The 123,407-nt window shown below is 34.5% G+C and overlaps 3 protein-coding genes across 5 annotated transcripts; 1 reads left to right on the top strand and 2 right to left on the bottom strand.

The window, feature by feature from the left end:
* Nucleotides 1-3,935: 3,935 nt before the first annotated feature.
* Syx5 (syntaxin 5) lies at nucleotides 3,936-6,822 on the bottom strand. Its single transcript, XM_089243322.1, has one exon. It carries the CDS (start codon nucleotides 6,615-6,617, stop codon nucleotides 5,556-5,558), a length of 1,062 nt encoding a protein of 353 aa, XP_089099448.1. The 5' UTR covers nucleotides 6,618-6,822; the 3' UTR covers nucleotides 3,936-5,555.
* Nucleotides 6,823-7,661: 839 nt separating this feature from the next.
* Gen (XPG-like endonuclease) lies at nucleotides 7,662-31,368 on the top strand. Of its 3 annotated transcripts, XM_089243321.1 has the most exons (14): nucleotides 7,669-7,861; nucleotides 8,073-8,236; nucleotides 9,622-9,796; nucleotides 11,733-11,822; nucleotides 11,967-12,041; nucleotides 13,374-13,579; nucleotides 14,073-14,176; nucleotides 18,227-18,414; nucleotides 18,693-18,779; nucleotides 18,889-19,028; nucleotides 19,145-19,206; nucleotides 20,043-20,171; nucleotides 27,198-27,298; nucleotides 31,111-31,368. In XM_089243321.1, the coding sequence occupies exons 2-14, from the start codon at nucleotides 8,073-8,075 to the stop codon at nucleotides 31,252-31,254; spliced, it is 1,665 nt and encodes a 554-aa protein (XP_089099447.1). In that variant the 5' UTR covers nucleotides 7,669-7,861; the 3' UTR covers nucleotides 31,255-31,368. The 3 variants fall into 3 exon arrangements, with proteins under 3 accessions (XP_089099444.1, XP_089099447.1, XP_089099445.1); XM_089243318.1 differs by lacking the exon at nucleotides 31,111-31,368 and having other exon boundaries at nucleotides 7,662-7,861; nucleotides 27,198-31,076; XM_089243319.1 differs by lacking the exon at nucleotides 31,111-31,368 and having other exon boundaries at nucleotides 7,764-7,844; nucleotides 27,198-28,493.
* A 3,540-nt stretch (nucleotides 31,369-34,908) lies between these two features.
* Nucleotides 34,909-64,868, bottom strand: udt (protein undicht). Its single transcript, XM_089243317.1, has 14 exons — nucleotides 64,785-64,868; nucleotides 60,516-60,702; nucleotides 59,203-59,264; nucleotides 55,544-55,636; nucleotides 53,908-54,120; nucleotides 53,575-53,678; nucleotides 51,928-52,033; nucleotides 51,521-51,737; nucleotides 50,843-50,907; nucleotides 47,996-48,085; nucleotides 47,347-47,586; nucleotides 39,587-39,693; nucleotides 38,312-38,453; nucleotides 34,909-37,963 (listed from the first exon to the last, which is right to left on the bottom strand). The coding sequence occupies exons 1-14, from the start codon at nucleotides 64,843-64,845 to the stop codon at nucleotides 37,806-37,808; spliced, it is 1,845 nt and encodes a 614-aa protein (XP_089099443.1). The 5' UTR covers nucleotides 64,846-64,868; the 3' UTR covers nucleotides 34,909-37,805.
* Nucleotides 64,869-123,407: the final 58,539 nt, after the last annotated feature.

Here is a 123,407-nt window from a genome sequence, read left to right as displayed (position 1 = left end):
ATATATTCAGACTATTTTTTGAAGCATACTGTTTGAAGTGTTGTAAAACTTACGATTTTTTTCACACCAAACAAAATACTGTCACCAGTGTCGTAACTAGGCAGGGCCCACTTGGAGGGGGGGGGGGGGCTAAATGGGCCAGAAGGGACTTAAAATGCAATTTATAATTGAATTTCATAATTAATTGCATTTGCAATAAAATGCATATTCAATTGGATAACCAAATTAATTAATTCATTCATTCATTAATTCACACACACACAATATAATATATATTTAGATCTTTGTTCAAACATCCAATACTTCATAACATGGATTTAATAAAAAGTAACATTAAAAAATTTACTAAGGATGTGGAAAAATGTATGAATCTTAATTTCCTGGAATATATTTTAGAACAGTGGTTCTCAACCAGGGGCCATATGGCCCGCACTTGTGGTACTGGGATATTTCTAGGGGTCACGGGAGAAAATGTGGTGAAATGAGGCCGTAACAGGTGGTTTAAAGAGCTGAGAAGAAAAATTTAGGTGCAAAGAAATAAAGCTAGTCAAGGCCACTCAAGTGATCTAGGAATGTGCCGTGGGTCAAACGAAATGTGCCACGGCTCAATTAAATTATTGATTGATTTGTAAATGTGTTGGCCACTTCAATAATCTGTAAATGTGCTGCTTTCTTCATTATACAAAGTTAAGTTTGAGGTCATGGGCCACCTTTAACCCGTGCTATCGCCATGTGTTGAGCATGTATATTTCAAGTGAAATATGGGAGTGACTACTTATGGAATCCAACAAAACAATCCATAAAACCAGGGTCATCTTAAGCCGTGGACCCATCCGGGCCCAACCCTCTACATTTTGCAGCAGGTTAACTAGATTTTTCATGGGTCCCTCTATATAAAATTTATATTGTGAAAAAACACAAAATGCTGAGAATCATATCTAGGTCGCCCAGGCTGCAGTTCTGTTAGCCCCACTCTTGTGAGGGGGGCCATGCCCATAAGTGATCCCCCAACTCATGAGATTTTATATAGTACAATAAATTTTGAAGATAAATGGTAAATACTGTATGTAGGCTGTTATCTCCAACTAAGTATGAAATACCAGAACATCACACCAGAACTGCCTAGGAGCTCATGATGTTGAGACTGCCCTGAATAGAACTCAGACTAGAGGGGAGCTCAATAAATTCTAGACCAATCTTATTCACAAAATGTTTGGTCAATATAAATTTACTGAAAAAATCAATTCAACATGTAGAAAGGATCTCGCTTCTAGATGAGGGTCGAAGACCAGAGGAGTAGCAAGAAAAAATATGGTCCCCAAAAAGGGTGCCACAGGTAAAAAAGGGTTAAGGAAACACTGTTCTAGATGATACTAGTAGTAGAAGAGAAAATATATTTTTACTGTGACATAAAGACTGATACGTAGAACTAAATGTCCTTAAATTAAAAAATAATTATTATACCACGATATTGCAAATATTATGTGAATGTTATTAATATAACATAACTATCAAAATAAAGGTGCACTAAACTTTTTAAGAACACTGGCGAAGAAACAAAAAATCATGTACACGGAGTGCTCTGAATCCAGCTGAACTAGGAATTTTAAAATGCCTTTAAACGAAATACACTGAAGTGGCAAAAGATGGGATGCCTCTTAATACTGCTGCACTTTGCCAGGTAAAAGGAGGTCCCACACGATATTAAGAGGATATCCTATAACTTTTGGTACTTCAGCACTGAAGTCATGGGATACCTCTTAATATCGTGTGGGACGTCCTTTTACCTGGCGAAGTGTAGCAATATTAAGAGGTATCCCATGACTTTTGGCACTTCAGTGTAATTATCAATATTGTATATGAATAGCCTATACACTCTCATTGAAGGCTGCAGATAGAATTTTGTTTCTAAGTTGGACCAAACTAGCATGTTGGGGACGGATTAAACTTAATGAATGATGAGCTTAATTATGTCACTCCATTTAAAGTTCATACCAAACTTTACCTCAACTAAGCTCTTAGATAGCATTACCAGCAGAAATGGAAAATAGGAAGGTTCCTTCACTTTGGTTAATTTTTTACATATGGTTCGGCACACAAGCAGTCTTTGGAGAAAAGAGGTAGCTAACAATCAACCACATAATCTCTCACTAGCAGCTATTGCTTTCTTCTGAAAGACCATGTGAGTGTCAAACATTTGTAAGGAATTTAAAACCTTGTTTATCATTTTTCTGGTAATGTATAAAAACTTATGTAACTCAACGCATTATAGTTTTCTAACATTTCACAGAAAAAAAAAAGACAGGTCTCTAAAATCTCTTCCTGGTTGCAGCTTTGTTAAATTTTCAGTTTCCTTCCTCAACATTCAATAAAATTTTAGAAAACACGTTGATAACAATGAAGCTGAGGAAAAATTATTGATGTAAGTTTTGCACACGAATGAGCTTACAAACCAGTGCCATCTTAACACATGGGCCCGGGGGGCCTCAAGAGAAGACGGTAGTCCTTACAAAAATAAGATATGATTGAAATTTTCAAGAGTAGCATTGCAGACAAGCAGGGCCTCAGAAAACTCACTTGGGGGGGGGGGGCATGATACTCTTAAGACATAGGTGCCAGACACTAGGGGCTGACGCTTTTGACTCCCCACAATCATTACTGAAAAAACAATGCAATGCACCTTCCCTCTCGTGTATATACTAGACAACCAGCAAATTTCAACCTCCCCTTCAATGTTTTCTTCATGTCAGTATCTCAGTTTTAAGATGGGCCCTGCTGACAACCTGTATAATATTTCTTAAAATTATTTTACTTCTCTGTGCCTTACATCAGGAGTCTTCAAACTATTTCGAGTCACAAGCACAGACTATGTCTATCATCTGAAAAAGAGCAAATCTAATGAAAATCAGATGATCATTAATTCATAAATATGAAAATGAGCACCTTTAAGTTCCAGAAAACACTATGGTGCTCGTGTCCAACAGGTGCAAAATGAATGTCACTTTTCCATGACAGTGGACATGCTGACACATATATATATATATATATCCAAAAAAACACTGCACTGTTTTGAAACACTCAACCAGTAATCACACATAGGAAAGGTTATAGGCACTAATAAAAATTTTTCAATTTATCAGGGAGATTTACCGGACGATATGTGGAATTTGTAAAGCCCTGGTATAATGTTTTTTCTCCTAAAGTAACCTGTAGTTTATATAAACAGGAAATTACAATCAGAGGCATCTCTTTTAATGCATCAGCCCACTCAAGTACATATAGGAACTCGTGATAACGAGATTAGGCACTACAATCTTCAAGAGTAAGTGTGTAAATAGGTAGGCAGGTATTTCAAGCTAGGTAAACACCCAGAACATCACTCTGCCTAGAGGGGCCTATAATACAACGGCTTTCCATTGTTAGCACAATCAAAACTTGTTTCCAAAAGAGGAAGTCAAATTTAATTTTACTGCATTATTTGTAAAAATAACTCCCTTCAAAGGGGAAAAGAAATCTTAAATATCCAAAGCCTTTTCATGGTTGGAGAAACAAACTGATGGAAAATTGGAATATCATAGTTGTTATAACTACTGTATTCCTGATAAAGAGAAATTAAAGAAAATCAGCTTTAAAAATGAGGTTTTTTTTTAACTTTCTTAACCCTTTGACTACTAATGGGACTATATGTGTGGGTCCCACTAAGATTTCAAAAAGTACTACTGGAACAAAAAAATTCTTTTGGAAGCTAATTGTAATACATCCCAGTCACAGAGTCAGAACAGTTACTCAGATGGCGCTGCAGAAAAAAAAAATTGGGAAAAATCCCAAATATTTGAGACCTATTTTGTGCATTTTCATAGTAAAATGAAATCGAAAAATAACAATTATGTATCCACAAGGTGAACGATATCCACAAATCAAAAAAAGTTACAAACTAACCATACCAATACTTTAATCTCATTGAAAATCAACGACTGTAACAAATACTATCATTCTGACGACACACAAGTGTCGTATTATAGTAAATAAACAGAACGAGTGCATAAAATCATTAAATTCAAATAAGAACTCGCTTACTATTTATGTTATACAGCCATAAACGCAAATACAGTCAGACCGCAGTATAATGCCAGCTTGCTGAGAGCACAATAAAAATGACTATACAAGCAGTGCAACTTATAACTCACCAATTATTCTGAATTTAAAAATCAGCGACATAAATAAGGTGACATTAAAAGTGATGGACATTATAACATGGTCAAACTGTACTTAACAGTATTTATGGTTGTGATATTTCATGAGGGTTTCACAGCATGTGCTGCATTTTAAAACATGAATTTGCTACAATATGAACATCATACCCAGGAGATCAGAAGTTATCAGAGCTTAAAGCATTCTAGACTGTACTATAGCCATGATAAATGATTTTCAGGAAAATAACAATATTAAAGGATATGAAAAGAATTTATACAGGATATTAAATATTTGACAAAACAAAGGTTTGATCTGGAATTTTCATGACCGGAGTAACACCCAAGAACGAATTCTGTAATTGAGATATAACCTTACTTTGATTCTTGAACTCCTGTAACTGAATACGTTTTCCATGATTTGCAATAAAAACGAGAAACAACCTTTTTCTTTTAACATATAAAAAGACATGGGCTATATCCTACTGGTTGTGCAGTTCAAGGGTAGAAACCCGGCATAACTAAATGGACAAGGATAAAATGAACATGATAACAACAACCAACCCATCAAAATAGGGAAGCATATTCATGGAATGCAGCCTCGATGACCGATAAAGACCAGGGTCTGACAAATTAAAAAAATAGGTGTCTGCCAAATTTTTTAGGTACCAATCATGTTTTTTTCTTCTCCCAGAACAAAAAAAACTTAAATAGTATTCTTTCAACTTCTCTGGGACTTGATACCTTCTTTCCATGTTGAAAGATATAGAGTAATGTAATCAGAAAGTGTTTTTCCTTCGACGCTAATTTGGCAATCGCATATAGAAAAACTTTGGGCACCAATAAAGTTTTTTCTTGTTGCAATGGCGACTGGGTGCATGGGATTTGTCAAGCCCTGATAAAGACATAGTTCTCCAACAACCAGATTGGATTTTTTAACACCCCCTTGGAAATTGGGGAAGAACAGGACAAAATTACATAGGTTTGTGTTGCCAAAGTTGTTTTCTCCTGTGTCCTCAGTTTTATTCTGCCTTGGCGATACAAGTCAACTTTTTAGGATGCAACTGATGTCCCAAAACAGGAAATATTTTATGTGTGGCTGTGCTAAAATAAATCTCACGATCCTCTTTTCACTTTCAATAGGATTTTCCGACGTGACACTACTTTTCCAAGTCTAGTTCTTGGAGGACTATATCAGTTCAATTTATATATTTTTAAAATTTGGAAAGTGCCATGTTCTACATTACAGTAAAACATTATAAAAATATTGTATTTTTCAAGTCCTCGTAGAAACACGATTTAATTTAACAACACTATTTTTTGAATATTCATAATATAATTAACTAATTTCCATTCAAAATAAGGTTATGCGATAAATACAACAAATACAATAAAGAATATAATCAAAACAGCAAATATTTTAACCATAAGCCAACGATTCGAAGTGACAGACTGGAAATATTTCAGTATTTCTGAATGAGCCGCTTCGACGTTGAGATGAGTATCTTCGACATTCGCGTCAATCCTTTGGACCATTTCTTCCTGTTCCTTCACCATCTCAGCTAGCTGTTGGAAAATCGACCCAAGTTCAACAATGGTTGATTCGATAGTCTGCATGGTATCGGCACGAGACTGTATATAGGAATCTTGCTCGTCTAGGAGCAACATCTGTTGTTGCTGATTTCTAGAAAGCCCCACTGCACCATCCATATTTATTGCTACTTCTCCCGATGACGACTGTTCGTCTGACAGCAACACACTTCCCGCATGACCGGAGAAAGCTGTCGCCGGTAGTGCTGGGGAGACAATCCCTTCACTGAACTGTTCCCGCCGATTCTTCTGGTGCTTCAAGTTCTCGGTCCTACACTCGAGCACTTGCTTGAAATCGTTAGACATAGACGCTAGTTTCGACTGTAGCAGTACCACCACCGAATTAGAATGGGACTGCATATGTTTGCCGTGTTTGTGGTTCCTACTTTTCACCACTTCTTGAAGTTCGGCTATCTGTTTGTTTAGGTTGCTGATGTCCTGCTTTATTATATAAGTCAGTTCTTGTATCTCTATGGGGCGATCATCGAAGAGGGACTTCTTTTTAGCCAATATGGTGAACTTCTCCAGCTTCGTAAAGGTACTGCTGATGGCCTTGCCGATCTGTTTGGCACTGAGCATGAAGGTCTTCCATTCCTGGGTGTCTTTGGCGTGTTTCTTCTTGCGATCCGCGGCGACGAACCCGTTCTCGAGCCTCACTTGCATGTTTTTGACGGTGGACATGAATTCTGTGGTGCGGTCCCGGCATGTCATCTCGGCGGCGGTGGCTTCGTTGATGAAGATTTGATTGACAGCTTGGTTTTTATCACCGGATTTCGAAACGATTTCAGCTTCTTTTTGCCTGGTGTTGTTGCTGGCGCGCCTTCGATGAGTTATCATTGGTATACACTAATTAATAATTAGATCTCGGAGAAACTAGCATAACGTGGGAAGCAGTTAAAAAATTTGAAAAGATGCGACACGATGCAAAGCTCAACCCCGTGGCAAAATTTGACGTGTATATCCCACTTTAATGATTAAGCGCAAGCAAACATGTATGTAGCAGATGGGAGGGAGAGAAGGTGAATCCCACAGCAGACAGACGTCATTGTTTTGTATTAATGACGTAAGCATTTCCTCAAGTCTACCGAATTCAGCACTTCAACCTGATTCGTTCAAGTATGACGGGAACAAAACGTCATGGACACTATAGCAAGGAAGAAATCGTTATATGGCCATATGATCCTTGTTTTCCCGTAATTTTTGCCGCTCATAACTTTCCATAAAAATTTCCAATTTTTTTTTTTTCGGCGTTTTCAACGAAGAGCTGCTTGAATTATTATTCTTTACTTTCTTTCAAATCGAGTGCAACTCCTATCGTCATTGGCAATTTACTACCGAGTGAGTACGCATCTAGTGTGAAATCTGACTTTTTTTAGTGCTGTCATCTATATTTTTAACTATCAATGAAATGCGATGTTCGAGTACTCTTTCTTTGAAAAATATCGTCTCTTTCTCTCTCTCAGGTTAAGACGACTAGTGGCATCCATTGTCGTCTTAACCTGAGAGAGACTAATTAATTATTATCTTATTAATTATTATTAATTATTATCTTAATTATAATTAAACCTATGTTTCCTTATAGCTCAGTGGTGGCATTTCAGGTGAAGTCCGTAGAACTGGCTACGATGACGTCAGGTCATTGAAACAGACAGTTACAGTTTAGGTAATAAATTATGCAGCTTAAAACTTTTTAACAAACAGCTCAAGCTTGTTAATATTTGAATTTATATTCAAAACATACACCATACGAGGGATAAATGAGTTAGATTATGTTTTACGAAATATTAATGCAACCCTCTGAAATCGGAAAGTCAAGTCGGCCATAACTTCACTTGATTGAATTCTGAAACAATAAGAAGATCAAAACTATACCATACAAACATACTTTGTTTACATTCACCACCTGGAGTTTCATCATTGTTTATCAAATCTGTAAACTGTTTTGAGAATTTAAAATTTCGTCACACACATTTTCGCACCAATTATTCTTCAAATTATTGTTAGCTAGTGCGATGCATCGATTGAAATTTAAAATAAAAGTGCAATCTTTTAAAAGATAATTCGGTAGATTAAATTAATAGGTATTCATGTCTTTAATCAAATAATACGAGTATAATTATTTTGAGATAAAAAGAAAATATAAGAATTCGATAATATTACTTGAATGATAAAAAAAAAAACCAATTGTTTCCGTCATAATTTTACAATTAGACTCAGTAAAGAAAGTATATTTCAAGGTGGTGTGTCCGTGAATGAGGTGTACATTTTTAATAAGCTCTTTAATTGTTACAGATGGGGGTGTCCGATCTTTGGCCAATCTTTGATGATAATGAGGTTTCCAAAAACGCAAACCTTGCTGATCTGCGAGGGAAGAAAGTCGCAGTGGACCTTAGCTGCTGGACAATGCAATCCAAAACCACTGGCGGGCTCAACATGAGCAGGAAACCCCATCTCAAGTAGGTGCATTTCATTAGATTGATAAACCGAATATTTACTATGGCATATATAAGTAATTTAACGCTAGAACAACAGATGTGGTCATTTTCACCACAAAGTTTCTTCAAGATGCAATTACAAATGGTTGACCTCGTATTGATAAAATTTGTGACTTTTCTCATCTTCATGAGACTTTTGACTGTCTGGAATATAAATGCTGCGTTTCTTAGCTAAGCTGAAAAATAGAGTTGAAAAAGTTAAGTTCTACCTAGAAAGACAATGTGTGGCATAATTTATAGCCGCATATCTGCCAACATGAAAGGGTCACCATGTCCTGAAAAAAATCAAGAGGCATTACTTTGGACATTTTTGCTTTGGGTAAAATTTTTTTTCCCGCCTATAAAAAGTTTTTCTGGCGTCTAGATTTTTTCTTTTACGTGAGTTGTTCAGCCCCGATTTAATCAAACTATACTTTCTCAGCCATATGATAGTGCGATCATTTTTATTTTTTATGTTGTTTTTCTGCGAATATATGATTTCTGATTTCTTTTTAAAGTTTGATGTCTTAATTTTTGTGCATAATATAATCCCAGAGAGAGAGAGTCTTATCCATATTGTTTGTGAAACATAAATTTTTTTTTCTCTGTTGGAGTGTTAATATTTTTACCTTTTCCTTCGTGCAGATCAGATTATGCACAACAAACTTCTTGTTGGCCAGGTCCGTCATTTGGGGAGTGGGTCAGGGGGGGGGGGAGCTTTAGGAAATACACTAGAAATGATATATATACATATTGAGCATATGTTCTTTGCCCCACCCCCAGAAAAAGTTAAAAAGACAGTCCAGCTGGAAAACTACCGCTGGATTAAGGTAATTTTCTACTACACAGATTACAGTTTTTTCAGCAATTTTTTTTCCCAAGCACATAAAAACAACAATTTTTTTTGTTAACATTGTTTGAAGGTTTTAACAGCTGTCTGATGTCAAGAAGAATTAAAGAAAGAAAATTCAACTACCCGTGCAAGAAATCAAACCCACATCCTCCATCTTACTGGATCAGGGCACTGGACCACAATGCTACAAAGGCAATGAACCTCAATCTTTCCTTGTTTAATATAGCTTGTTTATAGGTTGCAATCACCTAAAGAAAAACGTTCTGTATTTTGCAGTTTATTGACAAAAAACGACTGCTCACAGCTGTCAACAATGGGTTTTCATGATTTTATAATGAGTTAAAGGTCTTGCCAAAATGGGAAATATTAATGTTAGTCTAGCTGTTTTCCCAAGTTACAAAACTTCAGCTATGATTGAACTATGTGTAATGTAAAAAATATATTGGACTGTAACACATGTATTATGTTGTCTACATTTTGTTATCTACATTTTTCATCTTTAACTTTTATGTAGGATACTCTTCTATCGGACAAGAAAGCTCCTACTCAATGGTGTCTTACCCATATTCGTGATGGAAGGTAAGGCACCGGAATGTAAAGGAGCCACTATCAGGAAAAGATTGAAGATTGCAAAATCATCGGCTGGTGGAGATATTTCTCGGGCATCATATGACCGATTGCAAGTGGAGGTGATTTTCTGATAATTTTACAATTTTGAATACATAGTTAACAAGATAATTTCTTTTTCTCCAATAACTTGTATTCATAATATAATATCTCAATTTTGATATGACTGATATTTCAAAAATATCAATTATTTCATTTCTTACACCGCTTCTTTATGAAATGTCAAAAAGGCTTAATAATAATAATAATAATCTTGCAATTGAAATCCTCTCTTATACAGTAAAACCTGTCTAGATTAGACACCCATGGTTCAATTAAAATCTGTCCAAGTTTTGAGGTGTCAAAGATGTAAAAGTACAGTATTGTGGACATTCCGTGTTGTAAGATTTATGGTTCGTTTTATTCAAAACCGTTCAATGTAAGGAAGTGTCCAGGATCCAAAGGTATACAAACTGACAGGTTTTATTGTATACATATACATATAATGTCTCGTTTATTACAGACAAACGGATCAAACACGGGGAGTATTTTATTAAGCTAAGCGAAATACAAGGACAGAAGGAATATCATGACCGAACATAACAAATATGCAGATCAAAACTGCCCCGAAACAAAATAATTAAAAAGAATAAACTTAAGTAACCATAGCAACTAGTTGAAGACTGTACTATATATATATAGTACAGTCTTCAACCAGTGGTTTGCAGAACTGGTTCATGGCGATTTCCTATCTGTCAGTGAAAAATTCACCTGAATCTGTGTGCCTTTTACGAGAGTGTCTGAAAGATTCGGAGTGTTGCCAGGTTTTTGTGAAAATAGCTGTGAGCATCATACATACCACCATGTGCATTAAAAAAAAAGCCAATATATTTAGAAATTACAGCATATAGAGGTAATTACAATTTCATTACTGGTTATGAGCCAGAAAAGACCAGATGGTAATCCCTTTTATGCTACTTGATTAGAGCATTATAATGTTTTGGGATGCTTTTGTATTTCCAATTTCAGTGATACCATTAGAAAAAACCAACAGCCACATTCATCAAGTTTTTTAACAAAGAAGGTACTATACATACCACTTTGACTAAAAATTGTGTATTGCTATATCTACTTCCACATTATCCAGAATAGAAGGAATCTTACTATGTATTTATTTTTTTGCACCATAAATTCACCATAAAGGATAATGGTTAACCACAAATGTTAAAAATCCTGGTGTGTGTGTGTGGCTTGCTAAAGATCCCAGCCTGGGGACTCTTATCTTTCCTGGTCTCTCAGCATTAAAAAATGTTGCAGAATGTTGTTATAGTGCAGCAAAATCAATAGTTATTACTACCCTTATGTGCACGAAATCTGTAACTTCTTTTATGAGTGATTTCTCAGAGGTTGGTCCAGTCAAAACTTGGCTCCGGAAAATTCCAGATCTGAAAAACGGACCCTTAATGAAATACAATGATAGCAACATAAATTTCACATTTAATTTCTCATGTACAAAATTAATTAGATCGTTTCACTTTCCACAAATGGAGGTTCATTTTCACAAAAACAGGACCTTATAAAAAAGTCAGGACCCCTGTTCCCTCTGAGCTTTTCTTTCAATAAGTGATCTGAAAGAAAAAACTGAAAAAAAATTCAGACAAGATTTCTTGCAGTCACAGTTGATTTAATAAACAGTGAGATTTTTTGATCCTAACCTCAAATTGTGTGCAAATATATATTAAATGCAGTGATCTCTCACCTATGTGTCAATGCAAAGGAACAAGGAAAAAAGATGCATAAGTGAGAAAGGCGTATTAGTGAATAGCGTTATTTACCTATATCTTTGACTGGAAGTGCAGAAAATCATAACTGAGAAAAACGTTTAAGTGGGAGGGTGTATTGAGATTTTTTACAGTGATTCTCATCATTGTATTATATGGGAGTGATTTAAAAAAATTTGTTGTTCAAAAATGTTTTTATGTGTAAGTATTTGAATTTTATTTTGTTTTTATTGCTTAGTGTCAGGAGCTTCTGCGTGCATTAGGAGTGCCCTGTGTAAGGAGTACTGGTGAAGCTGAAGCGTTTTGTGCCTTTCTAAATTCCAGAGAGGTAACTTGTCTAATTTGCATGCTAATATCTAATATCAGAAATATGAAGTTAAATTTTTGTATTTTGAATTAATAAAGTGAAGTACATATCATGAAATGCTATAAAAACGTGCAGAATTCAAATTAGTGAAATTATTTCATGCAGGTTGTTGATGGATGTATTACTGAAGACAATGATGCTTTTCTCTATGGAGCAAAAATGGTTTATAGAAGCTTTACTGTGAGCTCACTTACTTTTAGAATAGTTTGATTCTCAAATTTATTGGTTGCATGCTCATTTCATTAGTTTTTTTAACATTTAGATAATTTGGTTGAAATGAAATAAGCAACTGCATAATCTCGGAAAAGAAAATAATGAAAAAAAATCTTAATGCCAAATTTTTTCATGATTCCCTTTGAGTGATCAAATTTTGATACTGTGATGCAGAGACATCTAACCAAATGAAGCTAACTTTTGCATATTTCTGCTCAGTTTTATGACCACATAATGCTATAAATTTTCTATCAGAACAAACCAGCTGGGACACTGATGCAGGTCTTTCAAATCAAGATGTCTGGTCACCATAACAGTTCTGACCATATTTCATTTGATGATTCATTTGATTTATTAGAATGTTTTACAACGTAACCTTATTCTTAATAAGAAAAAATATATGTGTATGTATGTATATGATATTTAGAAGAATTAATATTTAGGTAAAAGTAAAAAAAAATTCTACAAAATTGCAGAATTTGAAGAACGTGAAAACATATGATACTATATCAAAGGTTCATTAAACTCTCAATTCACCATATCTTGAATTCCTTTAGTATCGAATATCAGAACCTAAAAAAAAAAAAATTATTCATTTTTTTTTTAGAATAGGTACTCTAAATTAAGTAGGAAAAAAAAAAAAAATTCAGCATTCAAATGTATTCAGTGTTCAACAAGGGCATAGGTCCATCTTTGCACAAAAGTTACTTTTTGACATTACCCACTTCAGTACATGTGCCATATTCCAAAAGAGCATCAATCTGTGGTTCCTGGCAAGACATATCCATAGCTAAATTTCAAAATTTGTGCAGAAAATGCATATGTCTTGTACAAATTTTTGCTGTTTTCTTTTTAAAAACTAGTTTTGTTAATTATTTCCATTTTGGATGAAGCGATTCACAATTTAATTTGTTTTTATTTGATAGAATAATGCTTTTTTTTTTACATGAAAAACCATGTATAGTTTTTCCTGAAAAAAGGGGGGAAAAAAAAAATGTCAAAGGACCAAAATAATATTCAGTTTTATTTACAAAGTATAAGGGGTAGTTTTGCAGAAAGAAGGCTATCAAAAAAATAACTATATTTAAAAAAATTACTTAAAATTTAGGAAGATTTTTATTACTTCATGAAATTTGGAGTAAAATTTAATTTTGATGTGTATTGGTGAAGAATGCATGTGAAACTGTTTTCTCATTCTGTTAAAGACGTTTCGGTTTTCACAGTGCCATTCTAGATAGGTTTTATGTATGACATATGTTGCTTTTTTTTTCATAAAAATTTGTTTCTTCAACTTTTCAGACTCATCAATCCAAAGACATGTCACAGTTGAAAGCATATGCCATCAGTGACATTGAACAAAAAGTTAAATTAAACAGAAGTAAACTCATTGCACTAGCACTACTACTTGGCTGTGATTATATGGAAGGAGTTCCTGGAATAGGAAGAGAAACAGCTCTCAAGTTGATAGCTGAACTTGAGAAGCATGGATACAATATTTTAGAAAGGTCAGTGTGAATAAATTTTTTCATTGGTGAGTTTTTTATATGTAATTTTCATATTTAGCATTGACATCAATTCATTAGCCAATCGTGGTTTTTTTAGCCAATTTTACAGGTGAACTATTGAAGCTTTGATGTGATACATTTGTTCTTTTAAAAGTTTAGCGGTTTTAGATTGCATTTCTGGACTTAGAACTGTTGAAAATTTGACTTACATCACTTTTACTTTAATCCGTTCATATATTAAAAAATGTTTATATATCTTAGGTGCTTGTTCACTCTTATCAGTGCATTTATAGTTGAAACTAATCAGGAAAAAACCCTCAGAATTTCTGGAATTGTAATGCTTTGTGTGTTTAAATTGTTATTATTAATTTTGATCTCTGAAATTTTTGTTTTATTATTATTTTTAATAATCATCTATTGATATTATATCAATCAATAATTAAAGATAATTCCAGTGACATTGAAAAAAATTTATACCTTTCCATGGTATCAGATTTCAGGATTGGAGGACAAAGAGTCGCTCAGAGCTGTTTCCATTTGAGAACCCAGAATTTGAAGGGAAAGCTCCTTCTCATTGTACAATGTGTGGGCATATAGGTAATTCTAATTTTGATATTAAAATATAAATGTAAGATTTTTTTTTGTGGTTTCTCAGCTTGGGCTAACGAATATGGATTAAGCCAGTGTTTCCTAACCTTTTGAAGTATGTGGCACCCTTGGGAATAACATTAAAAACTTGGGGCACCCTTCCTTGAAAACAGAATACAGTATACTACAACAAAAATCACTGAGTAAAAATACATCAATAGAGTTTTCGATTAATTATTAATGTGAAACTTGTGATTGATGCTTAGAGCACAGATACTTGATATCAGGCTTTACAGTTGACATCAAAACACTCATATCATCCTCAAGGTCTTGCAGTCTATTTCTTGCTTTGCATTTTATTGTTGCCAGAGAAGGCTTGCTCGCATAGATATGATGTTGAAAAGGAGAAAAGTATGTTAATTGCTTTCTTCATTAGATTAGGATACTCTTCTCTCAGTCCAAGCCAAAAAGCTGCCTCACTCTTTGGTGAACTTACCTTTGAGAGTGGAATCAGTGCAAAAATCAATAAGTTCATCTCGTTCACAAGCAGTGAAATCTATTTCCTCCACACTCTGTGCGAAATCAAATAGTGAGACAACCCAGTCGAGATTCTCAGTGGAACAAGATGGAAAGTATGTATCTATTGCAAACTTGATAAGTGATGACAAATAAGGTCTTTCAGCTTACCTAGATCTTTATCTCCTTCCAGATTAAGAAGAGATGGAAAAGTCGACAGATCTCCTTTCTGAACTCCAGCTCTCCAAGAACTAAATTTTCTTTTAAAACCTCTCATTTTATTGGTTGAGGAAATTATTTTTTCCTGTCGACCCTGCATTGAAACATTAAGCTCATTCAGCTTATAAAAAATATCTGCTGCATACGACAGTTCCAAACACCATGGATCACTTAGTAACAGCTCATAAAATGTGCCTTGATTTTCATTCTTAAAAAAGTTTTCACCTGTTCTTTGAGTTTGAGAAACTGGTTCAATATACGACCTAGCGACAACCACCTTACTTCTGTGTGAAGTAACAAAGAGGTATGAGCTGCATCCATTTCGTGACATAACTGTTCCAAAACCCTGCACTTCTAAGGTCGAGACTTGATGTAGTTCACCATTTCACAACTTGGTTAAAAACTACAGTAGACTCTTCATTATACGCTTTCACGACTAATGCCTCTGTACAAAAAACAGTCAGTTATAATAATGGATGAATTTTCATTGAGAGCTCTGGCAACAAAACCTTTAAATTTCCCAGACATAGATGGGTGCACCATTCGTACATATACCACAACAGTCTTTCCATGAAAGATAATGATTATTGCGATAGAAAGTAATACACACGAAAATATCATGGCCTGTAGTTTTAGCCTCCAGCAGTTTACAGAACAGAAACTGCTCACTGATAGCTTTATCATCAATATATCTGATAAACCCAAGGAGTTGCGGTTTGTCACCAATACTGTCATCTACTTGCAACGCAAATTTTCTGTGGGATTTTATTTTCTTCACTTGCTCGTTGATATTGCATGACATTCCAGATATCCTGCGGCTGATTGTATTGTTGGAGAGAGGAACTTGCAAAACTTGATCAGCTGCTTCTTCGCCAAGCATTGTTGAAACAATAATTTTACATGCAGGACCAATGATTTCCTCTTCAAGAATATGAGGTTTCTTTTTTTTAGCTATCAGTTCCGCTACTTTGAACGATGCTTCAAGAGCAGTGTCAGCTATGGTGATTCTGTTGACCATTCGCAGTGCTGCTTCCTTCTCTCCTATTAGACGTGAAAAATATGACAAAATTTTCTGTGACACACTGTGATGCTTTGTTGTAAGATGCTACTTCAGTTTGCTAGGTACTATGGCTTGGTTGCTAAGTGTTTTAACACAAACTACACACACAGGGAGAGGGTTTTCCTTGTTCTTATTCCACGATAATTGATACGCTAAGTAACTTTCCAGGTATGTTCTTTTCTTTCTTTTGTCTTTATTTCCATTGTTATGTGTTGAAGTTGACGGTCCGGGAGAAACTGTAAAATTCAGCTTAAACAAAGCAGTAGGAGCTGACTGTTTGCTTTCACTGTCCTCGAGTTTACGTTTAAGAATGAACTTATCCATAGCAAAACACTGAACCAACGCTAAGAAAACAACTAAAAACAGAGGGAGAACTCGTACACTTTTATATAGATTGTTCTGTCAAAGTCTCGGGAATTTTTGTGAGGAACTGAGTGTATTGAATCTTGACTTGACTGTAATATTATTCAGGGCTGTGTGTTGAATCGAACCTTGGAAATGTTCAGGAGGTATAGGGCTGTAATGCTATCTGCTGGATGCAAGTATAACTAATTCATGGAAATGAATTTATCAGTGTCACCATCTGTCATGCATGAGAGTAACTAATTCGACTTTATTTTAAGACCTTAAGTGGACCTTAATATTTTTTTGATTTATTTCCGTAATATCTTGCGGCACCCTAGTTGGGAAACACTGGATTAAGCTAACCAACTTTTCAGTTTTTTTGAATGCATGCACTAATATAACACAGCAATAAGCAGTACTTGGAGCTGAGTTTTCATGCTATCATTTATGAGATGAGCAATGCCTGATGAAACATGTATATATTATGATTTTACATGTGCATATTTTTTTATTTGAAATGATTAGTGGTAAGAAAATTGTTTTCAATCTAGAATGGGTGGATAAAAATCTAAATCTTGAGTAGGCTGATTGGATTGAAGCAGCCAAATATGATCCATTTAAAGAGTGGTGTTGGCTTTGTGTTCAGCAAAACGTTCAATTTTAGCAAAAACTATTTTGTAAACAACCCCCCAAATACTATGGTGCTAATGCAAGTGCAGAGTGTAATCCAACTGCAAAGAATTGTGATACAGCGAAACTAACTACATCTTTGACTATAGTAAATGACTATAGCAAATTAATGGTGCAAAGGAAAAAAAAGTGAAGGCTTAAATCTTGTGGGCATTGAAATTAGTGACATCTCACTCATCCTATAATAATTCAAGGATGTTGGAGAAATTTTTAAGGTAATGTTTTCACACAGTAATTGATATTGTAGAAAAAGGAAATCTTGCATTTGTTGACTGTGTTCCATTTTTCCATCAGGTGTATCTGAAAAGCACAAATATGTGTATGAAAAAATGTAATAACTAATAATCTGTGAATAGTTAATATAAATAATTTTATAATTTATTTATATTAAATTTCCAATTAAAAACTTCCTGGAATTTTTTGAAAGTTTGACTGGAAAACCTGGAAAAAGTCAGGAATTTTTTTTTACAAAAATGAGCATACGCCCTGATGATTTTCCTCTCTGTGAATTTTAAATTTATTAGCTACACAATGACCTTTATGATCCCCGGTACCTATGAAGGGTTTGGTGCAAAAAAGTGTTTGCAATAAATCTCTAATTTCTTTGTGTTACCTGCCTCGTCATCAATACAATTATTTTAATTAATTTTCATGTACTTAGCTTCAAAATAATTCTTGATAGATTTCATCTTGCCATATTTTTATAGAGTTCTACACTCATTGTTGGAAGCAACTTTTTAAAAAAACTTAAATTTTGAACATAAGGGGGAGAGTGGTAGTTATGTGTATAATAGCTTTGGTTTCTCACACTACTGCTTTAAGGGTGATAAGATATTTTGTATTTTATTTTTTTTTTGCATTGATTGAAAAAAAAAAGATGTTAATTGATTTAATTAACTGCTACTAGAAGTATCCATGAATAATAAGTTAAATACATCCAAGCTCTATTTCACAGTATTGAAATCCATAAATACACCCATTAACAAGAGGTGTTTGTTAATTAGATATGTCTGCTATGGGAGATTGCTTTGTATTTAAATTTATTCAAACTATTTTATGAGTTTTTATGCAAATAAGAATGAGAGAAAAAAAAAAGATAATGGGAACTTTAATCAGCAAAGAAATTTTTTTTCTGTTCTGGTTTAGCTTGATAGCCAGAAAATTCAGATACATACAAATGTGTATCTGTTTCATTTTGAACATATTTCTTTCCTGAACTTTATTTCAAGGTAAACTGAGGGAGCACAAACAAGCTGGGTGTAATTATTGTGGTACAAGAGTAACTTGCGATCCCAACAAAAAGGGAGATTCCTGTTTGTGTGGTTGGCACCAGAATTTCACTACAAAGGAACAATTTAAATTTGAGTCCAAAGTGTATGATACTATCAAGAAGATGGAGAACTTCTCTTATGAAGAGGTGAGAGTCTTTTGCTTGAAAAATCAACAGAATCCGGAACTGGAACTCCACTTGAAAATGCTCTATCTAATTTTAGTGATTATTAGAATAGGAAGTACGTGCTCATAAAGGTATCGATTTGCATTAAATTCAGTGTATAATTTATTCATAACACCAACTGAGTTTTCATTATAAAAATTTTGACAATAAAAGTAGTGCTTAATTTCTCTACCATGCTTGCTGCTAATATTAGTTTTGAGTCTGGCATTTTTAAATTTTCATTAATAATTGTTTTCCAGGTAATTGCAGAATATCTAGAGGAGAAAAACACCTTGCCAGCAGAGGAGGAACTTGTATGGTCAGCTCCAGATATAGTCACTTTTCAAGTAAGAAACAAATTTAATAACTTTCTAGTTGTCAATTTGATTTCAGTTTTTAAATTCTCAAAACAAAAAATGAAAAATTAACTAAGAAGATCGCAATTAAAATCTCCAGGAGAAAACATTGGATTGGTTTGGGTGGACACCGAATGCTACCTTCAAGGAAATGTTTCCTGTATATATTTTTTGGCAGATAACGCAGAAGCTCAACAGATTTTCGGGCAATGACCAGTGCTTCTTGTACAAGCCTTTAAGGTATAGAAATACATTTTTAGTTCATATACGCATCCAAATAAGCTTTTGAAATGGTTTGTTATATTTTCCACAGTTTGTTTATGAAGGATGAATCAATATTTCTTTTCTATTTTCAGAGTAGATAAGATACAAAAAGTTTCAGGTGTTAAAAAGTATAAAGTAATCTGGGAATCAATTGGTATGACTGTATTTTATTTATTCTCTGTGAACATAAATGTATATTACATTGAAATACATTTTTCATAAACATATTAAAAAATTGGTTTCACGTGCTCAATCCACCCAAATTCTTATTTCAAGATTGTAACAATAAATAAATAAAATAGTGAAAAAGCTTTGAAAAAAAAAAAGTTGATAAAATTAAAAATTTAAAAAATAATATTTTCAGTACATCAGATTTAAATCCCTGAATCTAACTTTTTAGTACAAAGAGTACATATTGCATTTGCTTGATTTTGCTCGCTGAACTATGTCTTCAATTAGATTAAATTTTTTTCAATAACAGATAAAGTAATGTAATTTTATGCATTCAACCCCCGCAGAAACAAAATTTGCTTCAAAAAAATTATCATCACATAGACTGCAGTGGAGTATAATTCACATGTAAAAGTTTTACTCATCAATAATGAAACTTTAAAGAAAGGAAGGGGGTTGTTGGTCACATTTCTGTAGGAAAAATTTTGATTTTCAACTCACACTATGCACCATCAATAGTAATATAATTATTTTCTTACAAATTAACTTTTAAATATTTATTTGCATTCACCATCATAAAAAAAGGAAGCTGCTGATAAGATGCATGAGCATGTAATCCACACTAAGAAATTACTATGTTTTTTAATGTATAATCCACAGATTATATACAGGAAAATATGGTGGATATAGTGAATGAGTACCATTTATTTCTGTGAGTGATGTAGCAGAGCTTGCAAAAATTTTAAGTGCGGTAAAGTGAATAAGCACATGCTTTGTTTTTTATAGAACATGTATTTGTAAATTTTGTCCATCTTGTAGATGAAGACAAAATGAGTGAGGATGATAATAAAACTGAAGATCTGACAACTTTGAATGACACAGGAGAGTTTGCCCAAGCTTATCCTACAGTTGTATCAAAGTATGAACAAGAAATTGAACAAAAGCAGGGTACAGTATATTCATATATTTATTTGCATTAGATGAAATTTCTGTTTAAATGATATTAAAAAAAATTGATTTGATATTAGTAAATTGCTGTTTTCAGCTGAATTGAATTAATAATGAGTAGTTGGTAAATGTGTGCTGAAAAAAACTTTGTATGAATAAAAATATATAATCATGAATTCTATAATCTCTAAATCAGTTTTTTAGGCCTTAACCCATTTATGCACGCACCTTGATGCACTTTGAATTCCCTTTCAATATTGGGATATTTTGTTGAAATTGCACCAATTAAGAATATTCTAAGAGATTTTTTAAATACACCAACAGGAAGTATGATACTGGATAACAAGTATCCTCAATTGAGGAGAGCACAATATGATGACATATTTGGGAAAAAAAGTTGAAACAAAATTTAATTGTGTCAGTTATTAACATTGAATTGTAATCTAAATAATCAATTACAAAGGAATCGCATGAAAATAACAACATAATATCAATTATATAAGGTGGAAAACAAAAGTACCCACTAAGATACCAATTTCAAGAATTCATTTCTAAACCAGAAATGGCTTCTCAAGAATTTTTTCGATGCCAATCTCTGAGTAGTGCTGTCATGTTAACTAGCTTGTGGTAATTAAAATAGAAATATAAAATGGAGGGTATATACACTGAAGAGCCAAAAGAACTGATACACCTGCCTAATATCGTGTAGGGTCTCCGTGAGCACGCAGAAGTGCTGCAACACGACGTGGCATGGACTCGACTATTGTCTGAAGTAGTGCTGGAGGTAATTGACACCATGAATCCTGCAGGGCTGTCCATAAATCCGTAGGAGTAAGAGGGAGTGGAGATCTCTTCTGAACAGCACGTTGCAAGGCATCCCAGATATGTTCAATAATGTTCATGTCTGGGGATTTAGGTGGCCAGCGGAAGTGTCTAAAGTCAGAAGAGTGTTCCTGGAGCCACTTTGTAGCAATTCTGGACGTGTGGGGTGTCGCATTGTCCTGCTGAAATTGTCCAAGTCCGTCGGAATGCACAATGGATATGAATGGGTGCAGGTGATCAGACAGGATGCTTACTTACCTGTCACCTGTCAGAGTCGTATCTAGACGTATCAGGGGTCCCATATCACGCCAACTGCACACGCCCCATACCATCACAGAGTCTCCACCAGCTTGAACAGTCTCCTGTTGACATGTAGGGTCCATGGATTCATGAGGTTGCCTCCATACCCGTACACCAGCTCGAAGCAATTGGAACCGAGACTCGTCAGACCAGCCAACGTGTTTCCAGTCCTCAACAGTCCAATGTCTGTGTTGTCGGGCCCAGGCGAGGCGTAAAGCTTTGTGTTGTGCAGTCATCAAGGGTACAAGAGTGGGCCTTCAGCTCCGAAAGCCCATATCGATGATGTTTCATTGAATGGCTGGCACGCTGACACTTGTTGATGGCCCAGCATTGAAATCTGCAGCAATTTGCGCACGTCTGTCACGTTTAATGATTCTCGTCAGTCGTCGTTGGCCCCGTTCTTGCATGATCTTTTTCCGGCCGTTAATTTTTTACCGGATTCCCGATATTCACGGTACACTCGTGAAATGGTCGTACGTGAAAATCCAAATTTCATCGCTACCTCGGAGATGCTATGTCCCATCTCTCATGCGCCGACTATAACACCACGTTCAAACTCACTTAAATCTCGATAACCTCCCTTTGTAGCAGCAGTAACCGATCTAACAACTATGCCAGACACTTGTTGTGTTATATAGGCGCTGCCAACCGCAGCTCCGTACTCTGATTGGTTCCATATCTCTTTATTTGCATACGCATGCCTGTACCAGTTTTTTTGGCTTTTCAGTTTATATATATATATTAAAAATTATTATTTTTAGATGTATTTAAAATTGATATAGTTTGGAGTATTTAAATTTGTTATTTTAGATTTAATTATAAAGAGTTATAGGTCTCCAGGTGCTGATAAAGCAGGTGGCAGTAACTGATATATACTATGGTGCAGCGAACAAATAATTGAATAATAGGAACGTGAATAAGAATGGTTGTCTATGGATAGTAGACTTGTTTCTTGAGGGTTTAAAGTTAATGGTGTCATGTCCATGGAAGAAGCTTTGTCCAAGCTAGTGGGAACATAGTCCCGATTAAAAGAAATACAATCACAGACCTATGTAAGTAGATGGGGCAGTCGCCATTCAATAGGGAATTCCTCAGTTACTATCACAAAGCATCTGGTCGGTTGTATTCAAGTAGTGCTCTGGGCAAGAAGAAGCATCCGAGGAGTTTTGTCTTGGAGAAAAAGCGGTGAATTGTAGAAAATAAAGAGGACCAACGAATGAAAGACATATTTCAAGATTGAGAATAGATGATGGCCATTTAAGTGGAAATAGAATCCCTTCATTTAAGGAGTGCAATTAAAGTACATTTCATTTAATTTTCATTTCATTCCGTGCACCGCCCAGGCTCTATCGACCATTGTCAATTTTAGCCATTGCCCGGATGAGGGGCTGGGCGATGTCGGGTGCTTTATTATGCATATAAAATATAAAATACATGAACATTGAATATAAAAACACATTATTTAAAAAAAAAAAAAGTATATGCAGATTTAAATATTTCTATTATACAATATACAATTTATTCCGATGAGCTCTTCTGATGTCCTTTCCAGCTTTATTGAGCCCGAGCCCCCTGTTCCTCTCTGTGGCCAAGCGCCAGGTCCTGGACCCATGTCTTCCCTCGTTGGCTTGTTGGCTAGTGTGAGCCCTTCGTGTCACATTGGTCCGACCAGGTCCCAGGTCCTTCAGCATGAGGGGAGGGGGTTGTTCGATTATTCAAAAGCTCCTCAGCTTTTGATTGGGTGCTTCACAGTTTAAACACTGAACATTGGGACTTTATTACTCTTTCACTGGATCATCCTATTTGAAGTCAGAGTCTTCCCATATTTCGACCGCTTCTTCTCTCTCCGATTGCTCTCCCTCTGTGTCGTATTCTTCGTCTTCTAATTCTTCTATTTCCTGGGAGAGTACCCTATCGACACTGTCTTCGGCTTCTGCCCTTGCTCTCAGTCTTTCGCTCCTCCTCAGTTGTTGCGTTTCATGTGGAGTCTGGATGGTCTCATCCCTCTTGGTGTGGAGATGTTCCTGGTTGGCCTCTAGGAATTTAACCAGGTCCTTAATGGTTTCCAGAGCTTTTCCATCTCTCTCCATTCTTTTGAACCATTCATGCTCCACCTGAGGGAGCGGCTTAACCAGGTGGAACTCTGAGGTCTTTTCACACTCTGTTGCATAATGCAATGGGCTTTCGACTCCTCCACACAGGCACTTGTCATTGTTTGAGATCCCGAAGCGGAGGAAGTGGGTGGGCAATTAAAGTACAACAGAGGATCTAAAATGCTGAGTATGCTAGTCATGCGAAGCTTCAATGAAAGAAAAAAGATTGAAGAGGTTAAAGGTTAGGTAATGGCAGCTGGGATTCTTTGGGTCCTGAACAGAGTTGCATGGACAAAGAAATTAGGGATGGATCAGCAATAGCCAATTTTATGTATAAGCCTTCAAGAAACGAATAGAAACTTAGAGATGATGTGTAAAGAATCAAATAAAATGGGTGGAGTTTTCCAAGGGACTGGGACGTTCATAATCAAATCTTAAATAGCAGGAGAAAATCTGGATATGGAGTTAGAGAAAGGGAGCTTCAGAAGAAAAGTGAGAATGATGAGTTGAGATAGAAAATATATGGGCAGGAGTTGTGTGGATCTCGAGAAACAACTTCCTTGTTACCTGGCTGCTGTGAGTTTCTAAGGCGCTGGAGATTGCAGAGGGGTCTCCCAATGAATATTGATTATATTCTCTCTCTCCCATGTGTGACATACAGTGTAGGTTCTCGTATTTAATTGTTTTGGGGGCCAATGGAAGTGTTATGAAATCATGTGTCATAGTGTTCAGGTTCACGAATTTAAATGCTTTGGGGGCCAACTGAAGAATTTGTTAATTAATTTTTAATGCAGTATGTATTAATTTTTTAATAAAAATGGTAATACGGAAAATATGATTGGCATTAATGAAGTATTTAATTAAATATAGTATATAAATAAACTACTCTCTTAATTTTCAAGCATCTTGTGCATGATTATTTTTGTGATATGCATGATTATTGTGAAATGCATGATTATCTTTATATGTGTATATATACAACACAATGTAATGGAAAAATGAGAACGGTATTTTGCTTATGTACTTACGAGAATGGTCTCAAACCAGAATGGGTTCACAGTCATCTACATGTGCGAAAATATACAATACCTAGCTGCAAGGCTAAAATATTATACAAAGCCAAATCCTTGCTGTACTCAAATGAGTAAAGATGGGTTAAAATGAACAGGGAGTTAAATAGTTAAGACAGAGCAACCACATCCATTTGTGCAATTAAATTTTTTTTCTTATAACTTGCATGCCTATGATTTTTTTCTATGTCCAATGATGAAGGTTTATATTTTAGTTGCTTCAGTAGTTTATTTATATTAATAATTATATTTAATTAAATAATTCATTAATGCCAAACGTATTTTCCATATTACCATTCTAGTTAACTGGAACTAGTCAATCCACTGATTATGATTTATGCTTGCTATATGTTGTGTTACTAACATTCTTCAAGATAGTTTAATTTAAATTTAACAGTTTAACCACTTAACAGTTTGCCTGAACACCGCTAGGGTTCTACGAAAAACTTACTTGATTTGCCAGTACACTGATTTGCCTGGCTTTTCCACTCTGTTTAGTTTCCTGTGTTTTGAGCTGTTCTTGAATACAAAATTGTTTATCAAAAATATGCTATTGGACACAATATGATGGAAAAAAAACCTGTTAAGCTGTTAATCTGTCAGGAACCAAAACACATAGGTGTCAATGCTTCCAATTGAAAGCCTTCCAATTTTTTAGCTTTATTAAAATGCTGATTTTAATAAGGCTTTTCCTCATTTTCATTTTTTCCTCAAATTGTGCTTCATAAAAATGGAAAATCCCCCCCAAAAAATCCTTCAGTCCACCATGCTTTCTTGAGAAAAATACTGGAAATTGAGATTCAAACATGGCAAATAGACAAATCTTGTCTAATATGATGGCTAAAAGTGAGCAAAATAGTTGTCAATTATTGCTAGAATTTTTGGAGAAATTGATAAAGGCAGGAAACGAAGTGTTACTGCAAACCAGAGCGGATTGAAATGAATTAAAAAAACAACAGCAAATAAAACATCTAATAATATAATTTATGTGTTGGCAAAATAATTTTAATGCTTGATTTCACTGAAAAAAATTCAAGTAGACTTTGTTGAAAATAATAAAAAAGAACATCTTTATAAAGAAATACCTATCCAGCCAAAATCATAGGAAAATACGAGAATTTTCCTGAAAAATGAATCATAGTTACTCTATGCAATGCTTTCCTTAAAAATCTCCTATTTCTCTTTTATTTGAAAGACAATTTTTTTTTTAAATGCCACTATGGTTTTTCCTCCATTCTCAGTGCAGAGGATTATTGGCAGGAGGTATGAATCCTCAGTATCCATATCCATCAAAAAGGGGTAAAATTTCTGTACCCTCTGTTTTTCCTGAGGGAAAAAACGTGTTGAATGGATTCAATATTAAGAAAAGAATCATATTTGCACCAGCAATCTTGCACCAAACCAAGATCGTGCCAATAGAACACTTCCATTTTTTTAAAATATCTCCACGTGCAAGAAGGTTAGAAACGTCATCAATAGACATACGTCTCAGCGGCTGATTTATTGTAACTTCTGGATCAAGGTGTTAAAACCTTGAGTGTAGGGAACCTATTTTAAATAATTGTGACGCAGACAAACATTAAAGCACTGTAGCCCAGGTAAGATACTATCGCCCTGTATCAAAGAGGAGGGTTTTGTGAGTTTGATACACACTCAATTCTTTTCAGAATGCTTCTTGGCACAAACATACAACATAAACAGGGTGAAAAATAAAAATTCTATGTTAATTTGTTTGTTGAGATACATACAAATTTGGCGACTAAAATTTTCAAAGAATGATTTTTTTTTCGATAAAACAACTTATGTTTTTTTAGATAGTTTCAATTTCTGATAAATATTGAATGATATAGTTGAATAATTTTATTATGAAAGTTTATATCAGCGTTTCTCAACCTATGGTTCTCGATGATGGCAAAGGTGGTCTTCCGGCATACTTAATAATTTGCTTTCAAATATCAATTGTAAAATTGTTCATTTGGTGCAATTGATGCTAGTAATATCCTTATGTGTTCATAAGGATAATTAAAATTATATCTTTGTAGTTGGTGTCACCATACCTGATTGAGGAAAATTCAAAAAATTGCAACAGTAAATACGGTACCACTAATTTTAGCCAAAAAATGAAATTTATGACGAATGAGCTAATTATTGCAAAAAATTGCTGGGCTGAATCTGTAGTATAAAAAGATGTATTTCTAAAAAAAGACATTTGTCAAGACTTGTTGACCATATTTCATTAAGTAGAGTACGGGTCTTAAACACAGCAAAATATGGGACATCACCAATTGTTACCAAAAATGTTGCCATATGTTCGTAAATCAACAATTGTTGAAAAATTACACATTATTAAGACAAAGGATTAATGGAAATCATTGTGAATTGAAATTTAGCCATAATTATCATATGATCTATAAGCTAATAAATCATAATTTTTCATGAACTTAATTCAAATAATCTTTGGTGAAAAAAAATGTAACAAGTGCAGAAAACAGCCGGAACAGCTTGAAATCGCGCTGTTCCAACAGTCCCGTAAAATACAGGACAACATCATGCTGTGAGTTTGTGGTCAGTCAAATTTTTTCAGACATTTTACTGGTCCTTGGATTCAGAAAGGTTGAGAGAAATGCTGGCTTATATCAATTCTGTCTGAACCCTTCTAATATAAGTAAATGCAGATTTATATTGCTTCACTTTTCCTACATTAGAGTGTTACTAAAAAAATTATGATTTTTATCTTTTAGTCATGAAGGAAAAGGAGAAAAAAGCCAAAAGAAGAAAAGAGAAGAAAACATTAAAGAAGAAAAGCGAAAGCTCGGAATCTGATTCTTCTTCATCGAATAAGGTAGATACCATTACAACTCATCTTGCTTTGCTGAGCATCACTCAAGATCAAAATAAAGAGCTTAAATGTGATTATAATTCTGATGCTTACCAGGAAAATTTTCTTAAAGATAAAATATCTTCAAATAAAGAGGTCCATGAATTTGAGAATAGTTATTATGACATACCTCTGTTACAGAGATTAAAACCAGAGATTTTTAAAACTGAAATACAAAAATTGCCAAGAATCTCACCACTGTCAATTGTGAATGAACAAATGACTTCCATTCAGTCATTACAACAATGTCCCATTAAAAATGATTTCACTTCTAAAGATGGTATTAGCCCTGTGATACATACCAGTGAAACTAAAGAAATGCAGTACGACATTCATGCAAAAGATTTAACCCGTGATGAAAATATGCAAAAACTCAGTTCTGCCATCAGCACAAGAAAAGAAACAAGCCTTCCTTTTGGAGAAGAAACTGCAATGAATGACCAACACTTCACACATGCTTTAGGTTCAAATTTACTCTGTGAAATGAACAAGCCTAGCATGCATACTGAAGATGAGAAAGGAACTCTAACTCCTACATCTGATGATAGCTTCTTAGACTTGCCATTAATTGAAAGACTGCAGTTGCGAAGGAAATATGTTTTGTCAAATGAATATTATGGTAACCAGTTTTATAGTATGAATAAACTCATGCCATCTCAAGTCTGTAGTAGCTCTCCAGGTAGTAATGAAGCTGACACAATTACTAATTCCCATGTGGACAATGAACTCTGCTTGAATTTGCCAACCTCAGAATCTAGCAGTTCACCTTATAAAACGTTTAGGCACTCAGTGAACAAAGAACTGATTTATTCTTTAAAAAGACAAAAGAGGATTTCAAGTGTTTCATTCCATTCACCTTTTGCAAAAATGACACCATTTTATTCTAGCACTCCACAACGAGGAACAACACAGACAAACGTCAAGATTGGTTCCAGTCTCAAGAGCTTGAATTACAATCTGTTGTGTTTAAGTGATGATGATTACAATCGTTCTGAAGAACTGTTCAAATCGCATGTGATCAACAGCTACTTAGAAGATAGTGTTATTTGTTTAGACTAATGCATACTGCATTTGAAAACTAATTTGATCTACTGTTTCAATGAAATGTTATATATAATATTTTATTCAACAAAAACATGACAATGGTACCAAAAGACAAACAGAAACACAAAAAATACATGAATGAGGAATATTTGCTCTGTGACTCCAAGGGACTAAGGTGCCCTTCCTAGTAGGTACACAAAAAATAATCTAATATACTTTAGTCGAATGGCAACCTTTATAAAATTTGCTAAAAATTAGTTAATTGAATGTTAGGGTGATGTAATTGATTTTCTTTTTTTTTTCTTTTGTAAATATAAAATAACAGCTCTATAGAATAACTATATTAAAATTTTCAACTATTATTATTCTAACATAAACAATTTCTTTCTTTGCACACGCCCTTTATTTTTTTTGAAAAAGCTTCATTAATTTAAAGATACTATAGAACAGGCATCTTCAACCCGTTGCTCGAGAGCACCCAGAGTGCTTGATGCTCGTGAGTATTTGATCAATGCTTCAATTAAACACAATGTAAAAATTTCATTCAAGTACAACAATTAATGCAGATTTCAGGCATACATATGCCAAAGTAGTATAAGGGTGCTCTTCGTTTGATGATGGGTATAGTCAGTGCTCGCCACTCAAGAAAGGTTGAAGACCTCTGCTATAGAACCTCATATCAAAAGTCCCTTGACTTGGAAGTAATCCAAGATAGGAGAAAAATATTGAATAAAATGTGTTCATTCAAGCAAATATTTTGCCAACTAGACTGAAACATACAAAAAAGCCCATCCAACATTTTTAACATGTTGAGGCTAAAAGTGATTTTAGTATTGTATTGTGTACTTTCTTTGCATTGCGAGCAAATCAATTTTTACTCTACATAGTAACATTATACACATACTACAGTAGAAATTAGGAATTATCCTAAGTATGAAAAATTTTTACAGAAAATTACAGACAAAAAATTTGTGAATTTGTTGATGTTAGAATGGACACAAAAATATCTGTTTTAGATGCAATTGAAATGATTGATTCTGCATGGAACTCAGGCACGAGTGCCACGATTCAGAACTGCTTCCGCCATGTTGGTTTTTTGTTCTGAGTCTTTAGAGAACGATTATTTCTCCAAAGAAAATTAATTAAAATAAAAAAGATTATTTCTCCTGAAGATTACTCCCAGATTAAGTGTGAAGAAAGCATAAATAGAACTATAGGTGATTGTATTGACAATGAATTTGTGAGTATTGACTCTGACCTTGTAACTTCAGGACTTTTAGCAGACAATGATATTCTAGAATCAATTACCCAAAGCAAGTGCTTCATGTTTCAAAGAAACAGAATCAGAAAGTTCGGATGAAGAAATATCTGCACTAAAAACTCTAGATATGATACGTCACTTCCTACACAGCCAGGAAAAAACCGAACAATTGCGGTATAAACTGAATAGTGTAGAAAAATTTTTGTTTTCTCTTCGGAAAGAAAAACAAGCAAATATACTTGATTATTTTTCATGACGTAAATTTTTTTATACGTTTTGATTTTATTTTGAATCAACCTCGAATTAAAATTAATGAGAATTAGCATTTTATTTAATACAATCGCTAGAATGTATATAATTACGTGCACAAAAACGATCGGACAAAAATTTAGAGTGGAACCCAGCTAACTCGACATCTGCTAAAGTCGACATGTTTGTCGATACTTTTGGGGTGTCGAGTTACTGAGAGTCTACTGTATTTGTGTTTTACTAGTTAGAAATGAGTATTTAGGGTTTTAATCTCGTGCTGTTAAGTCAAACAACCAGTTTAAATTAGAGAAAGTGAAAATACACACACACAAAAATCATTTTTACACAACTTTGCAGGTTCAAGCCTGGATTTGCATCAATAAGTGTAGCATTTGCCTGTTTCCTCATCATTTTATCTCCTAAATTTAAACAGTATATATTTGCTGATGAACCAAAAATCTTTGAATCTAGTCATGGAGTCCTAAATGTTGCTATTTCTGGGGCTCCCCTTTCCTGAAGGTCCTGATTCTCCAAGAAAAAGTTTCATAAATGTTGTACAGACAATTATCAACTTCTGCTTTTATTTGGCTTTTTTCTGTTATTAGAGACCATTGCTTACACAAAACAACTTGAATAATCCAAACAATCATACTTTCAATAATAGTAAATATGATAATGATCAACTGTTTGTTATTTCTATAGCAATTTTATGCTTGGCTCTCTTCCTTTTTGTGAAGCTTTAGAATGTTGTATCCCAGTTAATCAAGTATGTTAATCTACTGTTCTCTACCATACGAATTAGTTTTTACGGGTGTTAATATTGTGGTGGAATATGTGGAAATAATTATACCTCATTGGTTATGCTTACAGAAAAACTTGTTTCATGTTGAAGTGTTTCAATCCAAGTATAAAGTTTAGGGTCTTTGCAAAGTGGCCTGCCACTTTGTACATTGCTCAGAATTCAACCAGTTGCTGGTCACTTCCTAGACACTAGATTTTGGATGTAAACTATAACAGTTATAAAATTTATTATTCAATCAAAAATTTCTAAGACTTTTTTTTTAAGAATTATAATTCTTAGCAAAACATAGATTGTCTGAAAATTTCTAATTTTAAAAGTCTGTATTTTTTGTGGTAAAAAAAAATGTTGAATTTGTAACTAAAACAAAAATGTGAAATAAAAGATGGAAAATGACAGCTTTCTCTCTTTCATTTCTCATAGATATCACGTTATTTCCCACCAATACATAAAAATTCTGGTGAAAGTTCACACTCCATTGATGACAGCAACGCAGATTATGAGCCACCAGTCAAGAGGCCATCAAATCCAGTAAACCTTAACATACCAAAAATTATCATCGAATAGCGTGAGCCACAAAACATTTGATGTATGAAATATTTTTTTTAAAAATTGGAGAGTAATATCATGTACAGGGGATTATCATGAGAGTTACCATGTAGGATTTTCACTTGATAAAGTATTTTTTTCTGGATAAAATCAGTTGATTTTAATTTGTAATATTTATGAAGATTACCCAAGAGATTTATTAAGAACAATTAAATATATTGTTAATCAGAGAAGTGGATTATCCAGTTTTCCCCATGCATGTAAAGATACCACTGCAAAATATTTTATGGGTATCTACAAATCTTATAGATGCACCAATTGGGAATGTTGAATTTTATTTGTTAACGTTATGTGGTCAAAAGTGTGCGGTGCAGTATCAGTTAGCATCTGTTGTGTTGGAAATATTTATATAAACTAGGAATTTCTTGAATACTTTTAAACTGTTGCACAATGCCCAAAAAATTTATATATGTAATGATTCAACTATTTTGGATCAAAGAGCTTTCTTATACATCTGTATTGGCTTATTTAAATATTTTTCGCAATATTGCCATGAACAAAACTTTTCTTCTCATAAGTCTACATTACTTAATTATAAGTGGGTTTTTATATAGATGACTATTATCAATCATTAGTTGTACTTCAGATGCATTTTGTGATCAATTTAGTTTTTAATAGATTTTTAGCTTTTATTATCATTTTTGCACACCAAAGGATTTTACTAAATCACAAATTCTTATGAATCATCAACTTGATAAAATTTATGTAAATTTTTTATTTACATAATTTTATGTAATTTTGTGAATCTTAGTTTCTATGATCTATAATTTTTTCAAAAATTTAGAAAATCATTCTGAAAGATTTTTAAATTACTTTATACTTTAAAATACCTTATATTATAATAACATACAAATATGCAAATGCAACCAGTTGAAGATTTCTGTGATATAAAAATGATATATATATATATATATATATCAACTAAGTAAACTTTATTATTTCTAAAGAAATTTTGCAAATCTCAGTTCATTTTTCAAATATTCTATGGAGCCATTCTGAAAAATGCACACAATTTTTTCTGGATTAATTTTATAATGCATGATTGTTATTTGTAATCAAAATTACATTGATGTTAGTTTTTAATAAAATGTTTGTTGTCAATTTCCTCTCACTTTATACCATTATTTTCATACAGGGTGGATACAGATTAGAGGGCTAATTTCGTAAGTAAATAATTTGTGAAATATGAATTGCAAGGTACCAGTTCAATTGCAGATGAGTTGTAATGTTTCCAAAGTTTGACACATTGAGCTTTTCAGTGACTAGGCAACTTTTCATTCGAGTGGCAGTGTGAATAGAAATAATTTCAGGATTCTGGGATCAGCAAATCATCATACTGCCTTCAAGCATTAACACAGAGCAGAGTCACAGACATTTTTATCACTGGCCACTAAGTAATACTACACACACTCCTATGAGTTGCCTGGTCCAGGCGGTATGAGGATTAGCTGAATCCTGACATTATGCCCATTCACTTCTTTCAAACGAAGCAAAACTCTGGTCTATCGCCATGACAATTTACCACCTATATACTGTGTATCTAGTGTTGTGCCAGATTTTTCAGTGTTGCCATTTATAATATTTCAGAAGTGAAGTGTAAGGATTGAATATTTGTAGGTCCGTGGCGAGGTTCAAACCCGAGGCTCATCACTATGACCTCTCGACCATCATTGCAGCTTTCTATTCATTTGGGAACTCAAATAAAAAGTTGCCTCGTCACTGAAAATCACCATCTATCAAAAACTTAAGATACATTACTACTCATCTGCAATTGAAGTGGTAACTTACAATTGAAGGGCTCAGCCAAATAACGGTCTGTGTTACATTTTTTGCAAAATCTGGTTTTGATATTATGATCAAATATTTGATATCTTAAGCAGAAGCTTGTATATAGCCACAAGATAAAACATTAAAAAATTTGACAATTCATTAATGTGTAATAAGTAAGGAATGTAAGGATAAGACATTGTTTACATATCAGCAGTAAAAAGTTATAAACTGTGCTTAAGTAATTATGCACAAGAAGTGTGAGGAGGATACACCACACAGTCTATCAGATATTACAAATAACATTCTGTGCAGCTTCCATTATACGTTCCTTAAGAAACCAACAGATGTAGCTGCTATAAAAAAGTTGCAATTGAGGCAAAAAAAGTGTTTTCTTAATTCAGCGATGACTTTGTGTCTTCTCTGAAAATTAAAAAAAAAAACCCACATAGACTGTTATTGGGCCCTTCAATTAATTCTGTAAATTATTTAGTTAAGAAACTAGCCAACCAATTTGTGGCCACCCTATATGCGAAGAAAAATGTATTCTGTACATATGTTTTCCCTTCATACTTGTGTGCAGTCTGAATTTTGAAATTGAATTTTCTTTTAAAAGATTTTTTTTCGTATGAAAGGTTAAAATTTTTGTTACGTTATTTTTTTCACCCAAAACCTCCAAAAAACAGAATCTAATATACAGTGCCTGCGCTGCTTATTAAAATAATTTTTATCGAGATTTTGATTCTATTAAGCGGATGATTTTTGTAACTGGCGAATCAAAAACTGAAATTAAAAATATGTATTTTTAAACAAAAGTTCCAAAAGGTAAAAATATGAGTTGTATGCAGATGAGTTGACAATTTTCTTAATTTTTTATTACTAATCAAACTAACACATGCAGTGCCTAGTTTTTATACATACAGTATACATTTTAGAAATACAGTCGAATCCTGTTATAACAAACTCCAAGAGCTTGGAGAAATCACTTCAACAAAACGAAATTCCAAGTCATTGTTTCCATGTAAACTTATCTGGGGGATTAGAAAAAGTGTTCATTAAAACGAAATTTTCGTTATAATGGCATTTGTTAAAACAGGATTCGATTGTATATGACATCCATATTTGTTTTATGGCCATCTTTTTCCTCAGCCATCTCATTGGGCATTTTGCCTGTTGTGGCCTTGTACTTGGCAGTCTGTCGTTTTTTCCGGATATCATTACAAATTTTTAAATAGCTCCATCTGGTCATCTTTTTTGATTTTATGGTTTCTGATTTACAGTTTTCTTCTTCAAAATTTGTAGCCTTTCCTTAATAAATTGCTCATAATAGCGGTAGATCAGAGATGGTGGTTGGCTGAAGTTTGTTTTCTGTGCTTCCCAACTTCGAGGCATGCATGTGAGCCGATCTCTATTACAAAGTCTTGCCACAAACGTTCAATCATTGCACTTCACTTCTGAAATATGGATGGAAGCGCTGAAAACCACACACACTTATACTTTCTGCACAACTCACTAGGTAGTAAATTGCACATGGTGATAGACTTGAGCTGTGCTCGGTTTGAAAGAAAGGTAGATTCAATTTACAAGCATAAAAATTCCTACATTCAAGTTCCTACTCTGTCACTTTTATAATTTTGTTCGTAACCCCTCATTTTTTTTTCTCTTGTTAAAATTTGAAAATATTAGTATTTGAAATATTAGTAATCTGATTTTATAAAGCAGCTAATTTTATTAACCAGTGATTTTATTAGTTGTAGTAATGTATAAGGCAACTTCACTCCTACAAAAATAATTTCAGAATTATTTTTCTGCGCGAAAGGGAAAGAGTGACAAGCATACAAGATATATAAAATAACATTTATTTTTTTTTATGAAACACTAAAATGGAATGTTGATAAATCTTTCATGCAATAAATGGACGGTAAACAGTTTGGTAGAACAAAATTTTGATTTTTAAAAATATCACACAGTGTGTATATGAGTATATACAATAAAAATATAACCTTAACCACATGAAGAGACACATCTACTAGATAACACTTATTTTGCATCTTTCATGCAGCTGCAATTGATTTAGCCAATTCATCATCTGCACATTTCAATTTTGATTTTCATTCAACACTTTTTGTATTTTGATGGCTAGTAACAGGATGCGACAAATCCATGTGTTATAGTTGTATAACCTTACCAATACTAAAAGCTAGAAGATTGATAAATCCTAAGCTTTTCAGAATGAATGAGCTAGTAAAAGTCCGAAAAATTCTTTTCATTTCAAGTTTTTATCAGGGAAAAACTAGAATATTTTCATTTATAAATTTATCAAATCACTTCTTTGTTAATTAGCATGCATGTATTTCAGTGTATATTCCCAGGCAGCAGTGAAGAAATAGTGTATATTCCTGACTTTTACCAGCTCAAAGTGATAAAATATAAGGTTCACTGGTCTTCAACCTTCCACTGTGAAGCCGGCATTACACTATAAAAGTTTGATAAAGTTTTATAAAACTTGAAAAATGCAACAAATAAGCATATCATTGCATTTGAGCAAATGTAACCAATAGGGTTGATTGCCTTTTTTTCAAGTTTTACAAAAGATCTCTTATCAAACTTTTATAGTGTAATCCTGACCATACTCAAGTAAATACAGCTGCATATAATCTGAACCTTATTTCTCAGAGGAAAAAATATATTTCAGCAGATACTAACATAACCATGTTCACATACACACAAGTTCAATTATTGAGAGAGAGAAAAAACAGTAAGATTCAAATAAACATGTTATATTATAAAACACATCTAGACATGCCTATGGAATTTAAATTTCACCTAATCAAAATTTTGGAGCTATGTTTTTTCCATGAAATAATGAGTTTTTTTCACATATACATGTATAAATTATATACAGTACACACACATAAAAAATGAATAAACTGCTTCCTTGAGCGTGAGATTAGTCCTCTGATATATATTTAAAAAAAAAATCGATATAAAAACATAAAATCCCCTGAACACATATATTTGCAAATCTAACAGTTCCCATAAACTTTAATCTTAAAAACATCAATAAATGACTATGAAAAGGAATGTTGTTTCATTTGGTGAATTGTTAAAATTTTGTACCTGATTTGCAATGATATTCAGAATGATACTACCAAGGGCAACGATCACAAGTTTCACAAACATTATTGTATCAAACCACCAAAGTTAATTTGATCAAAAAAAAACCCCAAAAAAAAAACAACAATGTCTATTCAATCAAACATTATACCCCATTGAATTGAAACAATTTTAGGCATGAAATAAAAATTTCAGAATGTCATTTTCAGCTTTTAAATTATTACGCATTTTAGTCGCACTGCAGAACAGTATAAATGCCAAGAAGTTTGGTACCATGCGGTCAGTAGAAACTTCCTCACTACCTTCTTTGAAGAAAACCACGCAATTTTTAACAAAAAAGGAATCTACAAGATCAATAGACAACAAATTTTTGAAAATGGTCACAACTATGTATTTGATTTTTATCAGAACTGTATCTCTAATATGTAACTCGTGTTTTGTTTTTGAATCAGGCTTTGCATTACCAACCACCAAATATTTTTTGAAATGGGGAAAAAAATTAATATAAACATCCACACATTTGCAATCTTTGGGTTGCCAATTTGAGATCAAAAACTAGAAATAATTGATTATTCAATTTAGAGTAACGATTACAGTAATGATTGCAAAGGAAATTAAAATTTAATGGCATTACAGTAACACGATTCTCTGATCCAAGGATTTCTATATTTTTCAGAATAAAATTATTAGCTCCGGTAATTATAAAGTATGCTTAAAAAATTATTTTAAGGCTTGCGACAGTTATAAGCTGGCATCAGGGACCCCCTAGGCCAGTATTGTTCATGAGCCTCACTCTATAGTAAATTTATAGAGAGAAAAAAAAATGAGATTCATTGTATGGCCCCAGGATTGTCATGGGATCTGTCAGTCATAGCATAAGTATTAGGAGCTATAATACTTATGTTATGGCTAAGGTGTGTTAATTTTTATTTTGAAAAATAGTATTCAATGTTTTGATGGCTGAGCTCGAGTATTTGGGTAGAATTGAAATAACCTAATAGCAAAAAAAGTAATCAAAAATGAAATCAGTACTACCACAGACATTATTTTTTTTATCATCATGGATTATGGCTTTCTATTGCTGGGGAAAGGGGAAGAGAACAAGAAGTTCCAGACACCAGTTCCCAAAGCAGAATATGCTGAAATCTGTGACCTATGTCTCAGAATAAACAATGCTACTGCAGAAAAATCTCGAAGAATTTTAAGAAAAGAGTTTTTTTGCATGGTAAATGCTCTAAATGAATTTCTACTGCAGATTATTTTCAGTCAGTTGAGGGTTTGCTGTAGAAAAGTGCAAACGTTCTGACCAGCAAATTTAGATTTTTTACCTTTGCTTCAGAACTTGCTTTTCATCAGAAAAATATAACAGAGTGACAAACAAATTAAAGAGGGGACTCAATTAATTAGCAACAGATAAATAGTTATTAGTCATGTGACTGCAGCCAACATAAATGTTTCTTGGCTGAATGAGCATTTAAAATTGAAATTTTTTTTTTCAACCGTTTTGTGGTCCAAAACATGCTAGAAAACTGACATAGTTTTCCAATCTGACTTTCATAAATTTTTCTTTCAAAAAGAGACACCAGGATTCTAATGCGTAGAATATGAACTATACAACACGTGAACTAATGTATTAACATCCGAACCATCACCAATATTGGAATTAATGTTGTCCATAATCTGACATGTAATTGCTGGCATCCTCCTCTAAGAATCTGAACACGTTCCATGACAGGGTCATTTGTTTCACTACCATCATCAAAGAACATTGGGCAGTCATCATCTGCAGAAAAAAAGTTACAATGTTACCTTAAGAATCAGATAACTCGTAAGATCTTATACACACACATTTCACCAAAGATTGAGATGTACGGATGATTAGATAAGGAACAGATGTTTTTTAAATGCTTAAAACTAACATTAATGAATAGATTGACAAAAATTATGAATCTATTAACAAATTAAATTTTTTTTAAATCTCCCATAAAAATGAGAATGTCTAAATTTTAGAAACAATGGTAATTTTGTTCCTATGGGGATAATTTATAAAGTTTATGAACTAAATTTCGCCATACAGTAAAATAAAAATTTTTTTTTTGCTCAAATACAAAAGTAAAAAATATTAACATACGCTCTCGCTCATATTCATCCATAACCAATGCTACTTGTGCTCCTTCAGATGCATTATAGCTAGAAACATCCTGCTTGAGATGGCAAAAAGCACCAACAGATTCAGACATGAGAAAGCGATTCAGATCAGCTCGTTGATAGACCTGGGAAAAACGGAATATATGTATACACATCAAACGTGAAAAACATTTGTAGAAAATGTATTAGACCTCTTAGACACTAAACATAAAATTTAGACAAGAAATGCTTTGTGGACACATGATTTTCACAAGTTTCAGTTAATAATTTCCAACTCATAATCCATGGTAATATATGATTCGAATGTGGAAATTTTTGGTAGCTGTTTGTATCACCAACAATGAATAGAAGGGGCTGTTGGTTTACAGAAAAAATTTTGATCCTTTTACTTGCATTCATGCATATATCTTTAAGAAATTATTTTTTGTTGATTCTTTTAAAAATATTAATTTTAATTCTATTTGGTTACACCACAATCATTTCTGCAAATGAAGCCAAAAAGCTGAATCCAAATGGCAGTGTTAAACATTTTCTTTTCTATATACCTCACAGAGAGGTAGGTGAGATAACCCCTCAATGGGGTCTTCTTGTGGAAGCAATATGTTCTCCAGTCATTTGATCAAAGTTTTTTTGTAGCACCTCCATGTAAAGATCCTGAATAGGATTAATCTGGTATTCAAACTTGCGATAACTCTGAACATCCTTAAGTACAGTAGGTGAGTATCTTATTGACCTGGGCTGTAGCACCATCATATTTTTTCTCTCTCTCTCTCCAAACTTTCTCTTTCTCAACTTTTCCCCAACAGTTTGCTGTATTAATTTTGAGTAGGCCTAAGTTATGAAGAAAAACCTTTAAAACTGTGGCCACAATTTAACTGAGCAGGGCTGGGCATCCCAGATACCACGATTACTAAATTGGAGTTTGAAAGCTACACAAAAGTTTTTGAACTTATGTCAGCATGCCTGCCAGAGTAAAAAAGGGTCAATTAGAACCAGAAAAGTAAAAAAAAAATTGTTTAGGCTGTTTTTTTTTAAGGGAAAAAAATATGCGTATGCTCTTAAGAAATTTGGCTGTCCCCAAAATTTTTGTTTGATTTGTGAAGCTCTCTGTATGTGAATATATTTAACATCTGGGGCAAAACAACCACCACCAAAAAATGTTTCCTAAAAACAAATGAATATAAAAAACCAATTGGCACAAGGAAAAAGAAAAAAAAAGTGAAGATTTTGGAATTTACAACTTTATGTGAAAACTCACCCAACACCTATATTTGCTGTAAGCATCTTCTTCATCATAAGTAATAAGATAAGACTTGAGATTTTCTTTCCAGTACCCAATGCATTTCATCTTGTAATCAGGCTCACCTAGTATAAAAACGTAAGTTGATGAAAATATGTGTATACATACAGTAAACCCCCCCCCCCTTTTGCGAACACCAATGAAACAGAAAAATTAGTTGGTAAAACATGGATGACCATAGCGACACCACATATTGCCTTCCATACGGCTATTTATCATCATCCTGTAATGGATGAAAATGTATTAAGAAAAAACAGTTCCCATTAAAGCTTTTAAAACAAAATTTAATTACGGTAAAACCCCTCTTGGAAGAGTTGATCAACTTTGCCGAAGAATATTAAGACACCAACGAATAAGGCAAATACACGAAAATACAAAAAGCCCTAATGCATTTCAACACCAATGGGTGTCGTCTTCAGGGGAAAAATATTTAACCACTAGTCACGCCGACCGAGTTTCCCACTTGGGTTGATTACCAAATCTTAATGCTCGGTTGCTCAGAGGAAAAAGTACTTTCAGCCCTGCCCAGCCGGCTCACGGCAGAGGAAAAAGTACTTTTTCCTCTGCCGTGAGCCTGCGTGAGATACTAATGCAGCATCCTGATTGAACGCTTACGGAATAGTGCTATCTGATTGACCTATTCTTAGAATTCCCGCTCAAAATGAATTTAAGCCCTGGTGTTGCGATCGGGGGTGTAGATTTATTATCGTTTACTAGTGTATTTTTGAAGGCCCGAATATATGTGCCTTTGTAGAAATCTAAATAAACTGTAGACTTGACTTTGTGAAAAACTCTCGCTTCTTGAAATTTGAATCTATGGCCCTCTTTCCAACAGTGAGCGGCGATGGTCGATTTTTAACATTCCTGATTCTTAACACAGCGAGTGTTCATTTAATCTTGCTTTATGGGTCTCCTTGTCTGTCCTATAAAACCAAGAGGGCAATCACCACATGGAATGTAAGAAATGCCCCATTGTTTATTCTGTGGTATAGCATCTTTAGGGGACATGAAACCAAAGTTTTTAGTGGTTGTCATCTATGGTTGTTGGATTAAACTTTTTAAGAATCGGTTTGATCTTCAGTGAGAGTATTGGATCATAGTGTATGACTACACTTTCTTTGAGTGATCTCTCTGCAATATTTTCTTAAGTGGTTCCTTGTGCCGGTTTCAAGAATTTTTTACTTATTTCGTCAACGATCTTGGTGTTGAACCTCCTGTCTTTTTTGCAATTGCTCTGATGGTTTCAAGTTCATGGTCTAATGTGTTCCGATCTGAACAGATGTTAAATCCTCTCGCTACGTAAGTATGAAACACAGAAAGTTTCTATTGCATGGGATGACAAGGTCTGAAATGAGGTGGTAATGAGACTGCGAAAAGTTTATGATACACCAAGGTTTGGAACTGTGATTTCCGTTTAGTTACTAATATACCCAAGAAAGAGAGTTGATTCTTAGTTTCAAATTCGGCTGTGAACTGAACGTGGGGGGGGGGGGGGGTCCTATGTCATTCATAACGAGTAACAATTGTTCCAAGTCATCTTTAGAGTTGTTCCAAGTCATCTTTAGAGCTGTCCCAAAGCGCAAAAGCATCGTCCACATATCTCCGATAAAATGAGAAGGGCGCAACCTTCAATAGCTTACTCTCAAACTCGCCCATATATATATAACACAAAATCGGCACAATGGGATTGCCCATTGCTAGACCATCTGTCTGGGTGTAAAACTTGTCATCGAAACTGAAGGCTGTTTGTGCGATACACGTGAAGGTGAGATTGCATATTTCTTCTACTGTGAAAAATGACTGTGAAAAATTGTGTATTTAAGCCGTCTTTCTAGACAACTGATACTACCAGCTATGGGAATGTTAGTAAACATTGAAACTAATAAAAATGAAATAAGAACTAAGAACTTTTGAATTCTACCAGATTTTTCTGCAGCATCACTAATTGTTCTGTGCCATATTTCGGCATATTCTGCTTTGAGATTTGGCAGTAAAAGAAATTATCCTTAAAGGAATAATTTTTTTTCATAGTTACTAATATAGAAAGCCCGAAAAACCATTAGAAATTTTTTTTTAATTGTACTGCTTGTATATGAGTCCTAAACACGATGTACAGAGCCTTAAAATTTTTTTATAAAATAAATGTATTGAAGTAATGCAGTGAAACCTCACTACAACACTCAATATAACGATAACTCCCTCTACAACGTTATTTTTTCAAGTCTTGTTTTGAAACATCTATACTCAAATGCTAAACTGTTGCCTCTCCATATAATGATAGCCACTTTACAATGGTATTTTTTCTTGGTCTGCAAAGTAATGCTATTTTAAGGTTTCACTGTATTACTTTCTAAATATGTAACTACGTTCTTTGAGATTCAAACTATATTAAGAAAAAAATTTGGGGTGTGAACTTCAAGATAAAAAAATTTAATCAAAACATTTTAACAAATTAGCGAAATCACAGCTATACATGCTCTGCAATAAATGAAGAGCTTTTGTCATTAATTGGGACATCTACCAGCAAATTCAAAATATAAAATGCAAAGAATATGGCCTCATTTTATGTGCAAAGGCAGTTCTGGATTTTTACCCTCAAAAACTGTCTGCAGTAATGAACATTTAAGGGACCCTTTTCACATATGCAAAGCTACACATTTGAGGGTTAAGCTGTACACACATATAAGCGCAGAAACAATAATAATTAGCAACAAAAAAATAATGATCTATTAATAACAGAAGTAGAGGCAGACTGAAGAGAAAGACTCAAAAAACATCAGAATAAGATATTGATAGACTAATCAAAATAAAATTTAAAAAATGCACTGGCTGTGAATGGTTGTCTGTAGTTCCCTTATCTTATCACACAAATTATATGAGCTGGCATCATTTATTAGAGACTCAACTATCGTCTTCGCCGTCGTTGGGAACGGACGTGCTATTATCGCGCTCCGCTCACCGACACGCCAGTGCGCCATTTTGTGTCTTTCTTTGTGTTTTTCTTCGTTCTCGTGAGTTTTACTTAGCGTGTTGTTTTTTGTTGGGTCATATTCTGCGGTGATTTTCTTTTTTTTTAGCGCACGTTGGATTGTGAGATAAGTGGTTTTTTTTTTTTTTTATATTGCTCTCATTTTTTTTTTAAATTTTCGTTGTGTATTTTCGATCGACTTATATTTATTTTTCTCGTTCGCATTTCATTTTCGTTGTTTTTTCGCCAGGTTCGGTCGCTTCTTTGATATAAGTTCGTAGGTTTTTGGACGTTAGTGTTAGCAAACAGTGTATACTTTTTCCCGGGTACTCTCAATAACGTTGTTTTCCTTCCATTTGGGCCTATTGTTGTAGTGTTAGTGTTTTGAGATAGTTAGCTAATTCTAATAAGTATAAATTGTACTTCGTAGCTTAATACTTTTTTTAGAGGGTGTTGTATTCTTTATATACATATTTATTTTATTCTTCGTGATTTAGTGCTGAGCATTCTACTTTACATAATTTTTTCGTATAGTCTCTTACGTATATTTTGCATAGTAATGTATTTTACATTATTTTAATTTCCAGTTAACGTTTCTCATTTTCGTATTGTTAAGTATTATTATTATTATCTAGCTTTAGCAATAGTGTTAGTATGCCTCGACCTCGACTAGTGTTGTGTAGAGCTTGCGACGGGAGGTTTCCCTGGTCTAGGGGTATAGTAGCTGATAGTTTCAATTGTAAAGGGTGCTTGGATAGAAAAAGGCTGGAACTCGAGGTCGAAGCTTTACGGGAAAAAGTTAGGGTGCTAGAGGGCCCGGTTATAACGGACCCTCTGGTCGTCGAGCCACCTGTTGATGAAGAAGCAATCTCCACGAACAACGACATTTTAGAGGGCGAATGGGTGGTCGTGGACGAGGTAGAGGGGGATAGTGATAGGGGTTTAATCATCGGCGATTCTATGGTTAGGGAACTTGGGAACCGAGTGTGTAGGGATTTTCGGGGTTTCGAGCGCTGTTGTCTTCCTGGGGGGAAAAATTGCAACGTTCGAGACGTTTTTCATCGCCGAAAGTTGCCCTTGCGGGTGATTCTGTGGGTGGGAACAAATCAGGTAGGAGCGAATATTAGTGAGTCTCTGTCAGAATACCGGGATTTACTATTATCCGCTAGGGAGGGGGGTTCAGATGTGGCAGTGATTCCAGTGCTGCCAAGGGGTAGTAGGGGATATAGGAGTAGGATCCACCAATTCAATATAGGCCTGAAGGACATTTGCTCCTCACTTGGGGTCACGTTCTTGGAGCTTCCCGCATTTACCGATAGGTGGCTTCGTTCGGATGGGATCCATCTAAATAAGAGAGGGGTCTGGGAGGTTTACGATAGTCTTAGGTCAGGTTTTTTACTCCCAGACCACGTAGTCGGGAATGCGGGTTAGTTAATGATAATCACAACAGTACTGACGGGGAATTACCCACCTCTGACTTGGATGGCTTCTCGATTGACAACAAATCACCGGGCAAATTAAAATGTGTGTTAATAAATGCCAGGAGCTTGGGTAACAAGAAAGATTTTTTAGAAACTATGATAGTTGTGGAGGACTTGGATCTTATAGCCATTACAGAATCTTGGGCAAACGATGGGGATGAATCTTTCTTACACATCTCCGGATACGATACTTTTTTGAGAAATAGATCTGATAGGAAAGGGGGTGGAGTGTTGATATACGTGAAATCATGTTTGAAGGCTAGAGAGTGTAACGTGCAGAGAAGTGATATTGAAACCATATGGGTTGAACTTGAGAGCAAAAGACGTCATAAGCTTATTGTTGGGGTTTGTTACAATCCACCGAATAGGGATCAAAACTACATTGCCAAAATGCATGATGAAATTTCCTACATGTGTAAGCGAAAGAGGGTTCTCATACTAGGGGATTTCAATTACCCGGGTATTGATTGGGAGAACCTTTCATCTGGAAATCAGTATGAAAGAGACTTTCTTAAGTTGGTGCTCGAAAATTTTTTGTATCAGCATGTATCAGAAGCCACTAGGGGTACTGCTATTTTGGATTTAGTTCTTACTAGTTCTGAGGATCTAGTTGAACATGTTTCGGTGGGGGAAGAGTTTTCTTCCAGTGATCATCGTATCGTCAGATTTCACTGTAACTTTTCCTCGGGTGAGGTTGATAACAAAAGACTGGTTCCTTGTTTTCGGAGAACCAACTTTGATGTTTTGAGAAGAAGGTTAGCGGAAGTTTTCAAAGACCGGTTGGAATCAGTAGGGGTGGTAAGTCAATGGGAAGAATTTAGTACGAAGCTGTCCTCTGTTTTGCACGACGTCATACCCTTTGTTCGAAAAAAGCGTGTTTGTACATCACACCCTCTATGGTTCACGGATAGCGTGCGGAACCTTTATCTTGAAAAGAAAAGAGCATTCAGAGAGTATAAAAGTGGACGAGGTGACCTATCATTGTTTACTGATAAAAGAAGACTGTTGAAGAAAGCGATAAGGGATAGTAAAAAGCAAGTTGAATCTAGGTTGGCAGATAACATTGGCTCTGACCCAAAATCATTTTTTCGATACGTCAATAATGGATGTAAGGGGACAGTTGGCCCCCTCTCGATAGGAGGCTCAAAAGTAGAGAGCAATGCAGGCATGTGTAGTGCTTTCAATGACTTTTTCGCGTCGGTTTTTAATGGAGATAATGATATTCGATATACGGGTGTTGCATGGGGTAATAAAACGCTCAACGATATTCAAGTGGAAGACGTGGAGGTCCTAAATCTTCTAAGAAATGTATGTGCAAGCAAAGCACCAGGACCAGATGATATCTATCCCAGGGTTCTCAGGGAAGGTGCTAATGAATTGTTGGGGCCAGTCGCACAGATATACAGGAGTAGTGTTGCTGAGGGTATCGTCCCGAGAGATTGGAAACTGGCTAACGTTGTTCCGATATTTAAGAAGGGTAGTAGAGAAGTGGTGTCTAATTATCATCCAGTGAGTTTGACGAGCTCCCTCTCGAAAATTTTGGAAATTATCATCAAAAGGCAGTTTGTGAAGTGGATAGACGAGAATAATGTATTGTCGGATAATCAGCATGGGTTCAGGAAGGGGAAGTCATGTGTAACTAACCTCCTTTGCTTCTATGATTACGTGACTAAGGCTTTGGGTAAGAGCAAAAATGTAGACGTTGTTTACCTTGATTTCCAGAAGGCATTCGATCGGGTCCAACATGGCAAACTCTTGAAGCGTTTACACGAGATTGGAATTGTGGGCAACTTGCTGAATTGGATAGAATCGTGGTTAAGAGATAGGTCGCAACGAGTTATGGTGAACGGGGAATTCTCTGGTTGGACAGACGTCACAAGTGGAGTTCCTCAGGGAAGTGTCCTTGGCCCCATACTTTTTTCACTTTTTATCGATAAACTCGATCAGGGTATCGATGGAATTACTAGCAAATTCGCAGATGATGTGAAGCTAATGGGGGTAATCGGGAATGAAAGCGATAGGGAGTTGCTCCAGACCAACTTAAACAAGATTGCAGCATGGGCAAATGAATGGAGCATGACGTTTAGCGTAGATAAGTGCATGGTCGCTCATTTTGGTTCGAACAACCCACGGTTCTCTTACGAGTTGAATGGTGTCACTATCCCGGATGCAACTAGAGTCACCGATTTGGGAATTCTCATTGACGAGCGACTTAAGTTTTCTGAACATTGTTCAGCGGTTGTCAAAAAATCGAATAGAATGCTTGGTCTCATTTTCAAAAAGGTCTCTTCGCGTTCTCCTAAAGTCATTCTTCCGCTTTTTCGAGGCTTAGTTCGTCCTGGACTGGAGTATGCTGTAAGGTTTTGGAGACCATACCTACAGAGGGACATAGACTTGGTTGAAGGGGTGCAGAGGAGAGCTACGCGTGTCCTTATTGGCACACAGGGCTTGAGTTATGAAGAAAGACTTCATTTTTTGAATATGTTTACATTGGATGAACGCAGGTGTCGAGGAGATATGATCGAAGTGTTCAAAATTTTCAATGGGATGGATAGGATGGACCATGAACTTTTAGTACACCGCCAATCGACTGCTTTTACAAGGGGACACCAGTATCGATTGGTGAGGGACAATGCAAGGTTATGGTGTCGCAGGGAATTTTTCTCCAATAGGGTTGTTAATAAATGGAATAGCTTACCCCCGGAGGTAGTAAATTGTAACACAATTGACACGTTTAAAAAGAAATACGATAAACATGTTGGGGTAAATCGAGAAGCTATCCATTCTTAGAATAAGACAACCATAAGTATTCTTTATGGGCATTGTATAATATTTTATCATGTGTATATATTGTTTGTAATTTGTGTTAATTGCATTTTTAATTGGGTTGCTGTATTTTTGAAATCTATGACAACCATATTTTTATGGGCATCTTTTTATCAGCCACCTCGTTGGGCATTTTGCCTGTTGTGGCGTTGTATTTGTATTTGTATTTGTACAGAGTTACCAGAAAAATCTGCTAGATCATTTCCCTGTGGACAAAACTTAAAAATTTCCAGACTAAAATTCCTGAAGAAAGAAATATAATTCAAAAAATCTTAACCTTCCAATTTTTTTTTCCCTTTACAGAATTATTCTATGGTCATTAGGAACACTACAGTGAGCAAAAGAATCCTATTGTGTCTCCTAAATTGCATAATACTATCTTCTGACACAGCACGATTAATAAAATACATTGATAGATAAAAACTATTTGATTAGCTTCTTACTATAAATATCTACGGGTCGTCCAAAATAATCCACAGATATGCAATATTCAGCATCGATATAGATTATCTTCCGATCTGCATCACATACTGAGAAGTCAGATATGACATCCTGACAGCGAACATCAGGTCGAGGACTAGAAGTAACTCCTCCACGAATCCTTGTTTCAAAATGGATGTCCCCTTTCTGCTCGAACTTGAATTTTCCAGCTATTGGACATCTGATGGACACAGGGTTCTTAGCTGGGGGAGGGGAAGACAGAATATATTGAAGTTTGTGGAATAAGACAGTCAAGACACTTCAAAATTTAATAACAATATTAACATTAATTATAAAATTTATTTTGATCATAAATATTCTAAGAAAGATGGTTCATGATGTGAATAGATAGACTTTAATGAACCAATAATTTATGAATTTGAACACAAAGATTATTTGATAATTATCAACGGTACCACTGTGTTAATAAAAATTAATGCATGACTACACAAAACATAAAGTAAACACATAGCCATGCAGACAATAATTCAATATATGTTTAATATACCAAAAATTGAGGGATATTTCATTCACAGTTTGTGAAGCAATGAATATTTAAAATAAATACTGATGTTTGGTACAGAAAAACAAATTACCACCAGGTATACTCACCAATGAAGAGATCGTATCTCCAATTTTCTTTATTTGGGAACATCGTCCATGCACAGACAGTAGAGAATTTGTCAACAATCATAGATTTTCCTAAAACAAATGAGTAATATCACTGACACTCAAACTGCTTCATTTACATTTTGCAAAAGAAAAAAAAAAATTCTCAGAGTAACAATTCAAGAACATGTAGGACAGTCTAGTACTGATCACTATAAGCATTAACAAATGAAAAATATGAAGTTGGAAGTGAAAAAAAAACCAAAAAAAAAACACCAACTATAACTTATACAACAAAACATCTCACATGCATTCAGAACAAGATAATTTTTCATAAATGAGAGAGAGGTAATCTCATGTTCAATCAAGCAAATGCCTGCCCCTCACGTGCATCATAAAAGTCATGGGGAAATGTTTGTTTTCATGTAAAATATCAACAGAATGGTTGCACCATAGAATTGTTCTGTTTTTTTAAATGAAAAAAATTATGAAGTCATATTGCTAATTATAATGAATAATGCAATCCGTCAGATAATGGATAGACACAGCACAAAGAGGATATAATTGTAATGTTTTTGTCCTAATGTAGCCATTTCTGTACTAAATTGGACCATGGAAGACTTTTATTGCTCTACAGAGGTATTTATATATATGTATATTACACACATACAAAAAAAGGAAAGAACAAAGAGGAAAAATAAGGAGGTCGTTCTCAAGAGGGAACCCCCGACATTGCTCCAGACAAGCAAAAATGTTTCTGATGATGGCAAGCCATAGAATGGCTAAAACTACCATTTGCTCCCCTGACATTTTTGCAATAACTCTGGAAGTCCAAAATACAAGAGAAAGGAAAGCAAATTTGGGGGGGAAAAAAAAAATCAAAATTGAAAATCACTAGAAATACATGAAGAAAGCATTGGTAATAAAATAAAATAATGGACACCACCATACAAATGTGTGTTCTAAAGTAGTTTATGAAAAGAAATTAAAAAGGTTACAAAAATCCTACCTTAAATTCAACTTCACTGGGGTGTCACAAAATTAAAAGCCAAATGGCGTTAATTAATGAGTCAAAAAACGTGGGCGACATTTGAAACCCATAAAGGAAGATGGATATCCATTGCCACTCAAGATATTTAAGTCAGAAAAAGAGTTAAGAAAATCATTTACACTGTTACATGTTTTTTTAATTCTAGAAGAAAGTTGTCCAAAAAATATATATTTCAAAATTTTAAAACTTTTAAAAGTTTTTACATAATTTTAAAAAATTTCCTTATATTTTCTCTTTTTCTCCTTTTCTTTTTTTTGTATAATTTCCAGTTATGTGTATACAGCTGCCTTGGGCCCCATACACTGGCTTTGGAAAAAAAATATTTTATTTTGAGTTTTTCTTGGTATATTTTTGCCTTGAATTTTCAATTTCAGTATTTTTTATATACTGTATCATACTACTATATATATATATATATATATATATAAATTTCATTATCTGAAATGCGTTAACTCTCTATGGTTAACCCCCACAAAAATGTATTGAATTTTTTTTAAATACAAAAATGGATGTGAATTGATGTTAACATTTTTAATTCAAACAATGCACTAACACAGAAATTTAATTAACTAGAATGAATTTTTTAATTAGCAAAGTGGTTAATTGAGGGAAAAATATATAGTTTGTTTTTATTTTACTGTTATGTGTGAGTGGAAAAAAAATTGTGCTTAGCAAAATAGTTGTTTCCCTGAATTTTATTTCAGATTTTCTCATCTTGGTGCTATCTTATAAATCTCTGAACATGTAAAACACTAAAAGATGTACTGTCTAAAATAGCAAAAAAAAACTTCTAGTAACTTCTAATGCATATCAAAAATACATCACACTAATTCATTTAATTGCATAAATGAACTTAAAAAATTATTTAAAAATTTTACGGAACATAGCACATTAAAAAATCTTTTGAAAAATAAAGAATTTTAGTAGTCCATAACATTTTATTCATCCTAAAAACTTTTAGTTGCACAACAAAACATAACCACCAGCCACCACTAATGAAAAATGTTTGAAGCATTTTGTACTATAAGCATTAACTTTTAAGTTTGATAAAATCATAGGTGCCAATTCCCAGACTAGGCAAATCTGCAGTTTCACATCTGATGAAATGTTTCACTGCCAAAGGAAATGTGTTATTAAAATAAAAAGGAAAATTTTGGGATTTTTCAACCATATGACCAGTTTCACATTCCTGTATTTTCCAGCAATTTTGGCCCTCTTAACTTTTTATTTTATAAAATGTGTCTCATTTCTCTTTCTGTATTTTCAATAAAGCCTACTTGAATTTTTATTCTCCCCTCAGAAATCAAGCTAAGCTGATTATTATGATTATAAATATTCATATCATATATGTCATGTTTTTTTGTTTCTTTTTGTTGAATTCATTTTAATCCATTGATTTGCAGTAGCACTGCATTTTCTAGCATTGATAATGTTTTTGGAGCTTTCAGCAGTAATTGGAAACTGCTCTTTTTGGTATCATATTCGGCAACAATTGGCAATTTCCGTATTTTTCTTGAGAAAACATGGTAACTTAGAGATTGCGAGGACTGGGGGAATCTCTTCAGGGACTTTTAATTTCTGCGAAGAACAATTTGAAGAATTTTAGGGATTTTCTATAAAGATGCACAAAATTGGAAGAATCAAGTTTCTGGCCGGAAGATCTTGACGAGGCTGCAAAATCGAAAGCATTGGCATCTATGGTAAAACGTTTAAGCAAAAAAAGTAAAAAAATCAAAATAAATGGAATGGCATGAAGCAATAGGTTAGTCATTAGTAGTCAGCAAAAGAAAAAAAAGTACCTTTGCGATATCTGATGATATTGTGTCGTCTTGGCACAAAATCAAAACACATGAAATCTCTCTGACTGTAAGGAAAAAAAAAACAAAACAGATTTTTGTCATTTCTCTACCTATTAATCATGCCAATGGCCAATGAAAAACCGAAAATAGAAGGATATTTCTACATGCAAAATACTGATGAAAGACTGTATTGAGTACAGTTAAACCCTCGTTTGACTAAAAAATCAGATAAAACTGACACTTTTATTTGTTAAATCAAGGAAAATCATTATATTGAGGTTAAAAAACAAATATATACACTAGAAACTTCCGGAAAAGTTTGTTAAAAATCGGGGTTCGCTATATCAGGGTGTGACAGTAATTCATAGGCAGTTTCATAATCAATCACACTTTTGATAAATCAATTCAGTACCAAATAGATATTTATAAACTAAGACTTATCCTATGATGTTAACAAGTTTTCAGAAAGATTATCATAAACCAGATTATCATTACCAGAAATTTCAAGTTCTAGTTTGGAACATCATTGCATAAATTGTTACTTAGAATTAAGGCACCTGTATATTCTACAACTGGAAAAAAAGATTTCAATACCGAAGCATTCTACTTTGAAACTCCAAATCAGAAATATAATTTAGAAAAATTTTAATTTCAACTAAACTAACAAAAGGATCTTACCATCCATGTATTCCTAGCCTGGCAAGAACAAAACGAGAATCACGCCTTTCGTGGCACACGTAAACTTGTTCTTTCTCACGGCCCTGATCAGGCTTCCATCGTTCAACAATATGTGTCGTGTTTATGGTGACCTCTGCATCAAAATTAGCTGTATTTATCCAAACACCTCTGAAATCATCACTGAACTTGCATCTTGCTGGGACATGTTCAGCTTTCACTAAAATAAAAACAGAGTATGAATTGAGGGGTGGGGGCAGTTATTTCATGTTCAATAAAAAACTTATGTATACAATTACTAACACAAAATGTTCACCTTTTCTAATAATTTTCAGTAATTATAGTTGCAAATTCATTTACCAGAAATTAGGATAAGTTAATAACACTGAAGTACAATAAAAGAAATATACCTGGAGACAGATGAAGACGTTCTGGACCTCCCTGGGCAGTTTTCAAGGTGTTGCACTCTGCAGTTATTGATACAGAGATGAAGAAATCATCATCTCGATTGGCCAGCTGAAAAACAATAATTTCAGGTATTAGAACTGAAAAATACCAGAAAAATTCCAAGATGTAAAAAAAAAAAAAAAAAAAAAAAAAAAAAATGTAAAATTCCAATAATACAGTATAACCTGCCACTTTGGACAACTCTATATCATGGACACCTCCCTGTATTTGACAGTTTTGAATGAAACCAGCTATTATCCTACATCATAGTTTCCCAAACTTTTTTGTCCCATCGCTCTTTCTTCAGAAATTTTTTTCTCCCATCGCAATCTAACCCATAGGATCCAATGTTATACCTGTAGCTTCTACAGCCCTCCTGGAAGACTCCATCGCTCACGTTGGGAATCACTGTCCTATATCAAAGCATGTTCCCAGTACTCTATATCTTGGACACTGACATTGGACATCCTCTGGGTTCTTATCTGGGACAGGTGCAGCAAATATTATATAATAATGTAATAACACTTAACTGTTTGAGTGTTGAATACTAGACACTATCTATGAAGTTTTTGTTGGGAGCATAGGTTGCTCCACCTCTCAGGTGGATTTAAAAAACAGATTTATCCAAAACTTCATTGTTAACATACATAAATAGGGAGTGTAACAGTTAGATTATGGTATTTTTCTTGCTCCTGTACATCCCTTTATTTCTTTTAAGCTTTATTTCTCTCTCTGCATTTCAAACTTTTATTTAGTCCTCAATAGTGTGAAATATCATTTTAAACTTTCTACAAGTGTAAAATTAAATTTTAACTTTGCATTATGCGTAAATGAAAGTTAGTGGAGTTGAGCATTGTTTACTTTTGGCATCATTTTTGGTGATGTCCTGTATTTTCTCCTACAGTAAAATGCAGGACATCAGAATTAGAATACTAATTTCCCATACTTCTTTTAATAAAATATGGTTACCCTATCTTTACAGCTCTATTTCTTGGACATCTCTATAACTTGGACAGATTTTAATGAAACTGTAGGTGTGCAACTTAGACAGGGGTTTTACTGTGTATGAGGATAGATACTACAAATTACAATCTGGGCACATCAACGTAATAATTTTTTTTCAAAACTTATTAATAGCTATAGTAGAACAAGAAAATGACAAAATAAATAAATTATTATAGAAAAAACAAAAGGATAATCACATCTCGCACCAAATATTCTCTAAAGCTCAATATATGCTTTCCCATCTAGAAATTAGGATAACTCATGCAGCTCAGGGTTTTTTAAAATAAATATACTAATTCCACCATGCAAACTGAGTTGTAGTTCAATGGTCTTAACTGCAATATATATAAATCACACTTTGACTTCACAAGAAAGAGAATTTTTTCCTAGCCAATAGAGCATGAAAATTTGTGTATACGCATATTTCAACTTAATAGTGTGAACATTTATGTCATTTTCAGCAAAATTTGAAGAGAAACCAAACCATGATACAAACTTGAAAAAAATCTAAGTATTACGAGATAGTACTTTGATTGTGCATTAAATACACTAAAATGGGAAAGACTTGATTCGTTCCAAGTTGAAGAAATGCAGCTAAAACTTACAAAACACCTATAAGCTTCATCAATTCTTGATTCTCTAGCGTTAACGACAGCCCAATAATGATTTTTACCAATATACCAATCTCCAAGGCACTTATACTGAACTTCTGCAAAACATAAAAAAAATTACATCTTTCATATGAAACTTTAAATGTTGAAACACGAAAAAAGATGTTGAATATAGACAAAAAAACCTATTCCTTAAACATTCATAAACCGTAGAGAGTCATTTCAAGAGGGTGGGAGGGGAAAGAGACATACAGGAAGAAAGTGAACAAGAAAATCGTGAAATTTTTTCAGTCTGATAAGAACAAAAAAATAAATATAAAAACTAACCTGCATCTTCGGTAGCTGTAACTCCCGAACAATGTTTATAATTCATTATGAACTGTTGATTCTCTATGTAAAATTGACTTCCTGGTGTCTGACAAGCAGTGATATTGGCCTCAGGATGACGGCATTCTCCAGTGAAGAGAAATTGATTTTGGTAAGCAAATCTCCACACACCTTCCAAACTGGACCTACAATTTTTCAAAGTTGGGTTTTTTGCTGCAAATTAAAAAAAAAAAAAAAAATGCACCCAGATTAATAGAGAAGTGATAGTTATTCTTAATTTTGACTAGCGGAAAAAATATTTAAATGCAACAATATTCATGCCCAAACAGGGACCCAATAGGAAATTTCCACCACAACCATTTCCATCGGAGATTATCGATCGATTGTTGTTGTAATTAATATAAAATTAATGTAATAAATGTTCATATAGAAGAATTCTGCCATTCATCATTGTCACCTGCCAAAATCTATCTGGGAAAACAAAAAACATACTGGGTATGTAAATATTGTTGCACATGCTATTTCTACCCTAGCTAATGAACATTTTAGTTGACATGGATGCATGTGCTCACTTTGAGCCATTTCGTATGAAATGAAAGATTAGGCCAAGAGAAAAATAAAACAAAAAACCCGAACTTGAACATTCTCAGTGTGTGCATTTTCATTCCAGTGCAAGACTCAGCATCACTGAACTTCTGTCTGGGCATTCTAGACGAGAGAGTTCATATTTTCCATCTGCTCGTAGAGACACAGAAATGAGCCAACCTTGTCACATAAGAGAACATCTACAAAACCGATTGGGGTTGTGTACATAGTGTAAAATAAAAAACAAATTTTGTACCCAATCTTTTGACCCTCTCAGCAGCAATGATGAGATACTCGATGACTGCCAATTACAAGACATCTTGCCTCATTATTTCAGCCCAAAGATCTCTATAAAGCAGGCTTTTCTAGCGATCATGTTTACCCCTCCCCCCCAAATCTGTTAGGTCAACTACCAGCTGGCGGCAGTCAAATTTTGTTTAAACTTAGGTAACAGAAGAGAAAGACAGTATTTTTTTTCCTTTTTCCTTTTGAGTAGTATAGAAATATGTGTACAGAATATATAATAGACAAAGCCAGAGTATTTTTATTAACTTCTTCCTGTTTATTGTTCTCAGAATTGGCAGGGGAAGCACTAACACCTGCAAAAAATAAAAAAAATATTCTTCTTCAAAAAAGGTAGGGCATTTTACAGAGGAGTTAGTAATTTCTACTGTGCCAGTTATAATGCTGATCAGTAAAGCTTTAAAAACCACTTACAGGGTAAAATTCTTATTCGTTAAATTGTGAAGCTTTTCATTTCAGTCTCTGGCCAGTTTTGTCTTTTTTACAGTGCTTTTTAGTGTTCTATAAAACTTATCTTAAAATTTCCAGCAGTACCTGGAATGAACTACATTATGGATTGTACATTGAAATCTATGGGAAATTGTGTTTTGGCTAACAAATGTGATTGCGGAACAAATTGTTTTTGTTACAATACAATTGAGGTATCAATGAATTTACTTTCATAGAGATTTAACTAATTCTATCAAATGAGGACAGAAATTTTTACAAGAACTTATCATCATTTAGTGTATAAAAAAAACAAACTTACAGAACATGGTAATCAATTCTGTATTGGGATCTAAATTTCTGCAAATTGATGAAATAGATGGTCTCATTTCAACATCAGGATTGACGCAACCAGCTTATGGAAGAAAGGAACAAAATCAATTCAAGTTAAATAGGCAAAAAAAAAAAAAATCATGAAAAGTAATTGAACATGATTTAAACATTAGCATAGTTTGAAAAAAGGTATTGTTTGTCGTGGAATTGTCAAAAGAAGGTGGGTGGGTGGGGGATTCTAACATTGCTTCACAAATTTTTGATACAAATTCAAACAGACACAATGTCGAGACACAATCAAAAATTTTTCTGAACATCTAATATGATGTTCATCATTGGCTACTACAATTACTATGTGGAATTCCTGGTAGATTCATGAGACATTTTATGAAATTCATGCAAAATAACAAATACTAATTAGCATCCCATAAAAATAATAGCACACAGAAAAATAAGTAGCCAGTTATCAAGAAGAGAAAACATCAATTTTCAATAAAAGAAATCAACCAAGCCATAGGTTGGAGTGTTTGAATGGTTTAAAATTTGTTGCCACTTGAATATGAAGCATGAATAGAAATGTCACGCTACAATCAAAAGTTCTCCACTCACACAACTTTGAAAAAGAGTGCCAATGGTCATCATGAAAACTGACTAGTACCAAAAAGAACAGATAGCTAAAAAGCCAACTATATGTGAATACTTTCCTTTCCCAATAAAACTTCATAAACTATACTACAGTGAGTGGGGGGGGGGGGGGGGGGAGATCACACTTCAAAAGGTTTGGGAACCACTGAGATACTTATTGTTCATTCAGATATTTTCCCTTCCTTGGTGACATATTTATCTTGCTATATGTGGTCAATTTTTCAATATAAAACTAGAAATCAGATGATTCTTTACAAAGTAACATTGTATGCAACCAAACACAATTGACACATGGGCAAGTTCCCATTTTGACGCCCCTCATAATTTTGAATAAACAAAAAAATCAAACTTTGCACCCTTCCTGGGCCATTGCCCGTAGCACCAGACCTTCTTGCTTTCTTCTTGCTGGGATCCTGCCCAAAACTGTACAAATTATTTATTGGACACCCATATTTTTTATGGGCATCTTTTTCCGGCACTTCAATGGGCATTTTGCTTGTTGTGGCCTTTTTATTTGCATATTTGTAAAAATGCAAACATTAAACTTCACTCACAACTTGAAATACAGATGGCAGAACTAACTTCAAGCACAACACTAGATACTCATGCAAACGGTTAATTAGGTATATAACATGCAGTTAGGTATAGACATACACACACTTTTGACACAACTCACTCACTTCTTTAAAGGAAGTAAAATGGTAATAAATTGCATGCCCAGTGACGGTAGACCAGAGTTGTGCTCGGTCAAAAGAAGATGGTACCACTTTATTTTACTTTGTTGAAAGTTCCAGCACAAAACTGACTTTAATTGCAGCAACACTGCAATTCAGCTTGAGAAACAATCAACAAGATTTCAGAAACCAGACATATGCTTTACGACACGCCTTCTTCAGATATTCCTCCATCTGGTAATTTTCCCAAACTTTCAAAAAAAACCTTTGCAAAATGGTTTTCTCAAATAAACCTTAGAACAGGGGTTCTTAACCTTTTTTAGCTGCGATCCAAAATCAACAACAAGATCAGTTTTGCAATCATGGGACTGTTTGCTTTTCAAAATTAGTGGAACCAGTGAAGCATCAGGTAACAGGACTGACTGTAAGTGAATTTGTAGGACTCATCTTGGGAACTCCTGCGAATGAAGTTTCAGTTGCAATTCATAGCTTAAGAACCCCTTTTGGAATCCCATGTGATTTAAGTTTGGGCCATGACTCTTAGCTCAAGAATCCCTGACTGTAAGTGAATTTTTATGGCCAATTATGGTCATGACCCCTAGCTTGAAAATCATTGGCTGCAAGTGACCCTTCTTCGTTGGACCCTTCTTGGGAGCCCATGCGATATTAGTTTCGGTCGTGACCTGCAGCTCAAGAATCTCTGACTGTAAGTCCAGCATTTCTCAAAGTGTGCGTCGAGGCTCCTAGGGGTGTCGCCAATCTTTGTTAGAGTTATCACAACAAGCTGGAGATATTGATTTCTGTGTTCATTTACTCGTTGAAGTGGTTCTTTCATAAGTGAGAATATCTACGAAACTACCCTGGGGAGCCGCAGATGAGCCATGAATTGGGCAAGGGAGCCACAGGTGAACCACTGCTATAAGGAATTTGTATCACCCATAGCGGAAGTTCCTGTGAATTAAGTTTGAGTTGTGACCAATAACTCAAAAATTGTTGGCTGCAAGTGGGTTTGTTTGACACTTCTCGGAAGCTTCTGTGAAACAAGTTTGTTGGGTTGGAACACATAGCACAAGAGCTGCTGGCGAATAGTTGGTTCGAATGACCCATCTCAAAAGCACTGGCAATCTACGATTGGGTCGCGACCCAGAGGTTAAGAACACCTGCCTTAGAAAAAACTAAACAATGACAGTTTTTTTTAAACATTTGAAACTGCATCTCATAAAATTCAGTGCAATACTAGAACATATAAAAGAACAGTAATTGGACATAAGGTAGGCATGGTTTCCATTTGAAATGGTGAGAGAATTTTAATTAAAAAGACAAATTTGAATTCAATCAAATTCGAATTGAATTGAAATTTTCAGGTCATAAAAATCAGAGCCCTAACAGTAACACTATAGGAAATATGCTGGGACTGGAAGAAAAAAAAATTGTTACACAGGAAATTATCATTATAAATTATTTTGGTTGTATGTATTTAGAAATAATTGTACACAAATATCACTCGCACACAAGTTGAAAAATAATTTCCCCTCCCAGACTGTTTGCATATACAAAACAAGAATCTTAAGCTGTTATCAATATGCAGCTGAACCCTGATTTAACGAATCAGAAGAACACAATTTTATTTGTTAAATTGGGGTCAAATTTATCAAGAGTGTAAACACATTTGGAAAGGCAAATTTTAAAAGCTACTTGCTTTTAGGTTGCTGTTACAACTTATTTCTAATAACAATTGAAAAAAATATAACTAAAATTGAGAATAATATGAAGATGCATGAAAAAATTACTCGATAGAAGTTTGGTATGTCCAACAATTTTATCAAATTCTATTGAAATTGTCATTTTTTCGCTAACCCAAACAATGCTGTCTCTTTAGATGACTCGCCATTTTTGCTTGTCAGGACAGAGCACAAACTTGAAATAACTTTATTCTTTTACTGAAATCTAAACATGTGAACAGCACAATGGATTTATGGTATTGGTGTATACCAATCGGGTACTGAAACTTTACTACTCACACTCTAAATAAATGGCTTTATTGCCTCAAAAGGAACAGATTCCTACTCCCTTTTCTTTGTTTGTCTCTAAAGAAGAGCTGAAGGTCAAATCCTGGGAAGTCCAATCTTCGGATTGTGCTCTTGGGTAACAGGGAAAGAAAAAGTAAGGGTAGTTTGAAATTTTTTTTTTATTCATATAATAGGGGTTTGACTTTAATTTTCATCAATTTAAGAAAAAATTAGTTAAATCGAGGAATTAGTTGAATCCGAGTTCATTATATTGGGGTCAGACTTTTTTGCATAGATAACAAAAATGTGAAAAAACGTACTTTCAATCTTCTCTAAAACATTCAAAGTCCTTACAAAAAGCCTCACACAATGGTAACAGGAACTGCAAAGAAAGATCAATGATTTCTATTAATTTAAATAACAAATTAAACACACATTAGTGTGTGATCTAATCACGGAAATATTTCACTGTGTACATGTGGGTCCACACAAAACACATGCTCCGTTTTTTCGAGGAACAATAAACAGGGGCATCTGAAGTGTTTTGAACCTGTGGGTGCTTGTCTTGGTCTTTATGTAGGAAATTTTGATTTCTGAATCAATTCTTGGGGTACTCAGCTTACCACAACCTTACTACAACTCCACCGATACATAATAAATACGTCTGGCTTTTGCTTCAATCTTTTTCTCATATAGGCTTATGCACATTTCAAGAAGTCGGTGTGGACTAACTTTAATAGATGAGTGACAGCTGTGTAGTTTTAACTCAGACAATGGCTCCCCATTTTGTTTCTGAAATGTAAGTCTTTTAAGGCTATATCTTCTCGTTATTAACTTACTTTGTCAGAAATGGTATGAACAGAGTAGAAACAAGAACACAATATCTTATTATATACACTGATCAATTTACAGCATCAAATTGTTCACACCAACAGTCTCTCTATATTTTTTGAATTGTAGAACTGATTTATTTTATGGTCATGGAGAGGCTGTGCAAGCCCCTGGAAAGTTAACAAGGAGCCCTAAAGGTTCTGCAGAACACAGGTTTAGAACCCCTGGTGTACACAAGCACAGATCATAGATCGAGTGGATGCAGAATTATGTGATGGGCAAATTGTGTAAGTTTGATTGACCTGTATTTTACGAGACGGGCAAATTTTCTCATATTATTCAGCTCTTAGGAGGGGCAGTTGTTCTTATTGCCCACCTCTATAACTGCACATAAGCGAAGGCAAACATCTTCAGCTATGGATGGAGCGGAGGCTGGCATCTTCAGCTGTGAATGAAATAGAGGCAGATTCAGCTGCAAAATGAGCGGAGGCAGCCAACTTCATATTCAAATGGAGCAGAGGCTGGCACCTTCAGCTGCGAATGAAGCCGAGGTGAATAGTCATCTGTGAATGAAGCAGAGGCAGGTGGATCCACGGTAATGTGTTGGTGAAGCGACTTATTATCTAGGTGCATCGGCTCATAGCGTATTTTACGGGGCAGACTAACTATCTCCTATATTATTTTTGACTCTTGGGAGGAGTGATCGCTCCCTTTGTTCTCCACATAGATATACTCTGATTAAGGTAAAAATGAAATAAAGTAGGAAATAAATGAAATACACAATAAGAAGAGTTAATCTTACTTTTCTCCCTGGAAAAGAATAGTGAAGTTGTCATTGTTTGTGTTTAAAATTTCTTTACACAAGCCTCTGCCCTGCATAGACCTGTCGCTGATTTTGATAAATGTATTGATTCCATCTTCTCGAGAAAACCATTCACCATTTATGGTCTTTGGTAAGAAACAGTTATCTCTGTCATATCCCACGCTTACTGAAAAAAAGAAGGGGGAAAAAACATCACACAACATTTATTAAAGGGGGGATGCACATATAACACCTTTTGAAATTCATAGAAAAGGGTGCCCCCGAATCTTTCAGTGTGTGTGTGAATTAGCCTTATTCTCAATAAGACTTGTATACTCTGTATAAGGGGGATGATATCCTCTGCTACTTACCTGATGTAAAGGTGTATAAAAAAATATGTGTCTACTGTGGGCATCATCTCTCATGCCCTTCTCCCCAACTATTTAAGTCAATCTGGGCCTTTGGGACACACCCTCCCCGCAAAAATAAATGCATGGCAGGTGTGAAAGCTCCACAAAATACATGATTTAAAGCTTGTAAACCTTATTACATATTATTTATTGCGGCATAGCAACATTTGTACTTTTTTCATTACTTGACTAGTTTTTTCTGCCAGGACCGGCTATTTTTCCTTCATACCACTGAATGCCTGGTTACATACTTTTAGGGATATACATGTATTACAGGTTGGGAAAACACAGATTCAGATAATCGCAACAGATGTCATGGTTAAAATAATTTCCTGTTTTTTGATGCTTGATATTTTTATATTTCTATGCCGGGGCAGATGTTTATTAGGGTGTTTAAAGAATGGAGAATCAGGTTATGATTCTATAAGCAAGGTTGCAGCCAAATTGACAGGTTTTCATTTGTTGCAAATATCTAATCTTAGTGCTCTGGCTTTTTCAAAATTTTCATTGTCACCCAGAATGTTTTTGAAGCCAATTTGCTACCCTTATCTTTTTAACGTCATTTTTAATTTTTTTGTCATCAGCATCTTAGTTCTCTTGCTTTATCATGCTCATTATTTGCATCCTCAGCTCGTTAATTTTCCAGTTTTTCATAAATGAATATTTTCCAATCTGATGAGAAAAGTCAGTCTCATACCATTGAAAGAAAGCTTAGTTTCTTGCCAACAATGCACAGCTAAAATGGTTTAAAACTGTGATCGCACAAAGAATTTGGTTGGTGTTGACTGGCTTTTTGGTGTTATATTTTTTGTACTACAGGTTATTGTGTTTATTTTGGGGGAATTTGAATTAAGTTTTTTTTTTTTTCGGCAGCCATCACAAATTTTTATGATATTAAAGATGTTTGGCAAGCACAAGAAAATCTCTGCTTAGCAAAGGGGTCACCAGAACCTTGGCTCCAAATTGACAATGGAAATTGTCAATTCTGAGACAATCTTGCTTATACATCAATCTTGGCCAGGAACCATACGGAAAAAAAAATTATACCCTATCAGTCAGAGTTGAATAAATTTGCACAATTTGCGCTCACTTTTATTCAAGGCCATAGTGAGTCAGGACTTTGGGGAACCCCTCGCCCCAATTACTACTACCTAACCAGGGCTGCAACTAGAAACTAAAAGTTTACTCTGCCACCCGGGAGCAGTATCAAAATTTTGGCACCCCCCATTATATCAAATGGAAAAAGAGTAAACTCGGCTCCATTCCTATATACTCTGGCAAAAGGGGCACCACAATTCCTTGCCCTAGTTGAGGCCCTATACTTAACCATGCATGCAACTCACGCACATTCCTCTGCAAAATTTCTAACAAATTCATACATGTACGGCATGTATGCCATAATGCACGCTCTGTGTGGCCTTCAACATATTTGTTATAGTCCTGCTTGTTAAATTTTTATTCTAGTGCTGCCATCCAGCTTCTATATTTTGAAGTGAAGATGGTACCACAGTCACCACAGCAGTGGTTGGCTGAAGTTAGTTTTACATCGTTCCTAACTCTGAGGATCGAATGTGAGTGGTTCTCTGTTAAAAAGTTTTGCCACAGAAAAGCAACGGGTCTACAATGACACAATTATTCAATCATACCACTTCACTCATAGTTAGAAAAATTGATGTCAGATGTCAGCACTACACATAACATAGAAACAAACTTTACAGTTTAGGTTCACAACACATGCACCAATCAGTTAGAAGTTCTGCAGAAGAATATGGACGAGGTGCATGTGTTTTAGTAGTAGTAGTGACGATGGTAAATATGTATGTGAGATTGAATTTTCATTGAATGTAAATATCTTGTCAAAGGTCTTTTTCAAATAGAAAAAAGGCTTGATTTTGGGTCCCAAAGTTGGAAAAATACAGAAAACCAACTCCAGCCTATCACCACTGCACTGCCAACAGGGTCCGAATCTGAATCCTCATGATGGGAATCAGGCATGATGCCCACATGCCTACACAGTGGCTAGAAAATCATACCCATGCTTAGGAGTATTAATTTTACCAACTAAACAGTGTTTAAAGATGTCTTTCCCCAGGGCACACATGGGACACTGTCAGCCAGGACAAGAACACATTTTGGCACGATCGTGTTAAGCAGAAAGAGCAAATTCAAATACAATGCCACAACAGGCAAAATGCCGAACGAGGTGGCTGAGAAAAGATGCCCATAACAAATATGAATGTCACATATTTCAAACATACAGCAACCCTATTAAAAATGCAATTACAAACAATATACATGCGTGATAAAATATTATACAATGCCCATAAAGAATATTATGGTTGTCTTATTCTAAGTATGCGTAGATTTACCCCAATATGTTTATTGTATTTCTTTTTAAACGTGTCAATTGTGTTACAATTTACTACCTCCGGGGGTAAGCCATTTCATTTATTAACAACCCTATTAGAGAAAAATTCCCTGCAACACCATAATCTAGAATTGTCCCTTACCAATCAATACTAGTGACCCCTGTAAAAGCTGTCTATTGACAGTGTACTAATGATTCATGGGCCATTCTATCCATCCCTTTGAAAATTTTGAACACTTTGATCATACCTTCCAGACACTTGCGTTCATCCAATGTAAAAATATTTACATTACAGTTAGAAGGAGAATTCGGTACTGACTTTAGTTCAGCGCCTGGGGCAATATACCCAACTCCCCTCCTCTGCGAAATGTAAGAAAATGGCTGATATATATAGATTAACACAATTGAAAGGTCCAGGGGGAAAAAAACGACTTCACAGCAATTTCTTCGAAAATAAGATAGCAGTGTCTTCTTGCAGCTTTCAAGGAATATTATTCCCATGTGCATTCATTTTTTGGGGTAGAACGACTTTAAAGCCGTAAAAAAACAGTTTTGGTTTAATGGGGAAAACTCCCAACTTTCTTACACTCCGAACTTTCAAACAAACTTGTTTTTCACAAAATCTAATTTTCGCTGTAAAGCTGTTCCCTCCCCAGACCCTTCAATTGCATTTTTCTATCACTTTGGTCATCTCCTCCAACCTTCGAAAGAAATTTCTGGCAACAGCCTTGCTTTTGTCCCAGGCCTGATTTCAGTATGAATAATAATAATAATAATAATAACGCGATCCTCACGCATTTCCAAGGGATCAGCATGATCCGTCCAGGGAATTTGTAAGTGTTAGTAAACATCCATGCCCGAACTGGGATTCGAACCCAGACCTGCACAGTGAGAAGCTAGTTCCCTAACCACTCGACTGCCGCGTATAATTTGCAGAAGCTTTGAAATCTAGATCAGTAGGGCTAAAATAGCTTAAATATATAATTGTGACTAACCAAACATTTTTGATGTCATCATCACGTGGGGCTTTGAAACTCGATTTGCAAGGGGCCCCCTTCTTCAAGTCACACTCATTGCCTTCACCCGTACAATTAAAAATAAAACACTGGAAATTATGGCCTAGAGATATATATTGGCCATCAAGCAACACACTAAATTATACCGATTTAATTATTCGATTCCAATTGAAAGAGAGTTTTCAATAACTATAACTAGGAGAAACTAATGGCCTTAAAAGGGTTAATAATAATGAAAAACTTGTCGCAAACACATAATTTAGTACTGACATTAAAGAATTTTGTTTTAGATAAGTAAATGCATCTCAATACGTTGACTGCGCCCATTACATTTTTTAGTAATTTCCAAGGGCGCGGTCACTAAATTATTTAAACTATGAATAAAATCAAACATGAAGATTTATAAAATAAAAACAAATATCTATGAGATTAGGAAATTAGATTAAAATATGAATTTCTTCATTAATTCTCTCACCTTTTATAAAACAAAATATACTAAATAAAAAAACATGAAATAGTTGGACGGATTGAGACATTTTTTCAAACAAACAAATCTGAGTAGTTGTTGTTGTTGTTTTTGTGGGTTTGGTTAACTCGGTCAAAATTAAATTCAAGGCCCGACCTTCTTTAAAACTGTACTAACCATATTTTTAGATACAAAATGCGGGACATTGTGATTCTGGAAATAAAGCTCACGCATTGTGATTAACACAATAAATAGTTAGTCAATTGTAGTATTTCTATTCAATTAGGTATTGTTATTTTTACTAGTGAAATTTAGTATTCCTTTTTTTCATGACGTCATTCATTCATATTACTTTCAAATGTTTCTTCATCGTTTTGAGAAAGACCCAATTTGTATTATTAATGCTGCCAAACAATTATGGTTTGAAATTAGCTCGTGAATTTTTTTTTATCCAGTGTCTACATCTATTGACTTTATTGAAAAAACTTCAGTATCAAATTTTACCACTAGATGACAGCACAAATACTATCTGGCATGATGATCTCGATGATGATAACGCATGTATGGGATGACCATACACTCCGTATTCTCACATAATTTTGACCGTCCCGACTTTGGCAAAAAAATGTTCCGTTATTGCACGTATTTTCTGCGAAGCCAACTTTTTATTCTTTTGCAATAAAGGATAAAAATTATTTTCCCAACTTTATAAATTATATTATGATAATTACCACTGTAAATATGAATATTCATCTCACAAATTTTGAAATTAAATGCTTTCTTTCATCGAATTTGTTTTAATCAACTGCAATTTTCAACTGCAAGTTATTTCATAATAATATTGATTGTATCGAAGTTTTACATAAAGTTAACAATAATGCCAATGTAAAAAAAAACAAAAACGCACGAGATCGTTCAATTTATTTGCGCTTGTCCCGGTCCCCTTCACCAATTCTGGAAGTTCGTGATGCTACATGATAAGTGTACATGGAGTTTTAAAAATTTCAGTACAATACAATAATGGTCACTCTCTGCAAATTTCCCATACGATTTGCTTTTTTTTAGATTGAAGAAAAGAAAATTGCAGTGTGTGTGTGTGTGTGTGGGTGGGTGGGGTTTCATAGAATTCTTTCCATGGTTCAAATGTCCGCAGTTACTGACCAATAATGTCTTTAGAGAAAACTACTGGAATTACTGTTTTTCTCGGGAGTTTTTTTTTTAGTCATCCAAATGGTTTGAATATTTTTAAACGACACTATTACGTCAAAATTGAAAATAAACAACAGTATCAAGTATCAATTTATTAGGGTCGAAAAACTCATTATCTCTTTAGGTTTAAGATTTATAAAGGTACCGTGACATTCGATTTCCGCAGGGCCGGTTCAAGCTTACATGCCGTCCGGGTGCGAAGCCTCATATGCCGCTCCTAAAGGTGACCCTCGTGGGAGGCTGGCAGGGCTTTAGTCAAGGGAACCTCTAGATATACCTGATTTTTTCAGAGGAAAGCCGCACAGCATTGTTTACAGTGCAAAACGGTAGTGACCATACGTTCCGCTTTTGAAGCAGATTTTTCTTTTTTTTTTGAACGAATTATTTCACCGTTCTTAATAATGACAGATTACAGGTAATTTAATCCTCAAAAAAGCACTTAATTTGGGTAGCCATCATCACTTATACTGTGAAGATGATGTATAACGAGATTATTTTTTTTTATTAAGAAATTATTTCAAAGGTGTTTCTTGTTCTCCAGGGACCGGGCAAGTGAGAAGCCGAATTTTTCCTTTGCTTCCGGACCATTTTGGAAAAAATATCAGGTGAGGGAACCAAAATGCATATTTGACCCTTTCCATAGAGTACAGGGGCATGCGACACATTGCGGCAGCACGAGGCCCCACTCAAGAGGGATGCTAAGTCCGTGGTGAATGGGTGAAAAAAGTTTTATTGGCCAAAAAAAGTTATTTCTGTCCGTTCTGGAGAGGCGCTAAATCCAAGATGAAAGGGCAAAAAAAAAATGTTTTTTAATTTTTTAGGAAATGTTGGGATAAGTTATGAGGGAAGAATGATGACCCACAAGGGTAGGGCTGACAGGGCTCCAGTCCGGTGGCCCGGGACTCTATACCTACCATTTTTTTTCACGATATAAATTAACTGTAGTTAATTTAAAATCTGGCTTGGGGACCGCGAAAGAGTCCAACCTGGGGGGCCCTCACGCAGAATGTAGGGGTGGTGGCAGGAGACGCACAAATTCGAGATTCCAAATAGAGATTTTGTCTCGAGCCGCCCTTGATAGTTTACATTCTTGTTTCTGATACTACGGTCGTAGGCCCTGTCTCCCTACGTCTCCCTACGTAGGGAGCCAGGGTAGGCCTCGTATTCCCTCAAGTTTTCTCAACATCTCCGTTGTCGTGGTACGACTCAAAGCGTGATGTCACACGCATAGGCGTATGCAGAATTTTCTCGATTGGGGGTTAGGGGTTCAGATTTTTTTTGGCTCGGGGGGGGGGGGGTTAGAACCCCAAACTCCCCCCTTACGTACGCCAATGGTCACACGTGAATTTTCACTATGTGAAAATTTTAAGAATTTTGGAGTCTTAACTAAAGTCTGCACTGCCGCCCGGGTGCACCGCACCTCTTGCAACTTCGCTTAAGCCACCCCTGGATTTCCAGAACCCAAAAAGCTCTCGTGGAGCCACAGGGTTTCGCGGAACACCAGCTGGAATTCTATGACCTAATTACCATCCTAAGCATCCTTATTACCATACTAAGAAGGATTGAGTCATTGATGATTGAACTTGATCGCTAATTTCTTTGAGTTCTGCTTCACGAAAATAAATCTGAAAATGATCTTGCTGTATTTTGTGAAAAAAAACTAAATGTTTTCGTAAAAGAACCGTAAAGCAAAGGATATTGATACGGGGCGGGCTTAAATATTTTGCGGCCCGGTGCGAAAAAAGCTCAGCGGCCTTCTAAAACGAAGTTTCGCAACCCCCCAGTAACCATGAAACCCTGGTGCACGCCAGGCTCACATTTCCACCTAATAATGAACATCAAACTACTATATTTCATGGTCATAAAAAAAAAACCTTTTGAGAAAGCCATTCGACATTAAATTCGAACACAGCACTACACATAACAAACATTACACAGAAACAAAATTCACGGAAGGTTCACTATACATACACACACACATTTCAACATGTACCAATTCGTTAGAGGTTCCGCAGAGGAATAGGGACAAAGTGCATGTCTGGTTTAATAGTAGTAGTAGTAAATTTGAACAATAGTGCCCGCTGCCCAGCGAAAAAATTTCCCAGACATTTAAAGGTTGTGGGGGGGGGGGGAAGGGGGACTGTCAGGCTAGAGAATCGATTATCTACCCAGGGCCACAACTACATATTCTTTCAGCCTGGCAATCATGACTAATGCCTCCCTCGTGTAATTTTGAATAATTTTAAAAGAAAGGCGAAAAGTTTTTACTCTTATATAAAGGAAGGAACTGGTGAAACGTCTATTTCATCAGAACTTTATGCAAGTAAAGGTTGGTTTCATAGGTTTAAGAAACGATTTGGATTACGCAATGTAAAAATCACTGACGATCAAGCTTCTGCTGACCAGGAGGCAGCTAGAAGATTTCCAAAGAAATTATAAAAGACATTGCCACGTTAGCGAAACGTGGGGGGGGGGGGAGAAGGGTTCAATGATATTGATATAGAAGAAATTGAACGACTAATTAATAGCAATTCAGAGGCATTAACCGAAGAGGAATTAATGCCGCTGAGTGACTGCTCCTGAAACTGAAGCTGTACCAGATGAAGAAGATCAAGATAAAGAAGTAGAAGGCCAGTTCACCATGCATAACATAGTGGAAGGGCTTCGCAAGTTCAAATCAGCAATAGATTATTTTTATGACATAGATCCTTCTACTGTACGTTCTTCATATGTAGAAAAATTAGTAGAGGAAGCCTTATCAACACATATTCCAACACACTGGATGATATGAAGAAGAAACGGCAAACAGAAATCACAATGTTCTTTCAGAAAACATCACAATTTTTTACAATTCCTTCTACCCCTGCGTCACCCTACTCTTCTCCTGAATTATAATATTCTGTCTGATGGTATTCCTGAAGGAATTTTTCCCATTTCGTCGTGTAATGAGACAGATCAATCTAGAATCACCGTCTTCTCGGAATTTGCGTGCACGAATTTAAATGGCCTGGAAGGCTCTATACATACCTTTTTAATTGACCGTTGCATTTCATTTTCACCTATTTCCATTGTTGAGTTATTTTGAACAGGTATTGCCATGCTTTATCAAAAAATTCATTGTAGAAAATCTGCTGGCATGATTATTCTTTCTTTTTTTTGAGCATTCCAATCATTTCGTTGTATGGAATTTTTGTGTGCAATTGATGTGTCTGTACATTTGTTTTCTATTTTTTTGCAGTTCAGGACGGGCGTGGGGGACAAAGATTTTGTTTAGGGCTTTCTTAAAATTCAATTACATTAGACTAATGCAGCATATTTCAGACCAGGGTGTGCATGATTATTGGAAGTAAATTGAAAAACCCCAATTAAATTATATAGACTTATGTGCACAGATATGCAGTGACATGTTTTCCTCCTCTATTCTCGAAAAAAAAAATCGGCCAAAATACTGGATGGGCCGGACTAGCACACGTCCGCATTATCGAGAGTCTACTGCATAAGTGAATTCTGAAACAATTTGGTGCCCTGTGTGATTCGTGCTCACCCATCTTCTGGGTGTTACAATGTGCAACCTTTCAGATTTGACATAGATGTCAAATTGTCATACCATGCCTTTTTCAATACTGAAGAGCTTAAAATCAATTCGAATGAGATCTTGAGAAACAAGCCAGACACTAGGAATGTTGCATTTGATAACACTTTCGTCTGAAAATAACGTCTGAGCAGCTTAACATAAGCGGCTATGTATACAGAAGAGTACCATCCGTCACGAACACCGGCTATAGTAGAGTAGTATAGTCTACAGGCACTATAGCCGGTGTTGGTGCTTTGATGTGAAAGGAACACATGTTGATTAACATGTCAGTTTTCATTTTTTAAGGGAAGCAATGTTACAATGTTGTAGACAGAAACAATGTTGTTGAGTCAGGAACAACATTAATTTTTGAAAAATAAACAAAAAAAAAAAACAACACTTGAAAAAGTTGCAGAATTAATGTATAAAGCAACGTTTAGGATAATTTTTATTTGTGCAAGCATCTCTATCTTATAGAGATTGCAACTGCATTGCGTTAACTGGTGAGACGCTGCCGTGATGCCGGTTAATTTCATCGGAAGGGTGTTTCGATTACTTTCTTTCCGAGTCACAATCTCGGAATACTGGAATTGTTCGAAACTAATTATTTTCTCACGCAACGGATCTTAATTAAAAACAAATTAGATGCACGAAACCATTAAGACGATTCTTCTACACGGCAAAAGGACTTTCAGAAACTTCTAATATTATGGTTTGCTTTGAAAGCTCTGGTTTTGGAGACACCTACTTGTCGACAGGTAAGACTATGCTAGCAAAGTGATACTTCCTACGATCTTATGAGGTTATTGCGTGTTGTTTTCTGGAAGTAATATTTGTTGTTGTCATTTCATGGGAAGCACATCGACCCACCGATATTTACACCTACTAACAGTGGCGGTTCATGGTTGAATATTCTGCGTAGGGGAAGGGAGGGGGGGGGCAGTGATTTCAAAAAATATGCTGCCATCTATTGGTGAAAATATGTTGTTAAGTATTTACAAGAATGAAGCATTGCACTGCATTGAAAACTTATTTTTGTTTGAAATTATTTTTCTGTACATACTTGTATATCCATGCAGTTCAAAAATAATAATGCTCTAAAAACGCAACATTAACGTAAATAATTTGTGCAGTAAGCCTAAATACTGTGTATATAGCCATATACCTACTTGCCATATCTTAACAACGTTGCAAATCATCATTTAGGTTCAACAGTTGCCATCGGCAATGGTTTTTTGCAAATTGTGAAAATTTATACTCTTCTTTCAATATTATACTCTAATATTCTAATGACAAAGTTGTAACTATATATTATTTTTTTACATTGAAATATATTTTAATTTAAAAGATACCTTTGACCTTTGAAGACCGGACACACCCCGCTTCCCATCTCAGAGAGATATCGAAGCGTTCCCGAAGGATGGGTGTATCCGGAAAGTTTTATTATAAACAACAAAACACTGTCGCCTCAGAGACGATGGCAACAAAAAATAAAATATATATATAAAAATGATCGTCAATCTGAGATCATATAACAGATAATTAAAATCAAAACAACAAACGCCGATAGGCCATCAAAATCATAAACAAGATTATATGATGATGGTTAGTATGATAGCATTCTCATAAAGAATCTAGTAATCGTCAGTTAATCGAATGATTGTCAATAATCTAAATCTAATGTTTGTCAATAATCTAAATCTAATGTTTGTCAATAATCTAAATCTAATGTTTGTCAATAATCTAAATCTAATGTTTGTCAATAATCTAAATCTAATGTTTGTCAATAATCTAAATCTAATGTTTGTCAATAATCTAAATCTAATGTTTGCCAATAATCTAAATCTAATGTTTGTCAATAATCTAAATCTAATGTTTGTCAATAACGAATATAAAATTTCGAATCGCAGTGGATCAGCTTATCACAGTCATCCATGTTTTTAGATTGTCGAGCTTCGACATCGGTTCGATTGTCGGCATCGGTCTTCAGAAGTCATAGGTCCGCCGTCGTCTAGGCCGCAAGTTGTATGGCCTCGTCTAATTGCTGCACTATCGCGAGGGCGGGTATGTGACGTCAGCAACTCCTCTTCGTCTTGGCCGCCAGTCGTACTCCCTCACCTGATTGCAGCACTCCCTCGAAGGTACATACGTCGAATCGGTGCCCCTTCTCGGTTCGCGTGCCCCTCTGGTTTTGTCGTGCATTGTATGCAAGTTCTGCTCCAGAAATCTGACAAGACCTATTAGGCGATGGAAGTTCGTAGGACTTAGAAGGGTCCTTATCTTCAGGGTAAGGTATGGGACTCTGGCATCTTACCAAAGTGGAACTGCGCCGTCTTTGGACACTGAGTTGCATAATGCCATAGGGATCCAGAAGCTCCAGAATTACAAGCAAAGTGAGTTGAGCGCTTAAACCGTTCTAAATATACCGGAAATGGGCCATGCTCTGTAAACAATATTATCTTTTCTCTGGGCAAAACATGATGTTGCCATCGGATCCGTCGTTGGACTTTATAGGCGTCTTTAGCCGCATTGGAATTCCAACTACATTGCCACGTCTTCAACAGATCCTCGCGCAATAAGCGTTGGCCAAAGCTCCTTGGCCATGGATATTCATCTAGAGTTTGAAGATTAGTGGCTTCCTTAGCAAGTTGGTCAGCTTGTTCGTTGCCAGCTACTCCAAAGTGCTCCTTCACACAAGCCAGCCGTATTCTTGGATTTCCACAGAGGATGCGGCGAATCTCTCTGATATTGTAATACGGCGAAAGTGGATTTTTTTTATTGCTCACAGACTTGATGCACTGTCTGAAAATATGAGCACTGGATACTGTTCGGATTGCGCCAATTGAACTGCATGTAAAATTGCATATACTTCAGCCTGGAAGACACTGCTCTCAGTTGCTAGTTCCGTTTGAAGATCGCGACTTCTTCTCGACTCCTTCAGAAGCCACCCCTGTTTACCATAGGCGGAGATAGACTTGGAAGTCTGGGGGGGGGCACGATGATGATGATGTCAATTCATACATGCATATATACATTAGATCAGTCAACTTCACCTTTGACACCATTGCTCCTCCTCCCCACGCCCTCTCGTATCTCCGCCCATGCTGTTTACTAATATTTCTATGATGATGAGCTGTAAAGGATCACTACTCTACCAAAAAACGAGCCGCAATTTTTAGATTATAGAGCATTTCCAGCTGATAATTAAATAGGACCTAGTGCCTTCTTCACAATAATATTGATAACACAGAAGATACTGCAATACTTTAATGCAGTGGTTCCCAAAGTGTGGGTCGTGACCCACTGATGTGATCCCATTGGTATGGGTATAGCTCCAGAATGCATTGAAATAGCTAACGTATATTATTACGTCGCGTCGCCGGCAGGTCTCTCGAAGAACCTCAGTCACCAGATTCATCCAGTCGCGCGGATATCTCCCGGGGTTCTTCTCCGAGGTGGCCAAAAACTCACAGGAACGAGGATATGAGAACAAGGAAACGTCTTTATTTACAAACACTAGAATTCCTGCTTAAAACTGGAGCAGTCCTCCAAAACGCGTCTTCCCTCTCCGAATTCAACTGTCCGACTCCTTAGAATCTCGTTCTATTCTAACGATCGCATGCCACGCGTACCTTGCATGCGTTCACTAGTCTTTTCAATTTCTACCCTTCGTAACGGTATTTTATATTTACCTTGAGTATACTATAGAACAGGGGTGCCCAAACTTTCTAGTCCGCGGGCCACATATGCAACATTTCTGACGCTTACGGGCAAGAAACTTGAGCGGCCATATGACCTGTATTTTACGGGATATTCTCGTAATTTTTGCCATTCAAACTTTTTTTTAAAAAAATGCCTGGTATTTATTCCCCTATTTTCAACAATGCTCAGTTGAATTTTAGAAATTCGGAAATAACTATATTATCTCACATATTTGTCAAACCATATACCTTTTTTTGGCGAATTGCATTTTGACTACACCCATCATTTTTCGCGATTAACAATTTCTCAGAAATTTTGTTAGGTAGTTGGAAACTGGCCATGACGATTTTTGTGGCTGTAATTGACAACGTTACTTGCCTTTGACAATTTTTTCGGCAGTAAATTGTTACTTTACGAGCCTTTGATAACTTTTTCAGCTGTAATTGGAAACTTTATTTCCTTCGCCTTTTTTGGTGGATATTCTTCATTTTTAGGAAAGAAATATGGTCAGCCTAGGTATTTGTCGTATTGTGTGTATTGATACTTTTCTAGTGGATCAACTTTCACGGGATGCATTTGGCTCAGCGGCCGGTGATTGTGCACCCCCTGCTGTAGAAGAATGCTGATTTTGTCTCACATTTATAGCATGAAAATTTGCAATCAAGTTAGCCTAACTCAATTTCATTATTTTTGCTATCCCCCCAAATGCACAAAACATTCTTCGATCGAATCAAATATTATGTCGCTTATACTGTTCCTTAAATGGGCAATGCATAATACTCATCATAATACGCATGATCTTTAACAAATGTGAAACACCAACAAAATCGAAAACAAATTTCATTAACAAAATTGCATAAAATATAGAATATTCTATTCGAAAAAAATTCAGCTTTCGTGAAACAGAAAATAATAATAATAACTAGCACATGTAAAAACGAGTAAAAACTCATTTTGTTAACGCTATAAGTAACTTAATTTTTCCCCCATCGCACAAGAAGAAGTAGGAGGAAAAAAAAAATTAAAAATAAGCTTAATAAGACATTCGCACGACCTGAGCGCGTTAATGCGTCCATACATACTCTCGAGTCCTTAAAGAATTTGCTCAGCAAATAAGCCAAATTAAACGTAAAAAACTCTGAAAGTGAGAAGAAAAATAATTGAAAAAAAAAGACTTCGTGTTAATTAGAATATTAAGACATTAAACCGTTTTGTTTTTATATAACGTACTATTAGTTTTTTTTAATATTTTTCTTCAAGAAAGTGTGATGTTTTGAAAAACTAAATCCTTAAAAAACCTGAGAAAACAAAATTTCTACCAGAAATGTTTTTTTCTGCTCTTAAATTAAACCAGCAATCTCCTTCCGGGAGAAAAATAATATTCCGTATGAATTAATATTTTTTTCAAAAACAAGTATGCATGATTAAGGTTAGAAAAACACAATTTTAAGTAAAAATAACTCGGAAACTATCACTTATGATAATAATAATAATAAGCGTGAAAAAATTATGAAACAGCTTTTTTTTAATATCTCATGTAAAGGCTCGGTTAGCTTTTCTTTTAACATCGCAGTCATTGTACCTCGTAGTGCATAATTTCTTTTAGTTAATTAGTTGACATGGCGGTAGCTTTTCAAGCAGGAACTGTTTAATAGTTGGGAAGTGTTTCCTCTTTAATTACCCTTCTTTATCTTTCCTCAAAAAATGCATATGTAGCTTTTTATAGTTTATCGCATTAGATTACGAAAGTGTTTGTAAGATTCGAGTTTTATTTACAGTTGTATCTAAACAATACGAAATATTGATTCCATGAATAAATAATTATGTTTACAATGGACTGTATTACTTAAGTTCATTGCCGCGCGCGCTTTCTATTTTTTTCCTCTCGTTTCTTAATGTAACGTCCTTTATGTCAAGTAATTATAAATAAAGTTCTTGTTGGCCATTAAAGAATTGAAACTTCAAAGCACTTGAAACGAAAATGCGAAGATGAAAATGCCAATTGTCATTAATTTCCGCTCTTATATCGATTCTAAACTAACATAAACTGTATACATTAATCTTTTATTCGAAGTTTATCATTGAAAAATGAAAAACAAATTTATTTCTTTTTTTTTGTATGTAATGTATATTACGCCGTAAATGTGATAAATGAAGTTAATATACATAATAACCGGCTATTATGCATACTAATCACCTTTATATTGGGGTATGATCATAAAATTTGTTATCATTATATGAAGGTCCGGCCGATTCAGGGTTGATTTTCCAAAAATCCCGTGTTTTAGTGAGTCTCTATATTATAGTACTGAGACCAAATTTCATATTTGTAGCGGTTTGAGCTCAGCGATGGTTTCCCATATAACCTTTGAACCTCTCCTCCTCCCTTTATAACCCCCCCTCCCCCCGTGGTTGAATTTTGAAAAATCCCTCCTTAGTTTCTGCATTACAAAATGAAACTACTAACCAAATTTCATATTTAAAACTTCAGCGATGATTGCCCCATATAACATTTGAGGGCCCCCCCCCCCCCCACCATGATCCATCCAAAAGATACGCTAGTATGTGTTCTACATGACCACCACCACAGGGGATAACACATTGTATAGACGAGTCAAAAATCCAACAACACCAGAGTGCAGCAGGTCCAAATAGACGGGTTACAACGGTGAACTGGTCGTGGATTTGGACCGCAAGTTCTTATAACCATCTCATTTGCATACTTCCACCGAAGTCGCTCGTACCAGCGCAACATATCGGCTGTTTGTTGAGTTAATTTTTCCATGTCTTAAAAAAATTCCTGTGACGTAGTGATGCTAACCCTGCGAACTGTTTTTTATTTCGGCCATTTTTCCGGTTTTCATTCCTTTTTAAAGTTTCTACGGACTTTTTTCCCACCCTGTACATATAGATCCCTGGAAAAGGGATAAATTTATCAAACTTACCAAGACGATCGGTAAACGTAATGACCGGCTATTTGTGTATGATAACAGATTTATCACATTTACCGTAACATGTATAATGTATTCATAATACATACTATTTTTGCATTCACCCTATTTTCACTCCAAGAAAATCCCGGATTACATATACATATTGGGCGTAAAATTAGTATGTAATATGAAAATTGAATGTTACAGGAATTTCAGTTTCGAAACATCATTAAATAAGGTTAGGCTCAAATTTTGAAACATCTAATCCTCTTATCAATGTTTTAGGAAAAATCGGGATATTAAATTTTAGTATTTTTTCCTATAATTACGAAAAAAAACCTAAAATTTCCAGAGGATTATTAAAAGCATTTGAAATACTATAACGATATAAAGCGCAATTCAAAAGAAATAAACCGGCGAAACTTTCACAATTTTCAATCGGAGAGGGTGGAGGAAACCGTTGAAAACAATAATGATTAATTTTGAATTACAGACAGTTGGGTCTTTGATTTGTTGTGGCAGGTTATATTGTAATGTAAGGGTTCTTCACCTATCGCTCGTGACTCAAACTTGGGTCACAAGGGCTCCTGCGATGGGTCCCAAAAATCCACTAACAATCTGGTTATAAATTAATTTGTTGTGTTATAACTTTCGGGGGCGTTTAATGCTTTCAGTGGCCCATGAACGAGATATTTTTGAGGGTGCTCTTGAGGAATGATTTTTTTATACAGTATTTTTGAGAAGAAGGCACCCAAAGAGCATAACATTATTATTGAATACGAAATAATATCCGTACAAAAATTTTAACACAGTAAATAAAAATTAATGAAAATTCAGGATTGATGAGAATTTGAAATTACTGAAAGAAGCACTCTTACATAATTACCGAAATAGAAAGAGAAATGCAAATAGAATTAAAGAGAAATAATAATATAATTAAAGAGAAATAATAATATAATTAAAGAGAAATAATAATATAATTAAAGAGAAATAATAATATAATTAAAGAGAAATAATAATATAATTAAAGAGAAATAATAATATAATTAAAGAGAAATAATAATATAATTAAAGAGAAATAATAACATAATAACAGAAATAATAACATAATTAAAGAGAAATAATAACATAATTAAAGAGAAATAATAACATAATTAAAGAGAAATAATAACATAATTAAAGAGAAATAATAACATAATTAAAGAGAAATAATAACATAATTAAAGAGAAATATAATAACAAAATGAAAGAAATAATTTTTAAATAATAAAATGAAAGAAAAAAAACGGAATGAAAGAAATTCTCAGAATTTATGAAAAAAGTAATGAACTGAGCAATACCACTGAAGTAATACCACTCTGCCAACAATTTAAACAATGCTAACTTTACATTTTCCTCATTTAACGTTTTCCCATATAAATATACGCAGTGTAAGATCGAATTTAAATCAATAACTAACAACTTTAGGTACCAATATTAAAAACATACACATTTTAGTCCTCTCAGAAGTCTGGATTTTTGACAATGAAATATAATTTTACAAAATATTCCCGGATTCAAAATATTTCATTACCAATATAATAATTCAGGTGGTATACTGATATTTGTTAATGATTTGCTAAACTTGAAACATTTAACATCAATAACCATGCAAACAGCTGAGATTGTTGCATTGTTTTACCAATCTTTAAATTTTACTTATTATCTATTTATCTATCTCATTCATTTCTATCTACCGATTTCATTAACGAACTGAAAACTGCTATTGATCGTATCGAATGTAAAAATGCTTTAACTTACGTGATATAACTATTGACCTTCTTAACTATAACTTCAAGATCACTGCTGAATACTTAAACATATTGTTTATATTAAGGATTCCAGTCATTTTTCCGAAACATCATTAGGCCTCAATGGAATACTTGTCTTGATCACATATTCATACAAGATTTTCATCCGATTTTACTGATATACATTCTTCAATTTCTTTCTCTGATTTAACAGACCATTATGTCATAATTTGTAACTGCGTTTCAGTATACCTACTTCAACTATCATATCAAAACAAACTAATCGCCAGTTTGGGAAATTTAATTATTGCGAACTTCATATTTTTCTTCAAAATTACAATTTTTAATTCAATGATACTGACCTTTCTATAAATTTTTAAAATTTTATATTCAAACTTGAAGCAATGGTACACAATCACACTAGTTATATTAATTGTCAAAATAGATCACAGCTGAATCCTTGAATCACTCATGAATTATAACACCTGACGAAAGTTAAGCAAAAATTGTGCCTACTATAAAATACGAAAATTTCCTTTCGATTCACCATTAGATATAGCCTATAAAAATGTTGTAAAACTGGTCAAATCCAAAATAAAATTTGCTAAAACTGAATATTTTTGAAAGCAATTGAATTAATGAAAGCAATGATTCCAGAATTATGGAAAGTCAGAATTTGTGAATAAAATGGTTTCAGAACTTGTGAATAAAATGGTTTCAGAACTTGTGAAAGAAATTATTTCAGAACTTGTGAAAGAAATTATTTCAGAATTTGCGAAAAATTTCAATATATCCCGATATATACGATATAACGATAACTCCTCTACAACGATATTTTTCCTTGGTCCTTAGAGTATCGTTATATCGATGTTTCACTGTATTTATGAGAATCTGAGGGAGAAAAAAAAAACCATTCTTTGACTTAAGGAAAAAGACACTTTACCATGTACTCAACTATCGGCTTTTACTACCGGAAATCGAATGGTAAAGGAAGTCGATGTTGAAGGGGCCCAAAGAAGAAGATCCAAGATTACAAGTGTAAAGATTTTAGGGCCCTCTGGTGACCTAGGTACCAAGAAAAAATTTTCTCCTTAAAATTCCTCAAGGGATCCTTGTGCTTCCTCCTCTCTACTTCAACCTTCTATTCATTTTATGGTACCTTCTACCGTCGATTCCCCTCCGATGATATATGTTAGATTGATGGCTCTGTAAACTCTTGTTTTTCGTACGCGGGCGTTGGAAATTTTCTTTATGCTTTCTTATCACGGAGTTTCTTTGAGCGAAGATTTGTGTAGCTCCTTCCCATCCCCGGCCATCTTTGTTATGCACGAAATGATCTTCACCCAAGCCTTGTTTCTTTGATGTAGTGCCGTCGTTTAGAGAGAGTGCGACTCGGAGATAGGGACTCCGTGCCTCAAGTACTGACGTATAAATTGCTATAAGTGTGAATGCTGTGCTCAATAAATACACTTTAGATGCAAGAACAAAGCGCTAGTTTACAGACACGCGTTTCTCTGGAATCATGAGCGGAAGTATTTTACGAGTATCGGCCGAACATGATGGGAAAACGTGAGAATAATGATGTGCTTTTATGGAAATAATCTCTAAGAACTGATCACACACACACAGTCTAGCCATCTCATTTTACAGATGCTATGAAGTAAAGTTGTTAGTTTTAGACATATTCAATAAATACATACCTACTTCTTACTCATATTTACATAACTTTTCATTTTTGAGGAATAATTCACGCGCATTATCGACAGTAAGGTTACCTATATGGCATGGTTCTTGTAAATTCTACTGCAGTAGACGACGGATAATGTTATTACAATCACGGATGATGTTACTATTTAGGTATTGTTTTCACTTTTGCTAATTACGGAACGAACGAATATCATAAATGGGAAAAAAATCCGTTTATATTTATCAGGAAAAAATTCCGTTTATCCGAAGATGACGTCACGCTCCGCTATTCATACGAAAATTTCGACAGTTGACTGATGGGAAGATGAATTCAGGAAAGAAAATTCAACTGCTTGCGGGGAATCGAATTCACGTCTTCTCAATTGCTGGGTAAGCGCGCTAGATCACTACGTTATAAAAGCAACGAACCTCTTCCCTTACAGCTCGTGTGCACTGAATGGGACCGTATACGGACATAGTTTGGGTCCAGCAACTGGCTACCTTAGTTCTTGAGAGCCACCCAGCCGCAGTTGCTCTGCACAAGTCCGTCCTCGTCTGCTACTTGTTCTAACCAAAGAAAGGACCCGGCGGTTTTAACAACGTCCCAGCCGTCACACACCTAATGCACCACCGGATCCCGACTCCACTAGGGTCATTCAACGGTCATGTTGGCTTCGTCGACGCAAACTTGCCGACGGATCGAACGGAACATCTAGTCGATATAGGTCCGTGCTGAGGTAAAGGTCTTTTTTTTTAAATATAAATTATGCTTGGCCACAAGGTGACTGTAGGCAAACTGATGGACCTCCATTGCCTGCAACAGCAAGCAAGATCTTATGGAGGGTATCTTTTCTGAGGAAGACAGAAGTGCCTCACTTCAAATAAAGTTAGAGAGATGTGTAAAATGCGGGAATCTGCAAAGTTCTGTAGAAAAGAACCTGTGAAATAAAGCTGTGGCAGTGTGCGAGAAATGAATCTGTCCAAGAAAAATGCAAATTCCCCATTTTTGAGAAATCCTAAAAAATGGGCAAAAACAAGTGACTTTTCAAAGTCGGACAAAAAGAATTAGTTTATTATTATGCTATATTATTGAATGAAGCCATTTTTATTAATCACTTTTGTGTGAATGAATAATTGTGGAACGAATTATGCGAATTTCCCTTATGTCCTATGGGGAAGTTTGATTCAAATAACGAGCACGTTGGCGAAACGAATTAAGCTCGTTAACCAAAGTTCCACTGCATTTATTTTGAATACGATTCTTTTCGATGACACTGCTAAGATTTATATTTGAACAGAACGATATTCAAATCCTTCACGATTTATTAATGTTATTTGATTATTTTCTTCAGTTGTTTTGCTCTTATTCTCATTAATATATGAATGTAATTAATATCACTATATGTCTAGTAGTGATCAGAAGATACGTGAGTCTTATATGCTGTAAATTTTTCTGGCGTATATTTACTTTTGATCTATAAAAAATATCGTCAAGCGATGATTTAGATCCGTGCGATTTCTGTTGTTGTGAAACGGAAGAATTTCATTTTCCGAGATTATATTAAGATATTCTGAACTATCGTTAACTTGTGAATTATTATTGGTGCACAAACATCGGAAGTGTTTTCCTCTAATTTCTTCATGTTTATGAATCGATTTGATACATTCTGCCTATTTATTTGATATAACCAGTTCCAAAAATTTTGCATTACAGAGGAAAAAAACATCTCTCTCTACACATATGTCGACATTTGTTGGCCCTGGTGTCATTTACGAGCTATTAGTTGATTGATGTCACCGTCCATTCCACGGGGCCATTCTGCATACACACGCTTCAAGAAAGAATAGTTTTGCTTCCTGCTTCCATATCGTAGGTGTACAGCACTCGTCCGGCGTACGAGAGTCCCAGTGCAGGTAGGATATTAACGTGGGTATCTGTCTGGTAGTTCAAGTTTAAGTGGAGGTAGAGAGGAATTTTTGATGCTAAATCACTATTGTCTCCTGAAATAACCAGTCTCTAAAAATCTGTAATTGGAAAAATCTCATTTATAATTTTCCAAAGTGCACATAAAATCAAACAAAAGAGTGTACGTATTTCACTTCTTAGTTTGAATTCTTTCTTATAGCTGGCGAGCGATCCTCACTATTTCTTTGCCCATGCATTACCATTGTAACTCCTAACACTAACTGAATAAAAAAAAATACAGAGTTTTTTAGCTTGAAGGAAACAAAAGTCCCGTTTTTTATAATACAGAACACTCCCGCCCTTCCCCCTCCTCCCAGAAAAAAAAAGGAAAATCAAACGTATGAGCACTTCGCAATCACTTATGAGGAAAATAAAAATGGCATTGTCCCCAAATCCTGGTTGCAAGTAGGATGACCATGCGGTTCGGTCAAAAGGGGTGAACGGTTAACGTAATATCAACTAGGATCAGTTCCAGATATATTTGTCAATTAGTCATTGTTAACAGAAATCCCGGGTCTAAATGTGATCGCAATAAGCGGTATAAGAAAATTTCGTTTTTTGCTTAGTCACGTTATAATTTGTAGAACATTCCTTTCGGAAATTTAAAAATTGAATGAAATGTTTTGTTATTAAAAACATTCCATTGTCACCAATGACATATTTACTGACACGGAGGCACATCTATTTTTCAAAAGAAAAATCAAAACAGAAATTTAGACTTCAAAAGCATCCTTCTCACACCGCTGGTGATTTTAAGTAATAAGCGAAATGATTCGCAAACCGGCAGGAAATCCCGGACTGCTTCGAGGACTCGGATTAAGAGAACTGTTGTGAATGGTTGTGCTTTTAAGTTGTTTTGTAATAATAATTAATATATATTTATCGTAATTGACACGATGCACATTCCCGCTGAAATAATATATTCTATAGTCAATTATTTTAATATAATATAATTATAAATATTTATAAAAAACAATATTTACAGTCAATTTATGTCTTTCATATTTCTGACTTTATTTTCCGATGATTGGCTGTACGACTGCTATATCTGCGTAATTTGCCTATCACTGCTAATTATGGTAATGGGACTGGACACTAGCACTTCAAACAAGTAAATATGAGGTTACCCGAGGAATAATTCGGGACAGCCAAAAAAATATAGCGATAATTGGTGTAGAATCAATTAATGTTTTGTTAGTGAAAACATTCCGATGTGAATTTCGACACGTCCAAAGCACGCAGCCGGTAATCTAGTCGATGAGATAGATGTAAATTCTGAAATTAATTCTTTTCTTTCTAGTAAAGGAGTATGGCTGCAATTTAGCTATAACAAAAATGACAGAAACGGATAAAGTTTAGTTTTCTTTTCCACTCATTCCCGGCATTTGTCGCTATAGCGTAGTCAGGCTGCCAAACGAATCTGGATTAAGGAATTATATTATGCGTTAATTCTGCTGGTTCTTCATCTTCGCTTGTTATTGCAACACATATTATTTATTACCTTACATAATTTGAAGCAATCATTGAAATACACTCATGAGAGACACTATATTTTTTAGATTAGTACATTTCAATGTACAATGTACAATTAGTACATTTCGGGATTTTCCGAAAATTAATTTTGACTCATTTTGACCATTTTTAATTTTTTCTTTCTAATCGATATGAAATCCTCGAAAATCTCATAGCTACGTTTGCTTTTTGAAAAATATCTGACTCGAAATTTGAACTACATTTTACCCGCTGCCAAAATAATATCTGCTATGCTCAATAAAAACCTCAAACAAAAACAAGTCTTTTGAGAAATCGAATAAAAACAAAATTGAAGAAATCGCCGTTGAAATACAAAACGATATATATTTTTATTTAATTTATCTATTTCTCAATGAAATTATGTCGCTGGGTAGAAAATATCTCGTATTGAATCAAAATGATATATACGCAAAGAAATAAATTTCAGAAAGAAAAAAAAAAAACTACGGTGGAAACACTGAAGTACACGCAATTCTTAAAAACGTAAATTTTGCGTAAAGTTAATACGATTGAGATAGAAAATAATGCAATAGGAAATTCATTCAAAGTAAACAGCTCAGAGAGGGCAAAAGCTCGGAAATAAAAACAAAACAAAACGAAATAAAAGTTTCATTTTACGTTAACCGGCAGGATAAACACACAAGAGAAAATATTTAATAAAAAAGAATCCTTTTGTTCTTATTTTGTTCCGGGTCTGGGAGGGAAGGAGATGATGGAATGGAGAATCTCCAGGATGTTGCTGTATTCATAAAATATGCTGCTCTCCAACCCACAACCAGACAATGGAAAACGAACATTTCTTTATCTCCACAAAAAAAAAAGTTTCTCTCTTGCTCTTTTTTTTTTAAGGGAGAAAAAACATTTAAATAAAACCGACATTAAAAAATGCAATCCTTGGCACAAAATGGCAAAAAAGAGAGAGAAAAAAGGAAACACGTTGGTATTAAAGTCGTAAGATTACATGTTTTTAGTGTTTCCCTCCCTTTTTCTATTTTCTTTCTGTAGCATGTTACGAACAACAAAAGACACGACGATAAACCTAACCAAAAACAGTTTTTTTGTCCTCTTAAATTAAATAATGAAAAAAAAAAAAAAAAAAAGGACAAAAGAAATTTAATTGAAAATCTAAACCATGTAAAAAGACGTTTTCTACGTTTTTATTTTTTTAGAATTTTTTTACCTTCTGTTTGCTTAATGTTCCTTTTTTTTTGATTTATCTCGCAGAAAGTACCTGATTTACTCAGGGAAACTTAAACACTGTGTGTCAGGCCTTTTTCAGGTATCTCGTGTGATAAAGCAGTTGAACAGTAAAATTTGACGCTCGTTAAACATTCTTTGATTCGTATAAAAAACTATTTTCCAGTTAAAGAGACTCGGAGGTATTGTATGTGTAGAAATCCGGTTTTTTGAAAAAGAAATGAATCCGAGACACATATTTTCATATTTATACATTTCACACCGAAACTCTAAAATAACTTTTTTCTAGTAATTATATAGTATTTAAACAAAGGGTGTCCTATAAATTCGTAGATAGCATAAAAATGCATAAAAATTGAAGGAATCAGTATATTTGAATGTAGTTTGTAGAAAATTTATTTTCACAAAGGGGAATTTTTTTTTTCGTGTATGGAAAAACAGTTAGTTTTATTGTTTTTCAATAGAGGGCACTGCACGAAAGTAAATCAGTGGGAATACGCACATCAGAGAGAGTCCTCCTCTTAACCAGATCGTGGTCTGCCGCTCTGTCACAATGAAGGGATTTTAGTAGGTGATCGAAAATCTCGCTTATGCTGAGAAACGTGAGCGTATGTGTTGTGAACCTATTTCTGTGTAATGCTTATTGCAGCACTACTGCCATCTGCTATCAATTTTTCAAACTATATGTGAAGTGTAATTATTGAATAATCGTATCGTGTTAGGCCTGTTGCTCCCTGAGTCGAGACTTTTTAACAGGTATATAGACTTTGCATAATGTTCAATGCTCACAGGCACGATTCAATCTATAAGACAATTTTTCGTGCACCACAATAAAATAAATGGTTCATAATTTGAAATTTTCCTGTGGTAAGTAGTGTAACGTAGATTTCAAACATTTGTTGTTTTTAAGTTATAACATATGTTTATTGGGCTTTAACGCAGTTTTCAACAGGAGCCTGGTAGTTCACGGTGATACTAGGATGCTATCTGTATAATCAAAATCGATTTTCAGAGCTCTGATTATTTCGTATTACTACATTTCTTTATTATTCCACGTTTCCTGATAGATAAACCGGTTAGGAGCTCCATATAATTTTTGAAAGTATAATATTTATAAGTTTTTTTAACTGGGAAATTTTTATTTTTCTTCTAGTTTTTAAAATTCCCATTATATTCAAATATTTTGTAGAGGTTATAAAAGTTTGATTGTGTGTGTGTGTGTGTCTATTCAACGAATGTTGCAACATGTCTCTTCAACCTTCATCCGAGTCACAAGCACTATCTACGTCACTGAACAGCAGCAGAAGAAGAGCACTCGTATTTCAATCATCAACTAGAACAACCCCTTGTTCGATCCTAGCTATTCGGCTAGTGAGTTAATAAAAAATTATAGTCAAAAACACACGTTTCAAATGCACTAATTTGTTACAAATTCCCTGGAGCAGTGGTTCCCAAAGTGAGAGCCACGATCTCCCGGGGGGTAATTCTGATGAACTAAAGGGGGGGGGGGGGCTCTCAAAAATATCGGAACAAGGAGGGTAGCGGGATTAAAAGTATTGTTGGGAGCACACTGGGTACTCGCAATGATGGAAAATATTACTATATTTGACAAATAATCTTGGAAAAAAAAGCAAAGGGTTTGTTGTGTCTCAACCATGAAAACATCACGAATATTTAAAAATAATATAATAAATCAACTAAAATTATTCTTCCTACGAAAGAACCAGAGAATATTTTCGCACGGGTCCTGTGTCCGGTGATGGGGATCTCCAAGTTTGGTTACGAAGTTATCTACTATGCATCATTACGATGTGCAGGATACGTATTCCGTCCTAACTTGCGGCTCTGTTGATGACACTGTCCGCAGGATTCAAAGCTTAAAATATGGGTGGTTCGAATTTCGTGATAGAACAGTTTTTGCCACTAAAATATTAAAAAAAATAATTTGATTTTATTCATCATTGATTACGGAAATTAAAGTACATTTATTAACAAAAAATAACAATGTCAAATATGTCTCGGTTTTCCGGGACGTATGGTCGCCTTAAGTCGGGGGGGGGGGTTGCCGATGAAATTATTGTGAAATGGTAAAGGGTCGGGGTTTCGCTTCAAAAAGTTCAGGAACAACTGCTGTTGAGGAAGGTTTACTAGGTGCATGTACAGTTAACGAAAATGAAGAGGTTATAAGATTGAAAATTTACAAAGCAGTGGTTTTTCTTTTACGGACACTTTTTATTCTTCAAATTCATCAATGAAGTAAATTGAAAACAATAAAAAATTGGTATGTATTTTTCCAAATTTTCAAATTGAATTTTAAGTAAAAGTACGTTGAATAAAATAAAATTCAGGAAGAAACATAAAATTTATGGAAGAGAAATTCAGTGAAACCCTAATTGTGTACATTCCCCCACAAAATATTTGTATTTGGTATATTTTCATCAAATCCACTAGAGCGAGTGAACTCAACCCAATAAAATTGATGCCGGCTTCTAGTCCGCAAGTTATCAAACCCATTTGCTCACCAATAAGGTGTTAAGCGAGATGACTTTCTCCGATGGATATATACTTTATATTTTTCACAATAAGATTCTTATGTCGTTTTTTTTTTGTATTCTGTGTATATAATATGACAAGTGTAAAATAGCAGATGAGATGACATGGGCCCCTCTCCCATTTGCTTTTAAAATATACCTCCATTCTAATATACGTACATTCATCCATCTTAACGAAACCCAGAACCTTTTCTCCAACTCCCACTCCCATGTCATCTGTAATCACCACAAAATTTGTAAATCGCGACAGTACCCAACTGACGTGGAAAATATGTTGTAAAAATTTTGTTTTTTCTTCTTCTTTTTTTACACAAAATAAAGTGTTCCAGACTCTGCCACGAAGCTGGGCTGGAAGAGATGTCGGCAACGGGATAAATTCAGTGGCAAAGTCCTGACGTTCATTGATTCATTCATGCTGGGTTCAGAAAAAATAGGGCAACAACTTTTTAACTGGAAGCTAGAAAACAGGGAGAAAGTATAAAAAAAAAAAAATTTTGTATCTCTTGGTACATATACGGCCCTTAGTAAAATAAATGACATATCCAAGATGGGAATGTTATTTAAATACTTTTTCTAATTGAAAGTATTTCTGTATCCAATGGTTTACGAATTATTCGAGCTCACATTTATTCCACCTCACATGGTTACATCGGTACAAAATCAAAGTAACAAGAAGATTTCAGATTCAATTTACCTCTGAAATGATACTCAAACATGTAAAATTGAATCCTAAAACACTTTTGATTTGAAAGAAATACATTTTTTATATCTAAACCAGATAAAAGTGAGCATTTTACATAACTATTTGGAATTGAAACCTAAATTTAAATGGAAAACGTGCTTATAAATCTCTGACGTAGCAAATTAACTTCAAAGAATGAAAATGTAAAATTGATACAGAGGAGATGGGAGAAATAAAGGATAAGAAGTGCACCCAAGAGGGGAATAAATAAAATAACAGCAGCAAACCAATTTAAGTACTGCAATAGAATATATCTTTTGATTTTTTGAAAGAAATCCAAGAAAAGAAATAATGGTAGAGCTTTTGCATTAGATATAGAAAAAATACCAAGACAAGAAGAAGAATAAAGGGTTAACGTAGGTAGAGGGAAAAGGAACAACACAACAATTTATATTCTGTTGAGCTTTGCTATCTTTGTTCAATCGGCAATCAATGGATTTGCCACAAAGAAAGAAAGGGTTGGAGGGTTAGACAAAGAGTAAAAAGGGGGGCCCCATTCGAGTTGTAGGTGTTCACAGGGAAAGGGAGGGATTCGATCAATGAACCTTTTGAGTTTTCTGAAGTTCTTTGTCCAAGATAACCCTCAAGTGGATAGCTTAAACTACTTCTTCTCATTCTTCTTCATGTTTCTGTTGGGAATTGCGAGAAGATGAAAATAAAAAGGCGGACCCGATTCTTGGGGATTCTCGTACGTATTATGATAGCTGATTGAATCGTTTTTTGAGAATGATTTCAATTGTACGTTTGACGAGAGTGGAAAAAGAAATAAATATATATATATAGTTCTCTCTCTTGTGTGTTTCTTTACCTCTAATAAATTTTGTTTCGCTCTTCCACCGTGGGCCATAAAAATTCTGCTTTTTATGGGATGGAAAATAATTTTAGGGAAAAAGAAATTTCATTTGATTTAAAATAGGGTAATTTTAAATGTAGCGTTCCTGTACTGGGATATTTTGCTGTTAAGACTGTTATAACTCCTTAACGACCAGGAATGATATGTCTCGTCTTATCGCAAGATTCTTTCCAGCTCTCCCTGTTTTTTTACCTCTTTTCTCATCATCGCGAAGCTTCGTTGTAACCTAATGATCGGGAGTTTCCCCCCCCCCACCGTTCTTTCTAACTACTCCTGTTCGGTGATTTTCCCCACCCACATGCAATGTATCTTTTTATTGTACAGGGCACCCTGTACAATAAAAAAACTCTGTACAAACTGTACAAACTGTACAAAATACAACTCTGTAAGTGCTAGCACGGCCTTTATCTCATCAATCGTCCGTCCCAGAGGTATGATTCCAATTTAAAAAAAATGCTCTACAGGGGCTCAAAAATTATCCTGCATCAGTTTCGACTGTGAAAATACAGTGTGTCACGGAATAAAAAATCTAAATTTGTATATTCCCCACCCCAAACGCTCTAACTTCGATTCTATCTTTCTCTAGAGAAAGATTTGCGACAAAACTCGATCGGTAGTAAATTGATGTATGACGAAATATAACCGGAGTTAGTATGGGGTAAAGCAGAGTGTTTATTATTGTCCCTTGAGGTATGAGATCGACTAGCAACAGATCTGAAAATGTTCTTTTCCGGAAATCATTAGCAAACCGAAAAAGAACCGAGAAAAACTGTTCAAGAATGCATTTATCAGGAGGCACATTTACTTGGAATTTTTTTATATAGTGTGTCAAAACTCAATTGGCCTACCACTACTACTCTGCATATGCACCTCGTAACATTCCTCTACGGAATTTCTAACGAATTGGTACATGCCGGAACTATGCGTGTACGTATTATGAGAATAATATGCAGTTTTTTTCTGTGTAATACTTGCTATGCTTAATAGTGTCATCTGCCATCAATTTTTCTAACTATGAGTGAAGTGCGATGATTGTACTCCGGGGATCTACATGAACCATAAACACTACGAAAAATTTCAACAACACATGAAAGAAACTATGTGGAGACGTAGCTGAAAATAGAGAGCATCTGAGAAGAAAAATGTTCATATTATTAATTAGTTCATGCATAGTGTCCCAAGTGGTTCGTTTTCAAAATGGGATGGGAAGAATACGGTGACAGATATGGAAGTCATTCTTGCGGAATATAAATGTGCGAAGTCAAGAATTTCAGATACGTCATTGATGTTGCAGGGGGAAGTCCAGTTATTAAAATACAAAACAAATTAAAATTTTTTATGTGGACATCAAAAAACCAATAAGGAAGATGTTACCCTGTCTCAGGGGAGACAGGGTAACTTCCTTATTGGGTTTACAGGGATATTCGCTGAGATATTCGAATTCAAAAATCGTGGGAAAGTTGGGAAAGAACACTGCAAAAACTTTGGACAATGATTCTTTCCGAACTTTTCTCCGATTTTTGAATTTCGATATCTCTGCAAATATTGCACTTGGAAAACGTGGACACTTTTTTTGCTGGTATCAGGAGCGACAGGACAATAACTTTCTAATTGGGTTTTTGGGCACAGGGTGTCCGTATAAAAAGTTAAATATTTTTATTTCAGTAATTACACAGCCCCTTGCATTATGAATGACGTGTCTGAAATTCCTGTGACTTCGCTCATTTATATTCCACAAGAATGACTTTAATGCCTGTCATCGTTTTCTTGCTCTATCCTATTTTGAAAACTGTCAGTCGATTGTGGGACACTGTAAATTACTGTGGAATGGTACGTAGATGTTAACAATTTCTCGTGTACATATTCTCATTACAAACGAAAACTAAAATATTACATTATGTTATAATAAGGAAAATAAAAGAAAACTTTACAGCTTCCCTATTTTGAACTCTTAAAACTTATTATATTTTTTGATCGGTTTGATAATGTGCCTCAAACAAATGTTTTCTGTTTTTTTAAAATATTTAGTTGCTTTTTTTCCCCCGTATAAACAAGAGAAAGAGTCGAAAATATAGAAACACATCGTTGCCTAAAAACACTGAAACACATTTGAAAAAATTACTTTTATATCTGAAAGCGTGGCTTGACAAATCGAAAAAAATATTTAGGCAACGGCCCGATTTCTTAGGAGCCGAGCGTGGTATAAAAACTGTCCTTAAATAATGTTCTTCACTTTTCAAATGTTAAAAGACGTAGCGTAATGAAATCAAAAAACTTTGTGTTACCCTTAGACTCCAAGTTAGAAATATAATCCAATTTAGCAACCACATATGGAAAATTTTATTCGATTTCCAGTACCGACTTTCTATTCACCACGGTGACCTACCGCCTGGGATTTGTCCAGTCTCGCCTGAAAGCTCTGCCTAAAAGTAATGACTTTTTTAAAGTATCAAGTTTGTTATAAAACACTCATAAGATTATGATATTATAAGTTTTGTTTTATTATTTTATTGTTTATGTTATTATTTGTTCATATCATGAATACTGACAAAATTTTATTCATGACAATGAAAATTATAAGTAGGAGAGAGTTAAACGCTGGTTAGAGAGTATCTAGAGGAATTGTTATATTTTTGTTTCGTGACCTAATCAATTTGTTGGAACTTTAAATGACCGATAGTTGCAAGCGATTGAAATAAATTATTACTTTTTAATATCTTGAGACAGATAATTACACTTGACTTTGAATGTTCACTTTCGAATTAATATATTGAGATGTAACTTCAATATGAATTGGAAAAATACCAATCATTTCTGAAATAACTGCACGAAATTAGAAAACTCACATTAGCTTTATTTTTTTTGAGAGATCATTACATTTTTTTCTAAATCCTATGTTTTTCTTCTTTCAGATCTCAGTTCCATGTAGGATATGGCTTGAAGGTAAAAATATAGTTCAATAAAAGTACGAAAACTCGTGAAAAAATAACCAAAGATGAAAATTTGCTTAGAATGGCTCCCGGTAATCGTTAAGCAGAAATGGAGCAACACTGAAATTTCTTATTCTTAACATTTCCAAAGAAAAAATGATAGAAAAAAAATAAATCCAACTTAAAAAAATGTTGAATAATTTTTTTTTTCTAATTCAGGAGTGTGCCGACAACTTGATAAAACTTTAAGTAGATTTTCGAAAAAAATCTTACAAAAAGAAACTATCAATTTCAAGAAACTTTTATTCCGATGTATGTTTTTTATGATAGAAAATATTTCACTCTTGGAAAATATTTAGTATTTTAGTTGTGTCTTTTTAATGGTTCTCTGAATGACAAAATCTGTTTAAAATTGATAGAAGATTGCCAACTCAACAATTCCTCTAAAATTTTTCATTCGATCTTTTTAATCTTGCTTTCCACAAAGCCAAGAAAAATGAAATTATTTTTTGATATTTTTCCGAACGCAAACAACTTTTTCCTGATAAGATTATTATTAAGATATAAATATTAAGCAATTTTCTCGATATCTTTCAATTTTAAAGTGATTGGTTGAAGATCGAATTAAGAGATCGTACGTTCTAACGTTAACGATTCAAACTGAATTTTTTATTTACAAATAGAAAGGTTGTTCAACTCTGAATATTGCCTTACATTTCAAATGATTTCATAATATAAAGTTTCGAAATTAATTAACGTAAACATTTGACGTCTGCTTTGACCATTTTGCTCTTCTTATTTTTTTTTCATAAGGAAATGAGTGACTTTGAATACACAGGAAAGTCCGTTTTATATCCTGAAATAACTCGCGAACCGTTGATCTTAGAAGCATAGTTCCGATTGGAGAAAGTATCCAAATAAGACATGAGATACCTTATTGATATTGAATTTCTTGTACAGTAATTACCGTATGTATAGTTATTAAAATTAAAAAAAAAAAAATTCACACTGTCATAACTCAACCTGGCCTAAAAGAAACTGCTGCCCTGTCTCTCCTGAGTCCATAAAAAATTCTTATTTTAACTGCAATATTCGCTGAGATATTGAAATTCGAAAATCGATAAGAAGGAGGGGAAGGGTCACCAAGTAAAAAGCTAGTTTTTTTTATTTTAATAACTATGAAACCCCTTACAATATGAATTACGTATCTGAGATCTGTATATATGTACGTTATTTGGATACTCTTTCTAATTAAAAAGTATGCTTCTAGGATCAACGGTCCATGAGTTTTTCCAGGGTAAAGGGATTCCTATGTACCCTGTATAACACCTTCGCTCTCTAGAGGGACACACTTGTGTACCTCATTTTTAACGGTGTTTAATGATTCTTTTTTCAAGTTAAGACCTGAGATACACATATGTGTACCTAAATCAAATGGTTCTAGTGAAGATAATCGACCCAAATTCAGTAATTAATTAATTAATTTATTTATTTTCTTTTTGAAAGCCACTTTGGCATACAATAAATACAAATAAATTTTTTTTTTTAATGGGAAGTTCTTTGGATGTTAAAGTATCAACTTGGCTCTATCCTGCTGCTCTACCTCCGTGACAATTTAGAATTGGGGAACATGTATTGAACAACATATAACTATTATACATTAATATAGAGGGTGAAAAATTATCAACACCATTACTTTTGAATTCCAGTTTATTTCAAATTTCAGAATCAAATAATATCAAGAAGAACGTTACCACTGCTTGAATTTTTGCCCAGCCATCAATAATGTTTGACATTTTCGACAAAGTTTAAATACGAAAAATAAAATTGTTTTCTTCCCTTTGTTTCTTTTTAGTTGGACATTTCGGTTTTAAAGCCTTGCGGCATTTGACAGCATTTCTTTTCATCTCTTTCTCTTGTTTACTTTTGTTCAGGAAAAAAAAAGTCAACAAAATATTTAAAAAAAAACAGAGAACATTTGCTTGAGGCACATTATCAAACCGATCCAAAAAATATAATAATAATAAGTTTTAAGGGTAAAAAAGAAACTATATAAGTTTTCTTTCATTTTTCTTATTATAGTATAATGTAACATTATTTTTCTTTCTCGTTTTTAATGGAAAGGAAACTAAAACGAGAGGATTGAATAAAGCACATCAACTGAATGAAAAAGATATTCATGTGATATTATGCAGATAGCGCTCCAACCCACTAATACAATGAACAATACAAAGCAATATCCTATGCAAGAGAAAAAGAAGAGAGAGAGAAAAAAATGTAAAATATATCTTTTCTTAGTAAACTAATAAAAATGAAAATTCATTAAAAATAGAAAAAAAGATATCTTTTGTTCTTGCTCTGCCTTTTGTGTACTTGAATGTTGAGGCACATTTTCATAAAAGTCTTTTCCTTCCTGCGTTTGAGGTATAGAATGAGAAAAAAATATATTTAACCTTATTTTATTTTAAACAAAAAACTTTTTAGACAAAGAATTCATAAAATTATTTACGAAAAAAAAAAAATGCTTCCGCGTGGTAAAGTTTTTTTTTTATTTCAAAAAGATACTAACATTATTTTTTTCTATATACTGCTATCATTATTATTTTTGGGTCTATTGTATTGTTCACAACGCAACCTTCAAGTATTGAAAATCCCCCCTTTTGATTCTTTTTAGTCATAAGAAGTAGGAAAAATCGTTTCTAAAAATTTCAATTGCGGAAAGATATTCTAAGAGAATTTTTTTTTATTCCCATTCATATTCGTATCTCTAACGTGAAAAAGACCTTTTAGAAGGGAATGTAAAAATAGCCTTTTTATGATACCACGGGTTTCCTGTTTACAAGAATTTCCCCTCAGAGGTTGAATTCAATATTCATATAATTTCATTGTCCCTGTAATGTTGTTTTTTGTTATAGAAATATCTCTGCGCATTATTCATCTTCTTGAGCAAAGAGTTCCTTTCTCATCCATTAGATATCAATGACGTGCATTTTTTGAAGCGACTTTCTTTTGTATGAAATATGATACAATATTTTTTCCTTTCAAAACTCTTACTCAGACGGACATAATTTTTCAATTCAGTACAACCCAGGTTTATTTTCAAATGAAGCACACGGAAAAACATTAAATTTTATAATGCCAATTCGAATGAATTTCATGGAAAAAATTATTTTGTCTTGAAATTATGTGTTGATCGTATATAGGCTGTACTAAATAGTTTGCACAGCAATTCCTGCAACCGTTGACTTCAGAAACATACTTTTAATTACAAAAAGTTTTCAAATAACGTGCAGTTTCTTAACCCTTACAGAAGCAATCCCAAGATATCTCGTCAAACTTGATCCGTTTTACTTTGTCAAGGCCAAAATACCTCGGGTTCTTAAAACCCTCTCATTTCGGGATCGCACTCAGATACCATTATAAAGTTTTTTTTCTCCTGATAGCTTGCTTTCCTCACCCGCTCGTCCTGTCAATCAAATGCCTGTAGGCAGAGTCAGCTTTTGTTCAAAGTCTGATAACAGAAGGGGTTTCACAGATAAAAACATGAAAAAATTCTTATCTCACAGGAGATCCCTGTGAAAGAAGCATTTCTCCGACTATTCCCGCAGCCAAAGAGTTAATCATGCATTTTTTTTAAATTGGCAAAAATAAGTAATGGAGATATGTATGTAGAATATTCTGTGGTGAAATAGAAGAACATATACAATATAAATATGTTAAAATTTTTTTTCTAAATAATGTGATTCGAGTGTTTTTCTTAAATTCTGAGTAAAAGATGTTGGTTCCATCATACTCTCATGAACGCTTTTTCCAATACATGGGAGAAAGTCATTTAATTTATTACAAATAGTTTGCGAGAAGGTGAAAGGTTGTTCTTGCGTAGTATCAAAATACTCGATCGCTGAACATTCAAATGATAGCTAGACCTTAACGGAGCAACGGAATCGAACGTTTTCTCCTAGATGTGCTTCCCGTTTCTACCGAAACTGATGATCATGCACAGCAGCTGTGTCACTCTTCCATCGATATTCCCTCTTTCACAAACATAACTCGGTGCTTTTCCGGAAGTACTGAGCCATGTTGCAAATTCAAGTTGAGGGATCTTCCTCAGAAACCTTCCGCTTGACCGAAAAGTATTCCCATGAAACACGTGTACCTTAAGAATCTTCGCATTCCGATCCTTCCCTCTTTTATTCAAGGAAAGTAAAAAGAAAATCGAAGTGATTCTGAGAGCACACGAGACAGGAATTTGTTCAGCAGGATCAGTATACTTTTTCTTTCATGATCTCCCTGCATGTTTTAACTAAAGAAATACCTCCATGAACACAAAAAAAATGAAATAAATGAATAACAAAATAAAATAAAATTGAGGAAGAGGAAAAGAAAAGTGCATCTAAGTATCATCCTAGATCGGAATACTGCCGATTCGGAAGAATATGGAGGGAAGACAAGTGCACAGGGGCATAAAAATTGCTACAATAAATTTCTCCAAGAAGATGTTATTGGTTTTTCCAGGAGGCACTGTTGTTTCTGTTTCGCACCAATGAGTTTCCTGAAGATTTGTTTCCTCTTCGTAAAGTGGAAGGTAAATTGTTTTCGTTTTCCAATAGACTCCAAAGAAAGAGATGCAGAAAATAAGAACACTATAAAACACAACAACAAAAAACGATATAGTCTACAATTTTTCTTATCCTTTTTTTTCTCCTTTTCTAAACACGAATTTTCCGTACCGTTTCTATCATGTGCACTAAATCTTCTTACTTACATTGAAAGACTCTTTATTTAAATGCCATTTTGTTTGTCACAGTGAATATTCACTGGAACACGTCCTTGAAGATTGATATTTTTAGTTCTTTTATTCGACAAACTAAAATAAATGCCTGGAGTTTTCCATATACGTAAGCACATAGCGAAGGCATTCCTTCAAAATTTTCTCAAAATAAATTGCCGTTTTGAGAAAACGATCGAGCACATTATGCAGTATTTTGCTCGCGTGTTCCGGCGGGAAGGAGATTCAAATTCAAACAAATAAATAATATCTTCTTTTTTTGGAATCGGAATACTAAAAAGAAAGAAAGGAAGAAAAAAAAAGGAAATATATATATATATCCCTTCCTTTTCATTGTACTCGAAAGTTCTATTTTGATACATTGTATTATGCATAGTTTTTATGTGCCTCGTTGAATTTCGAAAAAAATGTCCAGGTAATATTAAGGACGAAATAAAAAAAACAATTTCGAGCTATAGCGCTTCAAACTATGCATATAAAAATTATTTTATTGAGATATACTTGCTTTTATATAAATCTTCCACCACGCACTTTCCAGCAGCTACTGAATAGGCTGCAGTCTGCTTGGATCTAGATCAATGGTTCTTAACTAGAGGTTAACTGACATTTTGAGAGCCCTTGGAGAGAGGTTTTCAAGGGGTTCGAGGGGTTCCCCTTGGATGAGAAAGCAGTTAATTTATTGCTTTTAACATTATTATGAGGTCAATATTGTTCCGTAAAGGGGTCCGTGGCCTTCATTTTACTGGATAAGGGATTCCCTGGTCTTCGACCCATTGGCTCAAAAGGTTCGTGTAACAGAGAAAGTCAAGAACTCCTGATCTAGATGAATGCGACAACCTTCCACCATCTTATTATGCCACTTTCAGACCATCTTGCTGTTACCCGGACGTAGGAATACGTAGAAATGGCGTAGAGGAATATGTACGAGGCACATGCATAACATTCATAGTAGTGGTACTACCCGGACCGCACATAAAACTTTTCTGTATGTAGCTCGTGGTCACATTAACCCGTTAACGCCCGTACCTTCACGTACTTTGAATATCAGTTCGATATTGAGGTATTTTGTTGAGAATGTATCAATTAAGAATATTTCAAAAAATTTTCTAAATACATCAACAGGAACTATGTTTTTTTAACTGTCCTTATTTGAGGACGCAGGGATTTGGGACAAAGTAAAATGAAGGAAAGCACACGAGTCAAAGAATCAATAGAAATGCAATATATTTTGGAAAAACATTAGTTTAATGAGCTAAAAATGAATTTTATCATAATAATAAACTTAAATGTAAAATAAATATCTAAAAACAACAATACTTTACTCATCATTTTTTTTATATTTTTGTGGACGCCATCTATTAGACACAATAAGCATTATACAGGTTTTTGATGCTTGAAATATATTTATCATTCCAAAAGTAGATTTTTTTGAATTTCTTTCTAACACTACAGACGTAAACATTGTAGCAATAAGCATCTTTAAATTACAATTTGTATCTAAATATGATAGGTTTTCACTCCATGTATTGCTTTAACGTTTTGACTAAAATATGCTACCATTTCATCAACGGATAAATATTAAATCCAACCCACTTTTCTCTACGTTCTGGTTAAAGAGGGTGAATAATGGTCTGACAGTGAATGCCTTGTGAAAATTATTGTACATTGCTGTGGTATTATCAAAGAAATTAATAAAAAATTCTAAATTGGATTTGAAGTTTCAGGTCATGGAGTAATTAATAACATCTATTTATAAGTTCTAATACATCTTTAATGTTTTTAAAGACGGATTGGAAATTTTGTCATAAAATCAAAATGTGCCCTGTGCTAACATTTTCAGCAATTTTAGTGGTTTTTTTCTGTGCACCGTTTCATAGATGGATGCAGTTTTTCAGTTTTACAATGACAATTTTGTAAATATGAAAAGGCATAGAGAATTGAAATTTGCACTGTACCTTTAAAGTGCCACTCGCATTCACCTACTAAACGAACGAATACAAAAAGAAACATTAGACTCAAGGAAAAGACCAATGTTTCACCGTCACTGGTCATAGAAAACAATTAAACAACAAAATATTTAACCATATATTTTAAGGATAAGAAGATAAAATAATATACTTCTCACAGAGCGAAAAATTTGGCTTAAAGGTCCTTCGTACTCAGTTGAGGACAGCAAAATATGGCGTCATATTTGAAAAAAGAAGAAGTGAAAACAAAATTAATTGGTTGTGTTTAATTTAGATTAAATGTACTCTGAATAACTAATTGAAAAGTAATTTCTTGTATGGACATCAGGTTGAGGATACGAATTGGAGAACAAAAGCATTCCCACTACCCAAAAATACGCCAAATTGTAGAGCCAATTCCTAAACCAGAAATGACAACTCGAGTCTTTTTTTTTTCAAAATAAATTCCTGTGTAGTGTTGTCATCTATAAGCGCTCAAATTTACAAGATCTAGCTGCAAGTCTAAGATATTTTACAAAGCCAAATTCTCAGTCTTCAAATGAGGACGCTGTGGGGTCAACGGGTTGATGCGAATCGACTATGTATATTAAAAATGAAATACAGTCTTATTAACTCTTCGATCTTCTACGGTATTTTTTGTACAAAACTATACAGAAAGAATGTTTTCGAATGTTTGTAAATTATTGCTTTATAAAACATATAGTCTTTCGGTGCGAAGAAACTCTTCGTAAATTGGTGAAGTACGAATGTAAATCCCGTGATACTTAATTCCAAGAAGTAACAGGATTTTATTGTGAAGATTGTTTATTGTTAACACAGGGGGGGGGGGGGGAATAAGTCAAAGCTACTTCGGCGTTTTCATCTCATTTCCGAATCACAAGCAAAATGAAGAAATAAAAAGACTTTCCTAAGGAGTTGCGAAGATTCAAAGGCACATTCGTACACTGTTGCTTTAGAATCTTATTCCCAAGGTATATGAACCCTCTTGAAGATGGATACACGGCACATCTATTTTTTGGATATTTTTTTTCTTCTTCGCAAGTTTGATGTTTGTATCTACTTTACTACACACATAGAGTCTTATGCTCTCTGATGTTACTTTACGAAAAAAAAAATTTTCGTCAAAAGGAAATTTGTTTCCTTCAAAGCCTTCTAAGTCAATTCTAAGTTCAAGAAAAAACTTTTTCATTCACTTTCATTTTTTCTGGTGATTTTTTGTTCTTAAACTAAAGATGTATCTTTTACGAGAAATCACTATAGGGATTTTAACACCTCTTTTTTCCTTTGACCTGAATTTATATTTCATTTTTACAGTGAGAAAAAGAAAAAACAGAATTATATTCTTTAGAATTTCGACGAATAATTTTACAAACATTCCCACAGAACATCATTCAAATGATTTTCCCAATTTCTCTCTTCCATTCTAAACACAGTGCATGCCGCTTAATGTGATCGGACTGATTTCTGACAACAATAATCAACTGATAACTATATCCGAAGGAACCAAGAAGCAAATATAAAGACCACGCTTCCCGTTTTGTGTGAAAAACGGGACTTCATTTTTATTCATGAAACTGGTTGTAAAACTTTGAATCCATACTTTCACATTAGTTTTTTTTTTACTGTTTTTCTTTTATTATTATACTTATCTATATAGAAAGCCAATACCTATAAATATATTTTCCAATATAGAAAGTCAAACCTATTGCGAACACTCCACACGTACAAGGATCGTAGTGGCTACTACGACCCGTTTAGGATATTATTCACTGAGTACAGAAATTTTTGTCAACAAGTTAGAAGGATACACCTTCGGATTTCCTACATAGTCACAAAGGTTGATAACGATAAATTATGAGAAAAAATATGTCTCATTTAGTTTTGGCTTCAAATTGCGAAAAAATAAATTTGGATGAAGAAAAAAATTGTTATAGTCTGTTGTTAATAGTTATAATTGTCTCTATGTGTGTAGTAAAAGGTTCTTAATTAACTAGGGGTGCAAAAAAATCATGTTTTGAGGATCCGAGATGGCGAAAGAAATTGTAACATGATGACTGATTACATTCTTGAAAATTGAAGTGATGGGAAAAATTGAACTTTTTCGATTCAAAAATACGAAGTGGACCTACATTTTGACACTTCATTTTTTAGCTTTCGCTCGTAGAACTGTGTTGCGCAAAATTTGAAGGACCCGATGTTAAAAAAATTTAAAAAACACAAACATGTATTTTAAATTTTCAGACGCTTTAACAAAGTTTCTTTTTCCCGTTAACCACACCAGATTCATTTCTTTTCGAACTTAATTCTATGAATGGTGGTAATTTTATAAAAATGATATTATTATTTTTTTTGAAGTGCGAGGAAGTGCGTGTATTTAAAGGGAACTTCAAAATTCTGATTTGGAAAAATTTCAGTGTGCTCAATTGGAATCATATCCAAAGCTAGGGAAGAAGACAACAAATCGAATCACTGGAGTGCGGGATGGGGGAAAAAGTTCAAGAACCACTACTACAAACGAAGTTTTTTCCCCCATGTCAATGATATACCGTAAACCGGGGTAACTTTGGTACTGTAGGTGCATCTTCTGAACAGCGAGACTTTTGAATTTTCAGCCAATACTATGTGTTTTATCGGTATAGTGGCGAACTGAAAAAACGCATGACATTGGCTGGAAATTCTAAAGCCGGTTATAATCCACTGTCCCAAAATTACTTGGTTTACGATCTGTCCGTTCCGCACTTTGGCGAAAGTGATAGCAAGACCCGCATAATAACAATATCCGTGATCCCAATAAGTGGTGAATTTACGTTCCCCCAAGTAGGTGAACGTAATTAACATTTATACTGCATTATTCATCTAGTAGTATTAGTAACAGGTCAAAAGAGAGAGAGAGAGAGAAGTGTGAAACATTATCAAGATGCCAACTACAACTAAGTCTAAAACCGGTACAAAAAGTAAAATTTTTGAATCAATACGAATATTATTTATGGATATTTTATTTATCGTGTGATTATGCTCTAACAAATCGAATTCACATGATAAAACTATTACAATGGAATAAGAAAAGACTGACACATTCTCTAATCTTTTCTATCCCAATCCTGACACGAATAAGAATGGAATTATGTGTACACATAAAAATATCTGGAGGGAGAGTTATTGCAAACACCAGGACAAAAAAAAAAGTAATATATTTATTCTCGTAAATAATAAATAATTCTTTTGAAAGATATTCCGCTCGATAAAACACGTTTTCTCCGATCTCAAATAAATCCGAGTTTATCAAATAGCATTATCTATATAGTATTTATGTATAAGACTAGAGATAAAAGCGTGTTTGCAAAGTGTTTTTCGTATATTCAAATCGAGATTATTCAGTTTCAGAAGTGCTTTTAGGAAAAAAAGTAACATTTTCTATATACGGATTAGTTCCAAAAAGAATAAAAACTGATGCTCAAATTCAAGAGAAGGATAGAAAGATATGTTAGCATAAAGCAAAAAATTGGCGGTGATGTCAAAATGATAATTAAGGCAAAAAAGAGTGTTAAATGATAATTTACGCCAAATAGTTACGGTGGTGTGGATATAAAAGTTGAAATTGTTTTACAGCACCAATTAAAAAAAATATTAATGGCTAAAATTTATATTTCCCAGTACAAGCTTATTATATCAAGGCTATATAGTAAGGGCTGTTTGATCTCTTTGATGTTGCGCTTGTCGCCTTAGCTCAGAGCTGCTGTGTGACGTCACGGCCACGCGTGTGGTATTTTTATGATATTTTTTCGTGATGATTCTTGTTTAAATCAGTGATTAACAAATATGAGTTGCTGTGCGACTGCAACGCGCAAGAACAGTTCTTGGGAGGTTGAGAAGCTTGTATATAATTCACAGGTTACTTATCATACATTTCTGAAGACCCAGGGACTTACAAAATATGGGTGTCCGAATGTAAGAGGCTTGATCGAGTACACTCAAGGCCGTCTTAAGGGTATCATGGGCCCCCGAACCGAGGATTTTTTCGAGGCCCTGGAAAATTCTGGAAAAATTCAACTACTTCTCGTTTTTCTGAGGTCCCTCTTCTCTTGAGGTTCCCAGGCCGTGCCCGAGTGGGCCCATGCTTTAGGACGGCACTGAATACACTTATATTTGCAGCAATCATTTTCAACCTAGTAATTATGAAGATGACCTGACGAATTGTCTAAAAAAAGTTCAAAAAGTAATTGAAGCTACCTGTCTCGAGTTAGCTTTCAATTAACCTGATAAAAGCTGGCGTACGGGATTCGACTGAAATGAGTCTCAGAAAAATATTCTTAGTAGAAGTTGCCTAATAAGCAAACACATAAAACTTCATATTTTAAATGTAGGTTGAACGAAACAAAAGGCAATAAATAGATACTAATGAAAATAATCGAAGAAATTATTTTGGAAAGAATTCAGCAAATATGGGCAGTACAGTTATTGTACAAACTATCGTAATTAACACAGGTAGCAGGTAAGCGGCCGTACTCGGTTCTGCAGGGTAATGACGTCACGCGTGGTGCCAGCTAGTACCGACTCCAGTGCATCATGAGACAGTTCTTGTTATGGCCCTTGAACTCCACGAAGTGAAAATCTACACACACACACACGCACATATATATATATATAGATGTATTAGCCATAGAAAGAGTTGAAAGTTATTTCAAAAGAAAGAAAAAAAAAGAAAGATTTATTGAGAAATTAATATTGAAAGGAACGTGTTATCTCACACTGTATAAATTATTTTATGAGTAACAAGTTATCACACTGTGTACGTTGTTGGAAAAGGGTGAAAGTTACATCAAAATTGGGTGAATTATTGAAAGAATAAAAATTTGTATTGATTGTAATTTTTTCGTATAGCCTCTGCATTATCAGTTCAATATGAACAGAAAGTCTGTTGATAATATCCAGAAAATAATATAAAATTATTTAACTGTGTTATATGGTATATGGTACGTTACAGTAAATCCGGTGAATTATGTATAATCACCAACCGTTTTGGTAATTTTTCATAAATTTTGTGAATTCATTACATTTACGGGTAATTATGTGTAATTCCCAGCTCGTATTTTTAAATATGATAAATTATATTAATGAATTACCGTACTTAAATTTACCGGGTGTTCTGCTCAAACTTCTTCAAGGATGATGGGTTCAATCGATGATGTTAATTACGTTTAAAAATGTTGATAAATGTGAGGAAAACTGATATTACGTTAAGATTGATAGTAATTTATACGTTTGATCCTTTTAACATTTGTTTTAATTTAATTTTCTATGGCGAAATTTGTGTAGGGTACCCATCACGTACTAAAGAAACTACTGCTACTGCTACTACTGGACCGGACATGAACCTCAGAATTTCTAATGAATTGGTACATGCAAGAATGTGTGTTATGAGTATATGTGTGGGCTCCTAGCGTATTTATGTTGCCAGAGTAGCACTTGTTTTGTGGTTTTGCCAACTTCCTTATCATGAAGTGAAGATGCAAATGCTTGAATTTTCATGTAATTTAAGTATCATGTAAAAGGTCTGGCTGTTCCATGCGGAGTGACTTTTTCAAATGGGAGTCCGGCTTTTGTGTGTGTGTGTGTGTGCATTCGCGCCTTGAAGTTGGAAAATCGCAGAAAACCAAATTTACCTTGGGAAATACTGAACATTGAAGGACCGGCCACATCTCATTTCACATCTCAGAGAGATATCGAAATCTTCCCGAAGGACGGGCGTGTTCGCAAATTTTATTAAATAACAGGGTAACATATCTATCTTTGACGAAGGCAACAGAATATAAGTTAACAACCAACTTCAACAATCATCCGTATAACAATTCTGCAAACTTCGAATTATAAATATTGTTGCCGTCGCGTCACCGGCGAGTCTCTCGATGAAACTCCTGTCACCAGATTCCTCACGTCGCGCGGATCTCTCCAGGGTTCTTCGTTGAGGACTTGAGGATGGGTAGACACTCACAGGAAGGAAGATACGAGAACAAATAAACAGCTTCATTCACATAAACTAAAAGCACTGCTAAAACTAAAGCAGCCTTCCAAATGTATTTTCTCTTCGAATTCTACTGTTCTAGTCCTTTAGAATCGCGTTCTTCTATTCTAACTATCGCATGCCATGCGTACCTTGCATGCGTTCACAGCCTCTTCAAATTCTACCCTCCGTAACAATGTAAATTTAGGGGAATCGGGCCCTCTAACAATGATTAATTCAGAAAAAGAAATAAAGATACAAATACAACGCCACAACAGGCAAAATACCCAACGAGGTGGCTGATAAAAAGATGCCCATAACAAATATGGATGTCATAGATTACTAAAATATAGCACACACAATCACAAAAATTCTAAACAATATATATAAATGATAAAATATTATACAATGACCATAAAATGTATTTATGGTTTTATTCTAAGTATAAATAGCTTCTCGATTTACCCCAACATGTTTATCGTGTTTCTTTCTAAACGGGTAAATTGTGTGAGAATTTACTACCTCCGGGGTAAGCTATTAAATTTATTAACAACCTTATTCGAGAAAAACTTCCCTGAGAAACCATAACCTAGCATTGTCCCATTGTACAACGAGGACCCGCGTAGCTCTTCTCTGCACCCCTTCAAACAAGTCTATGTCCCTCCGTAGGTATGGTCTCCAGAGCCTTACAGCATACTCCAGTCCAGGACAAACTAAGCCTCGGAAAGGCGGAAGAATGACTTAAGGAGAACGCGCAGAATCTCGCATATAATAATCGTTGATCACCTCTCGGTACTGGGAGCGTCCTTGAGGCACGGTGAGTGTCCAATGTCCGATTGTGACCGATGACGAGACATTCCAATCGTCGTTGCATCGCCAATTCAGGTTCTTGCATTGAAGCTAGCGTTGTTGCGGAGACTGGACGTCCAGCCGCCATGGCATTTGTCTTTGTTTAGATGAAATGCCTTCATTAATCTTTTTGTGTCAGATAGAAAGACGCGTCTATAATGAGTGGAGCTAATCTGGAACTGCATCGGCATAATCTGAAATCACGATGGTTAAGTATTTGGTAGCAACTAATTCATATATATATACTCTCATTCACGTAAATAAACGCAAAAAAACTTCAGCCGACCACCACTGAGCTGCCAACGGGGTTCGAACCTGGATCCTCACGATAAGAGTCCAGCACGGCCCCACGGAGACGTACGGGAGAAACGGATAAGTGGCTGCATTAAAGTGGTATTCCTGCATGATTACTTCAATATTAATCATACTTATCAACTTCATTCCGACTAGCATAATCGTTGGTAAAAGTAATTAATGTAAGGAAATTTATCAAACTTCCCAGAACAATTGTGTGTGGTGATTATGCATAATTACTGGTTTGTGGATATAATCATCGAATTTTCACATCTACCTTAACATATATACAGTAAGTAACAGAAAACAGTTATTAACCATGTTCACTGTTGGATACTTGTATACTACTTTAGCCCTTCAATTTTTAATTGGAAAGCATTAACATATCCAGAAGAAAAAATTTTGAGGGAGCTACATTAAGCAAATGAGATACTCTGAATGCTATTGCGTGAAAAAAAAAATATTTTCAATATTTGAAAAAAATATGGGATGTTGCACTACAGGGAACACACCGTGTTAATATGACAATGACAATCATACTGACAATACAAAGTTGTCAGTATTGTCAGTATGATTTATATAGATTTGAATAGCTTTAAATAATTCCATTTATTGTTTGCATTTACTTTTCTATGATTGTTGAAGAATGCACATTCACACATGGTATTTCCTTCCAAAATTCAAGGGTGAAATCATTCTTTCTTGACATGTCAAGAAATAGGAGAAATGTACCTTTGAGCCACACACACTCTGCTGGTTTTAATTATAGAAACTTCACGGACATCTCACAAGTAAAAATCAAATGTTTAGGAGTTGCTTAGAAGCACCAATGCCGAAATAAGCTCAAAATATAAAACGCATTTACATGAAAAATATACGAAAACCATGTTTCTTTTGAAAGCAACATGGCCAAATAAAGGGTTACTGTTGAATACTTCACGGCTTATCTAACTCGATGCAAGCAAACTATTCCAGGTGGTCTTATTTATTAGGATTCTTATCTTCCACAATTTGTGAAAAAATTTCTGGAAACATCCGTCCTGAAATATCCAACCAAAACAATTTTTATTTCACTGTAAAGATCAAAGAATCTTGTGACCATATTTCTCCAGCATTAGTTTTAAGGAAAGTTTTCCGTGGGAAATAACCACCGGTAAAAAGTTTAAATTTGGGAAATGAAACTCTCTCTTTCCTAAAACAAGGTACTATTTAAAAACATTGCCATGGTGTGTAAGCACATGCTAATTTTTGGAGCAGAGTTCCTTAAAACTGGTACGGATTAATCCGTTGCGAAATCAAATGAGTGGATAATTAGAGAGAAAACTATCTCTCGGAAAAGCTTTTGGTTTGAATTTTAAGTTTAAGTGTTTGATGGCGTGTTCTTTGTTTAGAAGAAAATTACTCCCTTAAAATTTTATACTTCATGGAATTCCGAAAAAGAAATCCGTATCCTCCTTTGATCTCATCTCGAAGAAAGAAGATGCGTCTCTGGGAATGTCAAGTTAATATTTATTTTTTGCAATACTTTGTACAATCGTACTACGGCACATGGCATTATTTTTTGCAAAAAATACCACGTAAGATGGCATACACATGCTAAATTTAGTGTTCCAAATGGTGACTCTGAAATAAGTTATAACCATAGTTCTCTCTTGCCTTCAGTGGAAATAGTGTATTTTAGCTGCTCATTATAGTAATGGTTCGCAAATACTTCTTTTGATGAGAAGTTTTCGGTAAAGTTTCGGTTACATTATATTTATACATTAGTTTCGTACTTTGATGTTTAGGAAACGAATATTCGAGTGTTTTACGTAAAGAAACAGTTTTTATTTCTTTTCCTCCTTTGATTACGATGTTTCTAAGAAGGCCCTTGAATGAATGAGAAAATTCAAGAAAAATTTCAAATACTTCAATTCAAATATAAAGTATGCCAAGAAGTGCAATTCCTTGATTTTAAAAAGACAATTTCGACTCGATGTCAGGAAAATGACGGAAATTAAAAAAAGAAAATCTCTCAAAATTGATCTAAACATATTTGGGAAACGAAATTTCCGATGCAGCTGGTGGGAAACATTGAAAAATAGTTTTTTTTGGTAGATAGAGAAGAATACTTATACAAAGAATAATTACTAATTTGTGAATGACTAACTACAGTCGAAACCCGATTTAACGGCACTATTTGCTACGCTGAATTCTTGCGTTATAAAGAGTTTAACACGAATCACAAATTAACCTCCGCAATACCTAAAGGCAAGCACAGTTGTCAGTCACAGCCAGAGTGGTAGAGTGGTAACATGCTCATCTACCATCGTGAAGGTTGCCGTCAGATCGGCAGGTTCCCGCCTGGGGAAGTTACACAAAAAGCGAGTTATTTTATCTGTCTTCGTAAGTTAGTTGCAGTGAAAAAATTTTCAAAGCCAATAAAGATGTTGAAACAGCCAAAAAAATTGTCGAAGGCAAGTAAAGTTGCCAGTATAGCCAAAAAAAAAAGATTGTGAGAGACAAGTAAAAATGCCAATTCCAGACAAAATTTTTTTCAAAGGCAAGTAAATGTGCCACTTATCGCTAAATTTGCTGAACAGTCGCCAATCGTGGAAAATGATGGGTTCTGCAAGTAAAAATTTCATTCATAAAAAAAAAGTTTGTGTTTGACCAATATCTGAGAAAAATATATTTACTTAATTTTAGTTAATTATGATAGAGCATAATTATCATAATATAATTTACAACTCATAAAAATAATTTTTATGACAAAAAATTCTTGATTTAAAAGAATTAGAACTCTTGATTTTCTTAATATTGGAATGCAATATGTGTTTGTGTATTTGCGTTCTGTATTTGTCTTGATGTGTTAATTAAATTTCAATTTCAATTTCTTCTTGATTTAGAAAATTCAACCAACCTTGTTGAATATAGAGGAAAAAAAAACAGGACATTTTTTTTTATAAAAAAAAAGTTGGGACGGCCAAAACTAAGGGGATATCCCGTAAAATACGGGTCACATGGCCAAGGCGTATATAAGTTTCTTTCCCGCGAGTAGCAAAAATACCGCATATCTGAACAGTCCACCGAACAGATTGTGCAATGGTACACCCTTGGCATGTTAACAACTGCGCACATTGACGGATGTGCATTCATCAAACGTGAAAAATCATAACCTGAACAGCAGAACACTGAAAATGTGTATCGAATCTCACGAATCGATTTCAGAAAAGAAACTTCTCTGCTGTGATTCGATTTCGCGAACACACCCGACAGAATAATTATACTTATTAAAACTCCGAGAAGCAAGTCTGTCTTATCTCGGTAATTAAAGTAGTTTTTCCTGACAATAAGCGGAATGATGTTCTATGTACTGTACTAATGAGCTGATTGTGAATGTCGATGGCGAATCACAGATAAAGTCAAGTGAAGGTTGTTTTGGGAGCTTAAAAAGAATATTCTTAAAAAATTAAAATAAAAAAAGTTTAACGGTAAATATATATTTGTTAAATTTTCATAAATTTGAATACAATTGGCACGTGAATACAACTGAAATTTGTGAACGCGAATGATTTGAAGAACTATGAACTTATAAAAGACCATCTTACACATATGCCTTACGTAATACATGCTCAATCTGCGACCAAATGTGGCCCTTCAAATCAACTGCCCCGCAATGCCAAACCTAATTTTAAAAAAAAATGAACCAAGTGGCACATTTTATAGCTCATCATCATCATCATCATCATTTGGTGTCCCGTAAGGGAAAAGCATGGGCAAACTTTGCCCATTGCTCTAACACCAAGTGGTATAACATGAGTTGTGGGTCACGTGGATATGAAGAGAAACACTATTCTGTGGAATTTCCGCTCTGGAGACGAAAGTTATGGTATCGATTACCATTATATTGAATCTCTGTATGTGGGAGATTATGGAAAACCGCAACCGGTAAAGTTCATATCAGAAAATTTGAGGCTGCTCCTGTCTGCGGTACCCCCCCTTTTTTTAGAAAAGGAGTAGAGGAGTTCTCTGAGAGATATGGCCGAGAACTCAACATGAAGTTATTAGATAGTAACGCATGAGAGTTCGAGTCATTTTCCAGCTCACTCAAGTGTCCCCACGTTGCAGTTCCGTATCAATGGAGTTAACCGTGACGTATTCCCGGGTTGCTAAAGTTGCCTCTCAGCACGATTACAGACCATTCAAGCATTCCGCGGCACATTCCCAGATCACTTAAGAAGTCCCTGGCATATTTCCAGATCACTTAGGTCGTCCATGGGACATTTACAGATCACTCGTGCTGAGCTCGGTACATTCCCAGATCCCTCAAGCTGCGCGGTACATTCCAGATCCCTCAAGCTGCACGCGGCACATTCCAGATCCCTCAAGCTGCACGCGGCACATTACCCGATCACTTAAGTGGCCTGTGGCATGTTCACAGATTACTCAAGTGACCCTCGACACCTTTAAAAATCACTCAACCAGCGCGCGGCACATTTCGAGATCACTTAACCCATTGGTTGGTAAGAAAATTTACCATTCGACATTTAAATTTTTTTCCTTGCCAATAAATGGTGGGAGTGGTTCCACTCACTCATTACTTTTCCTTTCAAAAAATCAAAGTCGTCTTTAATGAGTCAAGTGACCCGTGTTGCAGTTCCACTTTCTTTCAGTTAAGTGATCATCGGTACAATCCCGGATGATTTGAGTCCCGTGGCGTACTTACAGATCACCTGATTGGCCTGGACACATTTTCAGATGACTTACTGCGGCAGAGTTTCAGATGATCTCTTTGCGTGTGTCCCTCGGTACAGTTTCAGATAATCTCTTTATGTAACATATCATACAAGTGTTACAAATCTTTATTCTCGCGGGATATAAGAATGATCATTGGCCACCACTTTCATTACTCAGAATCATGTTTAGGAATGATGATAATACGTAATGCGCTACGAAAACAAACGCAATGAAATTGAAACGCAGAAATTGATGCGAATCGAGAGAGAATTAAAGCAATAGTTGTTCATACATTAATGAAATTTAGCCCGTTCATGTAACATTTAAATTTTTCTTTCTGGAAAATATGTATCAACACCTCAAAAAAATTTTCATCAATATTTTTTCGAAATATTTATGGCTTTATGTTACAAATTTCGAACATATTCCAGCAATACATCATAGTACAAAAGAAGGAAGAGCAAAAGCACGTTAATCCTGCGATTTATCATACACGAATAATCATCAATAACGCGATTTTACTTATAAATGGTTATACGCAATAATTAATCATATTCCAAAGATACTCGGTAACTTGGTGTTTTTATTAAGGACGCAATTAATTAAATATAAACAAAAAATAAAATCAAATGTTTGGATTGCAATTACTTTCATTAATGTTAAGGTTTGAAAAAGAAATTAAATATGCAATTATATTAAGTAAATAATCGGTATCTTTTTAGTTTTAATAATTTTTTTTTCGTATTTCTAAAATTTTATTATTCATATTTATCAATGTTTTTCTTTAATTTCATTCTCAAGTCAGTTTTTATATTTTCCGAATACAAAAAAGGGAAAACCCAGCATTTTTTATTTAAAAAAAAACATCCTTTTTTTGTGTGAATGTTTTTAATCATCTTAAAAGAAAAGAAACAAAATATTCATGCGGAGAAATGTGTTTCTTTCCACATCATTTACAACAAATTTTTTTTTTCATTCATTCCAGTGTAACTAACATTAATACTTTAATATTCTAATTAACAAGACGTTTTTTTTTTAATTTAGTTAATCACATATTACTTGGTTTTTTACTACTTGGAACATAAAATTTTTCTTGTTGTTGTTTCCGATTCATTTTTCGAAGTAAATCCGAGCGTTAAGCTCATTTAGCTAAATATCAACGGGTTTTAAGAAGGTCGTAAGAAATTATATTCGAGATATTTTGCGTCAATTCGATTTTTTTGAATGTATGTGGGGGGGGGGGGGGGTGGTTTGATGAAATTTCTTGCATGAATGTGGAAATTTCTTTTATGACAGGAAATATTTTTTAATGCGAATTATAAGAATATTTGCATATGTTTTATACCTTTCCACTCATTTATGGTATTTAGCATAAACATATGAATGATTGGTCTAGACCAGACACTGATACAGAATAAAAAATTTCCACCGAGTAAATTTTTTAAATAGAAAAGTGATTTTCTGTTTCTCTATTTTCATCTCTCGTCTAACTTGAAGTATTGAAGTAAGTGAAAAGTTGTGTTATATTTGCATACGAGTATAGTTTGTAGCGTGAATATGATGTAATCCAAACGAATCGCCTCCGGAAAGTGCTGACCCCGTATAGAAAGGGTATTCATACTACATGGTAGATATCATACTGATACATTTTGCATTGCTGAGTAACATATGCGATTTGAAAAATGCAAAGATGAACTTGCAACACTGAAGAATTCAAGAATATTTGCTTTGAAAGGTAGGATTCAGTCATGTTGGTGCAAAAAATACCACTTCCCCCCCCCCCCCCCAAAAAAAAAAAATGATGGTCAGTCCAGATCAGGTTAGTGAATTTGATTATTTATACTTGGAGCGTGGTAGTACAGGTATATAAGACGCTAGCTTATAGTGAAAATATGTGCTCAGTGGTGTCAGAAGTTGATAATGCTCAAATTTATGAATAAACGTTTCAAACTCTCACCAAAACAAAAATTACCAAAGGAACAAGTTACCTGACACAAATGACCATCAGAATTCAAATAAATACGAATTCAATGGCACAACAGCCAAGTACCCCAACATATAGGGATGACAATTATTTCTAAAAGCACCAACCCAAAAAATTAGTTAATTAAAAGTTATTTTTTACAGAATGAACAATTAAGAGTAAGAGATATACGTTTTCGATTATATTACTGTTATATATAAACTGATAAAATCATGTTTAGAAAAACTAAGTAGTTGTTTTCCGGAATATCATTTACAATTCCCTTAATTTGGTGCGTTTTTATAAATCTCTGAACACACGTAAAGTCCCAACAGTTCCCAAAAATGACATCAACAAATAATGAACTTCTTACAGATAAAAAAAAGCATTGTACATTGCTTATACCATATAGCCGTATTTTGTACTGCAACGACCACTAAAATGAACCACGACGATTATGCATAATACCAAAGCGTCGCGTCGTTATATAATAAACGTGATAAATCATACTTATATGATATACTAGGCATGACAATTCGTACATGTATTGTATCATTATATTTGGGGTACGATAATAACATTTATTATTATTACATCAGGGTTCGCGACTAGATTCAATACTACATTCATTTGGAACTTTTTTCATATTTATCTAATCCACCAATTACACTAGGGTGTTACGCGTAATTACGGGCGAGAAATATTTATAAAATTTACCAACGACACTTGGTTAGTATGCATAATAACCGGTTATGTATAATAATTATATTACATTTATCATAACATATAGATTGATCCTATCAATAGATTGACTCTATTATGAAATCATTTTCTCTCGGTAGATGTATCAAGTTATATACCATTGGAACTTCCAAGGCAACAAGACCAAGAAAATCACGAAACTTGAGTGCGAAGGTATAGCTTCGTGTTTTCGCTTACGTGCATTTTATGTCGGGTAAGATAAGCAGGGTACTCGATTTCATCCCGAAGAATTCAGACGTTATAGTTTGCCGGGATTTCTCCAGTTATAGACACCATAGCGGCTTGAATGACTCCATAGTTTTAGTTCAAAGATCCATAGGGAGTTTATATCGTACGGGTACCTAAAAAAACATACAGCTTGTATGTTTTTTTGTTGTTTTTCGGAGGGAAAACTTCAGTCACGAGGCAGCAAGTCGTTTTCATGCTGGCTATTGAGTGGCTTGTAAACTTCTCCCTTCTATATCAAGTTGAGCAAAAAGAAGAACAAGAGGGGGGGCTTTAGGGTCCCCTAGACAATTCTAGGAGCCGTTAGAGATAAGTGTTTTCTTTTCTTTTCTGTTTTGTCTTTGCTACAATTCCCCAAGGATATCTTCATTTGGGCTTTTACGTCACCGGGTTGTTTTTTTTGTTTTTTCTTTCGTTTTACGGCCCCGTCTTCCAATTCTTGATGCAAGAAGATGTTAAACAAATGGTTTCCGTAAACTGTTATTTTTATGCGTTTTTTTATGTTTTCTCATCTCGAACTTTTTGCCCAAAAGATACAAAAAGAAAAAAAAAAAAATTTTCTCTCTCTACATCATAGCGTGAAATGATTGCTGTCATTTCCCTTCCTGATCATGAATTGCTGGTTTTTTTTTTTTTCACGGCTAGAAAGTTATTATGCAAGAAATACTTAAAGGGAAACTCAGGAAACACATATATTTTTTTGATTACTGTTCGAAAACGTTATATAATAACCCTGTTTAGACACAATAATTCCCAAGTAAATACCGTCTTAGAATCGAAGAGATTATCGAAACATTATTTTTTATGTTGTTTTTCGAACTGAAGTGAAGATGAGATTATTTTCACTTCAGTTATTTCCTGCATTGAAACTCGTATTAACAGAAATATAACAATCTCGTTAATCACACGTACGATTATTTTACATAAAAAAGAGTGTTTATATTACGATCGAGCAATGTTTATTTTTTTTTAACAATTTGTTCTTATTTCGAAGTCAGCCAAAATTGAGCTGAATGACAATGACGTCAAGTATATCCAATGCCCGTCTCTCCGACCGAGATTTGAACACTATGGAACATCTGTAAAAACAATTTTGACCATTACTACTTAGCTGTACATGCACCTCGCTAACGTTCCTCTGTGGAATTTATACCGAATTGGTGCCTGTGGGAACGCGTTGTGTGGCTTAAATGCGTGACCGTAACGTGTTTATGTTGTCTCAGTTATTCTTGTTGTACTGGTGCTGCCAGCTGACTTCCATATTTTGAACTGTAAATGGTTGAGTTATCATGTTACGTAAGTACCGGCGTGTTAAAGGCCTACGGTCTGCGGAGAGACTTTTTAAAATTAGAGAACGAATCGTATTCGCATCTCGAAATTTGAAAACCCCAGAAAACCAACTTTAGACCTTTCAGACACAAGCATTCATTTTGTTGCAATTTTCAAGATGTTTTTGCATCTCTGATGCTGAAAAAATAAATTAAAAATATAAATTTTTTGCCAATTTTTATTTTTCTAGAGATTCATAACTAAAGAATAAATTTACCTCATTCAAATTTATTTTTTAAGCCAAGACTGTGCAGGGTATATTCACTTTCACATAGAATTTTTTTCCAGAATTTTATTGCTGAAGTTTATGTAATGTACTTTTCCAGGTACAGGCACTTTTTCTTGGAAGCCATCTTAATCCCCCACACCGAAAGTTCAACTTTAAGTGATGCCCTCGGCTTTCATCAGAGGGCAGCACTTAAAGTTGAGCTTTCAGGGGGTTTTCATAAGTTATATTCACTATATTCCTAACTCAAAACTTACGTAAATCTCTGTCAGGGCTTAAACTCTCCGAGGTTAAAAAAAAATTCTACAATGAGAAAAAACAACAATTTTGAGATTTGTAGATGCAGGGTCTGAAAGAGTTAGCCGACTACACTGTGCTACCAGCGAGGTTGAACCTCGATGCTCACGATCCTCCAGCAGAAAATTTCAACCAAACGTATAAAAATGATCAAAAATTCCTATATCTGAAAGAATCGGAAAAAACATGGACGGTAATGCTGTGAAGATCCTTCATAATTCAACAAGCTTCCTGTTTTATTTTTTTACAGGAGCCATTGTAATGAAATGATCGAAAAATACACACAGAGGCTTTATAATTTTTTCCAGCTTTTTACACACTGCACAATCGTATACGAAGGGGGTTTATATGCAATTACGTAGTGCACCAAGTAATCGAAACATCTTTATGTCCATTAATACGTACACCTATTACAAACTTGCGAAATTTTATGTTTGGAAGATTTTTATTTTTGATAGCAATACAAAAAAGGGTGCCGTTAAGTGATAATTCTGAGGTCTTTACCTCATCAACCAATCATCGAAGAGGTTTGGTATCCATTTGAAAAATGCTCAAAATGTATTCAGAAATGACCCTGTATCAGTTTTGAGAGTGAAAATACAGTGTAATAAAATAAAATAAAAATCTAAATTCTCATACGGTCACACTGTCCTCTAACGTTCAATGAGAAAGTTGTTGCCCCGTGTATCCTGAGCTCAATAAAATAAAAATTACGCGTTTCTAAGTAAAGTATTCGCTGAGATTTTTGAATTCAAAAATCGTAGAGAAGTTGGAAAAGAACAGCATAAACGAGGGAAAGGAGAGTTGTCCGCTAGTTTATTCTGTTCTTTTCCTTTGATTTTTGAATTCTGTTATCTCAGCGAATATTTCACATGAAAACATGGATATTTTCTTGTTTACCTCAGGAGAGACAGGGAAACAACTTTCCTTTTAGGATGGCTGGGATATCGTACAAGAACTTAGATTTTTATTTTATGGCACACTGTATTTTCACTCTCAAAACTGGTACAGGGTCATTCTAAGCACATTTTGATCATTTTTTATACTGAAACCATACCTCTACGATGAATGATTCATATGATAAAGGCCGAATTAGATTAGGACTTACAGGACACCCTGTATAAATACTTTTTATACAGTCGAACCCCGATATAACGAACCCCAAGAGAACGGATAAATAACTTCGTTATAATGAAATTTCGTTGTAAGGGAGAAAGTTTTTTGCATTGTTCCTATGTAAACTTTCCTGGGGGATCAGAAAAGCGAGATTTTCTCTATTACAGTATTCGTTAAAACGGGATTCGCCTGTGTATACATATTTTCAATTCAATTTATCAACATATTAAGGGTCATGATACCAATACACTTGATTGATTGAAACCCACCAAGGAGAAACCAAGGCCCCGTAGTGGGTGTTACAATGAAGTTAACTCAATAACATTGTAATCGTCATATGTTATAAAATAAAATAACACTATTTAGTAATTTCTGAGAGTGAAAAAGAATATGAAAAAAGAAGAAGAAGAAAAGAAAAATAGGAAGGGAATTAGGTGACATTATTCTTTTTTCAAATACCTTGCGTTAGGAATGAAAATATTGCTGAAAATAAAAACCCAGTTCCATAACCAAGAAAAGCCTCAAACACGGTATCAGACAATAAACCATACCATACATTACATCTTTCCATTCGAATTTCCAGTACTTTCGAGTTTCAGGTAATAAATCGAAGAACGATTGTTCTATTCCTCGATTGTAAGTAGGAAGCGCTAATGTTCAATAAAGAACAATCATATTTACGACCACGCATTCAGAAATTTTCCTCCTCCTTATACGAAATAATATTGAAATAAAAAAGCAAAAAAAAAAAAAAAAAGAAATCGTATGTATCCTCCGAGAGATTTCCATGCAAGTTAGTTTTTGGAGTTTCTGAGGATTTTCTATGCAGGCACAGAGAGAGAGGAAAGCGATTCTATCTGCAAAGAAATGAAAGGGTATGCGGCGAGATTTATGACCGCAGTTAAGTTATTCGGGACTGGATATGATATATTTTTATAGCCGACTCTCCTCCACAACGGTACGCACCCAAACACATAGCGCACGTATTGTTTACCTCTTGCATGAGCATGAACATTCGCTACAGCCGCCGTGTGGCTATTCGGAGGTCATCAATATATATATATATGTTTGCATCGGGAAAATGAGTATTGCTCTACGATTACACGTTGTGCCAAAACACATGAAAAGAAACATTTCGTGATTTACAACGAGAGTCGCCCACAGCAACACACATCACGTTTTTTATTTTCCCACGGTTCCTTGCGAGAAAAATACCAGTACGTATATTTGCATCAGCACAATGTGGTAGAGTTCTATTCATTTCAGTGCATTTTGACTTGTGGTATAAACTCATAAACAATCACTAATTACACTTCTGAGTGCTAAATAATATCTTCAACATAAAGCTAGACTTCTTACGCAATATAATACAAGTACACGGGCCTTTGCTATAATGCATTACAATTGCTATGAATTTCATACTTGATATAGTTCTTTTTTTTTATCGATTTTTATTCGGCAGTTTTGTATGCTAGACTGACGTACATTTATACAAAACTACACAGGTTGTCCCAAATTGTTTGCACAGAGGATATCTTTGTACCCATTGACTAGAAAAACACACTTTTATAAAACATTTTCAAATGACATGCAGTTACTTAAAATTTCAAAATTTGTGTGAGGGGTCGTATATATGAAAAAATTAAATTAATTTTTTATACGGTCCCCATTTGCTAAAACTTCCGATTACTGAAATGTAGATCCCACTCTAAAAAGTCATTTGCAAAAATTTCATATTTTTAAATGCAATACTTATATCGAGCTATTACATATGTAAAATCACTATTTTTTTGGGAACTGATCACTGTAGTGCCCAGTTTTCATTACCTCAAAAGTTGCCGATTTCAGGGGGAGGGGGATTGCCCACATATCTCTGTTAATATTGCATTTAGGAATACGCAGTGTTTTTTTTTTGCAATTGATATTTTAGAGCTGCATTTACATTTCACTAACTGAAAGGGCCAAAACAAAGGGTCTAACACAGGGTCGTTCTGAAAAGGTGAGTTTTCTATTTTTTTATGTATTCAACATTTTGAGCATTATATAATATGCCATGTAGATTTTTAAGGGAAAACAAATGCATAAGTTACAAATTGTAACAATGTTTATCAGGCGATTATAACACCATATATAATTCTTAGTTAAACAAATTTTGTAAATACATTTACTCATTGACTTATAATGTGATAACGTACTGTATAATTTTTAGTTAAACAATTTTTTGTAAATACATTTACTCACTCTGCGATATAACAATGACAGTATAAGGCGTATAATATGTGATTTCAAGAGAGAAATCCCATGTAAATACATTTAATTTTTTTTTCAATTTGAATATTATAATATTATATAGATTTTTAAGGATAAAATTTGAACTGGTGAAATTTCACTCAACTTAGATTCTTCAAAAATTGATAAAAAAAAACCTTATATAATGCTGTTATGAAAATTCATAGAATCTGCTGTAATTTGAGTATTACTAGAAATAAAAAATATAAATTTTTTTTTCCTAACACAGACATATCCAATTTAAACCCAACAAACGCATTTCAGTTCCTTTCATTTTTGTTTATAATTTCTCCAGCACCTTAGGACATACTTCTTCATGCTCCAAGTCTTTTCTCCAATTTCTCTTCACTTTCGACGAATACTCAATGTTTTTTTTAGGTTGCCGTGAGAAATCTTCTTTATTCTTGTGAAAATAACTTCACCTCTTCGATGAACAAACGCTGTGAGGGATAATGGGATGAATTTTCTCTCTCACGTTTTACACCCACCTTGCCTTTTTTTTTTATATATATTCTATTTTTTCTTATTTCAAATGTACCATCAGTAAAAATGAGAGAAATCAGTATATATAGGAAACAAATAGTAAAAATAGAAATAAAATGAACCATGGAAGCAGTTTAGTCTTCTTTCGGTAGTTCCGGAGATTAAAAGGATTACTCTGCCGGTGTGATCTGATTTCGTCCTTCACGTGGATAAGAGAGGAAAACATAAAAGAAACTGAAATTCCCTGATCACATTATACTTCTAAAGAATAAACGGATGTGGATAAGATTTATTCTAACTCTGTGTTATTCTAACAAATCCTTCCTTTTGCTTTCCAGACATCCTCTACTGTATTTCTTTTGAAGTAATGCATTTTCTACTCGGTTGAGTTTGACGATAGTCATAGTAATTATTAATACAGTATGCGCCACTTATTATCAAGACGTATATCTTACATCTTATTATGTACTTATTACTCGGTTTATGTCTTCAATGTTTTTCCCCGACGAGTTTTTCTTCTTTTTTGCATATTTTGGAGAAAACAGTGAATAGATTCATTTTTTTTCATATCAGTTATCGTTATCAATTTGCAAGACTATGTAGGTAGACAATCAGGAATCTCCCTTATTGACCAAAATTTTCGTCCTGAATGACATTGCACTAACCCATTTTTGACGTTTGTGCGATGCTTTGCTTACTTACTACTACATAGTACTACTCGGTAGTAGTAAGCTTAATTACAATAACACTACTCCTATGTAGCGTCCGTTGTGTGGTGGACGTATTATATTGAAACGTGGTATATATGTCCGGTCAATGCGATAAATGTGCGTTTAGTATACATAACAAACGTTTATTACGAATACTTATCGAGCAATTTATAAGGTTGAGAAATTTCCCTAAATTTATCACTTTTACTGGCGATTATGCATTTTTTCAGTATGTATCAAATTTATCAACGACGTTTGGGTATTAAACATATTCGATGGTGAAAGTGATAAATTTATCAAACCTACCATAAAGATTGGTAAGCATGCATGAAAAAGGTTTTTATGCATGATATAACCGATTTATCACATTTACCGTAACATATACACTATCCGGACAATGGGTGAAAATAATTGCGTTGAAAAAGTGCCACTTTTTTAACCTGGTGATAAAATATTGAGCTATTTTTTAACTAAATCTTTTCCTCCACCATGGTTCATATATCCTATGTACTAAGTTTCATCAAAACACCTCCATCCGAATGGTCAGTACATGCGTCTGAGTAGTGTCAGTTTATTTATAACAACCCTGTATAAATGAAATAGAAAACGACTCCATCTCTCTGAAATTCCATGATAATGGATTGACCTTTTCTCATCAGTGTAAAAAATTTAGTAATGAAGAAATAATGAAGTATTTGTCTTGATCCTTTCTTCTTTAATTTATATTTTTCTTTGATTCAAAATTGGAATCCATTCACCCAGGTTCGAATAAATATTGCAGGATCAAGACAAGGGGTTTAGCGATCCATAACATGAGAGAAAACAACACAACACTTTCATGAGCAAGTAAATCAGAGTCAAATTTTAAGGAAAAGAAGATATTTAATTTTTAACAATAGAAAATAATGGTGTAGGTAGCTACCTTTTAACAATTAAAAGGGTTATACAGATAAATGTAAACATCTACAGTAGGTTAGATTTTCCGAGACAAAAAAAAAAAAACAACATAGCTTTACAATGATTTAAATAAAAAAAAAAAACTTACATATTATCGTTCTGTCTATTTATGCAAACTACGGTTGAAGCTCGAAAAGGTGAGCATGGAGGTTTGTCCATAATGAAGACGGAATTATTTTCCCGCATATTCTGCAGGTCACTGGCGGCTAGGAATCTTTCCTGTTGTTAGGAACACCTTTCCGGAGCAGGTTCGTAGGAGCACTCCTGTTGTTAAGAGCACCTCTCAGGAACAGGTTGGTAGGGGCACTCACCGACTGGTTACTATCGCTAACTGGCTACTATCGGCCTTTTGGAAGGCGAAGCCGTCCTCATAGTAATTGCTGGAATGACCATTGATCCAGACCCTCCATCCATATGATTTCTGCTCTTTCGTGTAATTTTACCGTTATTTATAATCTTTTCGTTATTTATCAAATAGTGGTAGATGCACGCGATTTACTCGAGAACACAGGAGTGTGAAGGCTACATTTCGAGTAGCGCAATTATTTTCAACGAGGCACATAGTAAATTCAAATCACCAGCGAGCGAACATATATAACTCGCGCAAGCTTCAATTACAAGCGAGAGCAAAAAACTCTCGTCCGACAGTGGCGTTGAAAAAATTATCTCCCCGAGACTGCGAGTGAATTTTCCCAGAGGGTATGTTAAAAAGGCCCCTTGGCGATCCAAAACTATATGAATTTGTACTGAGTACAGGTCCTGAAGGGAACTATTCGGCGTTTTAATTTACAGTTGGCGGAGAAGGGAGAGAGAGGGGGAATTGAGGTACAACAGAAAAAGGGGAAAATCTTAAGGGGACCGTTAAGACCTTCGGAGAATTCTTCTCGCCAAGGACCCTTACTCACACCCCCTGAAAAACAAACATTACCTTATATGGCTCGATGACCATCTCTTTCACTCTCTTACAACCCTTTGTAATTCGATCCGTGTTTCTCATCTGGGGCCCCAAGGCAGCAGTACCGTGTACAACTGTATCTTAAGGCCTAAACTTTCTATAGAATAGATTTTGCTTTCCACTATTATTATTATTATATGTGCCATAATATATACAATTAAATATAGGTAAATCAAATGATTAATTATGTAAGATTCCACTGTACAAATACAAAAGGGGAAAATCTTAAGGGGACCGTTAAGACCTTCGGAGAATTCTTCTCGCCAAGGACCCTTACTCACACCCCCTGAAAAACAAACATTACCTTATATGGCTCGATGACCATCTCTTTCACTCTCTTACAACCCTTTGTAATTCGATCCGTGTTTCTCATCTGGGGCCCCAAGGCAGCAGTACCGTGTACAACTGTATCTTAAGGCCTAAACTTTCTATAGAATAGATTTTGCTTTCCACTATTATTATTATTATATGTGCCATAATATATACAATTAAATATAGGTAAATCAAATGATTAATTATGTAAGATTCCACTGTACAAATACAACATAAGGCAAAAATCTATTCAATATAATAATCTTTTCTTTTCTCTACAATTAAAACTATTTTAAGATTAAGTTAATGTAATGTTATGATGAATTTTGACAATTCAACATAACATACTTTCAGTAACATAATCAGTTTGAAATGAATTATATTCAGTTTTCAAACCTGTGCACGAGTTTCAAAAGAGAGATATTAAAATGGTGGATCTGAAATATCCACTGTATAATAAGCAAAATTGTGTACATAAAGTTAGGAAAAGGAAGTATAATGAATGGTTCAAAGGGTTCCAAAAGGTAGAAGCCAAGAAGAAAGCCTTCATCCAATTAAAACTTTATTTCTTCTATCAGATGTGATTCCAAGTTGCTGATTCAGTAGATAGAAATGAACCAATTATTTTGGGATATCGCAGAAGTTAATCTGCAAAACATTTTCGAGAAAGATATCATATCAAATTGCTATCTCTAAGAACTAAACTCAAATAACTCGTTGTTTGTATGGGGAAAGCAATTACCTCAAATATAACTCTGATAAGATGGTCATTTGGACATTTATTTTTAAACTCGAGACTTAATGAAAGGCAATTGATCATATTTAGCTGAAGAAATATTTTCAAAATTATTTGATATGAAAAAGGAATATACAGTAACATTTATATTTTAGTGAAAATTTATACAAGAACAGCGGGTTTAGTGGTTACACGATAGGTTGGGTGCCTGGACCCCTACCCATGGTCTACGACCTTCTCACTGGGGGTTCACGGTCCAATATATATATATTTCAACGACATTTTAAAAAAATTCTCTTCCAAACAACACAACAAAACTGTCTTCCCCACTCATAAGGTATGTCCGGTGATGTTTGACTATATTTTTGGATTTTTAAATTTATTTTTGTCATTTTTCATGATCTTTGTAAAATACTTCCTGTAATTATTGTATTCCTGTAACTTTGTATATATTTTTCTCATGCTTCTTTGAGCTTATAATCTGAAGCTCTGTATATATTTTTCAAACATTGTATTTTTTAACATTTTTCATTGCCTTTTTCGTCCAACATGTTTTTGAGAAGGCAGTCGTCGGGGAACAAAGGTTGGAATTTTTAATGCAATTAGGCATAGTCACCCTTCAGAAACGGCTACACTTTTCGAACTATATATATATATAAATAATAAGATAAAGTAAATAATTTAAAAATAGATAAAAATAAATAATTAGTTTATAATTACTAAATACTATTTTTGATATTATCTGTATAAAATGCCGACGTACACTGTTTTTCTTCTAAAATAACGACAATACATTCTTTTTAACTTCCTCAAAAATTTTCAATCAGGGTATCAATATCTGTCGTGTCAGGTTCGGTTTGTACAAATATTGGTAATTAGTTGATGCTACAAAGCACTTAGAAACGTGGCGTTTTTTTTTTGTTGGCTTCAGAAAAGACAGCGCAACTACTTTTTAATTGGGTTTTAGAGAACAGGGTGTCCGCATT

Source organism: Pholcus phalangioides, unplaced genomic scaffold (assembly GCF_987345545.1).
Source record: "Pholcus phalangioides strain wild (caught in Gottingen) unplaced genomic scaffold, Ppha-v1.0 ptg000015l_1, whole genome shotgun sequence".
Taxonomy (NCBI): Eukaryota; Metazoa; Arthropoda; class Arachnida; order Araneae; family Pholcidae; genus Pholcus; species Pholcus phalangioides.
Note: the sequence above shows the minus strand (reverse complement) of the source record. Positions and strands in the feature narration are given on the sequence as shown.

Excerpts from the sequence above, each read along its gene's own strand:
- Syx5 (XM_089243322.1), bottom strand. The coding sequence starts at position 6,617 with ATGATAACTCATCGAAGGCGCGCCAGCAACAACACCAGGCAAAAAGAA.
- Gen (XM_089243318.1), top strand. The coding sequence starts at position 8,073 with ATGGGGGTGTCCGATCTTTGGCCAATCTTTGATGATAATGAGGTTTCC. Across the intron at positions 13,580-14,072 it reads GGATACAATATTTTAGAAAG|ATTTCAGGATTGGAGGACAA; the intron begins GTCAGTGTGAAT and ends CCATGGTATCAG. Across the intron at positions 19,029-19,144 it reads TTCTTGTACAAGCCTTTAAG|AGTAGATAAGATACAAAAAG; the intron begins GTATAGAAATAC and ends TTCTATTTTCAG.
- udt (XM_089243317.1), bottom strand. The coding sequence starts at position 64,845 with ATGTCTCAATCCGTCCAACTATTTCATGTTTTTTTATTTAGTATATTT. Across the intron at positions 53,679-53,907 it reads TACAGCTACCGAAGATGCAG|AAGTTCAGTATAAGTGCCTT; the intron begins GTTAGTTTTTAT and ends TATGTTTTGCAG. Across the intron at positions 52,034-53,574 it reads ATGAAGCTTATAGGTGTTTT|CTGGCCAATCGAGATGATGA; the intron begins GTAAGTTTTAGC and ends ATTGTTTTTCAG.